Raw genomic sequence first — 142,483 nt, forward strand, 5'->3', positions numbered from 1 at the left:
ATTTAAATGTTCAAGTAGACCTGACACCTGTAATTGAGTGAGATCTTGCTAACCAAAGTGACAAACACCAAACAGCATGGCAGTGAAAATACTGTTTGAGGTACACTCTCAACAAGGCAATGCATGAGAATAAGACAGTGTTGCTCTCTCAGACAGACTTCATCACTCAGGTGACTGCAAAGAAAAGGCTTTCAGAATGTTTTGACACTCTGAAAGCAAAACAGAATCAGGCTAAAGAAAATGTTGCTGTCTTCAGATGGTTAACAAACTTCAGAACAAAGAAATGATCATGAGAACAGATTACATTCTCTGCAGCTTCTGACTTCCCAAGGAAATGAAAAGTACAGTAATATTCCTTTCCAGTATTCAGAATTTGCAGAGGCATTGACAAAGTCAACAGTAGACTTCTTCAGAACAAAACAGTGAAACAAATGGAATCTTGGTGCAAAAAATAATTGTATTTCAAACCAAGATAATGAGATACTGTACTTTGGCACAAAGAATTATGGGAATATGGGACATGGGACCCATGTTGTTGAAGCCCATACCCTTTTAATAAGATAAGATCACTTTATTAGCCATATAAAATTTCTAACATTAGGAATTTCTCTTTTCGCATACCCCAGCTTGCTTTCCATGAGACACACAAGCACAGAGAAAGAAGCTTTGGGTCAGAGCGCAGGGTCAGCTATTTTTATGGTGCCCCTGGAAAAGTTGCGGTTAAGGGCCTTGCTCAGGGGCCTCAAGGTTTCCTCTTCCAGCCACAGGTGCAGATCCTTAGCCACAGTGCCACCACTCCGCCATAAACAACGGCATGAAATCCTGGAATTTATTAGGTACTAACTACAAAAATGGCTACATGGGCTGAATTTCCTTGTCTAGTTTTTAACTGTTCTTATGTTTTTTGTTCTTTTTCTAATAAGTTCAAATATATTATGTCCTCTCTTCTGATGTCATTTTATATTTAAGTTTGGATATGGAATGCAGAGTTGTAGTAGAAGAGTGATACCCACTATTTCTCTTTCTCTATTTTATAAAGGGACATTAGAGTACGGGTGATTTATATCACTGTACAGTCTGGATGATGCAACGGCAGCCATAGTGCATACAGTACATTCACCACACATCAGCTATCATTGGGGAGGAGAGCAGTGTGATAAAGTCAGTTCATAGATGGGGATTATTAGGAGGCCATTATTGGTAAAGGCCAATGGGAAATTTGGCCTGTACACCAGGTTTACACCCCTACACTTTTCAAGAAGTGCCCCGGGGTTTTTAATAACAATCATCCGAAGGACGGCAACTTTTACAGTATAGTGTCCTGGAGCATGAGGACCCACACAATCCATGGAGTGAGTGCCCCCTACTGGCCCTACTAACACCACTTCCAGCAGCAACCTAGTTTTTCCCAGGAGGTCTCCCATTCAGGTACTGACCAAGCTCACACCTGCTTAGCTTCAGTGGGATGTCAGTTGTGAGTGTAAGAAAACCGGCTCAGGGACGCCAAATATGTAATCATATCCAAAATGTAATGTAGTGGCTCTCTGAAGGCACCAGTTCTGTAGGGTTTGGGCATTTACTGATACAATTATTAATTGTAGCAGTAAATCACAAAGTTGATTCTTTTGATGGCTTTAGAGTCCAACCATGCGACATAACTCAAACAACGCACACACACAGGTACTAATACACGAGGATACATTTATTAATACATAGAATATGCATGTAAACCTAACAGATCTTATCGAGAGGGTTATCAGAATACAAAAGGTATATATTCAATCAGTTACAAAGTGCTACACATATCAAGAGGACATACGTTCAGTATATCATTCATTTAGACCGTTTCGTAAATGAACTTGGTTACAACTTCTACATTAGATACTCAAAACAAGTACATAACTCTTAGGAATTAAATTGATATCAACTGGTTGGGATAACAATTGAATTCTCGAGCAGTAATGCATTGAAGTTGAATACTCATCCAATCTCTGGGGATTCAGATCTCCTGCGGGCACAAAGAAACAGTTGCAGGCTTGTTGCTGTCCAATCTGCGCTCTCTGGCTGTGTGCCAGGCTGTGCTGTGCGGCTTGCGACGGTGCGCTGCAGATGCTCACTGGCTGGCTAGTTAGTGTTGGCTTTAACTAGCAAAGTTTGTGCACAGGAGAAAAGATGACTGTGGGTCCCAGCAAGTCAGGAAGAGGACCGGTTCATTCCTGATGAAGAGCTAGTTCTGAATAGTGATTCAGCTGTCCACAGTTCCGACCTGTTCACGAGGCCTGCTGCTGGTTACTCTCTGGCAACCTCCGCTCTAGACTCTTAGAACAAAGGAAAGTTCTGGCACTCAGACACACTGGCCGTTCCGTGGTTGTCCGGGCTGAGTCTCAGGATGGTCAGGAGGCGCGCTGCGAGAATGTCCTGCCCTTGGGAGCCTTCTGCTCCTGGGCCGTCCTGCCCTGGAATTCTCCTTTGAATTCCCTTTAGAAACGTCCACAGAATTCTCCTGAAATCTTGAATCTTACTGAATCTCTCAGGCTCTCTGTGTTGCCTGTTTTTACCTGGAGGAACTTCAGCTCATTGATTGGCTGAAAGTTCCATGGGCATCAGAGTCCCACGTGGGTTACTCGGCCCTACCAGTCCCTGATTGGTTGATCAAGGTGAGATATGAGTCACTTACTCCTGACACTTAGGAATGCAGTCCAGATGTCCATCTGGCACTCCCTAGACAGATAGGCGCCAATGGATGACCATTGATCATGATAGCCAGGCTTAGCTAAGTGCATCCCCCTTTGGGAGCTGTCCCTTATCAAAGTAAACTTTAAATCAGCCTGCATGAATAGTTTCTCTGTGGCTGCACCACAGAGATGAACAGAGAAATGAGGCCTAATTTGGGAAAGCTCAGAAACACTTAATTCTGCCTTATTAATAAGCCTCACCGCTACATGAGACACAGAGTGATATGAGAAGGGTAATAGGTGAAGTAGAGTGTGTGGACATCCAGAGTATGTGGCTGAGTAGAATTACTACCATAGCTGATAGAAAAGTCAACAGAAGACATATAGAGTCATTGCAGTGAGCTGGTTGAAGGGCAGAGTGCAGGTAAGAGATACAGAGACAAGAGAGATAAAGACAGAAATGTCCAATTACAGTAAGAGCCAACAAGTAAATTGGTAGAAAAGAGAATTAAAGGGAAGTTACTTAGCCTGAAGCCAGTGTGTGTAAAGCTGTGTCTGAGAGACACTGAATGCTGTGTGAAACGGCACCCGTGAAAAGTATGAAGCAGCATCTGGGAGGTGCTATAGACTTGGGTGTGAAACTGTGTCTAGCTGAAACTATGAGACAGAGCATGAGAGATGATATTTTTGAGTGTCAAGTTGGGAGATTCTAGATGCTGGGTGAAGAGGCATCCATGAATAGAAGACTGAGAGTGAGTAACTACCTCTCTTATTAAAATATTTCCATTGTTTTATTGGTTGTGTTCATAAGCATCTTAGCTGTCTGGCTAGCAGTACTCAGTAGTTAGGGAAGTAAAGTCAGTAGTTTAGGGAACTAGGCTTTCGTTTAGTTTATTGTTTGCTTAATGGTGGTTGGTGTACACAGCACATTGTAAATAAAGAGCATGATTTTGAAACTTACAGCTTGTGTTGAAGAGTGTGTGTTGGTCAGAGACCTACCTAAAATGAATGCCCTGTTGTTACCCACACCTCACACCAGGGTGACAGGGCGAGATCCTTCAGACCCTGGGCTCAGGAAGCAGGAGGTGTCATGGATGAGGCCTATGCCCTCAGGAGACGGACGTAGGGTATCCTGGTGCTAGGCGGGGCCTTGCGACATCTTTACCCTAATGATGATGTCACGAAACAGTTCTTTCCAGGCCCTATGCAGACGACACAATCCGGAATAGTGAAGATACACTGGGGAAAAAGTCATGCAGGAGAGGGTCTGGAGACAGGGGGGAGTGTCCAAGGAGTGCTGGTGTCCAGGGGGAGTGAGTCCGGGGCGAACAATCCATGAAGAAATCCAAACGGGTAATCCAAGACAGAAGGTAGAGTCCAAGGCCAGGGGATCCATCCAGAGAATAAAACCATGAACCGGGTCGGGACCGGCGGAGCAGGGAATCTGGAACAGAAAGTTGAAACCATAACGGAGCCAGACGCAGCAGGACCCCGGGCTCTCATGAAGCGGAATTCAATGAGGAACCTTGGGTGACGTCTGCATCAGGCTTTTAAGAGAGAACGGAAATCAGAAACAGGTGCAGGTAATGGGGCAGAACAAGGAAGGGCTGGAGCGCCCTTAAGAGGAGGAGTAGCGATCGTGACAGATGAGCCCCGAGGACTGGAGGAACTAGTCTTTAAATAATACACCTAAGAAGGTACACCTGGGGAGCTTAGCAACAGTCACAGGAACAATAATGGGAGTAGTGGAGCACCCTCTAGGGGGGATCTCAGGCGTGAATGGCAGCTCAACTCTAAAATCAGCTTTGTGAAGTTTATGATGGACAGTTTTTTTGGGCCTGTGTTAAGTTTTGAGGCTGTTGTTTTGTGATTTTTTTAGCAACTATCCTGTTAAGTATCTGTCTATTCATCTTGGTGAACTTCAGCTTGAAACCACTGTTCCTCTTTCCTCATGCTGTTTTCCCTTGTTCATGTACAGTATGCTGACCTGACCTTTGAAACTGTTTCCCATGACACTGTTACTCTTGACACTTTGCCATTTCTGTGATTGACACACAATTCAGGCACCAACTATTTGATCTCTTTCAAAATCTGTTAGATCTCTCTTGCTTGTTGCTGTAGAAAATTACTTATCGAAGTGTTAATTTTAAGTTTAAATGTTAATTTATCTTGATTTTATAGCAGAAACATATTAGTAATAAATATTGAAATTAATATGAAACGTGTAGAAACCTTTTTAAATGAAATTCAATCACTTCACAATATCCTTTTTAGTAAGCTGTTTCCATTACTTTGTCCACCCCTTGCATAGTTAAAAGCATAGGATTGAAGTTAACTCCTTTATATGCTGGATCTTTGCTAAGCAAAACATTTTTGTTCTAATGTTTGGTGAAACTTTGATAATTGTTTACTAGAATTTATTTTTAAGTATAGAGTATGCGTCCTGCTGACTCTACTATTTATATTGCATTTTTTTCAAAACAGCACTTTTTTCTCTTTTTGTACTCAAGTTAAGTATGATACATTAGTAACCTTATGACGAATATTATGAACTATTTTGGTCACCATGATATAAGAAAGATATTGGTATTTGTTCAGAGATGAGTGACCATATACATTTTCAAGGCACATTTTACTGACATGCTAAAAAAAATCTTTCTTAGCCTCAGACACAGAAGATTTAACTAGACGTAAATCAGGTATTCACAATTCACAAAAGCAGGTTATTGGTCTTCTTTAAAATTAACAGTGAAACACCAACAAATAGAAGTTAAAGGTACTTTCTTCACAAAGTGTAACAAAAACCATGTTGTTAAAAGAACAGGATTCCATAACTTCTTTCAAATAATAGCTGGATGAGATTCTTGGATCAAATAGCTACTAAAAATCCAATCAGCCAGTAGGCCAGATTGCTTCCTCCCAATTGTAATTATTTTTAATTTCTTCTTATGTTTTTAATTTATCTTTGATATTTTGACTAATTTTTATCCTCAAATATATGCAGTCAAAACTGCTCCAATCATGTTAAGTGACTCATTTTATATGCTTAGAAAGTATATGTTGCTATGCCATATTTCTAAACATGCTAATATTATGTTGCTGCTTTCTTTTCTGCTAATAATACAATGCACAGTGCTTTAATTTAATTGCTCTGTAATTCTTCACTTTCTTCTCTCGTTTATAGGGTGATGGACAATTGGAGACTACATTTAAAAAAAAATTAGGATCGTTTTATTATTGGCACTGATAATTTAGGCAAGCTCATGACAGCTGGTTTGCGCAGTAGGGCTCCTCACATCTCACTACATCACTTCTCATCTCTTGTTGTAAACAGATTTCCTTCTGGCCTTGGTACAGCAGATGCTTACCCAGTGTTCATCTGCATTAATGCATTAATTGCTCCTAAAAATCTAATCTTCATCCCTGTCATCATAATAGATAAATGCAATCTGACTAAAAATTAACACACAAACACAAATTGTTCTTTTTTATATCTGCATTGAACACATTGATTAAACAATCACTGTCTATGCTGGAAAATGTATGTGGACCTTTAGATTTAGTAACTACCAGAGCATTGACCTTAACCAAATGTTCTTGCTGATCAGTCCTGCACATTGGTTTCGAGGAATTTTGGCCTATTCCTTTTTACAGAACTGTTTCAATTCCTTGATATTATTGAGATGTCTGGCATGAACGGCTTGCTTCAGGTCACACCACAGCATTTCAATTGGGTTAAGGACAGAACTCTGACATTCCAAAATGTGAAATTTCCTCGATTGTGGATTTATGCTTGTGTTTAGGATCATTGTCATGCTGCATGACCCAACTTCTTTTAAAGTTCAGATCACATTGTCCTGTAGAATTTATTCAATTTGGAATGTGTTGTTCAATGATGCAGCCTCAAACCATGATGCTCCCTCCACCATGCCTCATGGTTGGGATGAGGTTTTTGTGTTTGTATGCAGTGTTTTTTCCTCCAAACATAATGTTGTGTATTTATGTGAAAAGTTCCACTTTTGTCTCATCTGTCCACAGAACATTGTTTCAGTAGTGTCGTGGTGGCAATTTGTTTTGAGAGCAGTGATTTCATCCATGGTATCCTTCCATTCACACCCCTCTTGTTCAGTGTTTTTCTTATTGTGGACTCATGAACAAAGACAGGCAGTGCAACAGACAAGTTCAGATCCTTAGCTGTTTTCCTAGGGTTCTTTGTCACCCCCTTGAACATTGTATAGCTTGCTCTTGCAGTGATTTTTGTTGGATGACCACTCCTAGGGAGGTAGCAATGGTACTGAGTTTTTTCCATTTGTACTCTACATGACTGTGGATTCATGTGGATTAATAAATGCTATTGCATTGCTTTCCAGCCTTAGGAGCACCAACAACTCTTGAGCTGGGCATGTTTCACTTTAACAAATGTGTGTTGTGAAGAACAGACTTTGTTGGTAACCAACATTTGTGGGATTATTTTATAAAGCAGTGGACCTCAAACTCACACCTGAATGTTCTCTCACTGATTGAAACTCATTCAATAATAATAGAAGACATTTTCCTAGAGGTTCACATACGTTTTCAAGCATAGACAGTGAATGTTTATATGTTTAATGTATATAATGTTGTCTATCATATGTTCAAAATATATTCAAGAAAAGTACAATTGTCTGTGAGTTGTTTACTCAGTGTTTATCTATTATTTGGATTTAGATGAAGATCAAATCACATTTCTTCAATTAATGCAGGAATACAGGTGATTCCACAACTGGATGCAATAAAGGACTTTGTATAATAATTGGGAGCACTACTACAATGCAGTATTTTGTGTCTAATGTTAACAAATACCATTTGCACAAACTGAAAGAAAGGGAAACTAAATTAGCACCCCCTGGGTATTAACAAGCTCTTTATCCAGAACAGTTGAATTACTAAGGAAAACAGATACTGTGTTACTAGAGAAGAAATCAATCTTTTGTTGAGATGTCATATAGACAGAAATATTATTTTCATGACAACAGACTGAGCTGCCTTCTAACTTAAGTCTCCAGAACGACAAAAGTTTTGAGAATATTTACTCTTTTAAGTCCTTGAGAGGTTGCACAGTCTCTGAACCAGTTATAATCAATTCTATGTTTATTCAAAATCATATAGATCTAACATACAGTACCACATTATAGTGACAAGTGTAAAAAGATTCTCAAAGGTCTTCAGCTGCTGAGACTTTCAGAGAACAGTTTAGCTGCCCTGGCTGTCAAAATTTCTCAATTAATTTAAAAGAGACACTGTGGACTAAGAATAAAAACAAGTGTACTTGATTGACTGTTTTTCTATGCTGCTCTTTGTGTTGTTTGATTACCCCCAAAAAGATCACAATAACAGCAAATGTGAAAAGTGGGATAAGAGGAAGAGTTATTTGAGGTGTTATTAGCAAATATTAATTTTATATTTAGAAGTATTTTTAGTATTAGAATTTATAGTATTAGAAGCAACAGTTGCAGTGGTATTAGTAGTTTTTGTTGTAGTAGCAATACTTTTGTACTTTTCTACAATATTTGAGACAAAGTATTTTGGTTTTTAAATATTGAACTTACAGATAAAGTAAGACTCACTAATATATACGTTTTCCTCTGATTTTATTAACTTTCACTTTAAAAACATTTTTACCCATGTAGCGGTTTATCAAAGTAAAGCATATTATTCAAGCTTTTCAGTGGTGTTTAATTAACGTGTGCAGATTTTTGTTTTTCTTATGTACTACATATGGCTATTTATTTGCCTATGATTTTAGTTAATCATTTAAAGCTACATATAAAAAAGACCAGGCAGTACACAATATGCTGGGTCCTGGTTTTTGTACGGAGTCCTGGACTTCAGTAATTAACCAGGTTTGCTACAGAGCCATATGTTGTATCAGCATGATAAACCTACTTTATATCAATAGGAGAATGATTTTGATCTCCAGCTGAAGAGATCAAAATTCTATCATGTTGCCAGAAACATACAGTTATACTCCTGTACTACCTCTTCCTGAAAGGGAGAAGGCACTTGTAAATTTAGGGTTTGTATTTTGTCAGAAAATTCATTACTCATTTTTAATATTTTTACCATACCACCGACATAGTCATTTGCTTTTAATAATTCAAAGCACAAATAAAATTAGTCTGCTTATCTGTTATACATAGTGTGACTGAACATGTACAGATTTATATTACCAATTGAATATTAGACTCTGCCAAAGCCATCTTATTTTATGTAGCCATATTATAACTTGTCAGTATGTTTGTTATCTCAGTATTTCAAACTGTCTTCCATGTGCTATATAGTATATCCCTATGATATCTGAATATGAAAACAGAATTTAAATATTCTGGAGTTACCTAACATATGGGCAGTCTTTCCATTTTGTATAGGTTACGTAATGTGCCTCAAGGCATTTCATTTCATTCAGCCAGCAGCCATATCACTCTACAACTCACAACTGGCAGCCCACTGAAGCTAAGCAGGTGAGATCCTGGTCAGTACCTGGATGGGAGAAGTCCTGGGAAAAACTAAGGTTGCTGCTGGAAGAGGTGTTAGTGAGGCCAGAAGGGGGCGTTCACCCTGTGGTCCATGTGGGTCCTAATTCCAAAGTATAGTGACGGGGACACAGTACTGTAAAAAGAGGTGCTGTCCTTCGGAGGAGACGTAAAACCGAGGTCCTGACTCTCTGTGGTCATTAAAAATCCAAGGGCATTTCTCGAAAAGAGTAGGGGTATAACCCCAGCATCCTGACCAAATTTCCCATTGGTCCCATTGGTCCTAATAATCCCCATCTATGAATTGGCTTCATTACTCTGCTCTCCTCCCCACTGATACCTGATTTGTGGTGAGTGTTCTGGCGCACTATGGCTGCTGTCGCATCATCCAGGTGGATGCTGCACATTGGTGGTGGTGGAGGGAAGTCTCCATTACCTGTAAAGCTCTTTGAGTGGAGTGTCAAGAAAAGCGCTATATAAGTGTAAGCAATTATTATTAATTATCATTATTATTATGTGTTTGTATATGGACTAATAAACTGTACAAATGTAATATTATGCACTGCATTCAAAAAAATATTTAGGCCCATGGATAGTTTTCAAATTTTGTTGCTTTAAAGCATGCAGAAATGAAACTTTGAAGTAGCAATTGATAGATGTTCTATACACAACCTACTCCACATTTTCACAGTAAAAAACAAAAAGAAAGAAGTATACAGATAATAATGTGAAAAGAATGAAAAAGTTTTGATTTTAAAATAATTCAAACTATTTGTTGTACCAACCCTAAGTTAATTTGGATGCACAAACTTACCTTAATGAGCCACACAAATAATTAGTTTTTTGTTTACAATAATAGTGTTTCACAAAATTTCACAACTGCACCTGCCTCAGTAAGGTCCTTCATTCAAGTATTACATTTCAAGCAAAGATTGAAATACAAATACCAAGGAGCTTGACTTGAATCCAATTGAGAATCTGTAGAAAGACTTGGAAATTGCTGTCCATAAGTGATCCCAAAGCAACTTGAGAGAAAATCTGTCAAGACAAGTGCACAAAAATTGCCAGAATGCAAAATTGACTACCCAAAAGACTTGTGGCTGTAACTGCCACCAAAGTCACAGATATTGTAATCAACAAGATTATTTCACTGTATTAAACACTGAACAATATTATCCAAAGCTCATATACCATAAACAGCAGCAGTATTAAGTATATACAGTTATAAACAAGTCTGCAACTAAGTCTGGGAGATAAAAATATATAAAAGCATGATGACCAAGGACCTACTGAAAGATTTCATGAAATTTGAAAGGTAAGTTCATAAAAAAGAAAACACTTAAACATTTTTTTAAATGTAACAGGACATTAATAGAAATGGCATGAGTGGAAAACATTTTTCTGAAATATGTACAGTACGTGAAGAATCAATTAAAAACACAAAGCTTTTCTAATGACAGGAAGCCATTCAACTACACTGTTAGCTTAACCTTTAGCAGCTAAATGATCTGAGGATCTCTTCAGGCCTCTTTTTGAGAGACCCCAGGGAATCTGCTCCATTAGCATGACTTGGCAGCTTATTTCAGGCACCAAGTACCTCCACAGTCACAACCTCTGTATTTAAACCAACCATCCTCATCATTCTCATTTTTCCCATATTATTGGAATTACAGATATTCCAGCTTTTGCAACTCAAATTGATGAATCACTGTAGGAAGCAGAAAATCATATGAAGTGACAAACAAGTTACCAAGAAAAAAATCAACCTTTACCAAACCATCGATCTTGCCTGAATATAAATAATTTCTCCTATGAGATGTGCAACTCTAGGACAACTTATTTTAAAATATTAAAATCTGAATTGTTTAAATCTATGATTATTGTAATTTTTTTCTTTGTATTTTTCTAAACTTAGCATTTCTCAACAATTCTGGGTCCACCGTGTACAGCAATCAAGTTTTCTGCAGGGGTTAATAACAATCTTTTGGTTGTGTACTACTTAGGCAGTATGAATTTACTGTAGGGCTGCACAGTGGCACATTGGTTAGTATTGCTGCCTTGCAGTGCTGTGGCCCAGGGTTCAATTCTGACCTGGAGTGCCATCTGTGTTGAGTTTGCATTCCTCATGTTTACATAGATTTCATAGATTACATAGATTTCCTCGCACAGTCCAAAGACATACTGTACTGGTAGATTAATAGACCAATGGGAAAACTGTCTCTGGTGGTAGTGGGTATCTGTGTGCCCTGGGATGGACAGGCATTCCATCCAGGGTGTACCCTGCCTTGTGCCCATTACTTCCATTACTTGGATAAATGGATGGATTTGCAGCAACAATTGTTGAATATGAAAATGCATGTGTTGGTTTTCTTAGGGGTTGTAACATCCACTAACCTATTTAATTCTGGGACCAAGAACATACATATTTACTAGAGTATGTGCATTTTACTTCATATTTTGTTTAAAATTATGGGGTTTGTTTATTTCTGTCAGTTAACTGATGATGGACTTCACTATATAATCTGAAATTGTGGTGACAAAGTGTTATTCAAATTAACTAGTATTTCAAGCAAATCTTCCTGGGGTATTCAGAGTTCTCTTTTATTTTTCCAGCATAATATCCTTTATGGACATTGTAGTGTCCACATACCCCTCTAAAACCATCAATTAACACAGGACATTTATCACATTTATTAGCACATGATATACATTTATCAGTCCCTCTCACCTGTTCAAATTTAACATTGATCAACATTGATGCTATTTAAATTTGAAGCAAGGAAAGCTGAATCTTTTTGTATGTCTACTTAAAGTATTCAAACTCTTTCACACTTTTTGCTTTAAAAATAGTTATGTCTTTGTCATCATTTTGTTATATAAACAATCCCTAGTGGTGGAATGGTGGCACAGTAGTTAGCATTGCTACCTCATAGCACTGGAGTCCTGGGTTCAGTTCTGGACCTGTGGTGCTGTCTGTGTGGAGATTGTATGTTTCTCCCAGCATTTTCATGGTTTTCCTTTGGGTTTGCTGGTTTCCTCCCACAGTTCAAAGACATACAGGTAGGTAAATTGGATTCTGAGAAAATTGGCCCTAGCACGAGTGTGTTCCTGTCTGTGTCTGTGTGTGCCCTACAATGGACTGGCATCCCATCTACAGTAGGTTCTGTCTTGCCATGTGTTTGTTGCTTGCCAGAATAGGCTTTAGCTCCCCTATGACCCTGTATTGGATAAAATGGTTAGAAAATGGATGGAGATGTGTTACGGATTCAGTAAGAGAAACCGAAACCAGTGAATGAACCCACTTGCAGGAGCTGATAAAGCCTAGCCATGATCCAAAGAAAGCCGTAGTTGAAGAAAACGAGCCGAGAGTCCAGGGGAAGCCAGAGATCCAAATAGGGAACGAGTTACCGAAGCCAAAGCGTGATCCGAAACCGTAGACAATAGAGCAATCCGAGAGTCCAGGGGAAGCCAGAGATCCAAAACAGAGCGTGAGTACCGAAGCCAAGCCGTGATCCGAAAAAACGTCGTCAAAGGGGGAAAAACCGAAATCCGGAAACCAAGAATGACACAAAGCAGAAGAAGGAGTAGCGCAACTAGGAAGCTCGAAAGGAAAACCAATACTGAGCGAGGATGTAGGAAAAAACAAGTGTTTAAGTACAGGATGAGACGGGGTTGTGGTGGTAAATAAGAAAACTGATAGGTAGACTGATGGAGTAAGGCTACGCCTTTATCTGCCTCTTCCGTTGCCGGGAGGCAGGGATCATAACAAGATGTGGATGAATATACTGTAGTTGTATGAAAATAAGGATCATGTTTCTGCTTCCATATAGTCTTTTTCCTGTACAATGTACGAATGAATGATAAATAAATAGGAAACACAGTGCTACCATATGAAGCAAAGGAGAGCAAATGATAGAGCACATGAGAATTGGAGAATAATATTAGAAACTGCAGTATGCTCACTCTTTAGGAGACTGACAAATAATTATTTTCTTCATAGCATAATAATGTTACATACTGTAGTATGATAGGTAACTCTAAAAGAAAATGGGTAACATCTAACTAGTGTCAATATGTCCACTTCCTAAGTGACCTACGGTCAAATCTCTCTCTTTGCAGACCTGACCAAAATAACTGGAACCCTATCCCCCTATTCTAAAATGCACCCACTAAGCAGGAGAGGCTGTTTTTAAACAAGGGATTCTTCACTCAGGAAATCCAAGTTCCCTAAAATGAACAGAACAGCAAACTCTCTCAGCAAGGCTCAAATACTTAGTTCCAGTTGGGTCTTTTAGGATGATCTCAACCATGGAATTATTGCATGACACATGCTTTATGTTCTGTCTGTTTCTGTCTGTTTTTTTGTCTATTTCGTCTCTCTCATGGTCTGTTCTTTTTTCTCCCTCTTCAAGTTGTCTTCATCCCTTTTATCCTACACGTCTGACACTCTAAATCATTTACCCAGAACATAACTAAGGTAAACTAGAAGATTGTTTTTATGATTGTCTCTCACACCCAGCAAAACTAAGTAAACATTCCTTCGTTTAAAGCTCTAGGAAGTGGAAATACTGATATTAGTTAGGTGTTACCCATTGTCTTTTAGAGTCACCTGTCATAGCCTGTAACAACATGTACATGATCCCAAAAGAAGTGGTAAAGCAAACTGGTCACCCTGAAATGCATTTTATTTTATTTCACCAAAATGTTGTACCTTGGAAATTCACTTGTATTGTAAAAGTATTTAAGATCTACATTTATTTAGTCATATCTAAGAATATTAACTGCTTAAGACATAAAAACAACTGAAACCAACAGAGGGTAATTCCATAAGTTAAGGTGAGTATAAAAAGGGTACTAACATATAAAGCAAAGGAGAGCAAAAAAAAAAGAGCACCTGACAAAAAGCACGGTAGGAGAGAAAGATTTGAGTCTAGGAGATGAATTCATGGAAATTCAAAGCTGAAATCTGTAAATGAATGGTGAAGCTAAAAAGAAATAACCAGGTGAGACGTGCTCCTCACACTGTCACACGATACCCCCCCCAATGACCGCAGGACAGATTGTTCGTCTCTCAACTCCCTGCAGTTCTTCAATGGGGCCATGATTCTCGATTTGTGGGTCATCCGTTTACTAAACGGTCCATTGATCTAATCTCCAAGGATATGTGGTGGCCTTCCCTGAGGACCAATATGACGGAATACACCCGGGCCTGCACCACTTGCTCCAGAGCCAAGACCTCCTGGCAGAAGAAGGCGGGTCTTGACTCCAGTTCCCACATGTCCTTGGTCCCATCTTTCAGTCAACTTTCTTATGGATCTCCCTATGAGTAAGGATAAGACTACCATCATGGCAATAATTGACTGACTTTCTAAGGCTGCGCATTTTATCCCTCTTCGTTCTCTTCCATCCGCCCGGGAGATGGCTGACCTGTTTGTTCTTCATGAGTTCCGATTGCATAGCATCCCAAAGGACATTGTCTCTGACAGGGGACCTCAATTTATTTCCAGATTCTGGAAGGCGTTCTGCAAGGTCTTGGGGGCATCTTCCTCACTTACCTCTGGATATCACCTAGAAGCTAACGGCCAGTTGGAGAGAGAATGTATGTCTCCACACCCCAAGACGACTGGATCTCCCTTCTTCCATGGGCTGAGTACGCTCATAACTCCCTCTACACGTCTTCCACCAAGATGTCCCCCTTTCTTTGTTCATTTGGTTATCAACCTTCACTTTTCCCCGATACCATTCCTGAAACCGACGTCCCTGCAGTCAAGACCTCTCCTCACTCCATAAACTTTGGACTAGAACCGCACTGTTAGGAACCACCCGCAGACAACAGACCTCCGCCAATAAATCCCGACGACCCTTCCCCAGATTAAGACGAGGACAATTTGTTTGGCTATCCACCAAGAACATTCCCCTCCGACAACCGTTCCACGAGCTGGGTCCTCGTTTCATAGGACCCTTCCGGATTCTTGCCTGGATCACACCTGTCTCCTACCGTCTCGCACTTCCTCCCTCCCTTGAGATTCATCCTACTTTCTATGTTTCCCTTTTGGAGACTTACCACAGACCCTCGCTTTCTAGACCAGAACCTCGTCCACCTCCTCCTAGACTTGTTGGTGAATCAACTACTTTCACGGACAACAAGATCTTGATTGCCCAATGGCACAGAGGGTCTTGTCAATTCCTGATAGACTGGGAGGGTTACGGTCCGGAGGAATGATCCTAGGTTCCGGAGGGCAACATACTGGACCGAAGTCTTATCAATGACCTTGGGACTTAAGTAGTGTAGGTTATGTAGTGTCCATAAATAAGGTAAATATGAAGAGTCATTATCTTTTCAGAGTTTTTATTGTACAGTTATGGTCAGAAATGTATGTCTTAATCTGCTTTGTATTTTGTCCTGCATAGAATAATCTTAATTATGAGTAAAACATTTTCAATAAAATTAATCTAGTATAATGATGAAAAAACATTTGACCTAATTATACTGCTCTATCTTTCATAATATACACAAGGACACCCTAGCCTTAGGATAGATTGTGTGTTTTGGTTTACATTTATTTATCAATTTTGGTTCCATTTAAATAAAATTATTGTTGTATCAGAAAATATGTTTAATTGTTTTGTCTTTGTTGATGTAATGTAAATATTGTCTAATGAGCTTAGGGCATTAAAAATAGAACAAATGCTATTTTTTCAATTCAATATTTTGTAGAACAGAACATGGCAAAACAATATTTTAATTAAGGAATTATAAGAACTATAAATTTGAAACTTTCTAATATAAATCTTTGTAATAACTGGTACAATTGTAATACAAAGTTCGTATTGATCAGCTACTATAACAACACTATAAGCTAGTAAAAAATATTCACACACTTTTACCTGAATATTCCATCCTCCTCCAGTTTCTGTATAACTGATAGTGGTCATTTTGATTAAGATCTTTGATTTCTGTTCATTTTTGCAAACCATCTCTACCGACCAAAACTTTAATTTATTTCCTTCTGTGGAAGAGTGTTCTTTGTGGTTTCAACAAACCAAATAAAGTCATCTTAAAAGGTTGTTTTCATTAGGACTGTACAGTATATTATTCTGCAAAGTTTGAAAACTTGTATTTAGTAAGAAATTCAGTAGTGGTTTTGAGCATGGTTCATCGTTCAGTTTGACCACATATTATAACTGTTGCTATTCAAATCATTTCTCAATGTTTTGTCACATATAATCATTTCATTTTGTTCTTTATTCATCAGATGCCTGGATGTTGTATGGGTAATATTTTTGACAAGTCAAAAAAGTCTTCCAGTCTTAGAGATTGTCTTTTTGATCTTAAACTTCTACAGAGGATTTGATTTGTATTGTTAGTTTTACAGTGATGATACTAAGCATCCTTTGATAAGTTTTAACACTGTCGTGTATCTATTCTTCTGTAGGAATTTCACTACTGTTGTTCTGCTAATTCTAATTCCTTTGGTTTCACAATTTTCAGCACTGTCAAATGTTTTTGTTTTGTGTTAATTGATTATGTGCAGTGTACATGCTAATTAATTAATGAGAAGTCTGTTTTATAAATGACTACAATTACAGAATAATTGCATGATTTCATTTGATAATACATGGTACAATTAAAATAAAAAATTTTAAAGACTAGTTAATGGAATTTATTTTTCACCAAATGACTTACAACACTAACAAAACAAGATATATCTAACTTTATTAGTTTTTTATTCCATCAGTCTAAAAATGTCCTTCATGAAACATAAACTGCCTTTTGCTTTTGTCTGTGGATGATTAGAATCATCATGACAAGTAGCCCAGTCCTCCTCCTGTTTCCCCTGCATCCAAACAGGATGTCCTCTTTTCCTACACTGAGGCTTCCCCTTTGTTACCAAGTTATATGGTTGGTAAGGGCACATGACCTCGTTATCGCCTTTTTATTTATGTTTTCTTCCTTCTTATTCCACTTTTTAAAACTTTTGAATATGCTTTTACTGAGGGAAGGTTGTGTGAGAAAGGCTTTATTTTCTGGAGTTGTTTACGAGAGGTTTAGTTATCTCTTCATTCACAACAATACCAGGGACCTGATTTACCAGGCGTTGATGGTTCAGTGAATCCTTTTCATTAAAAAGTAGTACAAAGAGCAAAAGCAAAATTATCAAAATTCAATCTCTAACATTCCTTCTAGGGAACAATTTTAGAACAATTAGATTTGCAGTCATAAAATTATATAGATAACCAGATTCCAAACTCTGCTATATGTTAACATTAATCAACCTAAAAATAAAGCTTTAATTTCTTAAAGTTTTCATTGCTCTTTAATTGAAAATCTCTCCAAAAGTGTTATTTACCTTGTTCACTATATTGATACAATGGTTTAACAAATTATTACTATGTAACCTTCCGTATGTTATTTGAATGATTTGTGGTAACAAACTAGGACACGATATGTGTGAAATTACTGCAATTATAAAAGACTAAAAACATCCAAACAGAAAGAGTGACTCTCCTACCTAGTGTGAAGTACTCACTGTTTTGGCACCTTTATTGAAAGTTTTGGGCAATAAGCTGTTGTTCAATGAGTAAATAAAACAGACTGATTGAATTTTTACAAAATGTTTTAAGCTGGCAACTGAAAGTTTAAAGAGTTACTGTCTTAACTATTGTGTCTTTTTCATTGAAGGAACAGTACATAGTGATAGTAGAATAGTAGGAATATTACGGAATAGTACTTGACGCATCCAGGCAGTACCCACTCAGTTAGTACTCACATTAAGAATCAAGAGTGCTAAGGATAATAGAAAGTATTCTCCTGTTTAAAATGTTACATTTTCTAGAGTAGTGTTCAATGCTAAAAATAAAAACAAAGAATCTTTGTTTTTACAATAACAACATTTGAATTGTATGTACTATAATTAAATGTTCCCATTAAATTAAAGACCTAAGCAAATGGCTCTTGTTGGACAGCATTTTTAAGGTTTCTTAAATATAAAAGTAATAATTCATTATATTAAATATACTACAAACATATGCTGCAGTCCATGGAGAGATGAAACCATATTATGTGTTCAAGGGGTAACTAATGAAGCAGGATCAATCACTGTTACAAATAAAAGAATAAGAAAAACATCAGGGGAAGTAAAATCACACTCTTCATGAGCCTGGAATGGAGTGAAACATATTTCAGACTATAATTGATTTATGTCAATTTCCTTTTAAATAAAATGTAAGGATATGTCTTTCCATACAAAATAATGAGTGATACCTACAGTACAAAGTGTCTTAACGAGTTTAGCAATGGCCAGTTTCAGTCCTCAAAATCAACAAAAGACAAATAAAGAAACTGAGGACCTGAACAGGCTATGTGTAGTGCAAGTACTTAGCTACTATGAGAGGAGTATAGTGAAGTAAAATGTTTTAACTCCCTCTTAAACTGTACAGAGGGTATCCCGTTATAAATCAGCTCAGTGTTCATTATTTTGCATACTATATAATTAATCAATTAATTAAGGAACTAAATTCATATGTTGCAAACATGTCTTTCAAGGCACCACAAACCAGCAAGGTACAGTAGGTGGCGATGTGCAATCTATGTGGAGTTTGTATCCTCTCCCCATGATTGTGTAGGCTTCTGCCATAGGCTCTGGTTTCCTCCAACAGTCCAAAAACATACTTGTAGGTTAATTGGCTTCTGAGAAAATTGTCTCTGGGTGTCAGTGTGAGTGTGTCTGTCTGCACTATGACAGACATCTCATTCAGGGTGTACTCTTGCCTTTCACCCCTTGCTTCCTGGAATAGGCTCCAGGTCCCCTGCAACCCTGAATTTGAAGAAGTGGTTAGAAAATGGATGGAAGTAATTTTAACTCTACTTCCAATACTAAGTCTATAGAAAAACAATCTAGATTTATAACCTGACCCTCTGTACTGTATTTAGGTAGTTCCATACACACAGTAACTTGTGTTCCCTAACCCTCCTCTATTGATTCTATTGTGAAAAATCACCTTGGTTTAGGTTACACGTTTTAATGGTTCCTTAATCTCTAAGTCATATATCCTAAATCCACAGTTAAAAAGAAGGTGCAACCTTTGGCATCCCACTGTAACTGCTGTGACCAGAAGTGCATACTGAGTCAGATCTTAGCAACAATGATTTCTGCATTAATTACTCATAAAAATGTGGTCTGATCTTCAGCTCAGTCACAATAATAGACAAACACAATCTGCTTAAACTAATAACACAAACAATTGTACTTGTTGTCAGTACAGAACACATAATTTACAAATTCGCAGTGTAGGTTGGAAAAAGTATCTCAACCCTTCTATTTAGTAACTGGTAGAACCTCCTTAAGCAGCAATAACCTCCACCAAACATTTCGTGTTTCGGGTTTCGGGTCATTGTCTTGTTGTATCACCCAACTTCTATTAAACTTCAGGCGACAGACTGCTACCCTGCCCTGACATTCTCCTGTAAAATTTTGAATTTGGAATTAATTGTTCCCTCTGTGATAGCAAGCTGTCCAGGCATCAAAGCAGCCCCAAACCATGATGCTCTCTCCACCATGCTTCATGGTTAGGATGAGTTTTTGGTGTTGGTGTGCAGTGTTTTTTTTCCCCCTCCAAACATAGCGTTGCGCATTTCTGCAAAATAGTTCAACCTTTGTCTAATCTGTCCACAGAATGTTGTCCCAGAAGTGTTGTGGAACATCCAGGTGGTCTTTTGCAAACTTGAGACATGCAGCAATGTTTTTTCAATGTCAATGTCGAGCAGTGGTTTCCTCTGTGGTGTCCTTCCATTAACACCATTCTTGTTCAGTGTTTTTCTTTTAGTGGACACATTTACAGAGACTTTGGCAAGTTCAAGAGATTTCTGCAGGTCCTTTGCCGTTACCCTAGGGTTCTTTTTCACCTCCTTCAGCATTACACACTGCTCTCTTGCTGTGATCTTTGCAGGATGCAAACTCCTAGCAACAGTACTGAACTTCCTCCATTTGTACTGTAGACAACTTGTATTACTGTGGATTGATGAACACCCAGGCCTTTAGAAATGCTTTTGTAGCCTTTTCTAGCTTTATGCAACTCTACAATTCCTCTAAGGTTCTCTGCTATTTCTTTTTATCAGGGCATGGTTCACATGAACAGCTCTTTCTTGAGAAGAGCAGACTCTGTCAGTAATCAATCTTTGTATAGGGCAGAGCACCTCCAACCCACACCTCCAATCTCCTCATGATTGGAACACCTGACTCCAATTAACTTTTGGAGAAGTAATTAGCCTAGAGGTTCACATACTTTTTCCAATCTAGACTGTGAATGTTTAAATGATGTGATGAGTACTGACAGAAGAAGTAAAATTGTTTATGTATTAGTTTAAGCAGATTGTGTTTGACTATTATTGTGACTTAGTTGAAGATCTTTTCATATTTTTCTGAGTAATTAATGCAGAAATTCAGGTAATTCCAAAGGGTTCACACTTTTTCTTGCAACTGTATATATATAATCTACTATAATATATCCCTAAATCCATAAGGTTCTTATGGGGAAGGATTACTCTACATATGTTACTTTCATGTACTTCACTGACTGAATAGCTAATAAGCTATTTTCAAAATGATCTCATGCTGATCAGTTAGGCCAATGATGGCCAAATGCAGGCCTCAAGAACTTAGTGTATTTCAGGATTCTTGTTTTTATCAATTTCCAGCATGTCTCAACAAATTAATTTTTTTAATTGTCTGTTATGTACTTATAGAACACAATTAAATTAAAGTGTTGATTTATTTGTCCCGGTCTAATGGTATTAATTACCGGTTATAGATTATGTGATTGATATGTGGATCAATGTTTTGTTTAAATCCGGTTATGTACGATAGATGAGATTTCAGTCTAAAATGACTCAAAACATCTGTTTGTGAAAGTTGAACAGACTAGTATGTGGTGTTGTTTTACAGACATTGAAAACAACTGAAAACATACCCAATAGCTGGCAAAAATATTACGTACAGTAACTGAGGCAAGCTGAGTATGAATATGTTAAGTGTTTAGGAAGGCATGAAGATGAAAAGAGCACAAATTCTGTTACATGTTATGAAATTTTGCTAAAGAAATCATAGATAATAGAGGAATAGATTTAAGAACTTCTATGGATCACATTTCTTTTACAGCAGCCTACAGTAGGTCTATGTACAGTATATAGTGCTTTTTTCCATTTCTGTCATTATTTTTTGTTTTCCATTAACCCCAGTTATATTGATATGAACACTGATATGCAGCCAATCAAAGAAACTTTGTTTGTACACAGCACAAGGTAGGTGTATTTCAGTGCTACATTTGTTGTGCTGTATACACTTATCAGTCACATTTTTTGCCTTTAACATTTAGTGAAGTAACAAGAGAATATTCCCAAATTCATCATAAAATGTGAGAAAAATTCACTGAAGTAATAATTATAAAATAAATGACATTGAAAAAAATATATAAATATTTCCAAAGCATATTTATCAAGATTAACACATTCAGTTTAAAAGATCCTGTTTATTCAGTTTCAAAGATCATGCAGCTGAAAGACATACATTTATTTTCAATGTACTGTAGGCTTTAGAACATTAAGGAAACACACAAATGCAAACTGGCCTTATGTTATCCACGTAAATGTAACTTATGGTCTATAATCTAACGGGCTAGTAAAGTAAATTTCACAGGTGAATATTCAATTTGGTTGACAGGTATTTATCAGATTTAAAGTGGTGGTGATTGAAACAATGATATTCACAAATTACTTTAGAACAATAAAAGTTTCTTAAACTTTTTTTTATCAAAGACAGCACCTTTTTGAGGTCTGCACACTAGTAAGTAATGGGAAACATTTCAGGTAGATTAAATATTCATATTTTAAAATTGTATTAGAAAGAATATGCATTTCAAATATGGCCAAAACTTACACCTGCACTCGTTTTAATTTGGTTAATTCATCAGGGACCTTTCCGTAATATAACGTATTTATCTAAGTGAACAAGAGAACAGCAAACTGTCAATGTCTCAAATGTTGCCATCATTCATCTGCAACTGTGTACATATACTGTATAGTACATGTATAAAAATAAGTGTGCAGGTCAACTATTTGTGCATCACTGTTAATTTATGAATGTTAGCATAAACCTTTACAAACTGTCCAAAAGTCCCCCAAATACCTCTTCAACTCCATAACACTTTTTTTTTATATGACCTAGTTGCGTGAGATCAGCACTACTGAAACTCAAGATGTTTGCAAAAATCAACACTGTATTTTTAAGAAAATCCAAAACAGCGCTGTTTAGGCATTAGAGCAAATATCAGAACTCGAGGTGTACTGGAATGCTCACGGAAATCAGTCCACTGGGGTGATTTTTTTTTCTTTTTAATTAGCTTTGATTGCGATCTAAGAAGCTTTATGGATACACACCACGTTGTCCATTCTGCTTGTATCATCATTGCAAACTCTTGCGCACCCCCTGGTGCTTGCTAGTCTCCAAAACTTCTTTGTGTTGCCTGCTTTGCAGATTGTCTTCCTTGTCTCTCTGGTTGCTCATTATTCAGAGACAGACGGATCTCAGGTCATCTGCAGCTGCAGCAAAGGAGAAGCAGGAAAGATGGCGATCATCCACTAGACCGGGCACACGCATGAGACACAAAACAACTTTTAGAAAGGTCTCTTTTCTGGACGAACTCGTAAGTAAAACGCGAATCCAAAACGTTAAGATCACTGCTTTATTAATGATCCATAAACAAGATGTTGTGGTTGAACGAAAAACCTGGAGAGCGTCTGTTTAATGAGCTGGAAAAAGCTGAAGGTTTTTTTTCTTTTTAGTTTAGGACCAGTCGTGGTGACTTGGAGAGAGCGAGAGCAATAGAAAGAAAGAGAAAGAAAGAAATGAAGAAAGCTCGTGTTGGCACCCAAACATGTATAGCCAGCCAGAACGTGACCTCTTTATTTTTTTCTACCACCCATTTATTTGTACGTGTTTTTTGGAAATCGAGACTCTAAACAGGACCTCACTAGAGCTTGCGTTGTGTACGAGTACCCGGGAGAGTTTTATTTAGGTAGGTCTTGTGAGGGATTTTGCATTCTCCCTCTCTTTTGATCGTTAGCTTGGAAGGAGAAGCCATTGCACGGATAGCTCTCCTCTCCCAGCACTAGTGTTTAAAAGAGCTGAGCCTCCATTAACGACTGTCTGGCATTGCTGCTGGTCCAAGTCCAGATACTCACTCAAAAAAAGCTCTGTCCAGGTTTTTTGTTGATCCTATTGGCTTCCCTAACTCCGATTAAATTTAAACGGCTGGATTTTCTGTTTTTCCTAACGAGTGACTTGAAGCTTCCAGTTCTGAGGGGGTATTTCTTTAATTGCATTTGGGTTGTTTTTTTCTCCCTTTGCTGCTGCAAGCTGGGGTTTGGATGTCTGTGCTGACAGGGCTCTGAAGTCAGGTATGTCATTGTGGGCTTCACCATAAAATGGAGGAAAGCACAGCAGTCTCTAAGGAGAGACTGAAGTCAGAAATCCCCAACAAGAACAAAGGTTGACTTTGTTGTTTAGCTTATCAGTATGACTTTTGCTTGTGCAGGTTCCAGCCCAGGCACAAATAGAAGCTTGCAAGAATGCTTTGTCTTGTGAAGTCATGGTTAAGTTTTTGCTTTACTGTGGACTTCACAAGAAAATGGAGGGCGGTAGAGCTTCCAGAAGCAGGACTGAAAAGGGATTGGGATCGACGGTGTGATGGAGGGAGACGAGACATGGATGAGACAGGAATTTTAATGCTTAATTATGCAGTAGCAGAACCCAGAAGTCCTTGGTGTTGTAGACAGAGAGAAAGCTGGTGGCCTTCAGGAGCTTTTGAAATATTTTAGTTTTACAGAGTATGAGTTCCTAAGCTGATGAGATGTTCCTTTGATGATGGCATTCTCAAATTAAGTGTGACTGATTCTTCTAGATGATAAAAGAAGGAAACAAAGACTAGGTGGTTTTCAAGTCTATGTTTTCCAAATGTGCTTTTTACAGAATATGCTACTCGAGACAAACTTTTGATCTTTTAACATCTTTGGTTATGGATTTAATTAGCACATTGGCTGTGAATTTGTGGTAGTGCATTCATAAACTCATTAGAGTCCCATAACAGTAGTGGTGTTCATTCACAAGGCATGTGGGACACCACAACAAATTAAAATATGTACAGAGGAGAACCTCATGAATTCATCATATTTATATATAACTCAAATGTTTTACATTTTCTTTAAAATATTTATATTCTGTGTTACGACTAAGGAAAATAAAATATATTGCATTCCTATATAATTTACAAAAATCAACCAATAGCTTTGGTTTCCCAACATCTATAGTAGAAAGAAATCACTATTGGATATGTGTAATTTTGAATTTGAAATGTGTAATGCATGTGTGCCATTTTGACAATTATTTGACAATTCTTATGTTTGTCTAGTGTTAGAACTCATGGGAAACTTGGAAAATTTACATAGAACAAAGGGAAGTTATTTTCTTTTTATGCAGGTTTATTTTTCATGTATTTTGAGTATTCTTTCATAATGCCTAATTTGTACATATAACATACTTTATCAGGAAATGGATATAAATGCATTTAGAAAATCAGATTGCTGCAGAATTCCAAATCTTCTGGTTTTATATTTCAACTTGATACATCTTTGGTACATTCAACACATGGATACTGCAATTATCCATATTATTTGAGAGGTTTTTATGGGCTACTGTAGTTTGGTGATTCCTACAAGAATGCAAGGAGAGAGATCTAGACAGCTAATCTTTTTGTGCAAAGCTGCTATGCTGTGAGCTATCAAAATGGTGGTATTTTATTTAATGGCCAAACTACCTATTCTGTTTTATTATTTGATGTCTTCAATAGTTGATGGACTCAAATTATTTCTGTTGTGTTCTCCTTTTACAAAATCTTCCAGTTTGGTTCTTGATGACCACATTTTCTCAAGGATATAAAGAATTGAACACAAGATTTTCTTTAAAATATGGATATGAACATGATGATGTCATGCAACTGTTTAAACATTGGTGTTCAGTAAAATTTTCCTTCCTCTCAGCCCACCTCTTCCACTTTGAATTCAGCTGGGCTAATTAAAGAATTATTCTCCTTGGTTTTAAAACAACAATCACAATATTTGTTTCTCAAGAACGTTTTCAAATAGTATTCCACAATCATATTTCAAAGTAGTTTGTATGATCCTAATTATGATTCATTTAACAATGCCTTTTCATAGGTTTTATTGTGGTGTTATGTTAGCTAGACACAACCTTACCCATTACATTTTGACGTTTACATGTTTGAAAATGCATAAAGTTGGACCTTATTGACCCTCAAGATTGGGAGCATATTTACTTTTGTGCTTCTGAAATTGCAGCCATTTCTTCACCTGTTGTCTACAACTAAGAGTTTTTTTTTTCTTGCTAGATTTTTAGATATCTTTTTGGTTGGAGGTCTTCATAATGTAGAATATGTAAATGTTTTTTTTTTCTGTACAAATAGAATGCTTGCTTGTGAGATACTTTATTTATGTGCTTTTTATGGTTTTCTTCTAGGTTTCAATTTTATTTTTTATATACTGCTGCTCACTTATTGTACCTTTTGTTCTCAATCCTATTAATGGGGAACCCAGTTTCAACTGATCTCTCAATCACTGGTCTTTAATTGATCTACTTGCTTGAGTGTTTTCTGCACTCAGTCTTTGATTTTAAAAATAATTAAATAATTTAAAAAATAACTTATTTTTTAAAAGAATTTCAAGATAAAGAACTATATGCATTCTTTCCTCACTTTACTTAAATTTTTTGCATTTTTCTGTTTAGTTCTTAATAAGTGAACAGTTTGTGATGCAGGCAGGAATGACTGTATCAAATTCTCCCCCATTTTTTTCTATCCTTCATTCATTCAGTTGCATTTCAGGTAGCACAGCTGAATGAGGAGAGTTCTGAAACAGATTTGTGCTGGTTTGATACCAATTACAAATGTCATTCAAATATATAAGAGATTAAATGAAACTTGAAAGTATGCCTCAGATTAAAAAAATCCAAATCAATTAGCCTGCAATTGAGAACTCATCTAGAACAAAAAAGCAGAAGAGACAGATCTCTTGTGACTATAACTGAGAACCTCTGTCTTCTGCAGTACAAACCTCAATATATTAGGTTTTCTATTTTTTGTGATTTAAAGTATTTTGTCAAGAAAGAAAAAAGTGAGATTTAAGAATTTTGTTCCTCACGTAGTCCCAGGAAAAATGGAATGGAACCCGCAATTGCTTGATGATAAATTCAGCAAATGCATATACTGTAGGAGCAAAATATCAAAGATGTTAAATTACTTGCCACTATTAAAAGCAACATTAGGCTTTACATGCCAGAAAAATGATTATCATCAACAAGAAAGCTATTGAGTGGTGGCCTTCATTCTCACCTTGATTTCTTCAAAGCAGATTTGCTCCAAATTTGTCCCATTTACAGGGAAAATGCAGCATCATACTGTATGACAGTGTTAACTTTTTGCCAGCTACTTTATAGAGAAAGAAAGTAAAATAAAAATACATGCAAATGTGGGTTATTTCAGTCCATTTATTCTTCGTGATTAGATTATTTGGTCTTATTCTGCAATATGTACCACATTGTTCTAAAGTTCTGTGAGTCATTTTAATAAACCCAGACAAAGCACAGAGTGGAACATTCCAGTTGCCTTTTGTGTGCATGCTATCCATGGCCCCAGGTATTTCATGATCAGGCCACACCTACAACTACTTTAATCAGTTTGAGGTGCGTCACTCTTATAACACGTCTTTCTGGGAATATTATAGAATGATAGAAAAAAATCGCCTAATTTTTCATTTTCTATATATCCATACAGACATCCGGGTGCTGCCCTGTCTTCTTTTATTCGCGATCTGACATGAATCTAATCCACTCAGTGCTGCTGTTTGTGTTGTCAGTTCTTTTCACAAATGGTCCTGTTATTCTTTGTGAGCCCTGGACATACAGTATATCCCTGTAATTTATGTAAGCTGTTTTTAGATTAGTACTAGCTCTAGAAATATACACGAATACATGAAGGACTCGACCACACCTTTGACAAATTTCAGCATTGTACACATTAAAATAAAACGTACTTGACAAATGTTTGACAAAAGTACTGAATTGTGCATCAGTTAGCCAATTATCTAATCTTTTAACCCCTAAAATGGTCACTATGTATAAGCTGTATATTATTATGATTTAAGCAGCTTCTTATAATGGCATTAAATATTTAAATATATATGGTCAAAGTTATGTTCTTTGTACAAAATGTATATATATTCATAGTATCCCAGTCTTGAATTCTAACTTTCCACATGTCGAATCTTGCGAAATTAATGACCAGCTTTTCCTGAATAATGACATTTTTATTTAGAATGACAAGAGGACTGGTAACTTTATTTTAGAATCGGTCACAGTCTCTTATTGATTATTATTATTTATCTGACTGATTTCACTATTTGCAACATGTACTTAGCTATAGAGATGTAAAAACATTAATTATAATGTCAAGATTTTTTGTTGTCAAAAATAAGGAAATAAAAAAATATTACAAATGTATAGTCATATTGTTTTAGGAATATGTGCCATTGGTGCTCTGGGCATCAAGATGTTCATCTCGGTTTGTCACTACTACATTAATTACTGTAATACATTTATTTTTCAAATCTTTCAGTCCAGAGTAACATGATTGAAAACAATATTGCTTTCCAAAGCCCATTTCTTGCTTTGACAAAAGTTGTAAAATAATGAGGTGGATTATGACTTTTGATTGCATTAACCAGAAAAGCCTAAAATAAAACAAATTGAAAAACTAACAAAGTACAGATTGAAAGCAATATTTTTGGGTTATATTCCACTAAATAATGTTCATGATGAATAATCTAACCTACAGTATATAGCAGATTATTAACTCAGTACAATTTTGTAGTGAAAATCAGATAACAGTCACTGAACGTCCATGATTTAAAAGATGGAATACTATAGGTTAGTCAGTTGCATTTCATTAATAGATAAGTTCTTCCTTGCTACATACAGCCTATCATTACAACTATATTTTCACTATTGCTTTGAAGACTGATTGCACGCATTATTGAGAATTATATATTTGAATAAATAATAACATTTACTATGTGGCATGTATTGAGTTTCACCTGGAGAAGCGCTTGAGAAAAATTTGTATTTACGTTTTACCCATACCTTTAGTTATGACAGACATTACCCTTTATGGCCTTTTAGGATTTGAAAGTCTTACAAGTACAAAAAGGCTATTAACTCTGAATTTTGGTTTCCAAGAGGATGAAGGGAAGATTTTCAATAAACATTGACATTAGATTGGAGAACTGAGATGGACATTGACCAGAGTTTAGCTCCTAGAGAGCAGTGGGCTAAAGTGAGCACTTCGTACTTTTTTACACAGAAAAAGTCACGTCATAAAACACCCCATTTTTTTAGGCAAGACAAAAAGTGAATACAAGCAGGGTTGAACTCAAGCAGTGATGAGTGAACTTGGGGCCAAAATGAAAAGAATATATGGGAAATTGAATAAGTGTAAAAGGGCCTTTACACTTCAAGCTGTTTTTATGAAAAGTGATGAAACTTCATACCTCTGAACACTCATCACTTACTACCAAATAAAACAACTTGCATTTCGTTCCCTAGTCATTAGTTTTAATACAATTGCCATCAAGAAGCAAATGCTTAGTTGGAGAGCAGAAGAAATACCTGCTAGGTTTCAATATTAATCCAGGAAGCACCATGTTCCCTTTATACTATTACGTATGGTAATTTTGTACTACACACAATGTCTGACTCCTACATGAATAAAATAACCAGGTAGGTGTCCAAGCAATTAACTGTACTTTAAAGCGGGGATTCTTGATCTTGGACCCCAGGACTTCAGTGTTTGCTGGTCTCAAACCAGCTAAGCTTTTAGTAAATTAGGAGGTTTAATTAGGAGCTTTAATTGAACTAATTGTTAAGTTGGGAAAGAATAAAACAGACACTGGTGTCATAAAAAGGGAAATTTGTTCAGAGATTGTACAAGGTCCTATCAGACCATTGGGATGAACATAGGCGCTGTTGTAAATGGAGTGGTATTAACTGGCGAATACCAATATTCAACAGCAATGTTCTTTAATCAAAAGGGTGTTTCATCATTTACTGTGGTTTGCTACATTTATTTTTTTAATGAAGGGAGGGTAGTATGGACAAAGTGCTGGTGTGTGCTCTGTGTAAGACTAGTATTTTGAGACTTTCTTTAAAAGCACGTTCCAACTACTGGATGTCATTTAGAATGAATGTGGCAGTGGTTACAAACACGAACAGAGTTCTGTGGAGTACAATGATAAGCCACATTTGCATTGCTTTTGTGGCTTCTTTCATGCATGGTTCCACGTTTTTAAAGACTTGAGTTAGACTTGATTGGGAGAGCTTTTCCCTTTGTTGAAAGTAGCAATGAGAACATAGGGATACCAGTGCCTGTTGTGTCTGATGTCATTACATTTTTCTTTCACCCAAGCTCTCACTAACATAGTTGGTCTAATTAACTGAATAATTGTAAAATTTGCCATAATTTAATGGCTCTGAGATTTTTGTAGGTACCTACACCTTTTATTAAGTGAATGTTTTCGGTAACCTTGTAACTCAAATGTAAGAGATTTTAAGAATCATCCTATATATGTTTAAGAAAATTATTGGGTTGTTTAAATACCTTCCCTGGTTTTAACAAGAAATAGAAGAAACTAGGCTTTTCTAGGAATGGGTTTGACATTCCCGCTCTAGCAAAATAAGTGTGAAAGGGCCTTTAGATGGAAAGACCGCGCACACTTCCATTTATGAATTGATCTACTTCAATTTTCAGTAAATCGTTACAGAATGCCTTAAAACTGCTAAAGGATTTGACCTGGAATGTATTGTAAGAAAATAGATGGGGATAGCTAACTTAAAATTTTCAAACAGCTTCATTTTTTGGCAATGGGAATCTTAAAATCTTTACAAAAATAGAAAAAAAAGAAAAGTAGACTGATTAAGGAAGCGGTTGTATATTGGTTCTGTCATTTTAACATTTGAGCTAGCATTTCACCTGTTGTGCAGTTATTTAATGTACAAAAAAGTATCTTGCAAAAAAATGGCATTTGCAATCTTTTATAAAAATGTTTTTAGGATTTATTAAAAAAGTAAAGTCACATACTTTAGTGATGGTGAACACTTACCTTTATGCTAGTTTTTGTTTTCTGCCACTCCGAAGATAACTTAAAATAGAATCTCCTAAGTGCAAAGCAGCAGGTTTAGTCTCAGAAGGAAGAAAATTGTGTAAAAAATGATGGTTTTCTGGTTTTTAGATTGATGGAATCTGAATGCTTTGCTGTGGAAAGAAATATTCAAGAGGCTTCCCTGAAAAAAATGCATTTCGTGATAACATTTATGGACCTTTTGTGCAGCAGGAAAATAGTGTCCAGGCCACAGTGGAAAATATTCCATAAAAGTCAGATCTATCAAGGCTTTAACACAGGCAACAGTTCATTTTTTCTGGAAAGGATTTTGTAGTTTCCCTTGGATTAAAGTGGGATGCAATCAATAACAGCTGGAAAATACTAACTTAAATTGACATTGTTTTGAATGTAATTGTAATGGTTTGTCCTACACATGACTTACATAAATGAGGTAGCAGCAGTGATTGATGAAGTGTAAACAGGCTTGCATGAACATATGAATTTGTGAATACTTGTTAATGATGGGATAGAAGCTTATTCATTATAAATGCTTTATACCAGTGGTTCTCAAACGTTTTGGACCAAGTACCACCCCTAATCCAACCAAAGCATCCAAGTACCACCTACAAGTCATCATCTCATAGGAACCCCAGAAATTCTCAATGACCAACATGAGCGCATGTGCATACACACTCACACATACATATAATAAATATTATAATAATAAACTTTGTTTGATATAAAAAATGTGGCTTCTCAAAGTGTTTTACAGAAAAAAAACAACAACAACAAATAAAAATAAAAAAGCACCATTTCAGTGAGAGGGGTGAGCCTGTTTAGTCGAGCAAAGCAGATGTGAATTAATTTTTCGAGCCTTGATACAATTCACAACAGTCTAACATTTTCTTGACGACAAAGGTCTCGCGGTGGATGTTGCAATGAAACCATTAATTTCTGAAGCAACCTAATTCGTTCAACTACACCGCTGTGTCAGCTTGTCATTGCTCTAGCACCGTCTGTACAAACTCACAAAACACAGTTTATCCAGTCGATGCCATTCTCTTCGATAAATTCATTCAGAAGCTGAAATACGTGCTCTCCTGTAGTTCCTGTTGGTAGCGGCTTACAGAGCAGAAAGTCCTTACGGGACGTACCCTCAAACTCGTATCTAACGTAAACGAGCAAATTGGCCAAATAGACTACAGACTCATCTAATTGCAGTGAAAAACATCTGCTCATCTTAACGCGCTCTGTCAGCGTACTTTTGATATAATCCTTAATTTCAATAATTCTATGAATGACTGTGTCTTTCAGGGGGGGCAGCAGGTCGGGCTGTTCAGCAGCTTTTTCTCCACACATAATAGTGTGGGGCTTACCTGCTTTAGCAGTCCACAAGCTTGCATTTTTCCATGTTTCCGTTTTTTATTTCAGTTTTTATTTTATGTTTTTATTTCATGCGCATGGGAGAGAAACACAGAGACGCTCTGTGTATTTTTCTCAAATTAACTTAGAACAGTTCTTAAATATTTTTCTGTTATTTTTCATGCTTTCCTGTGCTCACAAGATTACCAATGTTCGTAGCACGCATTTCTATGCATTCCTGTGTTTACAATGTTGGCATTGTTCCAAAATCACGCACATTCTTCTACCTCCCTATTTGCTGGAGATACAATAGCTTTTTTTAAATACAATTGGTCACTTGCGTCCGTGGCACGCATTTCTATAGAGTGGTATAGAATTACAGAGTATCTCTTGTGTCCACTGAAGTATTGGCGCGCACTGTATCGTAGTACGTAGGCTGCGTATTCGACACATATAAAAATACAAAATATGAAAACCCGTCCCGATTTTTCAGCGCACACAACACAGTTCCAGGGTCATTTGGCGTACCACCTGGCGGCACGCCGCGTACCACTGCAGGTACGCGTACCACAGTTTGAGAACCACTGCTTTATACGGAAGCAACTCAAGACAATATGCTTTAGTACTTTAATTTTGACTGTGGCAGTGGAGAAGGAGAAATGCTTCTAGCAGTCATGTCAAACTTGCATTTGGTCTGCTTATCAAAATATAATACAGTACTGGTAATGTGAGATTGATTTTAACAGCGCAGGTCAGGTCCTGCAGAAGTACTGATTGGGAATCAGATCTTTTCACCATTGTTATTAGTACTTAGTCTGTAGTCTGAAGTGTGGACCTCATCTAGATTACACAAAAGGTTTTTCATATTCACACAGCTTTATGTATATTTCCCATTTGATATGTTAAGACGTAACTTAAGGCATGCTGAGAAGCAATTGATTAAGAGGTTAAAAGGCTTTTATATTTTTTATCTTATTTTATTACAACTAGCAGATTTCAATGAAGGATAAGATCAGAAATGAAGAAATCCGTAGACGATGTAGGGTGGTGGATGTGGTTGAGAAGATGCGAGAGGCGAGGTTACGGTGGTATGGACACCGTAACAAAGAGGGTAATGGAATTTGAGGTGGAAGGTAACAGAGGAAGAGGCAGGCCTAGAAAGAGATGGATAGATTGTGTGAGAAAAGATATGGAGGTATGTGAAGTGAGTGAGGAAGATGTGCTCGACAGAGACAAATGGAGAAGAGCAACCAAAGCAGCTGACCCCAGGACAGTCTGGGACTAAGGCTGTGAAAAAGAAGAAGAAGAAGAAGATTTTATTACAACTAGCTGTATAGATGTAAGTCATATATTCTGTAGCTATCTGAGGTGTTTTAATCTGAATATATTGTAATGCCTTAATGTAGCACTGCTGATCAATTTTTGTGGCAATGTGCTTTGGCCAAAAAAACAATGGTGAACATTTTGCTCTCTAGGCAGAGTGGCAATAAAGCTTTTCTGCTTGTGTAATCTACAAAGATAAAGCCACCAACATAAATTCAATGGGCGAGGATAACGAGCAAAGTGGATGCCATCTACCAGCACATTTCAGCCACAATAAAACAAACAAAATTTTGCTTTGAATTACTCAGTTGTGGAACTGTAGAAAAGTTCAGAACTCTTCGGAGAATTTCGAGACCGCTTAATCCTGACAGGTGCTCTTTGAAAATGAACAGGAATGATCTTGTTGCAGAGATCTACGGTTCCAGTCAGTGAGGTTCACTTCTATCCGAGGTTGATTAAATATTTAAGGACTTGGATGAAGGTTTTACTGGTAAGTTAATATTAATGGAGTTCTCATCTTTCCACTACAACTGGTGTTATTGCAGAAGGCTGTTTATTTCTAACTTGGCAAGTATTTTTTCTTTGCTGAGTTCTTTGACAAGTCTTTTGGTTTTAGCAACAGTATTCATATCTTCATATTTTATAATCTTGCATTCAGATTCCATCAAATAAAGCATTTTTCTACTTCTGTGGTTGACAGAAGTATTCAATATGAACTGATTGTCTATCAAACTAAAACATACGTCTGTTGGTTTCAGTGAAGTGTAAAGCTAAACAAATGCTATTTTATAAAGAATTAAAACATTTTTTCCTCACTAATTCAACAAATGCAAATGTCACACAGGGATTCTAGCTTAATCTCAAAAGAGATCCAGCTGCTTCAGAATTTGCTGTGCGCATGTGTGCCTTGTTATTCTTTCATTCAGGGTCAACTCAACCAAGCTTGTAACCACTTTCATCTCAAAATTAAATAAAATTAAAGGAAGCTTATTAAATAAGTTATGAAAATCTTATTTTTAAAGATTTATTTAAAGATTGAGGTGTGTTTTATTTAAATCTTTTATTTAAAAAGGATGCACTTTGGGACTTATCACATTTTTTTTAGCTTTCATGGCTACCCTAAAAATAAAAAAAATATGATAGCTTGACCCCAAAGTGAAGTGCTCTTCACTTTTGGGAAGTTTTGGAATTCTAAAATATCAAAAAAAAAAATTGAGGGTCATTGCCACTGGAATTTGGTCTGGCATGGAGATATGATTTCTAAAATGGATGAGACAATGTAAAAGATTCCACACCAAATATACATAGTTGGAATTTAGGTGAAACAAAATCTCTTTGCTCAGCAGACTCTAAGAGGTGATACAGTACAATTGTAAAGGAATGCAATGGTACTCATCCATGAAAAACTGTATACAAAAATGCAGACATTGCTGTATATTGAAGAGAAGGACTTTTTCACTAATATGGAAATCTTGTAGAAACCTGCCACTCTTTATTTTTTTTCCACTAAACGATTGATACCTTTATCATTCACCTTCAAGTTGTTTTGTTGATCTATACATGTGATTCAATACATAATCTCCCAAGCAGAAACTCATTAAGTGGGTTGCTTTTTCAAAAGAGAAACTGCATTGCCCCCTAAAACAACATATTTTGAGAGATGAGATAATGCATCGTTTCTTAAAGAAATAATCCCAGTGGGAACAGACTTCCTGTCCACTTTCCAAAAGAGTCTTTGCATTCTCCATTTTTTTCTGTTTTCTCCTGCTTTTGCATGTACTCTTAGAACACATCAGATGATCTTTAACCATTACTTGACAGACACCAATTCCAAGTAACCTGGAATTTTAATGGGAGACAACCAGCAGGAAGCCATCAAAATATTTGAAAGTTTTTGTGTCATCTGTGCATATGCTCATTTACACTGAAACCCTATTACACCATTTGTTTTGGTTTTTTTTGTTGTTGTATGAAGCTGGAGCAGCCTCCTGCACCATCAGATATAAATGATAATATTTAGATGGATTGCAGCTTTTTTCATCTCATTTGAAATGTCATTTTTTCTAATTCTTTTTTTATATGACAAATAGTAAACCTTAAATTAATCACATTTTAAATTCCTGCAGTGTTTTTTTTAAGGTTGTCTTACACTGTTTTGCTTTGGTGTTAGTAAAGGAAATATTCAACTGTAATATTCAACCAGTCTGCAATGGGTCCCTTTACAATAGTTTGTTACAGAGTTCTTTACAGAATTATAGAGCAGTTGACCCAGGATCCCAGGTCTGATAGTTACCCTCCTCCAGGCAATGAGTTTAACATACATTATTTTTCATCATGGGCAGTCTCTGCAATATCAAGGGTTGGTATCTTCCTTCATTCATCATTCATCACATCAGTGTCATCTGGGTGCAGTAGCTAAAGTCTCCAGGGTCTGCAGTTGTAGACCAGTCTTTGGTTTGGTCTAGCTTTCCAGATGTTACAGGCTGTCAGGACATGTATAAGTACCTCAGAAGATCTCAGAAGTGTCTGCTTGGTGTTTACTAGGAATAGCACTAGTCTAGACTGGAAATGGGCTTCAGTCATTCCCGTTAGGATTAACTTTTATGTATAGTATTTAGTTACTCATTTTTTAAATTTTGCTTATAGCTTTATAATTGCTAATAACTATATAATTGCAGAGAAATCTTTGGGCAGTTAAAATTAAGAAAAAATACAAAGTGATTACTGCAAAATCCTATTTTCTGAAAAATATAAATCAAAGTAGTGATCTAGTTTTGCGGTATAATATTTTCTGACGTGCCTAAAATTGAAAGTATCATACTTTGGCAGATATATTTAGGCAACCTTACTTGACTAGTAAGGACCTTATGTGTATATGCTTTGCTTCCTTTACAGCTTGCAGTCTTGTTTTTGTATTTTGAAACAAGTTCCTGGCACCTTTCCAGAGGTATATTTGCCCACTCTATAATGCATACTGCTTTGAGTTCTGCAATCAACATTGGTTTCCTTTTTGCAACAGCAGCATTTAAGGCAGTCTGCACCATCTTGATGCGATTCAGGTCTAAAATTGATATGTTTCTGCATTTTTGCTGTATCGACTTCATGAAATGTTTGGGCTCATTATCCTGCTTGAATACAAGCTTCACTTCAGTAAACTGTCTAGTGCTGGGAGAGCACTGAGAGTGCAGCACTGGTTGACATTTTGCAGCATTTGGTGGTCCTTCTCAAATACCAAAAAGTCATCAGCTGTTGACATAGAAAAACAAGCTTGCATATTTACAGAGCCTTCACCATGTTGAACACTGGGCATGAGGAACTTTCCTTTCAATTTCTCTCTTTTTTCCTTTAAATATATTTCCTTTCTTGCAGAGAAAAAATTGAGAAAATGTTTTTTTCATACAATTACCAGGTTCATACACTTTCTTGTGTGTATTTCTTTTATAGAAAGGTATTTTACATTAGCTTATATTCACATACACTACCAGTCAAAAGTTTGAGTACACTTGCTTAAACCCAGGTTTTCCATGATTATCTGTGCTTTAAACTGTATAAACATGTCTATAAACACTTAATATTTCTTTACATGATATGTGTACTTAAAATCTTAAGTGACTGCATTCAAAATGTTAATTTTTCACTTTCAATAAAATGAACACCCAAAGCAGGCAGATTTCAGTCTGAACTTTTATCGAACTTTTGTTAAAATTATATCGAGGATAATTATCGTTATCTAATTATCGCCCAGCACGAGTCTATAGCCCAGGTTAGTTAAAAGTCAGAAATGTGTATTACATGGTATTAGAACACTAACAGTAACTAAGTTTAAAATTGTTTTTTTTAGATGTTCTCACAGTTAACTAGCATTACCTCATTAAACTTTTGTCACCAATTATTGGTAAACAGGTGAGAGCCCATGATTACTATAAATATAGGGAGCATGAGAAAAAGTTTGTAATTCCTAAATGAGCATGGCACATTTTGCTCAGTTAAGCAATGAAAAAAGAGTCTATAGTTACTTTAAGAAATGAAAGTCAATCTTTAAGACAAATTGTGAGAGCTTTGCAAGTTTCAGTAACTGCTGTGGCCAAGACTATCAAACGATATGAAGAAACGGGCACTCATGAGGACTGAAAAAGCTCAGGCAGGTCAAAGGTGAACAAAATTGGAGAATACGTTCCTTAGAGTCACAAGTCTGTGAAACTGGTGACTAACGGACCCTTAATTATGAGCTAAACTCAATGCAACCAGAAGTACAGATGTTTCAACATCAACTGTTTGGAGGAGGTTACGTGTAGCTGGCCTACCAGGAAGAATTGCTGCAAAGAAACCATTGTTAAGAGTGCAGAATAAGAGGAAGAGACTTACCTGGGCCAAAAAACACAGAAACTGGACCTTTCAGGCCAGCTTCGGTACTCATGAGTGCCAGTTTCTTCATATCATTTGATAGTCTTGGCCACAGTAGTAACTGACACTTGTAAATTTCTTGCAATTTGTCTTAAAGATTGACCTTCATTTCTTAAAGTAATTATAGATTGTCTTTTTTCCTTGTTTAACTGAGGGAATTTTGCCATGTTCATTCAGGAATTACAAATGATTGCACATGCTCCCTATATTTATAGTAATTGTGGACCCTCACCTGTTTACCAATAATTGGTGACAAAAGGTAAATGAGGTAATACTAGTTAACTGTGATCTAACATCTAACAAAGACCATTTTAAACTTCTTTTAGTGTTTTAACACCATGTTATACACATTTCTGACTCTTAACTAACCTGGGCTACAAACTAGTGCTGGGCGATAATTCAAGAACGATAATTACCGCGATATAATTGTCCTCGATATAATTTTAACAAAAGTTTGATAAATGTTCGATATATATGTTTATGCTTTGCGCACGATATGCACATGCGCACAAAATACTGCGCGAGTGCGCGTGGGTGTTGCAGACTGGGCAGTTGACGTGCTGTTGTTTACCCACACGGTGGTGGCTGACAGGATTGTAGTTAGAGTGGAGAAATTTCTTATGTGAAATATTCTGCATTTTAGGATGAAAGCTTCTCGCATTCAAATTGGTGTTTCCTGGCTGCCATGGCCTCCTTCAGATTTAACTAAAACATTTCAATTGAATTTAAGCTAGATATTTACAGTAGCCAAACCCACACTTAGATGGCTTTCCTTTTAAAAAATTTACTTGGTGTTGTGCATGTAATTATTGTGGAAGTTGTGTAGAGTTTTCCTGGTAAGTAAGACTTTAGCGTGTAGATTCTTGAATTTGTCCAGTTCTGTGATTCTTAGTTGCATTTGATTTACTCTTGCAGAAGATTCAACATTTGATTCAACATTTGAAGAGATATGCAGTCCTCTATATATGCAGATATGATGAAACCAATATTGTATTTAGCAGTAAGTTCAGTGATCATTTCCTGTTAAGATGTATGATTTTGTACCTTATGAAATTTGGTCAGTGCTTTGACATCATTCTGGTTTGATGAATCAGAAATGGAATTCTCAAAGAATTTGGTAATACATACTGCATGCATTTGACTTTTCATTGTTTTTCTTGGAGCTTTTCCTAAGTCTATTGATAACATGTCTCAAATGTTTGTCTTGTACAACAATGTATTAATGGTGCCCAACACTGCATGTAGAAGGGTTTCATTGACTCTTTGAACACTTTTATTCTGCTTTAAAAACATTAACTTGGACTTAATTGGTCAAGACCAATAAATGTATTTTAAATTAATTTCTTGTTTTAATGTCTTCCTAGTATTTGGTTTGCTGAGCCTCAGTGAGCTTTTTCCAGTAGCCTCCAGATTAATGTCGATGGAATGATCCACCTTAGTTTCCAGTTGAGAAGATGTTATATGTTTCGTCAGAACTTATGTATCTTCTTCACAATTATGACTCTATAGAGCTTGTTCCTGTTAACTGGTCTGTCATTATTGCTCACTAGGTTTCTTAGGTGTCCGAGGTCATGTAGGATCTTAAATATGCATCTGATTGTTTGCCTGCTCTTTCGCAGTGTTATACAAAATTAATCAAGTGTCTGCATTACCATCTATGAAGTTTAACTGAACAGAACCACCAATTACTATTTATAGTACCAGTAAAAAGTTTGAGTACACCTCCTTGAACCCAGGTTTTTCATGATTATCTGTGCTTTAAACTGTATAAACTTATACTTATAACTTAAACTATAAACACGTATTATTTAATTACATGATATGTTTGCTTATAATCTTAAGTGACCTGCAATGAAAATGTTTATTTTTCATTTTCAATAAAATGGATACCCAAAGTAAGCAGATTTCAATTTTAAATAAGTTTAAAATGGTCTTGTTAGATGTTCTCACAGTTAACTAGTATTACCTCATTTACCATTTGTCACCAATTATTGGTAAACGGGTGAGGGTCCACAATTACTATAAATATAGGGAGCATGTGCAAAACTTCCTGAATGAACATGGCAAAATTTGCTCAATTAAGCAAGGAAAAAATACGTTCTTTAATACATTTCTTAAAGACATTACTTTAAGAAATGAAGGTCAATCTTTAAGACAAATTGCAAGAACTTTGCAAGTGTCAGTAACTGCTGTGGCCAAGGCTATCAAGTGATATGAGGTTAACTGTGAGAACATCTAACAAAGACAATTTTAAACTTATTTTAGTGCTTTAACACCATGTTATACACATTTCTGGCTTTTAACTATCCTGGGCCCCAGACTGAAATCTGCTTGCTTTGGGTTTTCATTTTATTGAAAATGAAAAATTAACATTTTGAATGCAGTTCACTTAAGATTATAAGTACACATAACATGTAATTAAATATTAAGTTTTATAGACAAGTCTATACAGTTTAAAGCACAGATATAATCAAGAAAAAACTGGTTTCAAACAGGTGTACTCAAATTTTTTTGTCTGGTACTGTAGTTAAATACTCTTGGTTTCTCCCTCTTCTGTCACCACAAATAAATCTAGCCTTCAGTCAGTGATGACAGTTTTTATTTTAACTTCTTCAGAATATTGTGTAAAATCTTTCAAGATGGAGGTTTTTTTATCTTTTTGTCAGAAGGTTTTTGTTGATCTGAATGTTGTATCTTTCCTCTTGGATCTTCAGATCCTTCACATAAATAATTGGACATAAAAGTGCAAATATAAACATTTGATCTGTATTTCTGAAAAATGCATTCATGCTTTTAATACTGGTCATATCTTCTGTCTTTTTACTGTATAGGGTTTTCCAATTTTGGTATTAGATTCCAAATAAAATTGGTATTACTGGAACACAATCTGGAGAAAGGAGTTTTAGGAGATGGGTTTTCCTTGAATTCTTTAGTAAAGTTAACCTTAGTCAGCATGGCTCATATCAGGTGATTTGCCAAGGCACAATGGAATTGTGATGCCTTACCTTTGCATTTTGCATTGGGAGAGCTACATCACTATCTACCGTAAAAAAGAACTGTTTTATTGTGTAAAATTAAATTATTTTTACCAATGTGGAGTCTTAGCTTGGGCAACACATCAGATAGACTTTTGAAATGGACTACACCATGTCTATAGTAATGGAAAATTACATTGTAACTAGATAGGACACAGTGCTTTTCTTTAGGGTTTTTATGGAGTATGGGCCTATGTTAACGTGATATGGTTCCATCCTAAATCAAACCAAGCCCTTGTAAACAATGTACAGGTAACTGCTAAAGTAAAAGAAACATGAGGTAGGAATATATAGTATTTTGAAAGCAGGTGCTTCCACACAGGTGTGATTCCTAAGTTAATTAAGCTATTAAGATCCCATCATGCTTAGGGACATGTATAAAAATACTGGGCAGGCCTAGTTGCCCATTATTTCAACAACCATTACTAGAAGAAGACATTGCAGTGACTTTGAGAGAGTGGTGGTCTTTGAGGCACGTTTGGCAGGAGCTTCAGTGGTAAAGACTACTCAAGTTGCTGCTGTTTCACTAGGAACAATGGCTAAGGCAATGTTGGCATGGAAGTCTAAGGGAAAGACTTCTTCAACTGGAAAAAAAGTGCATACTTCACCACCTTGATGTCCATGTATTGGTTCGAGATGCAAAGCAAAACTGACAAGCAACACTGAATCAGTTGTCTGCAAATGTCAATCTAAGGCATGAACATGCAGTCTTATCAAGAACATAAAGTGCATAAATTCCTTATTGCAATCTAAAAATGCAATTTTGCAAATAGAGTGGTTGGAAGAACACATGTACTGGTGTATTGAGCAGTGGAAAAAAGTCATATGGTCAGGTGAGTTATCCTTTACCCCGTTCTCAGTGGGAGGATGAATACTTGTGTGTCACAGGCCGAAAAAGCCTACAGGCTCAAGTTCTTGTTTCTCAAGGTGTGGGGTTCTGTTAGCACCATTATGGCATGGGGTGTGTTTTACTGGCATGGTTTAGGTCTAGTCTACAGAAGACAAGGAAAATGCCAATAAATAAAAAGCCATTATAAAAGATCACGTTCATCCTGCGGCAAAGCATTTCTATCTTGATAGGAGTGGAATCTTCCAAGATGACAGTGCCTCAATCTACAGGGCACAAGTGGTCACTGAATACTTTGATGAGCATGAAATGAGGCAAACCATGTGCCATGGCCATCCCAGTTGTCAGATCTCAACCCAGATGAACACTTACATGAGATTCTGGAGCAGCGCCTGAGACAGGGTTTTCCAACACCATCAACAAAACACTAAAAGCTGGAATGTCTTGTGGAAGAGTGGTGTTACTTCTCTCCAGTAGAGCTCCAGACATTTGTAGGATCTATGCCAAAGCACAATGAAACGGTGGCTTGTGGTGGCCCAGCACCCTATTAAGACACTGTATTTTGGTGTATCCTTTATTTTGACAGTTACAGTACCTGTATGTTAGTATAGGCAAGTGAACGTATTATTTCAGGACGTAACTTACTGTTCAACAGCAAACAAGTCATTTGAAAGTTGCTCTCAATTTACTGCTAGAAAAAGTTACAGTATATCAGCTAATGTATATTAGAGATTTGAGTTGATAAGATAGAAATGTAAGCAGGTGTTTTTGATAATGATAATTATAATAATGATAATGATAATATAGTTCAGGTGGGTAGATAATATAGCAAATGCAAGAAAATTTTAAAATGAGCACAGTTCTTCAGTTCAGATGGAAATTGAAAAGCTGAGTGTCATAATGTCCGAATGTACTTAGATGTAGATACCTGGAATTATATATTTATTCTTGGTTGAGCATGTTCTTGTTTTCATCTGTATTTTAGTGATTTAAATGTAGAGTGTTTATGCAGTACAGAAGTTAAATCATTTTTTAGCTTGTATTGCTAACAATTATTTTGATTACTTATCAAACATCATTGATAAGCTACCTGTTTATGATGGTTTTTCTTTGCTTTTATTGTACAACAGTAGGATATGTTTAGATTATTCTTAATCATGCCTTATTTTCTTTTGAAGTGTGATTAATAAATACAAGTATATTATATTAATAAATAAGTTCATGTGTGCTTTCTTTACACCTGCCAAAGGGTTATATAATTCTGTCTCAACGTCTGATGTATAAGAAGATGTAGACTAATGAGAGCAGATATGATAGATTCAGTTGATGGGCAGACGGTCGGTAGCCTAATTTAATTTTTATATTGTTGAGAGGTAGGTTTCTGATAAATTCCTCAAGGCTTAGGAAACTGGCTGAGATCATAAATATTTATTTGATGGTGTGGGTATTAGGCCTGTGGGATATGAAGGACATTTGGCACTCCTGGGTTTCTCTCTGTATAAGGTGGTATAACAGTGTAATTTGATGTTTATTATATTTTTTCCATGTTGTTTTCTAGGTAAACACATGAGGATGGAAAAGAGCATTTTGTTTCCATGTTGAGTTTTTTAAAACCTTAGTCTAAATGTGAAGTATTTTTAACTGATGTTTTCTGCATCTGCGTCAGAAAACAATTACTTTAATTCAGTTTGTGAGAACATAGGAGGTTGCGAATGAGAGGAGGATATTTGGGTCACTTTGGTCATTTGGTAGTTATATTGCTAAAAGAAACTACAAGAACATAAAATATTGGTTTAACTGTTCTGCAACCATGCTTTTCACACATTGTTGTTTACTGTACTCAGTTTGGTGGTGCTCTAAAGTCTCAGGATTTACACATTAATATTATATATTGGTTATACTGCAACTCTTTTAAAAAGGTGTTTATTTTGTTTAAACACTTTGCAGTACTGTAGATTGATGATGTTGTTTGATTTGGATTGAAAGTTAAGTGTCCTTTAAATATATTGCCCTTCTTCAGTCTAAAGTAGATGTTTCTTTAATATAGAAAGTAAAATAGATCCACCTTTAACTTTTAGAGCATATTAAAAATAATACTTTTGTATTTGTATTTTGTATTTGAATACTTTTAAAAACCCACAGTCTTAGGAAACTGTAACATTTCATCTAGGGTTATATTCATTCTCAATGATTTATACAAGGTGTTTAGCTCTGTAAACTAAATTTATCTTTATATGCTGGGGACATTTTCCAGGAAAGGACAATTCATTGACCATGTCTGGTCATAATCTCTATAAAAATGCATAAATCATGGTCCTACTTTCTTCAGTATATTAAACTTAAATAATGAACTTTAACTTGATACTCCTGTGTTAAAATTAATTTCCAGCCAGTAGGAACACTATAGCAAACTTCTATTGGCAAACAAAAAAATCTCTTTCTTCAAAAATTATTATTTTAGTTTTGGTGGTCTTTTCTGTCTCCATAGAGGATTCAAATCTGCATGTCTGATCTCCATAGATGATGGCAAGCTTTGTGGGACTCTTGCAAACTAGATCTCAGTTCTTCTTTTTGATTTTGATGTGATAAAAAATGAGAAAGGAAACTGGCTCAAGTTTTGCTTTCTACTAAACAGTTCCATCTGTGTAGCATGATAGAGAAGAAATGGGAAGGGGGGTTGCCCAGGCCTTCAAAATCGTGAAATGGTGGAGTACCATGCTGTTGTGGCTTTGGAAACTGCAGCAGGCTCTGTGAAATGGAGGCTTCCAGTCTGCAGAGCCTGCAGTCTTGCTGTTTCTGCTGTGACGCAGAAGATAATTCTGTCAAGCAGGAGGCAGCAGTTAAGGGGGGGAGGAGGTTCCACTGAGCAGGTTGTGCAATACCCTCACGAAGCAGAGAACTTGACTGGGCAGTGTTGAGCCTAACCCTTCTTTGGCTTCAAGTTCTAAACCATTTTATGTTTATCTTGCTCTTTTTTTAATGAAAAGGTTTTAATATGTTAGATAAGCCCTTTGTTCCTTAAATTCTTGCATAAGTATACAGAAAAGCTCTCTTAAAAATTAACACGAGTTGTCTTTATTTTCAGGAACTCCAGGTTTTTTTTTAAAGACTTAGGAACTCAATAAATGCTATCGAACAACCAATCATGTCATCTTCAGAAGGGGGTTCCAAAAGTGAAAATATTGAGATCTGAGATTTTGAATTGGTTTGACTACCAAACTCAATATTGTTTGCATTATTGTAAACAATAAGAAAAAAAAATACAGTAGCTTAGTGAGTTCCCTCTTTGGTTCTCTTTATATCTAGCTTTTAAACCATCAGATTTCTGGATATTGATACTCCCACACAAAGAAAGGCTGAAGGCTGTTATGAATCCCCAATCCCCAATCCTTTATCTTTTAGTTTTGAAATTGATCCCCCTTTTGAGAAGGTTATTTTGCAGCCACCTCTGAAAGCACAATGAGTTCTTTTTGTGTGAAACAACGACATTCCTCTAAGCAAGGCTGTCTTGGCTATTGAGTTCTTTGATTTATGATGTAGCTGATTGTACTTTAAGTAAAAAGGAAACAGCTTTTTCTTGAGTTCATACTTATCAAAATTCTTAATATATACAAAATACCAATAAAACAGAGCAATGCATAAGTTCATTGACTTTACCTAGGCTAGCTAAGTTTGGCCTGATGGGAGCTTTATGTGACCTTGCAGTGTGGGTTCCTTACATTTAATTGCAAATAATCTCACTGATGGATTAACAAAATTGCTGTTGCAGTGTCATTTTTAAAGCAAATTCAGCTAGACTCTTTCTATCTACACAATGTAAGTTACAAACCTAATGGCTTTCACTGTTATCTGTTTTGTAGACTTGAAGAAATATGAATCTGAAGGCATCAGTTACATGAGCAAACGGAAATGGAACTTTTGTGGTTTCTGGATTTTGGTTACTGACTTTAATGCTGCTTACAGCAAGTGTATTTTTTAGAGTTACAGTAGCTACCATATTCATGTTCATATTCATGGGTTAAGAAGGATATTAGCCTCCAAATATGTATGTCTGCCTCCCTCACATTTGTCTATGCCTGTAATGTATAAAAAGGAATAACTGAATTGAAATGGCTCATTTAAAATGGCATCTTAAATTTTAGTCGATGCCAACTTAATGATGTGGTACTTAATGACTTGGTCTATCAGTAATTCATACTGCTAGTTACAGTTGAAGAAGAAAATATCAACAAGAGCAAACTCAAGACAATGAAGAGCACCTGTTAGGGTGAAACTGTTAAAGTGCTTGTTTCAATTTCAACAGCTTGTTTATGAAGCTACTGGAAACATGATTTTGATTCCTTAAATATGTGCATGTACAGTATATCTACACCACCTTTCAGCAAAGGTAGAGTTAGACAAAGCTAAACTGTATTGTAGAAAATTCATATTTCGAAAAACTCTTTGCACTTAAAGTTGAGTAACTAGGATGACAGGTTTGTGAACTCTGGAATGCAGCTTTGAAGGATTTTGCAAAGAACCTTTCAAGAAAAGAATGGCAAAACCTGCTAAACAGATCCCAACAGCCTCACTTAGTAATCCGATTGCACAACACCTCATCAAAACCCCATAAAGATAAAGAATGACCCCCAATAACTCTTTTGGAATCAGTTTGGAAGATGGGTAGAGGTACTGTAGTAACCATATATTTGGACAAAAGTAAATTTAAAATTTATTTATTTATCTTTCATTGTGCAAGTAAATTACAGTAAAGTTTGTAAAATTACAGAGTAACAGACTTGCATTTCAAAACTTGCACTATTGAAAGACCATTTACAATCAGGATGAATTGTGATAAGTGCAGTAGTGATTCCTGGTAGACAAAAGGTCACACCAGTAACCGAAAGGTAGGTCAGAACCCTGCAGACAGATGTTTAAAGGCAAGGATTCAGTACAGGCAGTCCCCCTTTTAGCATTGGAGTTGAGGACCAGAACCTTTCAATGCTAATTGAAACAATACTAATCAAGCAATTTTATCCCATAAGAAATAATTAATTAAGGGAGAATAGGGACCATACATAAGAATGTAAAACATGGCAATGACAGGGGAATGCTTTTCCCATAAGGATAAGTGGAAGATAGCAAGGTTTCTTTTCTGAACTTAAATTAATGACTTGTTGACAGTAATGCTGTTTTTGTTTAAATAAGAGTGCACACAGTTAAGTTACATCAATGCATTGTTAACCATCACCTAAATTATTTTATGATGGAAACATCATAAATACCAGTGTCACTCACCCTATGGACAACTCACAGACAACAAGTCATATCTCAATTTATCAACAACTTCAATTCAAAACAGTTTCAATTAAAAAAATTCCTTCTAAGATATGAACAACAATAGATATTTTGCACTGCAGCATGTTATGTCACTGATATTACTTCATGGGAAGGGAAAGTACTGGAGATTGATCTTGGGCTTTTGTGACTTACCATTCCTATATTTCTTATTATGAAATGAGCTGAACATGTGGCTGCAGTGTTTCAGTGACTGTTGGAAGTGTAAGACTTAAACAGTGCAGCAGTCAAGAAACTTGGCCTCTGCAACTTTTGTAAAGGATGATGGATGCATTTCACTGCCAGAAAACTTTCTCAGAAAATGAACTGACTGTTGGCAATAAATAGACATCGGGTGAAGCTCATCGAGAAACTCTTTGATGATTACTTTCCAGTTGAAGCTGAAACCTACATCTGGATTCACTACCTGGTAAGCTTTAAAATCTGTGAGCTACCTGCTCGTTTTTCCATTAAGGCTTAAGAGTGCTTGTTGGAACCTGCACACTGAAGTCCATTCATTGAGAAGTAGAATGAGTGTTGATCCATACCTGAGGTTAAAGTTGAACATTGCACCCTTCTTTTTAGCACTTTGCTCACAACAATAAGTGCACTCATTGCATTCAGTCCTAGAAAGGTAAATCTATAGTTATTAAAATGAGATTTGTCAAATAATACTGTTTTTGTGGTATACTGAGTTCTCACTGATTTTAAAGTAGTTCACAAAAAAGTGTGAGATGCACTGCTTTACACTATAAACTTTCACTTTTCACTATACACGCTCTTTCACTTTATAATCTAAGTTTGTACATGGATGTAGCAATGTAGGATTTATGTGTTCTAATATGTGCTGTTTCTCTGTCAGGAATCTCTTTCCAATTCAAAAGCCTGCTAAAAACATGATTGCCTACAGTCTTTTTTGAAGCAGCTTGGGTGTATGTTACTTAAAGCTTTTGATGAAAAAGGATTAAAAAGAAACCTCATTTTTTCCTTACAGAAATCTCTTCTGTTTCTCTTGGTTTTAAACACTATAAACATGACTGTTGCCATCTCCATGAACTGCCTTGTTTAGTTGTCCTGCTGAGGCAAAGTTCTTGTGTTTTCTAAGAGTGTGACATTAACGAAGGTCACATAGCAAAGAATCTGCTCATTAAAAGGGTTTCTGTTGGGTGTTCTCAGAAAAGCTTCCTGTTATTTGGTTAATGGTTGACCTAGTTCTGTTGCCATATGCTTCCTGGAACAGAATTTTTAAAGACTGAGTGCAAAATCAAAGACATGGGTTTTTGTATAGAGGTTATGGTACCTATTAAATGTAGAAATACTAGAGATATTCCTAAATAGAAGAATGCAAAATACCATCACCTGTATGAGAAGAAGAAGGTGGTGAACTGAAACTCATTTCATAAAGAAAATGTGCGTGCTCAAAGGGCTTTTCAACCTGTTTAAAGTTCAGTCCTTTTCACCAAATTTTGAGTTCTCGTCGGTTAAACATGACGAGAAAAAACACTTGGATGACTTCATTTAAGATGCCGTTTAAGATATTCTTTAGTGCTGAATCTCTAGTCTTTGTATTGCTATTCTGTATGACTGTTTTAAAGAGCAAACAAATTTGTTTTTCATCATATTCTGAGATAGAAGATTATGCTCCATAAGGTAATAATTGATCATTTTAGCAAACAAAACATTTTGATTTATGTTGAATACATGACTTCAGAAACAATATAAGTGTGATTACATTAACTCATGGAATATCTGATAAGTCATTCATGTTTTAAATGTTTTAATTCCCAGAGATAAACACCATTCTGTTCAACACGCCTTTTTGACCTTCTCTCTCAAAAAGAGATTTAATGAGATGAAACTTACTGTTGGTCCACATACTTTTTTCTGTCATGGGTGTTCTATGTTTTGTATCAGCATGATTTTAATCGTTACAAAATGGAAAGCAAGTGCACAACCTCCCTCAAATACTCACAAAAACGTTTCTGCTTTTTTTGTTTTACATCATCAAGTAATGCATTTTCAGAAATAGTTTTTAGGTAGGAGTGTATAGTGCTTTCAGGAATTGACATTTTATTGTGTATCAGGCTGACACCAAGATAGCACCTGACACTGAGAGGCTTTTGTAAAGTAAAAAATACAGTACATTTGTTTATCAATACCAACCTATAAGCTTATTCTTCTAGTCTAACAACTGCAGTGAAGATAATCAGTGTCCATTAGCCAGTCTTGCCTGTTTTCATATCTGTGGTAGTACTGTAGATATACTATTAGGCCACTCTCAGTTTTAAACATTGCTATTCAGTATCTTAATCATTGCTATTCGTGACAATACTGTTAATAGTATGTGTTGTACTGGTTTTAATTGTCAAAGCATAATTGAAACTCCATACTGAAGGTTTGCTTTTGCTTTTTGACACATATATCATTCAGTTTTGAAACAGCTGAATAGCAGTGAGGTGAATGTTCCCTGGCATGAGATGCTTACTAATACCAATTAAGCACAGTTTTGTGCATAGTTGTGACATAGTAGTATATTACACAATGGCTTTTGGCTGAGTTAAGAACACGAACATTACAAATGAGAAAAGGACTTGGCCTAGGATATGGCCTATCTTGATAGTTTGACAGCTTATAGCCAATTTTTGAAGAATCTCGTCAAACCTGTTTCATCAACAAATGAGTAACAGAAAAGGCTACTTGTGAAAAAACTTCAAGCAGTTTTTTATTTTGACACTATTTACATGATGTGGACAGTGAGGAACAGCAATAAAAAAAGACAACATTTTAGTTATATAGTTAAAAGTGCAGAATTTTGATAAAATGATATGTTAAAATTGTATAATGTATTTGTAAATGTATAATATTGTGTATAATTTTGGTCACTCCATTCTAGAAAAGACTTTGCTGCTCAATTCAGGAAAGAGAAACCGGATACTTTCCAGGGCTTAAGGGAATGTCCTACACTGACAGGCTGAAAAGAAGAGAAGATAACAAGGAGACCAGGGGTGCCATGGTCAACCCAGCATGCTTTCTGAGAATGATCAGTGGAATGTGAACCACAGAACAGAAAAGTTAAATATTTTTAAAACCAAGAAGGTTACTTGTGTGATATTCTTTTATCTGGGAATGTCCCCCATTTTGCAGCATACCAGGCTTGAAAAGATGTAATATTTCACATCCACGTTTACTATTACCCATACCAGGCTTGAAAGATCCTTTAATCTGTCATTGGCCTTTGGACAGTATAAATGTCGGTTTAGAAAAGGCTTGTTGAAGAGTTTTTATGTGGAAATACTATGTAACTTGTATTATGGGGGTCAGCTCAGTTCTCCAGTGCAGTATAGGGTGGGATAGAAGGACGTAGATAGAATTAGACTTTTACAGGTTAGCAATTCAACAATTGAACAGTATATGATTGTTAATTTCTTCTTAAATATACCGTGGGAGAAATATGTTTGTCTAAATGAAACATCAGAGGGAAAATCAGGCTTTGCAGTACATTATTTTATTATTTTATGAAAATGCTTAAAACAATGGTGTGAGATACATATGCTTAGAGTTTATATACCAAATCTTTTTTCAGGAAAAAAATAGCATTTACTTTGACTTTAGAAGGAGCTCAGGGTAGTTGTCTGTGCTAAGGTTTACAAACGTCTGCTCTTATTGTATTTCAGTATCACCTAATATAGAAAGCAGAGGGGATTTCAAGGGCATGGGATTTTGAAAGTCAGCTACAGCATTCATATTTATTTTTTAAGAGTTTTTATTTAACTTCAAGTAAAACTTTACACACATGTATTTGCTTTTACTGTACATTGCATTAGAATGCTAAGCTTGATCTGGAGAATATGTTAAGCTTTTGATAATAAAGATTTATCATTTCTAAACTTTTGGGTTTGCATTTTCCTCACATCATGTACTGTAATAGCTTCTATAACACACTATGGTTGTATTAGAAATTGAAAACCCAGATTTATAATTCTAAATACAGCATTTGTAATTGTATAGTTTTTATATATAATTAACCTAGTGCATTGCAATTAGTTCAACAATTTAACAGGGTATTTAATATTTTAGGAGTTTGTTCGGAGTATGTGTTTCTTTTTAACATTTGTCTCATTTCTGACTACATGAGTAATACTGCTCTACAGTGTGCTTCCTCTGTCATTGTTTCAGTTCAATTCTAGTCTTTGCTTGTTGTCTTTACTTAACTCCTACCTATTCTCATTTAATTGAGTTTAAGTTAGTATTCTGCAGTTTTTCAGCTGGAGAAGATATTACAATGCTTCAGCAATGAGCAAGCTGTTTTAAATAACCACCACCCTACCCTGAACGTTTTGTATTGACAAACTCTTGGCTGCATTGATCCATAAAATCTACTCCAAATTATAAACTGATCAAAACATAATCTAGATTAAGGACTGATTAGAAAATACAGTATTTGAGTTTTTGTCCTGCTTGTAATTTGTCAATAACTTCTGAGGCAATGCACTGCTGTCACAGCTACATATGGACACCTTTGCTAAGACTGCCCCCACAAATGGAAGTGTAAGTGGGTTTGGTCGTTTGATTGCTTTACTGTGTTCTTTATTGATTAATCTTATGGTTATATTTTAATGCAAGGCACTAGAATTTTCTTTTTGTTACAGGCATCTCTTGATATGGAAATAATTTACTGTAGCTTGACCTTCAAGACCTTCATTGACCTTCATTATGTTCAAAACTGCAGTATATTGTAGGCCTATAACAAGCCATGCTGTACAATACATAATGACTTTACAATACTTTTCACAATTTTCATCTGATTTTTTCCCCTGATTTTCCTGCTGCACTACTTTAAAAAAGTAAAAAACATAATGGCTATGACACCACATTGGCTATTTTGCATGTTTATAAAAGTCTTCATTTTCAAAAATAGTAACATTTATTTTCATATGCTCATATCATGCCAAGGAAGTAAAGTGTTCAACTAATTATGGAAGTTTAATGAGCTTCTTTCATTTGTCCCTGTTGTATGTAATGTCATATTACTCATTGAACAAAGCTAGCATATGGCTTAAGATGCAGAAAATATGAGCCATCACTGCATGCTTTCATGAAACGTAATTATGTATGTGTGCAGTGGTGAAGTTACAGCTTTTTGTATAGGAAAGTATGAAAAGTAGCTCTGCTTGGTCAAAGTTAGCATGGAACTACTGAGAAATAATATACGCCAATAGTAATATTATAAAATAATACAAAATATTTTGAAATTCTGTGGTTGAAACCATTTGATTTTATTCTGAGCGTGTAATAAGGATATATTTTTAGTGCAAAGCTGTAACAGGCTTATAAACATAGGTAACATTCAACTTTCTTTAACATTTGGCATTTCCAAAGGCTTGCAGCTTATGACCATACAGGATATGTACTATGTACAATACATTTTCATATATTTGTATGTTAGATTTTTCTGAAGTTCAGCCTTGGCCTTGAAGCCAAATTCAGCCAACCACAAAGCTCTACTTCATCTGTGAACACTGGTTACATTTTGGTGTCAGAGCAAAGAAACCCTTCTCTTCCTATCTCTTTCTTCCTCCTGCCTTTACATTTCTTTGGGTTATTGTCATGTTAAAGTTGAAAAGGAATTACACAGCCAATGAGGTGTTAATTTTAAAGCCTAGAGTACAGTACAGTGGCTGTCGTTAATGCAAGTAATTTGAGATGTGGAAGTTGTTATTAAGGCTATTTGTATATAGTTACAGCTAATAGCTAACATTTCAAGAGGTAGTATACTGATGCAATTGGATGATTGCCTAGAGACCCCGTGAAGTCAAAATATGAGATGAGAAATCCAGAGATTCTGGTGCTCAGGGTTCTGGAACCCTACATGTTAGGTACCCAGCCTTTAGTTAGCTTACCTATGGTTTCTGGCCTTTCAACCCCATCTGTAACACATCGTTTCAGGAAACATTTCATGTGGTATTTAGAAATGACAGGTCTAAGCAAATGTATATACAGCAAGGAAAGAAATTTACTTAAATGAAAAGCCAACTCTTAGATTTCACTTGGGTAGTTTTTTTTTTGTCTGTATCTTCTAGCCAACAACATTGTTTCAAAAACTGTCAGAAAGAATGAAAAGGCAAAAAATACTCCTTCGAAGGCAGAATTGAGAAAGTAATATAATGTGCATAAAAAGAACACTAACATTATTATTTGTTAGATGCATGTTCCTCTGCATTCTAATCAAGAAATATTTTTTTGTGATGAAGCCCTTTAAATGGTTGTGCAGGGTTTCTCTGAATTGCTGATTGTGAGCTCTTGTGTTTTAAGAGCTTTTCATCCTGACTGCAATCTTCTGGAAGGCATCAGAGTTAACCTTTTACATGCCTGTGCATATAAAAATAAAGAATCGTCCATTTCCCACTCCAAAATTCTACAAACGTTTAATGTCTTTTTTGTTGAAAATATCTCCGTTCTTTTCATTTAACAAAAATAGCTGTTTTTATCATTTATGAGTTTGTTTTCCTGTAGGTTTATTGTCCTTTTTGCTGGGTCACAGTTACTTCCACAGACATGTTCTGTGTAAAATAAATGTTTTTTCCTGCAGTTGTTTCGGATATCTTTTAGTATATTGGTTCCTTGAAGAAAAGCCTATCTACCAAAATCTGAAAAAGTAACAGACTGATAATATACTCAGTAGCTCCTTTCTACTGCATGAAATGGTGGACCAGTGGTTAAGGACAGAACCTCTGTACTCTTAATCAGCTTAACACTGGTTTATTCAAAAGACCTCTTTCAGGCAGAGCAGCTGCCTCTGCAGAGTTTGAGTAGAGGGTGTGACTGTTGGCAGCCTTATGCTGATGCAGACAGACCGGTTGGTGATTAACAAATGTCAGTAGACTTTGGAATCTGGGGAGCATAGTCAGATGGCTTTGTCCTCTGTGTGCAGTGGAAGGTCTCCCAGGTGGCTGGGTCATGCTGGCATATTTTGTTTCCCTGCTCATGGCCGAAGCAAGCTGCAGATGTTTTCTAAGCTCTAAAAAGGGAAGTTCAGATATGCTTTGAATTTTTAGACCCCCTTGCTGAGCTTAGTTGGCAGTTCCCATTTTTTTAAAGAATTGAAGAAGCGTCTTTCTGTATACGTTTTGAGATTTTTTCATTTATAGACTGTTCGAAAGTGTGAAAGCAATAGTCTTTGAGCTGGCAGAGAAGATGTTTGTTAAGCTGTCCAGTAAAAGACTTAGGTACATCTGGCAAATACATTTCTGTCAGCAACTCTCTCGTGACTCAGCTGCCTGAGATGTAGCTCAGATATGTGGGGCCATGTTGTGTGCTAAATGAACACCTTAGCCAGAATCTAAAAGTCCTAAAATGGCTGCTCCTTGAGCTCCAAAGAGCTGTGCAGCTTTGAGCTTCTCACAGCTTTTGTTAGATGATCATTAGACAAATGCATTGTACTTTGTGGACTGAGTTTGGCAGAGTTGAAAGAACAAAAGCTGGGGATAGCATAAGTGTGCTGTTTTGTTGCCTTTTCTCTCTTTATGTCCATATCCTTAACAAATAGCAGTAGCTTGGCAGCAGACCGGGAATTTGTTTAGAGATCCCATGAACTGTTAAAGACAGGGGTGGGGCATTTATGGTGCTGTAATATGACCTGATACTTGATAAAGAGCAGGCTTTTTCTGGACACTGATGGTGTTTGTTTTAAGGTCAAGCAGATGACACCAACTGATTCTGAAGTTCCATGTGTTTGAGACAGCCTAACCTAACAGGTTTCTAATATTCATCTGATCACTGAGTTTCTGTCTCATCATAAGAGATCATGTATGAAGTGGCATATCTGTGTCATTAAAAAGAACCACAAAAACAGGTTTTGAATTGCATTTGCTAGTCCTGTGCAGGACATGCTACTGGTAATAAGTGCATTTCAGAATTTTATCATTAATTATTTCCTATCTCTTATACCGATAGCTTTACAGTAAACAGATTTTCATGCTCACTTTTTTTAAGCAATTTGTACTGGAGCACATTTTTCTTTTCTATGTCTTTGTACGAGTGAAATATTTATAAACATTTTGTTTTCTCTTTTAACTTGTGCAGAAATACTAATTGCCCACTTTTGTACAGAATAGCTCTTTTAACATCTCATAAGAAGAATGACTATTACTTATTGGTCCGTCAATACCACAGATCTCGTATAAAGTGTGGTAAAAAATTATATATACTTGTGATCTGTTGTAAATAAGTTGATGTTTCCTGCATAGCTGCCATGTTCCAATTATTGTTTGATACTGTTGAAAGCAAATAGTGTGATATATCAGGGACCTTCTGTTGCCATTTTCTACAGCTCTTAAGTATGGCTGACAGATGTCAAACTTAAACAGAGATATATTGTTATTGATTGTGTTTGCAGCTGTGATTGCAGGTCTTTTTCTATCATGTAACAGTTGAATTAAGGAACTTTACAATGCCCCTTATAACATAACTTCATGCTGCATGTTGTGTGAGTGTTGCCAGTGACTACTGGCACCCCAAACAAAGAAAACCAGGTTACCATCCTGGTGGTATCTAGTGACACATGGCAAAGCAGCTGCAGCATATATTTGAGCGTATTTTTGAATCCCTCTTGTCTCCCTTTTTTGCTGTGTAAATGGAAGTTTTAAAAGATGTACTGAGTTTATGTGCTGATTTCAATACAATTGCCATGCATTGTCATGTTCGATCTATGAGAATGTTCTATCTGTGTGATATCCAACTTTTTAAATAGTTAAAAAAACTTTTTTACTTAGGACACTCAAGATAATGCAGTGTAATAACAATGTGGTTTAGTAGGTCTTACAACTAGGAGATACTGGATCATTGCACCCATTCCATAATCCAATATTTTACAATGAGGAATTTATAGGATAGGGTGTTCCCTTTTAGCTAGAATCAGATACTGACTTTTGCCAAGCTGCATATACTTCAGGGGTGCAATAAAGTGTAAACACTTGAAATCGATTCCAGTGACTTATCCTAAGGTCATAAAAGTAAGACAAATCACTCATATTCCTTTTTGTCGTTTACATTTTTTTAAGCAGTTTCCTAGTCCTATCCTTCTTAGAATATTTGAAGATGTGTCATAGAACCTACCCTAATAGTTACTTTAAAACCATGATTTTTTTTGTTTTTTCTTTACAGGTTTCCCTGATTTTGCAGGGAGTCCTCAATAATGGAGGTGCTGCAGTGCGATGGCTGTGATTTCCGGGCTGATAGCTATGATGACCTCAAGGCTCACATCCAGGATGTTCACACAGCTTTCTTGCAGCCCACAGCAGTCGTGGAGGGGAACTCTGGTCCACCCAGATCTGATTCTTTAACTTCCCTCAGTCAGGCTGAAGAGGTTGAAGACGAGCTGAATGCTTTGAAAAACGAATATGGATCCCCACATGAAAGAGCAGGTGGTATTACAAGATTTGCGTTCAAAATGTGAATAGTTACTTTAAATGGAGTACAGGTAGAGCCTGTAGACCTAATTTGAAAAAGAAAAACAGCCAAATGATGAGTGTGTGAAATGAACTTATGGTCTGACTTAGAGAAAAGTGAAATGACAGTGAGTATTGATGACTGGCAAACTATAAGGAACACAACAAATTTTATATGTATAAAAATGATCTAAAAAAATTTTTAGGACATTTTTAAATATAATTTAGGTATTAGAAAAACAATGCTTCGGAACTAATTTGCATATAAGTTTCCAGTCAGTGTTTTCCTGTCAGACTCTGTCTTAGAGGTGGGGTATCAGACTTGACAGTGAGATATATTGTCACTTTTGTGCCATTGAGTATACAGAGGCAGTATTTCTGCTCAGTTGTTTCTTTTCCAAAGATGTGCTTTTTTGCATATTCATAATGGATTTACAAAAAACTCTTCAGAAACTAAAACGGTTGTTTATAATATAATTTTTATTAAAACAAAATACTTACTCCAGAGTTAAGATTTCATGTGGTCCCTAGAACCGAGCACTTTTTTTCAAATATTGCCTTAACAGACCAGCAACCTAAGTATCTTGAAGCATGTGTGTTTTTAGTTTGGGTATTTATTGGAAGTACTGGAACAGACTAAGCAGGAACCATGTGCATTCATAATTAGTTTCTTATTGCTTATTGTCATTTGAATCGTCACCTAAGCTTGTGGATGGATAATATTCTTGTGGTTGCACATGAATCCGGATTCCATGTTAGGCCTTTTAAATTGCAGTGAGCTTTTTTTCCCTATCCCTATTCAGTCTCAATCTTAGAAGTGGAGAGTATCACAAAACTAAAGCCTTAAATTCTACCTCATGATTAATATTTTAATTAAAAGTGCACAGAATATGGCCATGTAATTTCTTCATCTTTTTGTAAGATATTTTGAGTGTAATATACTCATCAATCAATATCATTAGTTTTGTGTGTATGAATTAAAATTTACAAATTTACATTTCATATAGAATATTGTCCTCTTTTCAAACTCTTTTACAGCAGCTTAATAACCAATGAAAGTAATATGTGTAAAAACAGTCACAAAACAGTTTTTACCCTAGAAAAGTGTTACAGCTGTAATGAAACAACTTTAATCAGGTGAATATGTGCTATCCCCAAATCATGCTATTTGTGGATAATTCTGAATATTTGTCTCAAAATAGCTTTAAATAAAGGATAGCAAATCTTTTTGTTCTGAATTAATATATGAGATGTAAAAGCAGGATGCTTTTCACAGGATCTTTAGCAAGAATTTATGTAAACATCTTTGCAGTGTGTTTTTGTTTGAGAGATGCAAAAAATCTGCAATAAAATTGCATTTCCTTCCTTGCAACGAATTAAATCTAACATCTTTCTGTCTTTTATTTATTTATTTTTTAGGGATTCATTCTTATGATTCTGATTCTGGACACTTTTCCAGTCCTAACCAAGTGATTTACAATCAGCCAGTAAGCCAGTCTTCTAAGCCAGCAAACCAGTTTTTCCAGTGCAAGTTCTGCGTCCGTTACTTTAGATCAAAAACCCTTCTCAATGAGCACTCAAGGAAGGTCCATGGTTTTGTTGCAGGTGCTTTGCTAAGTGGAGGGAATCCACAGTCTTCACAGGCTTCTAAACAGTCAAACTACAGCATTCTCATGCATGATGGCTTTGGGAAAGTTTTCTCCTGTCAGTATTGTACCTATAAATCTCCACGTCGGGCCAGGATTCTAAAACACCAAAAGATGTACCATAAGAGCAACCTGATAGACTCTTCAGGGTCTGCTGCTGAGGCCATCTCAGAATCCTCCTCCATAGCATTATCTTCACAGGAGCCTTCCAGTGATCTGCCAGAGGAGGTAGTTGAGCGTAGTATTTTGGAGTCAATGGTCAAGCCTTTAACCAAATCCAGAGGAAATTTTTCGTGTGAGTGGTGTGGTTACCAGACTTTACGACGAGAGAGATGGTGTGATCACATGATGAAGAAGCACCGCAATATGGTTAAGATCATTTCATCTCTCCGGCATCATCAAGATGGAGGTAATGTTAGCTCTTCCAAATCTGACTCACCTGCCTCATCAAGGACCACTCCCAACTCCAGCTTTATGCCTAAGAGTTTAAGTGGCAATGAAGGTTCCTCGCCCAACATCACAAATATCAGAGGAGCGTCAGGAAATTCAATGTTACGGTCATCTCCTGGGCATTCAAGCAAGTTTGCATCTTTTCAGTATTCACAGATGAAATCTAAGACGACTAATAGTGCAGGCTCCTCAATTATGACTGAAAGATCAGCATTTGGAATCTCTGATTTGCCCAACACAAGTATAGACATAGAGACAAACAGCATACTCAATGATTCCAGAAGTAGCTCCGATGAGGATCTTGCGGAAATGGATGGCTCAAATCATGTGAACTCTTCATCAGTAGAAAGCTCTGCCAAGCAGCTGTTGTCTGAAGAGGATAATAAAATGCTGGAGACAAAAGGAATACCATTTCGAAGGTACATGAACAGGTTTCAGTGCCCATTTTGTTCTTTTCTTACCATGCATCGCCGGAGTATCTCTCGACATATTGAGAACATCCACCTTTCTGGCAAGACCACTGTATATAAGTGTGATGAATGTCCTTTCATTTGCACCAGTCCACTGAAGTTAGGAACTCACAAGCAGAGTCACATAGGAACTGCCTCTGAATGGGAAACAGTGAACATATCCAGTGAAACCCTAGGTGTTCTGAATGAGGGGACAGAGCCAACAAATGGAGGAAATGCCAGCTCTAAAGTTAATGGTAAAAAATTCAACATGCTCAGTGAGCTTAACCAACCAAATCCTCACAGATGCACCCTCTGCAGTTTTTCAACTACTACTCTGAAAGGTTTGCGTGTCCACCAGCAACATAAACATTCTTACTGTGACAACTTGCAAGCACCCAGTTTTGAAGGGTCCTCAAATGAGCTGCAGGACTCTGAAACAGAGACATACAGCTCCCCAAACTATGTGCAGAAAACACAGACCTCAATTCTTGGCTTTTCATCCAAAAAACATTTAGGTTCCAAGAGTGCAAGGAAATCTATTAATGACTTACCTTTGGATTTGTCTCCAGTCAAAAAAAGAACTCGAATAGATGAAATTGCTAACAATCTTCAGAGCAAGATTAGTCAAAGCAAACAGCAAGAGGACACGGTCATCAACTTGGAGGATATGGATGATGAAGAGGAAGAAGAAGAAAATGATGTTGAAATTGAAATGGATGAGGAGAAAGAAGAAACACAAGCTGAACAACTGATAAAAAATCGGAGCTACACCAAGTCTAGGCACCAAATGTACCTGAGAGAAGCTGAAAATTCTCAACAGGATAACCTTTCCACAAAAGAGAAGATTAGCCTGCAGCAGAAATTTGGTTCAACTGATATGACAATTGAACTGACCATTTCGGATGAGGAGGATATTGAAGATGACTATGGTGCTTCTAGTCAGTCCAAAGATCTGCATAGTCATGGTGATCAAGAGACCAGAGATGCTTTTCAAGATAGCATTGATTACAGCGAGGAATCTGGAACCCTTTTTTACTGCAAACATTGTGATTACCATAACAAATCTGCCCGCAGTGTAAGCACACATTATCAGCGAATGCACCCATATATAAAATTTAGCTTTAGGTACATCCTAGATCCAGATGATCACAGCGCTGTCTATCGTTGCTTAGAGTGTTATGTTGAATATACAAATTTTGATGATCTTAACCAGCACTATGGAGAACATCATCCTGAAGCTAGCAATGTCTTGAACTTCAATCAACCTGATCTAGTTTATAGGTGCCGCTTCTGCTTATATACCAGTCCAAATGTTCGAAGCCTGATGCCTCATTACCAAAGAATGCATCCCACAGTGAAAATCAACAATGCCATGATATTTTCCAGTTATGTGGTTGATCAGCCTCAAAAGATGACCAGTGAGTCCCAAACTCTGAGAGAAATCTTAAATTCTGGTCCCAAAAACTTTGCAGCTTCTTCTCCTGCAGCCCGCAGTTCTTCTCAGTCTAGTCCTGTTCATAAAAGTATTTCCAAAACCCAAGAGTCAAGTTCAGAAACTGATTCACAAAAAGAAACCACAGTGAACAATGTCGTGGTCTATGATTGTGACATGTGTTCCTTTGCCAGCCCCAACATGCACTCTGTCTTGGTTCACTACCAGAAAAAGCATCCAGAGCAAAAGGCTTCATATTTCCGTATTCAGAAAACTATGAGGGTGGTTTCTGTAGATAGGTCTCAGACTACAACAAATTCTATCTGTGATATGACCAACCCAGCCCCTCCAAAGGTATCTAATCCTCTTCCAGCAGAGGTGGAAGAAGAGATTTACTATTGCAAACACTGTGTTTACAGCAACCGTTCAGTAGTAGGAGTGCTTGTTCATTACCAAAAGAGACACCCAGAAATTAAGGTCACAGCAAAATATATTAAACATGCTCCTCCTACACCAGGCCTTATGAAGCTAATGGAGGAACTACAGATTGCACCACCGAAGCAGTTTTTAAACCAGTTTAATAATGGGGTTGATGTGTCTAGTTCTTCCCAGTCTAGGTCTGGTGGTGAAAAAGGAGAAGTAGAAATGATGTTCTTCTGCCAGCATTGTGACTATGGGAACCGCACTGTGAAAGGAGTGTTGATACACTACCAGAAGAAGCACAGAGATGTAAAAGCAAATGCTGATCTTGTACGACGACACACTGCTGTGGTTCGTAGCCAACGAGAGCGGGCTCAAATGAGCCAGTCGGGGACAATGTCAACTTCACCTTCAGGTTCTGATCCTGAGAAGACTAGGCCCCTGCGGGCTTTGAAATGCAGACATTGCTCCTACTCATCTCCGTATGTTTATGCTTTGAAGAAGCATCTAAAGAAGGACCATCCTACTATAAAGGCTACAGCTATAAATATTTTGCATTGGGCTTATCAAGATGGCATTCTGGAGGCTGGGTATCATTGTGAGTGGTGCATCTATTCCCATGCCGAACCAAATGGATTGCTCATGCATTACCAAAGACGTCATCCTGAGCACAACGTAGATTACACCTACATGGCCACAAAGTTGTGGGCAGGCCCAGACACTTCATCCACTCAGCAAGTGGGAAGTTCAGAAACCAAGCACTACCAATGTAGAGATTGTGCCTTTGAGGCTTGTTCCATTTGGGATATCACCAACCACTATCAAGCTGTTCATCCATGGGCCATCAAAGGAGATGAATCTGTGTTGCTGGATATTATAAAAGGGAACAATGCATCAGAGAAGGTGCAAACTTCAATGACTGAAGCACATGTTTCTGTGGCCAGTCCATTCCATCGTCAACCCTCTGAGCAAGATGAAGAATCGGTGGAAGTTTCAGGAGCTTCCCCTGAAATAATCACTCACCTTTCCTTTGCTAGCACCTCAATTTCAAGTAACCCATATCAGTGCACTGTTTGTCTGTCTGAATACAACAGCCTACATGGTCTTTTGACCCACTATGGCAAGAAACATCCAGGCATGAAAGTTAAGGCTGCTGATTTTGCACAAGAAGCAGACATAAATCCCAGTTCTGTTTACAAGTGTCGGCACTGTCCTTATGTGAACTCTCGCATCCATGGAGTGCTCACACACTACCAGAAGAGGCACCCTTTAGTTAAGGTCACTGCGGAAGATTTTGCTGATGACATAGAGCAGGTGATAGAAGTAAATGATGGAGATGAAAAATGTAAATCACAGAGACAGGGCTATGGTGCTTACAGGTGCAAAATGTGCCCTTATACTCATGGAACCTTGGAGAAGCTGAAAATTCACTATGAAAAATACCACAACCAACCTGCATCAGACATGTTCAAACCTTCTCCCTCCCATTTTTCGGTTTCTAAAGATGATACAGTTGCTGAATGCAGTGCTGCAAATCTTGTAGAAGTGCAAGAAGTTGGTGAGTTTATTCCAGCTCTGTCTCAGTTCCCTGTTGCCAAAAGTGAAAAACATACTGTATTCAGGTGCCAATTGTGCAAGTATTTTTGCTCCACACGAAAGGGCATAGCTAGGCATTACCGAATCAAGCACAACAATGTCAGAGCTCAGCCAGAAGGCAAGAACAATGTCTTTAAATGTGCTTTGTGTTCCTACACAAACCCAATTCGCAAGGGCTTGGCAGCCCATTACCAAAAGCGTCATGACATTGATGCATACTATACCCACTGCCTGGCAGCTTCAAAAACTACCACTGAGAAGCCTAACAAGGTAGTAGTACCTGTGACTTCTCAGTCAGAAGGTCCTGCATTAAGTGAAGAGCTGAGACTAGCAGTGGAGAGAAGGAAATGTTCCTTGTGTCCTTTCCAGGCATTCAGCAAGAAGAGTATTGTTTCTCATTACATCAAACGTCACCCAGGAGTATTTCCCAAGAGGCAACATTCCAGCAAGCTTGGGCGCTACTTCACAGTGGTGTACGCAAAGGAACCTGAAAAAAATGTTACATCTGAGGAAAGGAAACAGACAGAAGAACAGCCAGAGACTGAGCAAGAGAAAGATATTGAATGGCTGCCATTCAAGTGCATTAAATGCTTCAAATTGTCCTTCAATACAGCTGAGCTACTCTGCATGCACTATACTGACTACCACAGCAAAGACCTCAAACAGGACTTCACCATCATGCCCAGCACAACACGGTCCACTGATGATCACTACCAATGTGCCCATTGTGACATCAAGCTTATAGGAATGATAGAACTTAGCACACACTTAATCAACCACAATGAGGAGTTTCAGAAGAGAGCAAAACGGCAGGAGAGAAGGAAACAGCTTATGAGCAGACAGAAGGGAAATGAACAGACTGAAAGCAAAGCAGAGAAGGTAAGTTAAATGATTTCATAATTTTGACATGCCGGACATTTTGATATTTAAGAGTGTTTTAAGAACTGTTATCCAAGTCTATTAGTACAGTTTCAAATACTAAAATGGGATTCTGTTTTTATCACTATAATTAATCAAAATAAGTATTGCTTGCTCCTGTCAAATAAATGATGTAGCCAAAGTTTTAATGTTCTAGTCAATGAACATTCAAAATTCCAATTCTAATTAACCAAACTATTTTTTTTAATCAATTGCTTCAAAGTGAAAGTAAAAAAGAAATTGGAATGTTTTACTTTATTAGAAAAGATGCCAAGCAGTGCTTTAGCCTGTAGTGGAAAACGTATCATCCCATTACAGTCAAGATGAGAGAAATTTAAAAAAATTGGCAGTTCTGGGACATTAATTCAATGTTCATTTTACAGTGTAGCATTTGATAGATTGAGGGCTTAAAATCCCACATGATTTCTGTTCAGTACCTTTCACATGCTATGATAAATTCATGAGAAAAAAATAGAAATTGTGCCAAAGGATCTGTTGTGGTCTCGGCGCATTTGGCCTTTTAATATATTTTACCCAAAAAGATTTCATCTGTGAATGAGCTCTGCCCTTTGCACCTTCCAAGGACAGTGGCTAGAACCCGCCTAATTAGCCTTAACTTTGAGTACTTCAACAGATCAGTGAATCTCTTTGGTCTCTTTTTGGGATTTGTCTCTTGCCCTGGACAGGCTTGAGTTCAGATGGTTGTCTGAATGTTTTCACTTCATTAGCTACTTAAGGGAAGGTTCATGCTTCTTCTGTAAAGGCAGAAATGTACTTACTTTAATTCATCACAAGTATCTTACATTGAAGCTGCATGCAAATTTAATAAAAGTACATTTACAGAAATTAATAGTTTTTAATGTATAATAGAATACATTTTGTATTTTTGATCCCCTAGCAAAAAATCATACCGTATTCTATTAAATATTACTCATTTTATGTATCTTGTTTATTCATTATGATATATATCATGTTAAAAATAGCTATACAGTATTTAACAGTCAAGGACTGTGGGTATGAGATTTTATTTATGAATATTGTCCCCTGTTGACTTGAAATACAGAACAGCATAAAACTATTGTGTAAGTCTACATGCAAGTTTATTCCACGGATGCAATGTTGGCCTTCTTGTGCTAGATGAATGTGTCTTAGGTGGCCATGCTGAGAGGACATATTTCACATATTGGCTGTTTATTGGTTAGAGGTTTCAGATATGGAGATGTTTTGGAGCATATAATTACTGTGCAGTGACACTATCATTGCAGAACGGCAGTTTTTTTTATTTTTTGTTCCTCATTTGATTTCCTCTTTAACTGCCTCTATTTAGCATTATTTAAATCCAGGGGATCACCATCAAGATTTTTTTATATCAAAACAGACCTCACCTCAAATAATACACTAAAGCATTCTAGTGATAGTAATGTAAACCTTTTTACGTGTAAAAATATTTGGCTGTACACATGAATTGTGGACTTCGTTTTCGCTTACTTTGATTTGGACACAAATCAACAGATATCGCAGATATCCTGTGTATGCAAAAGTATGGTAACCCTAGTCAAATTGCATGTTTCAAAGAATCTCTTAAGTGAAAAGAAGTTAACACAACCTCTGCAGGGTACAAACTTAGACATGACATATTTCTCCACATTTTAATGCACATTTGCTATTTGCTGAAGTGAATAGTTTTAAAAAAAACGTAAATGTGGCATGTTCAAAAGTTTGGGCACTCCATATACAACTGTATATAGTACATGGAGACGTTTCTGCCCCAAAAGTTTGGGGCTCACATTGAAACTTACATAAGCTTGATATGTGTATTCCTATCTAAATTTCCCATTTTTTCCTGCAAAGAAATTATCTAATGTAATTTTATTCTTCACTAAAGTTCTTTCAGTTACTCTGAAAGTATCCTGAATTACAATGTGTATTTATTATTAATGCCTTTAGTTTTTCTTAAAGGACAAGGGGTTTCAACTTTTCAGCTGTCTTTTTTGTCCTTCAGTCGGACAGCAGTGCAGACAGAGCTCCCATTGGTTACAGATGTAACTTCTGTGTGGAGATCCATCCCACTCTGCGAGCCATCTGCAACCACCTGCGGAAACATGTCCAGTATGGAGAAGTCAAGGAAGGACATGTGAAGGTCAGTTGATTACTCTTGGTTTGAATTCCTTTCATTTGAGGTTTCAATGAAGCATTGTATCAAGGAGTGAGAAGCGTAACCTGTGACACAAATAACCGGTTGCTAAATTTCAGCATATTGCCAACATTAAGTATTCAGTTCAATTCAATTTATTTTTTATATAGCCCCTTTCACAACAAGGTTATCCCAAGGTGCTTAAGAATGCAAGTAACCATACATTTTGTGAATACAGAACAGAAGACCAGAAGACAACGGAGGAGAGGAACCAAAAACTCCTTAGTAAAGAGAAAAAAAACCCTCTAGGGGTCCAAGGTCAACTGGCTGCCCAACCCCTTTGGGCATGCTAACATTATATAATTTTAATCCATCCATCCATCATGTCTTCTGTATGTCAGTAATAGCTCTTCAGTCTGGATTTGAATACTGAGATTGACTCGGCATCCTGAATATCGGGTTGGAGACTGTTCCATAAGCTAGGGGCCCTGTAACTAAAGGCTTTTATCGCCAACTGTTTTTTTATTAATACGTGGAATATGAAGAAGACCTGCATTCTGTGATCTAAGCAGGCGACTTGGATGGTATACATTAATAAGTTCCATTAGATAGACAGGTGCCTGACCTCTGAAAGCCTTGTAAGTAAGTAGAAGGATTTTGAAGTCAGCCCTGTACCTAACAGGAAGCCAGTGAAGAGAGGTTATATGGTCATACTTTCTGCTCCTAGTAACAATTCTAGCTGCTGCATTCTGAATTCGCTGTAAGGTGTTGAAAGAGTGGTGGGTGCTCCCTGATAGTAGGGCATTGCAGTAGTCTAACCTGCTGTATACAAGCGAATCTATTAATTTCTCTGTGTCTTGAGTGGAGAGAAACTGCCTTAGTTTTGCAATATTTCTTAATTGGAGGAAGCATGTTTTCGATACTGTTTTAACATGAGAGTTAAATGAGAGCATTGTGTCTAATATAACGCCTTGGTTATGTGCTGAGCCTTTGAGGCAAATTTATAAATTCTCTGAGTTAAGTGGTAAGTTACAGTAGTCCTATCGGTATTGTTGCCTCCTAACAGCAGAACCTCAGTTTTATCAAAGTTGAGCAACAAAAAGTTTTCACACATCCAAGTCTTTACTTAATCAATTAACTAAAGTAATAATAGAAGAGTTGTCGTTAGGTGTAAGCAAAATGTATATTTGAGTGTCATCAGCATATGAATGAAAGTTAGTGTTTTTGTATTATCCTACCGAGCAGCAGCATGTAGAGAGAGAACAATATTGGTCCCAGCACTGATACCTGTGGTATCCCAAATTGAACTGGTGACATTGATGAAGCAGTACAATTATTAGATATTTGAATATAATGAAAACGATTGGTTAAATATGAAGTAAACCACTTAAGGACGGTTCCACATAAGCTAACCTCAATCTCAAGCCTGTGTTACAAAACAGAGTGGTCAGCCGTGTCAAAGGCAGCACTAAGATCTAGAAGTACAAGCACTGTTGCATTCCCGTGTCAGTAGCTAACAGAATATCATTTATAACTCTTGTTAATGCAATTTCAGTGCTGTGGCCTGGGCGGAAACCAGACTGGAATTTTTCAAGTATATTATTTGAGTCCAGATACGATTGAAGTTGGGCCACAACTATTCTCTCAAGAATTTTAGATAGAAATGGGACGTTTGAGACCGGCCTGTAGTTGTTAAGAACTTGTGGATCCAAATTTGGCTTATTAAGGAGCGGCCTAACAACCGCTACCTTAAATTGGTCAGGTACAACGCCTGATGCAAGGGAGATGTTCATCATACTAATTATAGGTACTACCAGTACTTCGAGGGAATCTTTGACTAGCTGAGTGAGGATGGGATCTAGCGGACAGGCGGTTGACTTTGTTTAAATAATTAATTTCTTGAGTTCTTTTTCATTAACTAATTGAAAAACACTAAAGAGGTGCACATATTGTTTCTGTACCAGACTTCTTTGCGGCTTATTTGATTGTGTTTGAAGTCTGATGGTGTTAATTTTATTGTTAATGAAGTTCATGAAATTGTCACTACTAAAGTTACATGGTGCTATAGAATCGGTCTTATTTGTTAGATTAGTTATTGCCTTAAATAGGTAGCGAGGGTTATTTTTATCTCTTTCTCTAAGTTCAGTGTAGTAAGCTGAACGAGTTCTATATAGGGCTTTCTTATATTGTTGCAGGCTATCAGTCCATGCCGACTTGAATACTTGGAAACCAGTAGACCTCCATTTGCGCTCTAGTTTGCAGCACTCCTGTTTAAGGGATCGTGTGTGATCATTATACCATGGAGAGTGTCTAGTGGTTTTGACGACCTTAGTCTTTAACGGGGCAATTTCATCAAGGGCCTGTCTGACCACTGTATTATAGTTATGTGTAATTTCTTGAACATTATTACTGGAGATGAACCTAGCATTGTCCATCACGTTCATGAAATTTAATGAAGTACCCCTGTTGATGTGTCATGTTGTAATAGTCTTCTCCTTTGCAGCTATCAAGGGCAGTCGAATCTCAAAAGTATTTAAAGAGTGGTCATAAAAAGAGTTATTGATGGGATGGACTATCAGCTCTGTGAGTGATAATTAAGTCTAGTGTATGATTGTATATGTGTATTGGTCCTGTTATATGCCGTCTACAACCTACAGAGTCAAGGAAAGATTAAATATTTACTGAAGGTGTCTGTCTGTATGTCCATATGTATGTTAAAGTCACCTAATATTACAACTTTGTCTAAATTAATAACTAAATCAGAGAGCAGTTCTCCAAATTCAGCAATAAACAATGCATATGGTCCTGGGGGTCTGTACACGAAAAGAATGTATGTAGATGATTCAGGTGCTATTTTAAGAAGCATTGCTTCAAATGTGTGAAAGTCATTAATAGTTTTTAATTCAATTCTCAGAGACTCACTGAAGATGGCTGCTAGGCGCTGCCACCTAAAGCAGAGAACCTGTTGCTGAGTCGGATTGGTGACTGATGTGCAGGGGGTCTAGACCCCTATCTGACCGTGACCCAGGGCTTACTCTCTGCAGTCGGCGTAGTTAATCGGCAATGGCGTAGTTAATCGAAAACACAAAGTAAAACTTTATATAAAGATTGTTAGTTGTAATATTATAGATATATTATGGAATGTTTGTAATTCAGTAGTAGCAGTAGTAGCGTGCACGGTCCTTCTCACTCTGACGTCACTTTAACATAACAACCAAAAGACAGCATCTCCTTCAACCATGACCCTGGTCACCACAGTAGACCATTCCAATATTGTTTTGTCCTTTTATTATATTGAGCTGATTAACTTCTGACAAACTTTTAAACACAAGCAATTTTTAGAATGCCAATATAAATGGGGAGAAAAAAAGACATACTGTATTTGTTTACAGCAAATTAGTGGGATGGCTGTAAACTAGATTTCTTTCTGTGTTTTTTCAATTACCTTCTGAAAAAGGTCATGTAGCGCTGTATACCAGAGCTGATGTTAATTGGCTTCTGTCCTGTATTATTTTTCTTGCAATTTCTGTATTATTTGCATTGATATCCTAGTGGATGCAACGTAAGCAGAATTTCTTATTTTTTCAAGTTGCACTTGGAACAGATTTGGAACATTAAAGTGCTGAAATTCAATTAACTGCTTTTCTCTGGGTATTGTGTAACTGACTAGATTATTGGGAGATTGCTTCTTTAAAATACCATGAATTCCAAGACTCTCTCAATCCAACAGCTAAAAAAATCTATGTTTAAAACCTGTCTCCTGTGTTTAAAGGTAGCTGCATTAGAAATCATAATGTTGTTATCAATTAGTTTAACATTGCCAGTTCAGCTACAATACATCAGCATTACTGGTACTTTAAAACTATCTCTTAAAAAGAGATCCATAAACTTATACCAGTTGGCAGTAAAACAAAAGATACCATTTTTAATACAACCTTTTAAACAAAGATGACTGCTTCCTGATAATGCTTATTTATAAGTTTCTTTTTTGACACTTTTCGGTAAATTTATCACCCAAGTTCCAATATTATTTTTAGTTTTAAATTGTAGCACCTGATGAAGACAGTTGAAGTCAAGATTGCTGGTGCACAATTGATCAGTGACAGGTAACAGGTGACAGTGAAAACATACGCTTTAATCTCCCTGGTCTGTTTTAGCTGTGCATCCCTGAACTTGCCAAGCATCTACAAGGATGCAGTGATGTCACTCTTCCAGCTGGTACTCTTACTGGACACAGCAGAGCTTGCTACATGTCAGGTGACAACAAACTCTCATACATGGCTGTCTAGGACAAGAGTGTTCAAAGGTTCTACCTCCACTGTGTAGTGGAGGGATTTGTAATCATAAAGCAGAATTATTAACAATTGTTTTTTCACCTCCATTTTGTAAAGCCCTGCCACATCACCAGCATTCTTTATAGAAGGTTGATGGTCACATACCTATCTGCCCAGCCCATTTCACAGAATGACTGTTAATGATATTTCCTTGGATTTGTTATGGAAGGGATTCTAATAACTCTTAATGTACAGGAGAGGACCCGTTTCACCTGTCACTGATGTCCAATATTCACATTGGTAATGTTTATTAGTCTTTTTGCACGAGCATATCCATTGCACAGGAGATTAAGTAAAGAAGAGAGATACAGCTGAATTAAGAAGGACATTGTAAATGAGGCCAGATTGAGCAAGGCCAGAGTGGAATCTACACAGGACATTTATGTCTCTATTTAGAATTGACCAAAACCCCCTTTGCCTAGGTTTAGAGATCTGACAAGATCAAGCTACAAGGTGGTATTACTGCTTTTGGGTTGAGATCCACTCATATAGTAAATTAGTGAATGAAGTCTCTGACTGAATGCAAAAGTCATGGTCTTAGCAGTTTGGGGACAATAACTTGTGAATTGAAAGGAATGGATGTTGGAATGGAATGTGTTGACATTGGTGTTACTTTTGATACATTACTGTTCTTAAAGCGTAGTTAGTATAGTGGTGTGAGGTGTACTTACTGTCAACAAGAACAACAAACTAAACTTTGCAATAATGGCCCCTTACACAATTATGCAACCACACCATAAAATGTGTGTGTCCTTTCATGGTTTCTCCTTTACACACAAGCCCTAGCATTTACAAAGTAGCCATGAAACATAATAAACAACACTACTTTTTCTTATATAGTGCTACTTTAAAGTTTGTGAACCCCTACTATAGTTCTTTATATTTTCCTATATAGATCCTTGTTTAATCAAAACTAACACTTTTCTAAAAGAAAGTTTTTGTATCCACATAATCTACGTATTGTTTTGACGAATAGGTGCATGCAGTAGAAAAAGAAATAGGTAAATAAGAATTGCTGCATGTGCAAAAGTAAAGTCAGTCAACAAAGTTAGTATATCCAAGTGCTAAAATAATTGGGTACCAAGTTAACCAATCAAAGAGCCAATCACCAGGACAAAGTTTAGGACACCCTCTACTATTTATAGGTAAGAGATGTAATCAAATTGGTCTTCCCCATACAGGTTTTTAAATTCCCCATATAGGAATAGTCTACAAATGGAAAAAAGTTTAAGACCCTACCTAGATGTTGACATCCTTCAAAATGATCCCACATAGCAACAAGAAAACATACAGGATATCCAAAGAACCCCAGGCCTCTCTTGCTGCAGCTGGTTTCTGATGTCCATGTTTATACATCAACAATACGACACAAGCTGAATAGCAACGGTATTCATGGGAAGGATAGCCAGGAAAAAATGTGTGTTTGTTATTTGGGTTATCTTCATTAAGTATTGAAGTTCGGATAAAAGATTATTTAAGATAATTTGTCTAAAACATATGATAGATGAAGGGTTCACATACTTTCAAGCAGCACTTTAAAAGGATTTGTCCTGCTGTACATGTTGAAGCACCAACTTGGTAATAAGTTAGGAAATCACTGCATTACATACAAGTAGCTCTAAGCTGTCATGATTTTAAATAGATTTATGAGTCTTCTGTGGTTCCTTGCCGTGTTCAAGCTGTTCCTCATGTGGTGACCCTAGGTCATGACCTGATGCAGTTAAATCACTAATAGTGATAAATAGGAATTCCTTCACTGTTTCATGTTGTGATGTTTTTGTCAGCAGTGGTTGCAGAGTGTGTGCCCTTTGTTTTTTTACTGAGACATTACAATGTTAAAGTGTAATTAAAAATCGGCCTTATTTGTACAAAAGTTGCATTTATACTTGCATACCTAGAACAACAACTTGAAGCAAAAATGCCTGTTGTCACAATTTTTAGATTTTATAGTCTGGTGGTAGGTTAAACAAGACTGAAAAAAACTGACAACAATTAGAAAAGTTTCCATTGTGTTTCAGTCTGTAAATGTTCTTGGTTCACAAACAACACTGATGTGGTGTTTATTGAAGGAAGAGTGAACTCATAAGGCCATATTTTGATTCCAGAGATTAATGTCTTAGATTTGTTACCATTGGAATATTAACTGCAAGAAAATGGTTATATCTGTCATGTGTCTGAAACATCAGATTCTCTGGTTTATTCTTCAAAATGTAATATTTCATTGTGATAACTATTTGTATCTATAAATATTCAGCCCTGTATTTTTGCAGAATAAATCTCTTTATTGTCACTCAGAGAAAAAGGAACGTATGCTATTTAAGGATCATATTTTGTTTTTAGTCCCCTTGCAATTGCATGATGCCCCAGTAATAGGTACAGTAAACGTTGTAGTTCTGTTTTGGTACTAGCAACCATGTGGGCCAAGATTGACCAGAAGCCTAATGTAACCTAATGTTTTTTTACTTTTTCCAGATTTGCATTAGCATCTTAAGGTTCTTAGGATATGTTTATGTATTGTTCTTTTCCCTACAGGAATGTTTTTTGCAGAGTCCTTTGTTATGGTAGGAAATATCACAACCTTAGCGAACTATTAGAAGAAACATGCTTTAAACTTTATGCAGTTTTCTTCTTATTTCTATTGGATTACTTATTCTTAGAAAATAATTTGGTGAGTAAGCAAATTTGTATACCTTTAATATTATGAAGTGTTACAAGTACTTAAAATGAAGTGCTTTATTGATTGTTGTATATTTCAAATATTTTAGTAACTTTATTAACTTGAAAAAAATGGTTCCCTTAAATCTGGTAAAGTAGGAGATTTCATAAGAATTATTTCAGCTGTTTGTGAGTTAAGTTATACATATTTGGTATTAAGAAAGATGGATAACATATAGGGCTTTTAGGAAACAGTAGAAGTCTGTTTATTGCAGCAGAGGCCTTGGATGATAAGCAGAGAGTTTCATTACAAAATCTCATAAGCAATGGGTACTTCGTCACATTTCAACATTAGTATTCCAAAGAGATTGCCAAGAACTTGGCTAAAAGACAGCCCCAAAGATTCAGTGTTTCATCTCAAAAAGGTGGCCAGACCAAGGCTTGTTCCTGCAAGCCCAGGAGCCAGCAGTGTTGATTGATTGCAGAAAACAGTGCATAACATCTGTGATGAGTTGTTCCAAGGAGGAAATAAAAATGAGGTTTGGAATACCTGGAAAGAAATCTATGTTCACTCAAGTATGCAAGTATGAAAGCTGTGATCTGTTGATCTGAGATAAAAATATTTAGATGACAATCCTGTAATACATTAACACTTTCAACCTTTGAATAGAATTAATAGTACCATGCCCCCAAGAAAAGGCCCAACGATGCATGCCTGCAAATGTGCAAACCATACTAGTGCATTTAGAAAATGCTGTGTAAGATGGTTTTCCAAAACAAAAAGTTAAAAGTATACAGTTTGCTATTTCTTTGCATAGGGAACCACTTAATACTTAAGGCAGTTAATGTATTTCCTCTTTGAAGATCAGGAGGAAGAGTAATGTGTACATCGCTGTGGGTACAGAGGAAGTTAGGATTGCATAGGTCTTTGTAAGATTAAGGTCTGGATAGTCAGACCTTTCCAGTAAAAGTTAAATGTCTTAGTATTTACCAAACTACTGTATTCATCTTATGCAACCTTCGTATAACACAACCCAATGGAAATTGAAAGCTACCAAACCATTTTATTCTAGACACTTATATTTCAAAATTGTTTTTCTAAGTAGATGCTCAGATCTAAAAGTATACACATCCATAGAATGTATTGGGAAAATAAGTCAAAACTATTTCTCATTTACAGTCAACCAGTTTATCTTTGTGATCATTACACTTACATGAATGATAAGCACAATAAACTGCATTTTATTTTTGTGTAATTCCTTGCATACATTTGATCAAATTATAACAGAAACTTTTTTTTTGTTCAACACAGTTAATTCAAGATGCCTGTTCTTGCCTTTTCCTTCGGTGTTCTGAGTTGAATTGTTTCTTGGATTTAATCCAGATATTGATTTAGCCAGTCTAAGTTTTTCCACATTTTTCCTCATGTTGAACTTCTTGGTTGAATTGGCTATATGATTTGTGTTATTGTCAAGCTGCATGGTGAAGGAGTAACCAATAATTAAATAATCCAATAAAATTCAGAATTCATTGTTGACATAATTAAAAAAGACAAGTGAGCCAGTTCTAGAGGTGACCATGAATGCCCAGGCCATGATGTTACCTCCATCATGTTTTACAGTTGAAGTGTTTTTTTAACATCTGTTTTTTTCATTCTTTAAATTTGAACCTTTCCATGATTTTGATAAAATGTATCTAGGTCTCATAGTTTCTATCCATAAAACTTTGTTTCAAATCTCATCTGTCTCATATCTGTAGTTTCTAACAAGTTTGAAGCATTGGAGGAAGTAATTTCAAGGACATGGCCATCTCTGGAACTGGCTCAGTTACTGTTAATGATCACATGACTGTAAACAGTTTTGTCTTTGTCCCAATACTCCTGGAGGGCACTATATGCGTTTAAGGGAAAATAATAAGGCCACCGAGCCTATTGTCATATCAAACATTAAATTCCCCAGCATTGTTACAGTTTTTATGCACATAGCATGCTGCAACTGTCACTTTCTTTAGGAAAGTGTTTTCTTGGATAACCAATTGGAGTGTTATCCACATTCGCTTGCTTTTTGTAGTGCTGCGGATTCACATCCTTTGGTGCAAGAATAGAAACTATTTTAATATAGTTTAGAAAGGTCAAATTGTTGAGGGTTTTAAGTAAGAGATTCTGAAATCAAATACACTTATTAAAATAAAAGACAAAACAAATGTAGCACCAAATAATTATTTGTCTTGTCTTTCAGCAGGAAGTAGGAGAAATGCTGGTCACTCCTTCGGAGGAAGGTGTGGCCAATGGTGGCCTAGTGGAAGCAGAAATGGCAGAAGAAGAGCCTGTGGACGGAGGCTCAGCTGACACCAGCACTGTTGCAGAGACAAGAGAGCTGGAAAAGGGAGCTGAAGAAACCACAGAGATAAAGGAACGGCCTGCAGGAGGTCATGCGTGCACGCAGTGTGACCGTGTTTTCATGTCCATGCAGGGCCTCCGCTCCCATGAGAGGAGCCACTCGGCCTTGGCCATGTTCACTAGAGAAGACAAGTACAGCTGCCAATACTGCCAGTTTGTGTCAGCCTTCAGGCACAAGTAAGAACAGCCAAGACTGAGCAGGGTTTGCATCTAATTACACCCTAATTCAAAGGGAAGTTGTATTACATTTAAGCAGGTTCATGTAATACATTTCTTGCAATTCCATGCTTTTTACCTACTTTTTTGTAATTTTAAGGATTATCATTATAAAAGTGTTTGAAGCAGTCACACTGGCTTGGCTTGACATAGTGTGTGATTGCAAGAAACCTTTCATTTAATTATCTGTCGCAGCTTCCTTCGGTTTTCTATGGTGGCCGTACTGTATGTTTCACTTTTATTCAAGAGGGTTTGGGTGTACTGGAAGACTGAACTCTTTGAGGTTATGATAACACATTCATAAGGTACCCTTTTATTTTCCTCAGCCCCACAGCATAATACAGATAGAGCTGCACATCTCTTTGAGTCGTTTTAAACATTACTTTAATTTTGAATTGCTAAATTTTGGAAATAATAAGTTTACTATTTATATAGCTTACAATAGCTATATAAATACATTGCTACTCAAATAAACAAGGATTGTCTCTGTTCTTGGTTGCTTATAAACATCCTTTTTGTTGCTCCATTATTTCAATATCTGTGCCTAGGTATGTCTTCACTGCAGAAAGCTGATATCAAATTAGATTTTTCTGATGTCTTGAATTTCCTGTGTGTTTTTCCTTCTTATTGACATCTGATACTTGCCATGTCCCCTCAGCCTGGATCGACACGTGCAGTCTCACCATGGACACCACAAGCCCTTTCGTTGCAAGTTCTGTTCATTCAAATCTGCCTACATGAGTCGCCTGAAAAATCACTTACATAAATCTCATGCAGGTAAGCACATCTGCAGCTAACATGTTCTTCCTGCACTCTGTAGCTAATTGTCTTCTTGTAATAGACTGGGCAAACGTTTTTTTTTTAACTAATTATATAATGATGTGTTCCTGCTTAACTTAGACATTGCATGACTTTAAAAGCTATAAAAACAGGTTTCAATAGTTAATAACCGCTTTTTATGCACGAAAAACAGGTGATTTTTCTTCCTCGTGATCAGCTTAGAATCTTTGTGTATGCTATAAGTTTTTTACTTCTTTAAACGTTAAACATTTAAAATACATGAATTTTATAAAGACAACACATGTTTCGAACAGAAAAGGTCACAGTCTGTTCTCTTCCTGTTATGTATGACAGATCAGCAGGTCTTTTTTTCCCAATCAGAGGCTCTGAAAATAGTGTTCTGCCCACTGCGCTCCGTCAGAGAGGAAGGTGGCACCAAGAGAGGGAGGAGGCACTGAGCTCAGTCTTACACAATGGCCGTTCTACAGAGCGGGGTGCGAATGACACCAATTGCGTCTGCATTCATAACTTAGTGTTTAAAATGAAACGACGTAAATCATTTTCTTTGACTTCTAAGTTCCTTGATTATCATTAAGCACAGTTTTCTCGCCAATTGGACTACTTTTTGATACCATCTTAAGACAAAGCAGGAACTTATTGTACTTTCTAATGACATTACATTACAGATTGCAGATTTTAATCATCTTTAATTTTGTTATACGTTTTAGAAAAGTTTCATCTATACAAACATCACAAAACCATTCGCAATTTTATTTCTGAATGTTATGTTAAACTTAGTTCATTGTTTTAAATACATCTAATTAAGAAAGTTAGGTGTTAGCATAAACTATTAGTAATCAATAATATTAAATTTAGCGCTGTAATAAATTTTCATTGTTCAAATATACATTAAATCTGACTATAAGAAAATAAGTTAAATACAAAATTAAAGAAAAATAGGGTAAAATATAATTCAAAACATTTTGCTAACAATGTTAAAATAAAATGTATTAACTAAGGAATAGGGTGGCACAGTTGTTTGTATGCTTTTTGTATGTTTTTTTTTTTCACAAATACAACAATAGTACCAGATGTCTCAGTGGCTTTCAAAATTAAATTATGCATGCAAACCTCTGAACTAGAAAGATAACTAATAATAATAATAATAATAATAATAATTGCTTACACTTATATAGCGCTTTTTCTGGACACTCCACTCAAAGCGCTTTACAGGTAATGGGGACTCCCCTCCACCACCAGCAATGTGCAGCATCCACCTGGATGATTTACAGTATAGTGTCCCCATCACTACACTGGGGCATTAGGACCCACATGAGCCGCAGGGTGAGCGCCCCCTGCTGGCCCCACTAACGCCTCTTCCAGCAGCAACCTTAGTTTTTCCCAGGAGGTCTCCCATCCAGGTACTGACCAGGCTCACACCTGCTTAGCTTCAGTGGGTTGCTAGTTGTGAGTTGCAGGGTGATATGGCTGCTGGCTAAGATATCCATCCATTCCTAATGGTGGCAAAGTAGTGAGTATTGCTATCTTGCAGCACTGGGGCCCTCTGTTCTATTCCTGCCGTCCTGTGTGTATGGAGTTTGCATGTCCTCTCTGGGTTCCGTGTTTTTTTTCCATATGTGTGATATGATTCCCTCTCACACTCCAAAACATACTGGTAGGTTAATTGGCTTACGGGAAAACTGGCCCTGGTGTGTGTGTTTGTGTCTGTTTGTCTGCCCTGTGATGGACAGGTGTATTCTGCCTTGCGTCCATTGCTTGCTGGGATAGGATCCAAATCCTCTGTACCGGAAAAAAAAAATAGAAAATGGATGGAACTAAAGGCACTGTGTAACTATACACAGTGATAGAAACCCACTATGAAATGGCAGCATCTCACTGAGAATAAATTATTTTATAGTGCTGGCTTAAGGAAACAGCCTTTCCACCTATCTTGCACATCAGTATCCATAACTAGTTAGTTATTTAAACAAATTGCCTCTAAATATAAACATTTTTGCTTGATCAGCATCAGCTATGTTTACCCATTCCTTCAATTTATGTGCATCCAACACACAGTTCAATGCTAGCAACTACAAAAACAAATCTAAATTACAATCCTCGTTTCAGTATCTGTGTAAACATTCAGTCTGTTAACTTCATCATCTTCCTCTGCAGTCTATAACATCTCCTGTCAATTTGTCAAAAGTATGCCTAACCCTATTAGGAAGTGTTCTTGTTATAAGTGTATTCCTCAGCTTTCTCAAAATTATATTTTTCCTACCTACATCTCTAGTCTTACATCCTGCAATAACTCAGCCTACACTTAAATCCTAAAAAACTGCTTGTATTAATTTGTTTAAATCACAAATATTATATGTAAATACCAGCCATGTATCACTCAGCATTGTGGAACATCGCACTAAAGGGAACTAGAAAAACCAAGAAAGGCTTTTTTTCTAGAATTATTAAATGCACATCCTGTTCACTGGGGTAATTAAATCCACACTGAGCAATCTCCAATATATTCAGAATTTGGTAGCCAGAATCCTGATCGGGATGCATAACGCCTCTTTACAAGTCCTTACACTGGCTTCCTATCAGGTTTTGAGTCAACTTCCCAGAGCTCTGGATTTGTATCCCCAGTGATATCAGAGTCACCTACCCTAAATGCATTTAAATCTAACCTCAAAACCTTTCTTTTCAGAAGACTTATTGTCTGTATCTGCTTGCTTCATTTTCTATTTTTGGTAGCACTTCTAACTGCTTGTCTTTCTTATATGTATTTACTTTGTAATCTGTGGTCCTTATAACTGTTTTTACACCTACTGTATTGCTTTGAGATGCCACAAGTTTCTATATAAAATAAAGATTTTATTATTGTTATAGAGAAACATGATCAGATTTTCCTTGGTTCAGATCTAAAGTATACTAGTTTGTCACTCTTCTCACACCCTCTTTGCTAAATGGCTTTGCATCCTAATCTGATCAGTCTCTGTACTTTCTTTATCCTGCTAGATTTATAATTATTCTGAAAATCTTGCAGCAACTCTTCAACAAAATATACACTTATCTCAACCTGACAACCTGACAGTGCTACCAACATTGAATAAAAAAATCTTCAGATTAACATTGAATAAAAAAATCTTCCGATTTCTATATTTATGTCTTTATTTAGTGGTTTCATTAGTGACAAAGGCTAAACGTTCTTGGAAAAATGTATTTTATGTTTTGCGAATAACTGACTTGCTTTAACAAAATATATTTACAAATCCTTTCGCCTAGCAATCTACCTGAATGCCCAACTGTCTGAGAAGCCCTCCATGAAACCATGTTTGCTATTAATTCATATAAGGCTCTCTGAAAGAATTGCTGTTTTTTATGCATGCTAATTTTCTTCTCACTCTTTGCCAAATCTGTTTCATGTTTGCATGTTCTTTTGTATATCTTTTGTTAATGAAAGCTGTAGGACAAGAAACAAAACATATTGAAAACTTAAGCTTTTTAAGGCTAAAGCTAAAATTCAGTCTACAAATTAAGGCAAATGAAAATATAGGACGTTAAAGTGCTAGAGATGTAAAAAATACAAAAAGGCAAAAAGTTTTAGAAATGGAGCAGGTGTTACTTTGAAATAAGCAAACAGAAAAAAGCCATGACTAGACATACTGCAGAAGAGGGATGCAGGAACACTCACAAAGTCACAAAATATTTTTTGTATATTTGTATATAGAAACATACACCTGACTGTGATTTTGTCACATTTTGTGACTTTATGAGTGTTCCTGCATCCCTCTTCTGTTTTATGTCTAAAACATGTGTTTTTTGCATGTTCAATACCATTCTTTAGATTGATCCTGGCTGACTTTAGTTCTGATTTATTGCCCGATTTGAATGCTGCATCCCTTGCTTTGATTAGGATGCAAACCTCACTGTTCATCCATGGTTTCTGGTTAGGAAAAGTTCTGTTTTCTTTTGTGAGTGTAACATCATCAGCACATTTCGTGATGTACCTAGTGACTGATAATACATATTCCTGTATGTCTGGTGTCTGAGGCAGTTTCGTGAAACAGCCAATCAGTAACTAATTGACTTCCATGTTATATGGGATCAGATGGTTTGGTTTGATAAAATACAGATTTGAGTTTTTGGATTGAGTCACCAGCAAACTGGTTAGCATAGAAAGACAAGGCTCATGAAATAGAATTTCATCTCTTCTGTGAAGAACAGAAATACATCTGTTTTACTTTAGGGGTCATTGTGCATCATCTGGTCCTGATGTAGTGGTTTGAAATGAAAGAAAAGTGTATTCCAAAGTTTACTAGAGTCTGTTATCTAAAAAATCAGATTAAAGGCAGGCCATGCAACCTGGAGGAACTGAAGACATTCTGCATGGTGGAATAGTCAAATATCCCTGCTTAGTAGTTTAAATAACCTATTAAAAGCCTACCATTGCTTGATGAAGGTTATCAAATCTGGAGTTTGCAAATTACTGATTGTCAGGGTGTGAGTAATTTTATTATACATTTAGAAATATATGGAACTTTTTGACAGATGTTCTCTTCATACAGTATTGAAAGTTATGCTAGTATTATTTTTTTTAATTAAATTATATTGGAAAGCAACTAAATATCCACCTGGATTTTCATGGGAAATCAACTTTTATTTAAGGGTATTTAATAGATTTGGAGAGTGCTGTATATCCTTTTATCATTTATACAGGAACTGCAACTGTACATATTACTGTGAGTTGTACATTTTTTTGTCTTTCAGTTTGTAATTAAGTTATAGACCTTTCTCCTCACGTGTGCTCATTTATACCAGCTATTGTCACATGTACATATGTGTGCACTCATATATGCATTTTAAAATAATTAAGTATTAACAGAACTTAGATCTGTAGAAATTCTCTACAGATCTTACTCATCTCATCTGGATGCAATACCTATTAAATGTTGCCCTTTTACCTACCGAGGGATTTTAGGAAATTGTTTAAGCTGATGTAGGGAACTTATATTTGAGCAAAATGTTTGAAGGTGAAAAAAGCCTGCTGTATTTTGTCTAACTTTGTCTTAGCACTTCATTTTAAAAACTCTGGAGTAACTTGTCTAAGAAGAGCTAAGTTGTACAGTCTGACATAATTTTTTCATTGAATAATTTGTCTGAAAGAGGAACTTGGAAATGACAAAAGTGAGGGCTCTTGTGTGTCTTCAGTTCATGTTTCTTGCAATTAGATAGGTCACATCTGAATTTCTTGGTTCATTGACAAGAAATAAAAAGAAATTGAAAATAAAACTTAAAAAACAGTTGGGATAAGGGAAAGGAGAATGTTTACTGCATGATTTGATTCAATGAATCTGATGGCAAGTTTTGGCCAAATGGCCTCCTCTGATTTGTAAACTTTATTTTCTTCTGTTGTTTACGCAGGTGAGAACACTTATAAGTGCTTGTCCTGTTCCTTTTCCACCATGACGATCAGCCAGTTGAAGGAGCACTCTCTGAAGGCTCATGGAGAAGCACTCACTCTGCCCAAGCTTCGTGCTGCCACTCAGGGAGCCTTCAGACCTCAGAAACATCCCCAGGCTACAGAGCAGACTTTAATAATCCCTGAATCTGATGGCAAGTATTGTCCTCCATTTCTCCATGCTATTTGCCCATGTATTACATCAAGCAGAGCAGATTTAGTATGTTTTTCATGTTCTAGACGTTTTGTGTTGCTGTTTTGTTTTCCTGTAAAATGCTGTTTGTCTGAAAACTTTGAAATAAAATGCAGCTACAGTACGTCGACATAGAAATGGTCTATTCCATCTGCTTCTGCTAAAGCTTCCCTGCATTGTTTTGCTAGTTATGTTTTTATTAGTATATCCCTATTTTCATAAAGAGTGCAGTCTCTGCCTTCAATGTTAAATCATCAAGGATGATGTCACTTGCTCTGTAGTCCAACATAAGAGACAAACAGATTCTAAATTTACAGTTTTGCTTGATAGGTACATAAAACGCGGTTGTGAGAATTATCTTGTGACTGCATTTCAGGGAAAATTACTACGTGGGTAATACCTTTGAGTCCAAGTGAGCTTATGTCTAAAGCGGGGGTTCTTAACCTTTTTGAGAGTGTGACCCTTTTTTGGGGTTCAAAATATTTTCCGCCCCCTGCACACAGATAGATTTAAAAATCTGTATGAATTAAAGGTCTACTCAATTAATAATAATAATTTTAATTTATATAGCACCTTTCATAAGGTCGCTATACTGGGGCATTAGGACCCACATAGACCGCAGGGTGAGCGCCCCCTGCTGGCCCCACTAACACCTCTTCCAGCAGCAACCTTAGTTGCCAGGAGGTCTTCCCAGGAGTCTCCCATCCAGGTACTGACCAGGCTCACCCCTGCTTAGCTTCAGTGGGTTGCCATATCCCAGCTTGCTCTCCATGAGACACACAGATGGGGAGAAAGAAGCAGGGGTCAGGTTGGGGTTAGAGTGCAGTCTCAGCCCTTTATATGGCGCCCTTTGGAGCAGTTGGGGTTAAGGGCCTTGCTCAGGGGCCCAAAGGAGTAGGATTCCTCTGCCAGCTGCGGGATTTGAACCGGCAACCTTCCAGCCACAGGCACAGATCCTTAGCCACAGTGCCACCACTCCATACTTACTGTGTAAGTATGCAGAGTTTCTTTACTGTGAGCTGAGACATGAAAAACACAATTGTCTTTTCCAAATTGGGTATAATATAAAATAGTTCTAGTTAAGTATTAAAAATAATACTTTAATTCTTAGGTCTCTAGGAGACACTCCCGTTTAATTTAAATCATCGCCTTAAATTATAGGGTAGTGTGACTTAACTGGCACAATTTAGTAATTATTACCATAAATTCCATGAGCTTTTCCTTGTCTGTTAGGAGGCAGTAAACAGAATAGTAAACAGTCTGCACATGGATTCAAAATACACAATATACATTTTTTGATACAAACATTCATATAAAAAATAACAATACAAGAAACAATCTGCTTGGATACAAAATCGCTTATCCTTTAATGAAGAGTTATCAAGATAGAAAAATATCAGGATTAAGACAATGCAGAATTGAAGGATTAAACATTAATTATAATATTAGTCATAATTTCTTACTTCTTAGGTCTTGTATACCAATTAAACATTCAGATACCCAAAGTAAATACATTTACTAATGTGGATTAAATGATATCAGAATATGTTGAGAATATGTTAGTTCTTGTGATTGATAATGATGAATACTCCAGCAACAATGGGTTTTTAAATCTTGCGTAGAGCAACAGCTAAAGGTATTCATCAAGGTGATGGTCAATCAGTTTTTGCTTGTCTCATGCCAATTCAAGTATTTCTGAAGTGTCAGAGAAGAAGTGGGAGAGAGAGAAAGTCCTGCTGTACCTTTGTGCTACCAGTCAGTTCTCTGGGGAGCAGCTCTCGTTAGAGCTGACGTAAAGGAGCTCTTTGTGCATGACTTAGATTTTAAAGTTCATGCTCAAAGTTGACCCTGGTCCAGGCAAGTCACAATGATGAGGAGAAACTCAGTTTCTTCCTCATGTAACTGCTACTTCTGAAAATTAATCAATTCAAGTGTGTGGATAATGTTTTTATGCATTGGGGTCTCTATTAATTTTGTGTTTCAGACAAAAGTTTTTAAGTCCTGAGGCTCAGACATCAGTAGTGGCACCCACGAGGTTTTGTTGACAGCTGGCCAAAATTCGATTGATGGTAGAGGGCGAGACAGCAGTTGTGCAGTAACTTTTAACCTGAAAAAATGATTGCATGTGATTGGTCAGCAGGTTGAGTGGTTTTCCACACTCTGCAGGTTCCTGGTTGGTTGGTCACCTTTTGGATGATTGACTGTAGCCTACAACTTAAGATCATCACCCAAATGTGGTTGTATCTTTCTCTTTAGACATCTTTATGCCGTTTCCATAAACAATGGAAAGTACCAGGAAATTGAATTATATGTTTTGTTGCTGGCATTATGTACTAAACGGACTTACTGTAAGTAGTTAATAATAATCTGCAAGACAGAATTTGAAACAATACCATTTCACACATACAGTAATATTTGAAAATATTTTTTGTTTACTAACAAAATTTGAAGAGAATATCTTATATATTGTATTTGAATTGGAATTTTTCTACAATTATACATCCACCAATCCATCCATTGTCTAAGCACTTTTATCCAGTATAGGGTTGTGCTAGAATTCAGCAATCAAATTAATGAAATGATCAAAGGGTGATGTCACACCTCGGAGTAGAAGAAGATATTTCTCCGGGTGAGGAGGAAGGGATTACAAGTTTATGGAGCTGTGTGACAAACGAAATGTGAAAATAGATTCAGTGAGACAGGTCATACTGTAGTATGAGTTACCTGACCCTCAAGTTCTTAAATAGGAAAATATAGTACATTTTCAAATTTAATAAACAGTATAAATTTAAGGAGCAGGGCTAGCTAAAAAAGGGTTCAACAAATAAAACAGTAAAAAAGTGTTATACGGGGTACAGGAAAGGTTTTATTTTTCTGGACTGTGAGCTTACATATCATAGTAAACTTTGGCAGTTTGTCCTAATACAAAAGCTTTAGAGTGCCTCTTTTCACTGTAGAAACATAAACATACTTGAATTTAATTATTAAGATTGTTAGCCCTGTATCACATCGTCCTGGTGCCTCAAAGGAAAAAAATAAACTTATCCTTAGGATATTCCTACATAGGACTTTTAATATTTAACATAATTACCGTTTAATATTCAATTGTAAAAACTATGGCCCAACTTTATGAAGGTCATATTTGCCCAGCACATTGTAGCATAAACCTTTTGCTTAAGTCGCAAGAGGTTACTTTCCAAAAAATGCAATTCCTACTATTCCTAGCAATTGTAATATTGATTCAATTAAATATGCCATGCTGTATGTCACTTAGGATGGTGTAAGCCACATGTATTTCATCATATTAGTAATCTCCAAACAAAAAAATAGGTGGTGCATCTCTGTTTGTTGTGTGTAGTTTGTCGCTTAATGAAAGGGGCATCAGTCATGCCAAGTTCTTGGCTGGTGGCTGCAAACTTCTGTGCTCAGGTTGCTTTGTTAAATGGCAACACTCCCAGCTTTCTTTTTTTTTTTTTTGCCCGCAACAACCTTGGGATCACTGTTTTATGCTGGTGTCCCTGCTATCCCAATTTTAAAATCCTGGCCATCCCATTGCTGACAGCTGCTTCGATGGCCATTAGAATAATTAATGAAAAATATTGATATATTTACAAAAACGAATAACAGAACTAAATAAAAATTTGAAAAATTCTGATAGTGCTTCTGTACAGTATGGTTTAGCAAAGAAAAGCACTAATGGGATAATAATTGTATTTTTATTATTAAAATAATATTTGTGTGACAGCAATATGCAGCTTGATTAACTTTGCCACCTAGCAATTTTACAAAGTAGTGCAGTGCTGTTTTACATAGTAGTGCAATACTTTTTAAAAAATAAAATAAAAAGGTGTTATGAAGGACCTTTCTGCACGTTGCGGCAGATGTTCCAGTATGACACGACACTTTGAGCATTCTAGATAAATTCTTCTGTATATAGATGATGTGTCTCTCCATTCATTCTTAAAAATTATTTGTTCCATAGGGTGTTGGTCATAGTGATCTCAATTCAGTGACACTGCTTACAAGGATATATGTGTACACATGTCTTTAGCAACAGTGTACTGAAAATTTCCCTATGTTTATGCGTCCCATTGGGAAGCAATTGAGTTAATTGCACAGATAGATAAAATACAAAACATGTAAGATCTAATATTCTACAAAAAATGAAACCTTTAAGAACTAGTCCTTTTACATTGCAACACCCCCTACAAAATTAAAGATAAATTAGATTATATAGAAAATATTGCTGTTTTCCTTTGTAGCAGTCAGCCTTTTAAAGTTCCTACTTTAAAAGCTATTATTGTTCAGTAGTCTCCTCTGGTATCATTTTGCTTTGGAGATCGAACCCTACAAGTGGGTATAATCAGGAATCAAGAGTCTTTGAGATAAATTGAATGTTATTTGCATCTAAATTTTTTCTCCACAAAAAGATACCACATGTTTCCATTTTAAGTTATGTCCCACTTTATCTTTATGCATAATGATACTCCCCCACTTCATTGTGTTTGCTTTTCTCTGACAGCTTGGCCTCAGCAATAACTGGCAAAAATGTACTACTACATTACTAAAAGATTTTACACAAACTTCTTCATATTGATGTATGCATGGAAATTTAAATAGTGCATTTGGAGTTTAATAGAGTTTTTAATTTAATAGATTGGTTCAATAGAATAGAATTTAGCTATGGGACTCTTTCACTCATCAGAAGTTCATTAAAAAAGCTTGCCTCTTGGAATGTAACAACCAAATTTCTGATTTTAGATAGTTGGCAGTTCTATTACTTTATTCATTTACTTGCTTGATTACTTATGGATTTTTTATGCTGCAAAAGAAGGTTATGCATTCATGATTACCAGTCAAGAATAAATTGCACTGGTTTATTGGAGTCTAGTTTACAGGCCACTGTCTTACTGGGAAGTTAAGAATGTGTCATTGACTGCATATCCTACAAAATTAGAGAAGACAGCCAAGTGAGTGACCTAGTCATGGTGCAAGATTAGGGAGCATACAAGGATGACTTGGAATGGACAAGGGTTCGATACACTCATACTCTGTCTCTTATACTTTGTCTTAGGTTTCCACTTCATGGTGGGTAATACTACAATATAACGCACAGTGGTGTAGGACTGACCAGAGGAATAGGGAGTTTTTGGTTGCTATCTGTTGATCTTTGTCTACTCTGTTGAGTTTTGTAATTTTTCTCAGTTTTAGGTTAATAGCTTAATAGCAGTAGTTTTAATGGGAAGCAAGTAGCCAGTCAGAAATCCATTAAAACTTTTTGTGAAAACAAATTCAAATCAAGGTTTATTTAATAAAGTGGTAAAATAAATGGCAATATGAGGCCGTTGCATTATATAGTATTATTGGCTTTGTGGACAGAGAGCTGTCCAGGGAGAGTTCATCTGTGAGCACTGTCAGCTGATTAAGCATCTTGGGAAATTGTGTACATGACATGCACAGGGTAGCAGGAGCCTTCTGCCAACAGAAGGACTGTAGCATGAAAGGATGTGCACAAATCACAGAGGCTGCATCCCTCGAGCTCAGACCTCAGATTCTCTGTCTAATCACTTCCAGGCCTGACTGGAGACAGATCTAGGCACTGACTGCCTCGATGAAACCAACAGGTCCACTCTAAGTAACTGGGGGATATGGAGGTAGTGGAGGACTCAAATATGAGAGGGGTACATGTGGTGTGCACGATGAGTCTCATATGATGTGTTGCCTTCCTGGTGCCCAGGTTATAGATCTCCATGAGCAAGTGGACAGGCTGTTGGTTCATGAAGGAACAAATGACATAGGAAAAGGCAGGCTGATGATTCTAAGTGACAAATTTAAGGGATTACCTTGTAGGCTTAGGGGCAAAATATCTGCAGTGGTCAACTGGGAAAAAGTACTGTATGTGAAGAGTAGTTGAGGAGTATTTAAACTAGGGGCAGGGAACTTCAAACAGGTCAATTTTAGGGGCGGGATCAGAAAAGCCCTAGGCCACACCAAGAACTATCTAAAACAAATAAACTTTTCCATTCTTAAATGATTATACCTCAATACAAGTTTAAGGGTTAAAATGCAAGGACATGAAGCAACTGCACTAACTGGGAGCTGTGATATAGGATTAACTGAAATGTGGTTAGATGAGAATGATGCAAACAAACATGTTTTCTGACTGACAGGGTGGGAAAAAAGGTGGTGGTGTGGTAATATAAAAAAATAAAGTCCAAGCTGAAGAATTGGATCTAAAGATTCACTTTACAATATATATGATTTGAACTGGATAATAAAATATTTTTTCAACAGGTGTATGCTTATGGACAAACTAATACAGATACAGGCACAAGTAGATTACTGCATAACAAGATAATGAAGGTATGTAGCAAAGGTGTCTTTAAATTGCTAGGATTTTAACTTTCTACACATACATATTGATATTGTAATGGTTAATAATTGCTTATTAACATATTTTGTAAAAGTGCCGACTAGTCAAGATCCTTTCATTGACTTCATGTATTCACACAGCCATATACAGTGCTGTGAAAAAGTAAGTTAGGAAAAGGTGTTTTTCAGCATATTTGTATGTATGGATATTTGATCTTAATTTAAACAATATTGATAGATAAAGGTGATTTAATTTAACAAATAACAATAAAAATTATTCTTTGCAATCATTTATTTAACAAAAAGAGTCAGAAATTGTCTGCTGTGGAAAAAATAAGTAAACCCCCTAGCTTCAATAGCTGGTGTTTCCCCCTTTGGCAGAAATCACTTCTTGTAGGTATTTCTTGTAATTGTCTATCATTCTCCTACATCGACATGGAGAAATGTATGCCCACTCCTCCTTACAGAACTCCTTCAACTGTGTGATGTTTGAGGCTTTCTTGCATGTACTGCCCGCTTCAGGTCCCTCCACAGCATTTCTATGAGGTTAAGATCTAGGGTTTGACTTGGCCATTCCATAACTCTCCGTTTCTTCTTTTTGAGCTATTCTTTTGCGGAGTGTTTTGGGTCATTGTCTTGTTGCAAGGTCCGCTTACGGTTCAGCTTCAGCTTTTTGATAGATGGCATCACATTCTCCTCAAGTACTCTCTGGTACAATGTGGAATTTATGGTTAGCTGGCCTGGCCCTGAGGCAGAAAAGCAGCCACAAACCATAATGCTTCCACCACCATGCTTTACAATTGGTATGAGGTCCTTTTGGTCAAAGGCAGTTTTTGGTTTTCGCCAAACATGACTTCTGGCATTGTGTCCAAATAGCTCTACCTTTGTCTCATCTGTCCAGAGCACATTGTTCCAATAGTTCTGATCTTCACCTAGGTGTTGTCTGGCAAACTTCAGTCATGCATCCATACTGATGGAAAAAAGAAACACAACACCTCCTCCTTCACAGGAGGACCTGATGCTACTGCATCACAGCCTCTGTCTTGCCCAAGCAGGTCAGGTGTGATGTCTAGGAGGTGTGAGCTGAGGGCTTCTGACAGGTCGCCTTGTTCTAAGGCCAGGAGCATAGAGCCTCACTATTCTGTCACTGATGCAGGCATTGTGTATGCTGGAAGTTTCAGCAGCAGTACAGGTGGCAGATCTGAAACGATTTCTCAGATGGACCAGTCTGATGTGTCGGTCCTGCTCTGGTGTGGTCACTCGAGGGCGACCGGATCTTGGACGTTCATCTGTCCTGCCGGTCTGCTGAAACCTTCTCTGCAGTCAGGACACAGTGGAGTGGCTTACCTCATAGTGTCTGGCAACGCTGGCACATGGCATGCCTGCCTGCAGAATGCCAATGGCCCTCTCCCTTGCTTCTGGTGACATTTGAGGCATTACGGAATTCACAGAAAACTAAGTATGGCCTTTGTCTTGTAGTGACCTGAGCTTTGAATTAAGGCCTTTTTAAAGGTGACATGATCAGGCATTGTTCCACCTGGAACCCGTTGGATAAAAGTGCACCTAATTAGCTTTCATGTGATTGGCAAGTTGCAATGCCTCACTGCACAAGCTGTATTGCTGGTCAGTGGGCTTTAAACAAATTGACAACTTTTTGTGAAAGTACCTTAGCTATAACTATAGTATTCTCATTCCACAAAATGTTGCGTTTAATTTTCCATCAATATATATTCTTTTTTGAGAGCAGAGGCTTCTTCCTTCCTGATCTTGCATGTAGGGCAAAGTTGTGCAGTCTGTTTCTGTTTTGTGAATTTGGTGAGACAACCTGGCCTGGATAGATTGCCCGTGGTTTTAAATTTTCTCCATTTGTAGATGATCTTTCGGACAGTGGAGTGATTGACAAATTGCTTGGAAATGGCTTTAACCGCCAGACCAAAGGTATGAGTTATTCTTTAATGATGTTCTAATCATTTGCACTTGTTTTGGTACACCTGATTCTAATTTGAGGCATTTGATGGAATGATAAAGGTAGGCGTGTACTAACTTTTCCCACACAAGGAATTTTTTTTAAAATTAGTTTGCCTTTATCTAACACTATTGTTCAAATGACGATCAAATATCATTTTGTCCAAAAATGTAAAAAAGACAAACCTTTTCATGGGATGTACTTACTTTTTCATACCACTGTACATCATAGAACAACTAGGAAATTGTGACCATATTACACTTAGAAAGTTTTGAAAGTTGAACAACAGGAAGGAATGATGCAAGGTGTGAACTGCGAACAGATGGGCTGAGTCAGTAGGAGAAATGTTATTATACTTTTACAAACATAATACAAAAGGCACAAAACAAATTCATTTCTAAGACAGTGAAGTTTATATCCAGGAAAATGTGACCTAAAGGATTTAATGGAATTTTTAAAGAAAAAAATCAGAATAGAGCATTATACAGATTGCATAAAGGATTGTGATTGAGAAAAAGTATCTACACCTGCAGATGCAACTGAAAAAAGATGTCTCAGTTGAAAAGAGAGAGGCAGAAAAGAATATTACAATAGAGGCAAATATTATTGCAATCCCGTACTTCAGTCATAAAAAGAAGAGTATGAGGGCACTGTTCTTGTAATGACTGGTAGCAGGGTTATTTGTGTCTCTTGGTGGTAAGAAACCGTAAGTTCTGTGTGAGTTTGTTACCAGTCAAGTTCATTGTGAGATTAATGGAGAAAATGGAGCTACTTTTTTATTACTTTTAGTGACTCTCTTAAACTAAACACGGTCTAGCTGAACCGATACTCTAGGGACTTCCTGCTACAGTAGAATCAACCAGGTCCGCAGATTGATTCTGTCGGCATACTCCTGGAGAACACTTTTGCACAAAACATCTCCACAAAAACTGAGAAAAAAAACTGTAAACAATGTAAAAAAAAACAGGCACAAGCTTGGGAAAAGGGTTGGAGCCTATGTGAGGAATAATAAACAACATCTTCGCCAGACTCCTCTGTTGTCGATAATCCCATTCTAATTAATGTTCTACATGAATGCATAGATGCTGGCCTACTGGTCTTTACAGAAACTTGGGACTAGGACCTGACTGTGGATGGGTTTGGTGCCCTCCTCAGGCTGGACTGAAAAAGAACAGTAGTAAGAAAAACACTGGGATGAGCAGTTTTTATGTCATCAAAAGATGGTGCAGCAAAATCATGGTGCAAGAGAGGCTCTGTCCGCCTGATAGTGAGTTGCTCTCAATATCAGTAAGACCTTTTTTATCTACCCAGAGAATTCTCACAGATATTCATCAGTGTTTTGTACATTTATCCAAAAGCAAATAAAAACGAATGCGGTTAGAGTATTTCTAATATAATTCACTCTCTGCAGTGTCTTCCCCCTGATGCACGTAGTTTGATTCTAGGTAATTTCAACTACTGCTAAGAACATCTTTGAACAATTTCTACCAACATATCAACTACCCAACTCAAAATAAAACTGGATCACTGAAGAGGGAGAAAGTGTGGCAAGTCAAGGTCTGGTCAGATGACAGCACACAGTGTCTGCAGGGCTGTTTTGATTAGTCTGTTGTTTTAGAATCTTGTGACAATTTAGATGAGCTCACAGATATGGTTTTTAGATACATATCTTTCTGTGAAGAAACAGTGATTCCTATGAAACCCATTAAAGGTTATTCATATAATAAACTATGGGTAAACAAATTGCTGAAGAGCCTGTTGTGCTATAAGTACACTGCTTCATAACAGGATAATGAGGCTGTTAAGGAGTTCTGAAGATCTGAAGTATCAATGATTTTAACACAAGTAAAGAGCTGGCTTATGAAGTAGTTTTTACTTTGAGTCTGACAAGCATGAGTAATAGATAAATCAGGAACTTAAAGAGAAGCTCATCGCTACCACCAAGGTTAAACTTGATACACTGTGTTTTCAAACAGTGCTCAGGGCAGGTACTGAGGTCATATGGTGAAAAGCTAAGGTCTATATTTAATTATATTCTGAAAATATCTCTGAATATTTGTCATTCAACAGTTAGAGCCCCTACTGAATTTAATGCAGATTGCCTACAGGGCTACAAGAGAATTTGAAGATGCTACGCTCACATTACTGAATTTCTTATATTCACAGCTAGAAGGTCCAATGACACTTCAGGCTTTTATTCATAGATTTTTCATCAGCCTTTTACAGCATTCAACCACACTTGTTAGTCTTGCTCTCAAATTACCCTCAGATGTTTATGTAGACTTGAATATTGTAGATTGGATCTTGGACTTTTTGACCAATAGATCACAAACAGTGAGGGAAAATGCTCTTGTGACAGTCTTTTCCAAGACAGACACTGAACATGGGCCTGTAGTGGATTAATAATAATTCCTTATACTTACAGATGCAGCTATTCAAAATCAGCAGAGTACGCTGCCGTAAAATGTTGTGGGCGTGTCGCATCACAAGGCGCCATATCGCATCATACCGAATAATACCGCAGTTATGATAATAGTATCCAGAATCACTGCCAGGTGGAGCTAATGTACAGCTTTTGAGCTGTCGCCAGAAAACGCATGGTTTCAAATCTCGGTCACTGCTGAAGGACAATCTTTTTTCAATTAAGAATTTAAGTTTTATACTCTTTAATAAATTTAAAATGTGTATTACAGCATGTTAATCATTAAACAAGTTGGTATATTTTATAAAAGCAAGATTGCTCAGTTGGACAAAAGTACACAACCTACCACCTTTATCATAAATATTTTAATTATGCAGAATTTTTGTATGCATCAAAAGTCTTTACAGAAGATATTACTAATAGTATTAATAATGAATGACCTGTAATGAATGAGCTTACAGACTGTAAGCTCAAAGTATTACTGTGGTCCATTTTCTTTGTAACCGTCTTTGTAATTGAAAATACTTTATTTTTTCATTGACAAAAAGTAACACCACAATATTTTGTTGATCCAATCACGTATTCGTTTCCAATCATACAAAGTAAGTTTTGATTATCTCCGATTCACCATGCCTTTCACATGCTCATAAGCGATATTAATTTAGGAACATAAACATATTATGTAAACTGTATACTGTTGTATACTCTATAAGCTGGCTGGTATTGTTAGTTTAAAGAAAAAATACACACCAGTATTCCACTTTCTTCCTAGACTTTTTAAGCATCAAAGTCTTACATGTGGTTATTTTGGAAAAGTTTTTACATACTCCTTCTGACCATATTAAGTTTATATACTTTGTACAAAAGTAAAGTTTTAACCTTTTCTGCAAATACGCTCGTTATCAGCGTAAACAAAATCATACTTTTAGAATTTGGTTAATAGGGAATATAATATAGAATCACATATCTAAAGAAATTAATAACGTTATAATTATATTCATGTACTGTAGCTCAAATAGTAGTATAATACACTTTCTATGGGTATGTGTGCTTCAGTTTCAGTCCTTCCACGTGATTACGTCTGTGGCGTTATGGCTTAAGCTTGTGCCTTAGATGCCTGAGGTCCGGTGTTCGAACCCAGCTGTCGCCATTAGTTTTCTTTTAACAAATAAACATTTCTTTGAAAAATAAAAATAGCAAATACTATGGACACTATATTGACATTTTTTATATTTCTAAATATCACAACATGTTCGATGCTAAGTCATTTATTAATAACAACGAATAATTTGAAGCTGCTTCTACTGTCGTTACTGATTTACTGATACTGATAATAAATATTATCCACCCTGTATTGAATTTGTTGCTAAAATATCACAAAACATTCAAAGTTAAGTGAGTTAAGTGATTACCATTTACCATGAATACTTTCACTCATTATCACAATAAAAGAAACTCATACTTTTCAGAATTTAATTAGGGAATATACTATGGAATCACCTATCTAAAGAAATTATAACTATTAATTTAAGGATCTAAATAGTGTATATGTATTTATATAGCTGGTATTATTACTGTATTCCACTTTCTTTGTAAATACGTTTTATTAACACCCGAATCGCAGCAGGTGAGAAAGAGACAGAAAAAAGTGAATCCTGTTTTTTTTATGGTCTGTAGCTGAAATCCTACTTAACCAAAAATTAAATACAAGAAGAATATTATTGGACAATGTTGTGAGGCAGGACAGGTAACAGTTTCACCCATCCCCCTTCCCTGCTTTACGCTCCTAAACAATATGCTCCTGCTTTGTTTAACGATGGTATGAAAAATACATCTAAATGGTGAAAAAGCTATGCTTTAATTAAGAGTTAAATGACTTAGAAGACAAAGATAAAGATCTATGTTTGTCACAATGATGTTTGTCACATTACATTGTCAGATTGTTAGGCTCGACGCGATGCGGAGGGCCCGCAAACCTTTTAACTGTGACTATATCCACGTTTATTGCTTTTATAAAATGGTCCCCATATATGCAATTGCTGTATAGAATTAATTTAAATTTTACAAATTTATTTAACACGAAAATTAAGCTGTTTACATTCCTCCGCCTGAGAATATAGTCCTTCGTTGCTACGCAATGCAGAAACACAGCCACAAGTAACATTAACTAGCAAAGAGAGAACATTAGCTAGCCAATATGATTAATACAGGGGAAAAAAGCAATTAGGGAAAAAAATACCTGTTGATCTGTTCTACATTCCAGGAAGAAAACAGAATATGATTTTTTCTGTACGAGATGCGTGTTGTCTTTATGAAATTCATGTATTTTAAATGTTTAATTATGAAGTAAATTAACTATCGAAACCTGTTTTTATAGTTTTTAAAGTCATGCAATGTCTAAGTAAAGCAGGAACACATTATATCTCATTTTTTATTTTATTTTTTTAAATTAAAAAAATCGTTTGCCCAGCCTAAGGGTGGGGGGTGCTCTCATTGACAGCTGACACTCCTCCATAAACTTACAGTAAGTGAAAATTAATAACAACATGTAAACGTCATATTTACAATTTGTTGATAATAAAAATGTTAAGTTCTCTAAAGCTTTCTCGGTCAAGTACGAGAATTCACCTAGAGAGCTGTGTAAGCATGTGTAGGCAGCAAAGGATCAGCAAAACGGAAGAAAACGCTTTCAGAGAAAACAATGTTTCAGGTGTGAAGAATACAGATCCCCAATTCAATTTCAGCCTTAACCAGTCCCCACACACCCTGCCCCCGCTGCGATTAGAATATACACAAAGCACCGGCAGCTTTACAGTAGATGATCAGGTGTTTCGCAGACGTAGGCATAGTACGTAATTCAGGCTTTATGAGCTCACACCTGGGATTCGATTAATTAAAAATAAGTTTTTTGTAAAAATTGCACCAGATATTAGATCTTGTTTATATTAAAGTTGTATCACTGGGCAATGGCTAGCCTCAGGACAGCACTGCTAGAGCACCAAAACTTCTTAACACTCGTGTTTCCATACTGTAGTTTGAGTCGTTGTGTAAGCTTTTTTACTTCTCAATTAAACATTTGAAACACTTTAATTTTGTAAACTTAACACGCATTCTGTACAGAAATAAAATCACGTTTTCTACAGTTGTTAGGCAGATTAGCAGGTTACTGACAAAATAGCACACCGTCCACCACTGTGGATGTGTGGAACTCAATGTGAGTTCTGTCTTGCATTGTCAGATTGTAAATAAAAAGCATTTTATTAAACACGTTTGCCATTTTAATCAAGATGGGGGTGATGGGAACTCTCTATTATTCTATATTATATTATAAACGCCCAAAGAGGCATTCTTTTCCTCTGGTTTAACAGAAACAAAACAATCCGGTTAAACGAGAGTGTGGCATTACTTTTTGTCAATGAAAAAATAAAGTATTTTTGTGTCGAATTAGTTTTCCTTCTTTCAGTTGGGTAAACATGAAAAGCATGAAGCAACATGGGGTCATTATTATGATTTCTCTATTATCAAAACTCTCAAATCGTTAAATTTTGGTTATTTTGGAAACATTTTGACGTGTTCCTTGTAACTGTCGATATTGTAGCAATAGACAAAATGAAACGCTTTGTTTGTAATGTAGGGATTAAATATTTATGTCTTTATTTAGTGGTCACATTAGTGACAAAGGCTAAACTTTCAGCTTCAGTACTGCGTACACCCTATGGCCGACATTACATACACTTTTGGCCGACATTGCATGTTTAAATAAACAAAAAAACAAGTCATTTATTCCTTTATCATATTGGCTAGCTAATGTCCTCTCTTTGCTAGTTAATGTCACTTTACTTTGTCGGGCGTAATTTTTTAGGCAAAAAACAGGCTGTTAAAAGATTAAGATTGTTGAGCGGAATGAGCAGAAGTATTCATGGAAAATGGTAATCACTTAACTCGCTTAACTTTGAACGTTCTGTTATATTTATAAATACCAACAAATTCAATATAGTGTCGATAATTTTTATTATCAGTCATAACAGTTATAGCAGCTTCAAATTATTCGTTATTAATAAATGACTTAGCTTCAAACATGTAATAAAATTTAGAAATATAAAAAATGTCAATATAGCGTCCATAATATTTGCTATTTTAGTTTTTCAAAGAAATGTTTATTTGTTAAAAGAAAACTAATGGTGACAGCTGGGTTCGAACGACCGCAGGCATCTAAGGTACAAGCTTAAGCCATCACGCTACAGACGTAATCACATAGAAGGAGTGAAACTGAGGCACACATATCCATAGAAAGTGTATTATACTACTACAGATGCAGCCATTCAAAGTGCGCGGTACAGACACGTACCGGAGGTAATTGGCTACGGCGTCTCGCATCGTGACGCGCGATGACGCAAAATACCGCGGTACGTGATTGGTTGACCGACAGAGGCACTCGTGGTCCGTTGGTCGGTCGTAGAAAGATTTACAGTAAATGTCTTTACTGTGCCTGTTTTAGCATTGAATATTTATATGGAATTTTACCACTGAAGGGAAATCTTAGTAGCTGAGCATAAAAAGAATAGGAGCATACTGTAACGCGTGTGAAGGCCATAAACGATATTAATTTTGGAACATAAACATACAGTATATGGCTGGTCTTGGTACTTTAAATAAAAAATACACACCAGTATTTCATTTCTCCCTAAACATTTTAAGCTTCGAAGTCTTTAACTAACGTGATACCGGAATCAACAAGCATACTTTTAGAATTTGATTAAAAGGGAATATAATATGGAATCGCGTATCTAAAGAATTTAATAACGGTATGATTATATTCTTGTGCTGCGACAGGGCTGTGTAGGGCTGTTTCGCCTGCCTGTTCATGCGAGCTGTCTTGTAGCCTACTGGTCTAGGTGCGTGACTAACAACGCTGGTGCTGGACTTTTCTTTTAACAAACATTTCTTCGAAAAAATAGAATAGCGATATTATGGACAATCAATTGACTTTTATATTTCAAAATATCGCAACATGATCGATTCTAAGTCATTTTTGATAACAATGAATAGTCACCTTCTTCCCTTCTGGCAGCGGTTCCTACCTCTATTGTGTGTGTGTGTGCAACAGAGTAAATTTTTATAAAGAAATGGAGGCTGGACAGTATGCGTTACAATATAAACATTTATATTGATTTAAATCGTGTTCTGATTTAAATCGCAAACGCGTGTTTAATTATGTGTTTTTTAATCATAATCAGGCTAATGCATTTCTACATTTTCTGTATGAACCAGCTTAGAGGTTCATACAGAAAGACAGCTTGTGTTTAAATTAAGTGTAAGGTAATTTATGCTTCTAAAGTCATGGTCAGCATTTATTATTGTACTGTGCTGTAAACTTTTTCTGTGCATAGTCACATTATTTTATAGCGTTTTTATTGCGTTATTAAATCCGGTGGCGCTGTGTGTTAGTTTCCTGACTGCCATTATTTAAACTGCGACACTGATCATTCATCTCTAAATAAACTTTATTTTATATAGCGTTTTAAGCGAATAGGTAATTAGATTGCTCATAAACCTAATCGCTTTTTCTACATAAACACAGCGTGATTGCTCTCTGAAAATGCTTTTCCTTTATTTTTAAAGTAGGCTCAGATTTCAACTATAGATCGTATTATTATAAACTTTCTTGGAAAAATGTATTTTATGTAAACCATGTTTGCTATTAATTCATTTATGGCTAAAATACGTTCATTGTCTTCCAATCGAGTCGAGTTGACATTGGAAGCCTGCCACACCCGGACTGTTAAACCAACGCATTAGCACGTCAAAGCCCATTGAGCCAGTATTGGCTTTAGTATTCCCCCCCTCTCCCCTCAATTCAATTAAATTCATGGTGTTTTATTTGCATGACAGATGGGTACAAGCAGTGTTGGGTATGTATATTGTAACGCTTACGGCAGACAGGCACTGTGTAAGAGCCGGCACACCAGAGCAGCGCACCGAGGGAGCTTCTGCATTTATAACTTAGTTTTTAAAATTAGTCAAGCAATATGAAGCATCTCCTTTTACTTAGTGCCTGAGCATAAAAAGAATAGGAGCATACTGCAACGCGTGTGAAGTCCATAAACGATATTAATTTTGGAACTTAAACATACAGTATATGGCTGGTCTCTGTACTTTAAAGAAAACATACACACCAGTATTCCATTTCTCCCTAAACATTTTAAGCATCGAAGTCTTTAACTAACGCGATACCGGAGTCAACAAGCATACTTTTAGAATTTGATTAAAAGGGAATATAATATGGAATCGCGTATCTCAAGAAATTAATAACGATATAATTATATTCATGTTGCAAAAGAACTGCAAAAGAACATAAAAACTCCCTTGCTTTTAACAGAGCGTTCCATAATTTCTAACTACGAAAATGCCAGGTGAAAGGATTTGTAAACATATTTTGTTAAAGCAAGTCAGTTTTTTCCGCAACACATAAAAGACATTTTTCCAAGAAAGTTTAGCCTTTGTCACTAATGAAACCACTAAATAAAGACATAAATATAGAAATCTTAAGATTTGTTTTATTTAATGTTGGTAGCAGGATGAACTGTCAGAGTGTATATTTTGTCGCAGAGTTGCTGCAAGATGTTAACAGTGAAAAAGGTATTTAGAAATGAGTTATTTCAAGATGAAAATTTTCAGAATAATTGCAAATCTAGTAGGATAGAGAAAGCACAGAAAACTGGCAGTTAGATTGATCAGATTAGTATGAAAAGTCATTTAGCAAAGGGAATGAGAAGAGTGACAAACTAGTATACTTTAGATCTTTTTTTCTGAACCAGGGAAAATCTGATCATGTTTCCCTATAACAATAATAAAAAACTTTATTTGATATATCACCATTAAAGGTGGCATCTCAAAGCAATACAGTAGATGTAAAAACAGATAAAAGGACCACAGATTACAAAGTAAATGCATATAAGAAAGACAAGCAGTTAGAGGTGCTACCAAAATTAGAAAATGAAGCAGATACAGACACTAAGTCTTCTGAAAAGAAAGGTTCTGAGGTTAGATTTAAACTGGCCTTGGTGTGTGTGTGTTTGTGTCTGTCTGTCCTGTGATGGACTGGCGCTATGTCCAGGGTGTATTCTGCCTTGTGTCCATCGCTTACTGGGATAGGCTCCAAATCCTCTGTACTGGATAAAGAGATTAGAAATGGATGGAAGTAAAGGCACTGTGTGGATGGAACTTTACACAGTGTTAGAAACCCACTATGAAATGGCAGCATCTCACTGAGAATAAAACATTTTATAGTGCTGGCTTAAGGAAACAGCCTTTCCACCTCTCTTGCACATCAGTATCCATACCTAGTTATTTAAACAAATTGCCTCTAATTATAAACATCTTAATATGCTGGCTCTGTGGATCCGCATCAGCTATGTTTGCCCATTCCTTCAATTCATGTGCATCCAACACGCTAGCAACTACACAAAATCTAAAATATGAGCTCTACTTGCCACTTACAATACCAACAGTACCAGCTAACTTTAGTAGTGACATTTTCATGGATCTTTTTAACAATAAAATTTACAACATCAGACTTCAGACACAATTAAACAGGCCTCAAAAAAGTCTGGTACAAACATTTTCAGCATGGAATAAACCGTTACTTTAATGGTATAAACCTTAAATGGATTCATATTCTCAATAAGATTTGGTGCTCAGTAACATGACTTAGAAAATGACAGAAGACATACGTATCATGCTTATCCTTCTATTTTTCATAATCGTAAACTCCTTAAGGCAGTTACATTTTCTCTGTTCTGACCTGGAGTTACAGAGAAATTTAAATTCTAATAAGAGATTTGTAATGAGGAAAGTCATACCAATCACTCATACAGTACCAGGATTTGCAATTACAATACAAATACTTTCTTTCTGTATGTGTTTATTTTGCAGTTTGAGTCTATGGCATTCCTTTGGGGGTCTATACTCCAAGGCATGACTTTTTTATGGGAACATGACATTTTTTTAAACATATATTTTTGTGGTAGGAGGGCGCAAAACATCAGTATTTACTGCTATTAATTACTGTACGATTTATTGTTGAAATCTGAGCCTAGATATAAAGTTAGATATAAAGTTAAAATCTCGACAAAGCAATGTAGGAAATACAGAGAAAATAAATCCTTTCGATCAAGGTCTCTAAAACGAGAGATATTCTTTTTATGCTCAGCTACTAAGATTTCCCTTCAGTGGTAAAATTAGATATGAATATTCAATACTTAAACGGGCACAGTTAAGACATTAAATATACATATACATACTGTATACAGTACAGTTTGCATACGGTAATATGTTTATGTTACGCGATTACAAAATAAATAAAAATGAAAAGTCCAGCACCAGCTGGATTCGAACACACAACCTGCCAGTTGGTAGTCACGCACCTAGACCAGTAGGCTACAAGACAGCTTGCATGAACAGGCAGGCAAAACAGCCCTACACAGCCCTGTCGCAGCACACGAATTCTTTAGATACGCGATTCCATATTATATTAGCAGAAAAGCTTAAAACTACCACTTTTTCACACGCTATTTCACATGCTAGTTAAATACTTCGATGCTTAAAATCGTTAGGGAGAAATGGAATACCGGTGTGTATTTTTCCTTTAAAGTGCCGATTCCTGGAATCTGACTGGCTGACACCCCTCTGAAGTGGTTCCATAAAATCTGGTATACGGAAAAGAAAGCGTTGATAAATACAAGTGTCTTTTAATACACTCTTTGCTGTGCTCTTGAGGATCCTTGTGATATTTTAAGCTCTAGTTGAATGATAGGTGTCGCATTTTAAATCATTTTCGTAGTTAGAAATTATGAAACGCCCTGTTAAAAGCAAGGAAGTTTTTATGCCCGTTGAAGTAAAACAAAATGCCTGACAAAGTATGGCTTGGACAGATTCCAAGTGCTTGTACAAATGTGCTAAAGAAATTATACTTTGAGTATACAGCTTGTCCAAAGTCATCCATTATTAATACTATTAGTAATATCTTCAGTAAAGGCTTTGATGCATAAATATTTCTGATAAAGGTAGGTTGTGTACTTTTGTCCAACTGAGCAATCTTGCTTTCATAAAATATACCAACATTTTAATGACTGATGATTAACATGCTGTAATACACAGTTCAAAATTAAAGGCTCAAATGCTGTACATGAGAGGTTAAGCTCCCCCTGGCGGTTTTACAAGGCGACGCCGGATAGTTAGCCACGTGACACACGTGAACTGCGTGATACCGCGACACGCCCACCGCGAAATAACTCACCCATTTTGAATGGCTGCATCTGTATTTGAGCTACAGTATATTATAAATACTACTATAATTGTATTGTTATTAATTTCTTTAGATACATGATTCCATATTATATTCCCTATTAATCAAATTCTAAAAGTATGCTTTTGTTTACTCCGATAACGACCGTATTCTTAGAAAAGGTTAAAACATTATAACTTTTTATAAAGTATATCAACTTAATATGGTCAGAAGGAGTATGTAAAAACTCCTTCTTTTCCAAAATAACCACATGTAAGACTTTGATGCTTAAAATGTTTAGGAAGACAGTGGAATACTGGTGTGTATTTTTCTTTAAACTTCCAATACCAGCCATATACAGTTTACATAATTTGTTTATGTTCCTAAATTAATATTGTTTATGACCATCAGACGCGTTATGCTCCTCTTCTTTTTATGCTCAGCTTCTAAAATGTCCCTTTAGTTGTAATGTTATATATAAATATTCAAAACTAAGTGGATTAAAACATGCACAGTAAAGAAATTAAATGATTAAATCTTTTCACTAACGACCAATGTACCACGAGTGCGCCTGTCGGTCATTTTGGCCAGCCAATCACGTACCATGGTGCAACGCAATGACTTGTGGGTTATTGCATGCTGTATGGGTTTATACCGCGCATTTTGAATGGCTGCATCTGTATGTAGTCCTTTTCTGGGCACTCCACTTAAAGCACTTTACAAGTAATGGTGACTCCACCAACAACGTGCAGTACCCACCTGGATGATACAGTGGCAGCCATAGTACGCCAGTATGCTCTCCAAACATCAGCTATCACTGGGGAGGAGAACAGAGTAATGAAGGCAGTTCATAAATAGGGAGTATAAGGAGGCCAGATTGGTAAAGGCCAATGGAAAACGTTTTGTAATACCCCCTTCTCTTTTTGTGAAACACCCTGGGATTGTTAATGAGCACAGTAAGGCAGTAACTTGGTTTTGCATCTCATCCAAAGAACGGTGCCTTTTTGCTAATGTAATGACTGCACGATGAGCGCACACTTCCAGCCTCACTAACACTTTATCAAGCAGCAACCTCTTCGAACAGCAACCTTGGTGTTTCCCAGGAGGTCTCCCATCCAGGTACAGGCCAGGCTCACACCTGCTTAACTTAAGTGGGTTGCCAGTTGTGAGTTGCAGGGTTATATAGCTGCTGGCTTTTATTATTTTGTTGAATGATGTAACAACTCCTTCCTTAGGTTATTGTGTCAAAACCCAAAAACATGATAATTTATTATAGAAAGTTTCCTCCAGTTGCAAAACCATCAGTCACTAAGGAACATGAAATTGTCAGCAGTTATAAATATCTTGGTACTGTTATTAATTACAAACATTTGAGGAAAACACAGACACCATATGTACACTATATGAGCCAATAGTGATTGTTCTTCCTAAGAAAACTCCAGTCTTTTAATGTGTGTACTACAAAAAGGATTTATTTCTGGTCTTGGGTCTGTCACTTACAGACAAGTTGAGGGAGTTCAATCTCTTAACCGTTGAACAGATAAGATTTGATTTCAGGATAAACAATTCTAAGGATCATTGATAGGGACTGTTCCACAGGGTCATTATTAGAATCTAAAGGGAATTCACTTAGGATGGAGAATGGGAAACACTTCCCAAGGAGACACCATCCTCTGTCACAATAAAGCTTGCTCCATTATTCAGGATCTCAACCTGACCAAGCTGTTCTGCACCATTAAAGCATGGACCACTTTGCTTAAGAACAGCTTCTATCCAATGACATTGCACATCATAAACAGCTAACTGTATAATGCCTCATAATTCAATAAACCTTTGCACTCTGCACTTTTTACTTGTCTACCACTTATTTAATGTCCTGTGTGTTTGTTGTACTACCTGTTGTATCTTGTGCCTTGTTGTACAGTCATTATTGTTTACTGCTTTTACAACCATTATTTATTATTATTTACTGCTTTGTAATGTAATATTCATATAGTGTGAAAGTGTTGTTTATTGTACTGTACACATCCCAAGAGAACAGTGTGAATACGAATTCCGATGTACACGCACGTATGGCAAATAAACTTCTCTCTCTCCCTCTTCTTTACTCAAAGAGAAAATAGGCAGAATTGTTCCCTCTTGTTTGCAGAGCTTTTTTCTTAATTATACAAATGTAAAATATATGCATCTCAAGGAACATTGATGCAACTATCAGTGTGTATTCCTACATGTAAGCTTGGGCTTCTCACATGCTTGGCTTTTCCCTATCCATCCTGACCTTTATTCCTGTAGATTCTTCCTATTCAGAACCTCCTGATGTACAGCAGCAGCTCAGCCACTATCAGTTGGCTGCCCGCAGCAACAGTAGTGCTAGCCCCACCCCTCTGCCCAGTACCACCTCAGAAGTGAAAGCTGAGGGCCTTCTGACCTGCGAGTTCTGCGAGTTCACTTCTGGATACATGCAGAGCCTCCGGCGGCACTACCGTGACCGACATGGCGGGAAAAAGCTCTTCAAGTGCAAAGACTGTTCATTCTTTACCTGCTACAAGTAAGACATTTTCTTGACTTCACAGTACAAATTATTGACCTGTTACACCCTTTTTTAATAAAATTGACCTTCAGTTAACTTAAGTAATATCTGCTTAAAGCGCTACATCTTCAAAGCTTTAGGTCCCGACACTGAAAAGTGTCATTCTGGATTTGTTCTTCTTTGAAAATGTTTACATATATACATTGCTAAAACTCTATAGCATTTCAAATGCTCTTTAATTCTGTGATCTTATTTATATTTATATTTATATGTGTATTTATAATATCTCCACATTAGTGTTTTTGGACCCTTTCTTCTAATTCTTAAACTTGCTTTCACAGTTCCACACCTCAAATGTAATTTACTATAATTTTCTTAAACACCCATCCTGATTATTTAGTCTAAATTCTTTGTCAGGTTTTTAAAGAAGGGCTATGGATCTTTCTTTCAGGTCTGCTTTCACAATGCATGTGGAAGCTGGACATGCCACAGCCCCAGAAGAGGGGCCCAAAGACCTGCGCTGTCCTCTCTGCCTCTACCACACCAAATACAAGAGCAATATGATTGATCATATTGTCCTTCACAGGGGTAGGTGTCCTACGGTACTTTTGTTGTTAATGTCTAAGACATCTGTGGGCAAAATACGGCTCTTGAGGTAAAAAATTAATGAGTCAATATTCGCCATATTCCACTTTGTTTGGTGCTGTTTTTTCTTACATTTCGTTATTCGTGCCGTTAGATGGCACACGAACACTTTACCACAGTGATTCCAAACTGTGCATCGCGCCACCTTGGGGAGGCACCTTTGTCGGTCAGGTGCATCTCAGGTATCGCCAGTCAAAGAAAAATTGTATTACAAGCAAAACGCGCTGTTTGTGCACACAGGATGTATGAGTCGTGTGCTACCTAGTGGATTTGAAGGTACTAGATTGTGTCACATGACACTGGCCATGAGAGTTGGCAGTCTGTAAGCAGCGTACTAGTTGACCGCGGCTTCGCTGTTTCATTTTTTTATGAGTGGTCATTTTGTGAGTTTTTTTTACACAATCGCAATTGAGAGGTTTTTAAATACGAGTAAAATACGTCAAGGACACAGAGTGTAGTTCTAAAGAGAAACGGAAACGCAAATACAGAACTAATGATGACAGTTTCTTGAATTTCGGTTTCACATGCACAATTGTGGGCACTGAAGAATGTCCTCAGTGTGTTGTCTACCTTGAAGTGGGCTGCTGAGAGCATTCTCCCCAATAAATTGAAACGTCATTTGGAAACTGTTCACAGTAGTTTGATAAGTAGGCCTCGTGAGTATTTTTCGCGCAAGTTAAATGAATGAACAGAAAGCTGCTTTTTCTAACCTAACTACAGTCCCCATTAAATTTCTTTCATCATACAAAGTTGCGTACCGAACAGCACAATGCAAAAAACCTCAAACTATTGGAGTACCAAGGAATAAGCAACAGAGCTCTGTGAATTCTGCTTCCCTTTGCAATTTCCTGCCTTTATGAGGCTGGGTTTTCAGCACTTGTGGTAATCAAATCCAAGTTCAGATCAAGAGTCGTTGTTGAGAAGGAGATGCACCTTGCCATTTCAAAAATACTTTTTTTGGTGAATTATGTTAATATAATTTATTACATTATTATTTGTCTCCCCCCTTTTTTAAAAAACATTGATGTTACATTTTTACTTTTTCTAAGTCATTTTATCTGCAATTTACAAAGATGTTTACTATAAAATGTATAATCTTTTGTAAAGTATTGCACTGCCATAGAATGTATTTTTGATGCAGGGAAGGCATGTGGAAAATTTGACAGGTCAAGGGAGGTATGGACCCAAAAAAGTTTGGGAATCCCTGCTTTACCAATTTGATTCACCAGTCAGAGTGGGTCCATCGTACTGTGAGGGAACCTGCACCAAAATGAGTGGATTGAAGAAGCAGAAAGTTGACAGTGAATGTAGAGTGTTCAACAAAGAATTGACTGCAAAATACTTTTTCACAGAGGTTGGAACAAAGGCTGTATGTTTAATTTTTAAGGAAAGTGGCACAGTGTTCAACAAATACAATCTCAGTTGGCATTTTTCTGCCAAACATGATAGCTATGCTAGCAATCTGTCATGCGAGGAGCGGGCTAAAAGAGCTTCCAAACTAGCCGCTAGTTTACTGGCGCTGCAAAATTTATTTTTCCGCACAACATGCATCTCTTTCTCAACATTAACTCTTTGTCAATGTTAAATTTGATAACCGCAAGTGCTGAAAACCCAGCCTAACAAAAGCAGGCTGCCTGCCTACCTATAAAATTGCTAAAAAAACAAGCCGCTCTCTGAAGGGGAGCTTTTGAAGGAGTGTATGATAGAAACCGCAGATATTCTTTGTCCAGAGAGTAAGAGCAAATTTGAGAAAATAAGTTTATCACGCAGGTCGAGGTAATCGGTGAAGACTTGGCTTGTGAATTGAACGTCAAGTTTTTTATTTATTCAATTTTTTTTTCTCTCAGGTTATCATTAACCTTGAACTAATAAGCTTATGTTGGATTTTAAACTTATATAGAGCATAAGCTATCTGTAACAGTAGCCTGAAGTGGCCCCCTATACAGTTTCAAAATTTTATGTGGCCCTTGGGCCAAAAAAATTTGCCCACATCTGGTCTAAGACCATGTCTTGATAGTCATTGATAGTGTTTGTTTTTTCTTTAATGATTATCTTGATTTATCTTAACCTTCATGAGTAAGATCAGCAAGACAGATGTTTTTATTAGCAACATTATACATTTTCCAGTTTAATGCACTACTGGGAAATCAACCTGCAAAGCTAATCAAAAAAGTAAATGGAATAAGCACGGCAAGAAAAACTTTGGCACTCTGCCTAAGATGGTGCAACAACCTGATGTTCTTAGGTTATTCAAAATGTAGCAAGACTTGGCAGACTGTGACATGATCTTGTGAATTACCTGCCTTTGTTCCTCCGTACAGAGGAGCGAGTAGTGCCAATTGAGGTCTGCCGATCTAAGCTGTCCAGGCACTTGCAGGGCATCGTGTTTCGTTGTGACAAGTGCACCTTCACTTGCTCCAGTGACGAAAGCTTACAGCAGCATATTGAGAAGCATAATGAACTGAAGCCCTACAAGTGCCAGCTCTGCTACTATGACAGCAAGCAGCGGGAGGAGCTGGAGAACCACCTGCGTGATGAACACAAGGTAGGTATCTGCCAGATTGACTGCAGCACTGAAAATGGTTGGAGTAGTTAGACTAAAACATGTTTCATTACTAGTGGCATAAATTGTTTGGTCTTGTAGAAGTCTTTTTAATCTGTACAGTTTTCTGTCTTTCTTGACATCAATGTGCTATGTGACTCTTCTGCTTAAGTTAACTCTTTTTCTAGAAAATTAATTATTCTTAAAATTAATCGGTGTGTGCGGGGAGACAACATTGCACACTGCTTTCAGCCCCACAGGCACACTTTGAGTAATACACATTTCCCTTCTGCCTCCTTTACCCTTTTAGAATTATTTTGAAAAGCAAAAGTAAAAGTTAGTTAAAATAAGTATGAGCTTATTTTAAAAGCAAAAACATTTAATACACCCTGCACCTGATCTCTTTCTTTTTATTTAATTTTATTAAATAAGCTTGCAGTTTTACAGGCCAAATAACTGTTTAACTATGGCGCCTTTGATAGCCTTTCTCTGTGAACACAATCTACTTGGTTGCACTGTATTCTGTACCATTGTATTATGTTTTATTTTTCCCAAATATATTTCCTCCCTTTTTAAAACATCTTAGTTATTACAGATCAGTGTGATATTGTTGTAGTTTCCTATTTGAATAGTAAAATTAAAAGGTTTAGCTTTGCAAAATACATATATGAATTTCATGTTCTACATAGCACATGTTAACTGAAACATACTTATGCACAACAATAGTGTGATGCTCAAATAGTTAATAGATTTTTAATTAAAAATGTTAAGCATCAAAACCAACCAATCACAGAAACATGAACAGATAAGAATCATGATAAATGTCCAGAATTTAATGTGACAAACTCAAAATGAAAACATTACAACATGTTAGCTATGACCTCCATAAGCATTTAAACAGTCCTGGCACCTTGATGCATAGGTGGGGGAGATTCCACCTATTTTCCTATGCAGCTGAGGCACCAAGATCTTCATATTTTTTCCTTGACTTGAGCACTGTGTCTTTTATTGCCCTGCTGGAAAACTCTTTCTGAATTGGCTTGCAGTCTTGTTTAAATAATGTAACAAGAAGTACTGTGCTCAAACATTGTCTACGATCAGGGTTGTCAAAGGCGGTGAAGGCATTTATCACCTTTGCCACCACCTCAGATGTTTTCTGGTCGATGGTTAAGTCCCAGAGGTTTTCTTGACTTTTTTTCTGACCAGTAATTCAGTCCTTCAGCCCCAAGAGGTCAATGTAGCTTCTTCTAAAGCCACTTATTAAACATCTCATTGCAGTACCTTAGACTCAATTAGACATTTTACTACTACAACTTACATAATTGTGTAGAATAACAATAGCAGAGCATATGGTTTATGACAATCTCATATTCTTTCAGCAATAAATACAAATGATTATCAGGACATGTATAGAATATATCAACAGAATAGGATTTCATACTGGAAACATACTGAAATAAGACATACATAAAACAAACTGAAATATGAAAATGAGTGCAACACCATAATTAAGCCGCCATTCACTGTTCACAGGGAGCACATAAATATCACATATTTTACAAAAATAAAGCATCTAGTGTGTTGTATATTGCCATTAAATTTGATCATTCCAATCTTTCATGAATTGACATTGTTCTTTCACAGGAATAAGTAATAGGTTTATTCCATGCTGAAAAGAGAAGAGAAAAATGCAAAGTTTCGGCTGTGAAGCCTTCTTCAGGTGTGAGAAAGGCAGGGCAGACAGCAAAGAATAAATAGAACAGAAGAACAAAAGCTGGGAGAGGGGAGGACGTAGGAGGGGCAGCGAGGCCACTTAGGAAGTGCAAAGCTGAGAAAGGTGAAGAAAGGTGTAAAGTCAAACCCTGCATGAGAATAGAGAAGATTACACAAAAATAAGTTGGTCATTGAGAGAAGGGGGATGAGTTTCGTTTCATGTATGTTTGTATGATACCCTAAACGTGTGAAGATTTTTTTTTCTCTCACAATCCACAATATTGGTAACAACTAGCAAATATTGTTTAGCATTTTATGTTTAACTTAATTTTTTCTTTACATTTGTTTGAGCTCTTTAGATTAACATTCAACTTAAAACCTGCAATAGAATCTAACAGGTTGATATCCACCACCAAATTGCACATTTGTTTTGGTTAGAATATCCTGACTGCCTTTGAAATGTGTGAGCTTTATCAGTGAAGGTGTTTTTAATTATGCCTAGTGAAGTATACATGACTCAGGAAGCAACTTATGAGTACAGTGCAGCCTTCAATTGCATCTCAGATGTTTTTTCCGAAAACAGTTTCCTGCTTGGACAATGTTTAAAATCATATTTTTCACACTTACAGCAAGTTTGTCTGCGTTTGTGAAACCATTTACCAATATGTTATTCCCAAAGGCTACTATATGAGTATTATATATAACAACCAAATGTCACAGTATGCTTTGGCCATGTAACTGGCATTGTCTGGCATGAATTTAGATGGATTAAAAAAAAAAGAGTAATTATTGGAGTTAGGGTTAACAGTATTGTTATTGTACAGTTGTTTAAAAGATAGTGGTCTTTTCCACCTGTTGTTTTGATGTACACCATGTACACAGATACACAGCCAGAGTTTTATATCAGTTCTTTCATTTTTTGCGGTAGATTCTCCAAATTACATTTGACTTACTATAAGAATTGTTGTACTGTTTATTTTTTTTTTTGCCAGCAGTCTATTCTTTTTCCCACTTGTGTTTTATAGAGGACTCCTTCTCCCAAGTGCCAATCTCAGCTTTTAGTTTGTGTGTATAGGTGAATGCACTGTACAAAGATTCATATAACTAAATGCTTTTTAATGTAAGTCATATATTTTAATGTAAATGCTTTTTAATGTAATTCATTTTTCATATTTGTTATTTTATTTTCCTCAATTCATTCACATTTAAAATCATCATAATTAGTTCCTAATTGTATGATTCAACACAGTTCTTACTTCAAGTGGAACATTTTGTTTTATCAAGATTCAGTACTGGTACAACAAAGGAATGAAGTTATGGCATATGATTTTTATTATCAATAAAAAAGTTTGCAAGTTATTTTATAGTACCCCCTGCCCAATATCATGAAATTCACCCAATGCTAACAATTTTTATCACAAAGGATCCTAAAGCACTTCACTTATAGGAGGCGACACACTTTATCTACCACTGAAACATAATACTCACCTTGGTGAAATGTGGTGGCCATTTTGCACTAGCAGCCCCACTACACAACAGATCAGGTCGAGAAGTGAGGAATCTTCTCCAGTTGAATTAAGGGCAAATTTTAGAAATGCTAAATTGTTTACATCCATTTGAAACTAGACAACTTGTCAAGTTGTTTTTTGAGGAATCCAAGATCATCATCACTGTCTGATTAAGTGAATTCCTCTTCATCCTTTTTATTTTTAATGTTTCACACACTTGTTATATCCTAAAGGTAAGCCGAAACTTTGAACTGGTGGGACGAGTGAACTTGGACCAGCTGGAGACCATGAAAGATAAGACAGAGAGCATGAGCAGCACGGAGGAGGAAGAGGATGACGAAGAAGGAGATGAGGAAAATGAGGATGAAGAAGAAAATGAAAAAACTGAGACAAAAGGTTTGTCATAAACAGCCATTACAAAATGTGTTCAAACTGAGATTAGTTGAGTTTACAAGGCCTTTACAAGGGCTGGTCTCCAGTAATACAGTAGCTGAAATGTTTTTTAAACCCCATTTTTAGCATTTCCAAATAGAAAATTAGTTATATTTGCATATCACAGAACCAAACTTCATACTTCACAAAGTAGTTTTGAAATCATTAGTATAACTTCATATAAACTTTGTGACAGAAATGCATTAGCTGTGAAAAATATTTATGCACACCTATAGAAGTGAACATGTAGCAGAGCGTGCTCAGGTCATTGCCAATGTTTTGTATTCTAGTACTTTGGTAACAATTTTAGAATGCGTGTTATCATGAACAGGTGTTTTGATATTTTCTTTCCGTGCTTTAATTGTATTGATATCCAGTGCTCTAGGGAGGAGGAGTTTAACCAGATTTTTTTTAAATGCTGGATAAAATAGAAATGCAGGCAGTCTACTGATCTGCCCACCTTCAAGCACCATATTTAATGCTTCACAGACGTTAAGAGAGGTTTTGTGCCTCTGAAGGATATAAAAGTTTAAAGTTCCTGGGAGGTTATTATGTCGCTAGTAGCAGAGATTGTCCTGGTTGACTCATTCCAACCCCTTTTCTTGCTATGAGAACTATCAGCTCTAGGAAGGTGACAATTCAGTGGACTCGTAAGGTGTACAGATGCAGCCATTCAAAATGCACAGTACAACCTTGTACTGCGCAAAATTACCCACAGTTCACTGCGGTGTCCCGCGGTACTTGATTTTGCTGGCCAAAATGACCGACAGGGGCACTTGTGGTGCATTGGTTAAATGGTGCAACACTTAAATCCTCAAAAACTGCTTGTGTTAATTTGTTTAAATCACAAAATATCATATGTAAATACCGGCCATGTAGTACTCCGCATTGTGGAATAATAGTTTATTTTAAAGGGAATTGGAGAAACTAGGAACTAGAGAAATCAATAAAAAAAAATTTCTAGAATTAATAAATGCACATCCTGTTCACTGGGGTAATTAAATCCACACTGAGCAATCTCCAATATGTTCAGAATTTGACAGCCAGAATCCTGATCGGGTTGCATTATGCCTGTCTTCAAGTCCTTGCACTGGCTTCCTATCAGGTTTCGAGTCAACTTCAAAATCCTCATCCTCATTCAGTACCTATCTGGCTTATTATCTGTCTACTTCCCACCTTGCAAGCTTTGTTCATCTGACTCTGGTCTTCTAGCTGTTTTTACACCCTATTTTATTGCTTTGAGATGCTACTTTTAAAGGTGCCATATAAAATAAAGTTTTTTATTATTGTTATAGAGAAACATGATCAGATTTTCCCTGGTTCAGAAAAAAAAGATCTAAATTATACTAGTTTTTCACTCTTCTCACACCTTCTTTGCTAAATGGCTTTGCATCCTAATGTGATCAGTCTAACTACCTATTTTCTGAACTTTCTCTATCCGGCTAGATTTATAATTATTCTGAAAATTTTCTTCTTAAAATGAGTAATTTCTAAATACCTATTTCCGCTGTTAACATCTTGCAGCAACTCTTCAACAAAATATACACTTAGCTCAACCTGACAGTTCATCCTGCTACCAACATTGAATATAAATATCTCTAGATTTCTATATATATATATGTCTTTATTTAGTGGTTTCATTTTTGACAAAGGCTAAACGTTTTTGAAAAATTTCTTTTATGCATTGCAAAAAACTGACTTGCTTTAACAAATTATATTTACAAATCCTTTTGCCTGGCAATCTATCTGAAAGCCCAACTATCTGAGAAACCCTCCATGAAACCATGTTTGCTATTAATTCATATAAGGCTCTCTGACAGAATTAGTTTTTTATGTGTGCTAATTTTCTGACTCTATCCCATCAAACATTCTTACTCTGAAATCCACCTGATTATTCAAGCCCCTCACTCTCTGCCAAATCTATTTCATGTTTGCATGTTCTTTTGTAACACACACCTTTCTGTGATTTTTTTTGTACATCTTAGCTTTTGCAAGTGTTCCTGCATCCCTCTTCTTTACTATGTCTAGTCACGGCTTTTTTCTGTTTGCTTATTTCAGTAACACTCCATTTCTAAAACTTTTTGCTCATGTGTATTTTTACATTTATTTACAGCTCTAGCACTTTAATGTCCTAAATTTTCATTTGCATTAATTTGTAGACTGAATTTTAGTTTTAGCCTTAAAAAGCTTAAGTTTTCTCTATCTTTTGTTTCTTTTGTCCTACAACTGTTGTTATTGATCACATTGATCAAATTATTGCACTTGACATGACTTCTTTCATTCACCCTTTCCTGAACGTCTATGACAAGCAGAGATAGTGCTGTCTCTGGTGTGATCTTTTGCAGCTGAAATGTCACTGTTTAAATGAATAAGAAATTAGATTGCTCATAAATCGAATCACTTATTCTACATAAACACAATGTAATTGCTCCCCGAAAATGCTCTTTTTCCTGTTTGTTTAAAGTTATACCGGGCAGTGGTGGACGGAGCGCTATTTTGTCAGCAACCTGCTAATCTGCTTAACACCTGTAGAAAAAAATATTTTATTTCTGAATGGAATGCGTGTTGCATTTACAAAATTAAAGTGTTTCAAATGTTTAATTAAGAAGTACTTACAGCTTACACAACGACTCAGGACATTTCATTGCTGGTTACCTTATATTTATTTTAAAAAATGAAATAAAAAATAAGATACAATGACATGTTCCTGCCTAACTCAAACATTGTGTGACTTTAAAAGCTGTAAAAAATGATTTAGATTGCAGAAAGACACCTTGCTCTTACGTTTTCTCAATCCATACATGAAGTTAATTCATGAAGGATTCATGAATACATGAAGTGCAGGGTTCCTGCATTAACACAGTCTGCTTATAACCTCTGCCTCTCTAAAGAACATATATTTTCACTTTCTATTTAATTTGCAATTGATTTATATCTTCACTGCAACTCTTAGTATAAAAACCTGTCATGTTGCTTTGAATGTGCAGTTATAAGTGCTGTTAGGATATAACTTGCTTGCCTGCATCACCTGAATAGTTTTGTCTGTCAGAGGGTTACACCATACACAAGAGGTTTTGTGGCTAAGGATCTGCGCCTGTGGCTGGAAGGTTGCCGGCAGAGGAATCCTACTTCGTTGGGCCCCTGAGCAAGGCCCTTAACCCCAACTGCTCCAGGGACGCTGTACAATAGCTGACCTTGCGCTCTGACCCCAGGCTTCTCTCCCTGTCTGTGTGTCTATGTGTCTCATGGAGAGCAAGTTGGGGTATGCGAAAAAAAGAATTCCTCATGCAAGAAATTGTATAGGGCTAATAAAGTTAAGTTATGTTATGTTGAATAACCAGTCACCAGTATAAACCAATACTTAACAAATTCCATTTAAAAGCATATTACCAGTTCTTTTGTTCACAGGAAAGCTCTTTAACACTCTACCGTAGATCATGTCAAGATTGAATCCAAAACACAAATTGCACAGATTGTGTCTCCTGTCCAACCTCCAAAGCACTACATACATGATAACCATAAAAGTGCCTTTTTTTCTTCAATTGAAGCCTAGACCTAAATTCTATTGAGCACAACTCGGAACGCAGTGATTGAAAACGGGTAAATACGAGAGTAAACATAATGAAGACAAGACTTGTGCACAATTTGCAAAACTTGGTTGCAGGTGTAATCTATAAAATGTTATTTATTCCATGTCTTCCTATAAAGGAAGAATTACCAAATTTTATATATTAATATATTTGATAGAATTAAGCATAATATTTGTATTAATGTAATAATTATGTACAGTACTTCTATGGACTCATATGGTCTTCAGTTTATTCTAAAAAAATTATAAAAGGGATTCATCTTTACTTCAGTCAGCACTGACCCACCAGTACAGGGCTGTGTTGCTTGTGGTGTGTTAAAAGATAAGTGGGTTAAAGGCATGAGATAGGTAATGAAAGGCATGAAATATTATGTAGCAAAGTTCCTAGTCTTTTTTTGTTTTTTTGTTTAATTCTGGGTTTATTTTTCAGAGGCACCGGGTTCCCCAGGAAGTAGTTTTTCGGTGTGCAGCGAGAAGCGCTTTCCTTGTGAATTCTGTGGCCGCACATTCACACACAGTGTAGAGTGGGAGCGCCACGTGCTAAGACATGGCATGTAAGTCCTCTGTAACAGTGCTCCTTGAACACCTGGGACTTAAACTCTTAGCACCACAAGGTGCTTCAGCTCTTCTTTCAGAGTGGAAAGTTAGAAAAAGCCCACTCTTGAAGAGGTATTTCCAGTTTTGTTGTTAAATAATCAAAGCAGAAACAGTTATGTTTGGTTATTTTTTAAGATGTATCCATTGTATATGTAACACAAGTTTTCTAAATTCCTAGTTTGGTTATGTTATTGGTATTTGTAGGTAATTTCTTATCGATTTTTAATTTTTGTGTTCTTGCTTTTCAGGACTATGGGCAGTAGCGGGAGAGACCCTAGCATTATCCAAGCAATAGAAGCAACATGTAAAGACACAGGACCACCACTGGCCAAACTGGAAGATAAAGAAGACAACCACTCCAGTGATCCTGTAGAGATGGAAAGATGTTACCGACCTGAGCTGGCAAAAGTTTATACAGAAAAGGAGCAGGAAAGAGAGAAGCCAGAGACCAAAAATAATACTTAAGAGGAAACATTGTGTTGTAGCGTTGATATTTACTTGAAAAACATTGGGGAAACTAGAAAAAAGGCTGCTTTTCAAACTTTTTTTAAAATCTTTGGAACAATATTGGGTAACCATTTTGGGTGTTATTCATTGGACGTTCTTAACTGTGTTACATCTTACTTGTACTTTTAGCATTTTTTTAATCACACAACCTTAAAATGAGTGACATGGTCCATAGGACAGATGCTAATATATTGGTAACCAATAGTGAATGGTACTGTAATTTTATCATTAAGGTCAAATCTTTTGTAGTAACAAAGTAAAAGTTCATTTTCACTTTAATACCCTTGGAATATTCATGAATCATGAATAAGTATGGGGTACAGTGAAGCCTTATTTCCCCTAGTATTTATACTTCCAAGTGTTCATACACAGCTAATTTTGGCTAAATCTGTGTTTCTCTATTTTGTTTGTTAAAGGATTGTATTGCTTCTGCTTGTTGACAATGACAGTGATTCAACACTGTGCATGCTTTTTTATTTTGCTGTAGGAATGGTTCCTGTGTTGATTTGACCTGAATGATGCGCAATTACAGGGTTTACATTTAGCCTTCAGTGTTAATTTCCTGTAGCAAATTAGCTATAGGAGTGGTTGTTTTCTTTTGTATGAATATATATAGTTTTATAATTTTAAATCTTGTCCCCATATTTTGTAACAGATTGCTATACTAATCCAGGTTTGTCTGTCTTTACAGATGTAGCTAGGAATTCCCTGCTCTTTGTAATTTATTAAAGATAACTCATATTGCTGAACCATCAGTAATGCCCTGGTTAGCATGTTAAAATAGTAACTAATACTGAGCTGTTGTCTCTTATCTTTCCTTTCTTGCAGTTCTCTTTATCAATAAAATTGTTTTCTCTGTTAGAAATTGATTTCTTTGAAACACAGGTCTTGAATTTTACCCTGAGCAGAATTCCAAAAATAGCTGGTTCTGATTGGAATTCATGCTATATAAACTTTGTTTCATCATTATTTAAAATAAGTGTTAAAATAGCTGCTCACTTTAGAATATGATATTCATTATACTCATAGTACCTCATAAACTAAAGAACTCTATTTGCATCAGTTCAGTGTTTTTCCTGTATTACTGAATCGTGCAGTGACGCACTTTGGTGAAATCTAAAGTGCACTTTATATCTCCTTATCCTCGTGAGCAGCCGAAGCATTTAATAAGAATGCTATGATAAAGTCCAAACTAAAGCAAGAATCCTAACTTTACTCCCATGGATCTGCTGTTGTGCGAGACAGTGTGAAAAGAGTGGTTTCTCTAGTAAGAAATAAAAAAAAACATAACTGGTGTGTTGTAGAAAATGTAATAACTTGTGTGATGCATTTTAATATTTTTAACAGAAATCTTTGCTAAAGGAAATTCTTGTCTTGTTGATGTTTGTTAAACTTTAATGAGACTGATCTAATAGAAGTGAGCCGGATCTGTATTCACTAGACCCTGCTGCTCAATGCCCTAAAGCCTTATTAGAAAATAATAGATGTTGCTGATAAATATGTTGGCGTATGATTAAAATATTTTTTTCCCTTACCGACCAGGACAAATAAGAGTTGGAGCCATAAAGAAAACATTTAGACAGTAAATTCTGTTCTCATTACCAGAACTCTCAGGTCCAAGATTAAATGGCCTGTAGTTGACTTCCTTTGCTCTCTTTCTTGAGCAACAAATCAGTGCTGCTATCATGTATGCCCAGGTGCCGTGAGACAATGTTTTGGGAATTCCGCATGCTATATCAAGTCGTGTTTAGAAAACAAGCTACTGTACTTGTCATGTGTACTAAACTGTGGTGTTTCGGAATGGATACGCTGCCCTTTTTTGTTATTACCAGCCGTTGTTATAAAAAATATAAAAATACATTACTGGAGATTTGCATTTCTCTTATCTCTTCACAGTTCCTGTACTACTTAGTAAAAAGTTTATTATTTTCGGTATTAAGGTGTGAAAATACTTTTGTTTCCCAGCCTACTTTACTGTAAACATACAGTTCCTTGCTTAAAGATGGCATCTGCCTTTTTTAGTGAAAGACTAATAAAAAAATAAGCTTTTAAATGGCAGCTTTTTTGCGGATAGTACCCTTAACAACACACTGGAAACTTGTATATATTTGTTTTTTTAATTTTTTTCTTACATTTATTGGAGTTTACCATAGTTTAATGTAGCTCCTTCATCCTGCCTTTCCTGTGAAAATCAGATTCCTGAAGGTGGATTGTGACATTACCTAGAATGGTTGTTTACACTTTTTTCCATTTATTTCTGGATACTATGTAAATATTGTAATTCATTTGTCTTTTTTTAACTTGTTAATAAAGTTATCTGATAACATTATTCTAAAACAAGACTAGTGTTTGTTCATTGTTGACGTAGTTATTTTAAGGCTTTTGTAAAGCAATATTTTGCTAGTGGTTTCCGTTTTGGCAAAAGCACCTTCTGAGAAGATGTTAATTCTGAGAAATAACCAGAATACAGGTCACACAATCCAGATGTGATGCCTTTTTTTTTTTGGTTGTGTCTTCCATGAGGTGTGCAATGTCTTTTTCTGATGGATGAAGCTGCCAATGAGGGAGCAGAATTTGTAAACATTGAAGTTCAAATCATAAACAATACTCCTTCAAGGCAGGTAACTGTAAATTGATAAATGTGGTATAAAAAGTTAGAAATGTTTGGGTTTTGTAAGACCTACAAAGGGGTATGCAATACTCACAAATGGCCTTATTTACTCTGTATTGTACTGGCATTCATTTTTTCATTCTTAGTTGAGTGCATTTTTCTTACATTTTATATCTTATTACTATTGTAAAATGCATCACTACTGTAATAACAAATTGTATTCACCCCCTTCCCACTCAACTAACTCTTGCAGTTTTTCTGTTTCTTTCTTACAATTAATTTTCTTATCCGTTTTCCACAAGACACATGAAAAATTAGACCAATAACATGGTACTACTGAACTTGTTTTTGTTATTACAATGTTTTTTGTATTTTGGAATACAGCATATACAGTCACAGTCACAAACAGGAATTACTCTGATAACAGGTCTACACACAATGCACATCTAGCACTTTCCTGAAAGAAACTAAAGAATAACCCATAATGTACTTCTACACACACACATTAATTATTTGTTAACCAAACAATACCATTAATACAGAGATTAGTGCAGGTTGAGGGAAGTAGATCCACAAGATGAAAATGCTGTGGAAATGGGTGCCCACATTTTCTCTCCTACTTCACAGTCTGCGAATAGGCAAGTTTGTTTGGCAAATGTGGAAAAGGGTGCTACTAAAAATTTAGTGACAATAGGTGAAATCAGGACTATAGAACCTACGAGTATCAACATTTCCTGTACCCTATTTACCATCACTTAATGGCTACACACCTTAAAAATCAGTTATCTGGCTAACTGGAAACATAAATATGAAGTAACTAATGAACTTTTTGTTTTCCAAGTCATAAGTTAATACATAATAAGGATCCCAAAGTGTTCCATATACAGTGCAGTCTAGATTAAATCTCAACTCAGATAAAAATAATCAAAAATAATATTATTACAAAATATTACGGTTTGGGTAATCCATCCATGCATCCATTTTTCTTACTACCTCTTCCACTTCAGGATCACGGTGGAGCCAGAGCCTATCCCAGTAAGCAATGGGCACACCCTAGATGGTACACCAGTCCATCTCACACACTAATGCCAGGGCCAGTTTTCCCAGAAGCTAACTACTAGTATGTCTTTAGACTGTGGGAGGAAACCAGTGCACTCAGTCTACAATATTGGCAAGCTTTCAAGGAAGAGGCTGTGAGACAGCTTGATCAGAAGGCAACAGTAATCTAAAGGCAGCCACTGGATATCTCCAACATTAATATCTTCAAAGGCATCTTCAGAAATATTGAAAACTACCATTCAACGTCACCTGCATGAATATGGCATTCACAGGCAGTTTGGAAGGAAGAAGCCTATTTTGACAACAAACCATAAAAGGGCAAGATATCATATCTACATATACATCTGAATGGCAAGTGGGACCAAGTCAAATCTAATGTCATCATTCATAAAATTAAAAACTGAGTTTTGGACTTGCTCGTCAGTATTATGTTTCACATAAAAAGGCCAAACTCTTGCTAAAAAAATATTAACTCCTACTGTGAATTATAGTGGGACGTCTATCATGTTTATTTGGGTAGTTTTGCATCTACAGTATGTTTCCTCGAGCTCTTTGTTCAGAAAGGGGAAATCATGAACTCCAACATGTACTGTACAGTACCAGGACATTTTGGTCAAACACCTGATTCCCTCTGCCAAGCAACTCAAACTCGGATGAAATTTGAAATTCCAGCATGGTGATCCAAAGCATACATCCAAATCAACAAAAAAATGTACACAAAATGTTCTTGACCATCTAAATCTCCATACCTCAACTCAACCAATAATTTGGGGTTCAACTCAAGAAGGCAGTTCATAAACAGGAACCAAAGGGGCTGGAAAACCTAAAGCAATACTGCCTGTAGGTGTAGTAAAAAAAAAACCAGTACCAGAAACTCAAAACACACTAGAGAAGGCGTGTGATGCACACTGAAGGAGAATTTACATAATACAAAGTACAGGGGTATGAAAATGTTACCTTCATATTTTCTGTACATAAACTATTTATGAGTGTTACATCCCATTGAGTGGTCCATGTGTGTTTTTGTTGCTATGTTCCACACTTCCTAACTTTGATTGTTCTCCCTCCCCCATTGGTCCATCATTACACCATTGTTTCCATATGATGTCATCATCAATCAGCTTTTTGGCCAGTCAAAGTGCAGCTTATTCAATATATAACTTGGAGGTTATCAGAATGAAGGGGCCTTTTGTTTGACTTCGGTCCTGCTCAGCTCAGCTCAGCTCAGCTCAGCTCAGCTCTCATTTCTTCTGCTTCTGCTTCTGCTTCACTTCTTCGTTTTTGTTTGTTTTGCTTCGTGTGTGTATTCATATAGCTTCGGCTTTGTTGGTTTGTTGGTTTATGTTCGTCTCCTCATACTTTCGTTTGTTTGTGTGTTTATTCTTATTTAGCCATTACCTTGCCCAGACGTATTGTATCAACCTCTGTGTTCTTTTGTACCCTGTTATTGTCTACTCTGGTTTTCCCTTATTGGTATTCATAGTTCACTTGTGTATTTGTGTGAACTTTTGTGTATAGGGTTAGTTTAGGTTGTTGGGTACATTCTGCACACGTAATTGATCTCTGTATGAGTAACACTAGTTTAGGCCGGGTGAGTGCCGTTTTGTCTTGTATGGTTTTGGGTAGTCAGTGAAGGTTAGCTAGAGTGTTTGAAGACGATGAAGACCAAATGTTTTGGGTTTTCTTTTGTAGTTAGGTTAGCTTTCCCTCACTTTCTTAGCCAGCTCCATTTTGTTTGTTGTTTTCTTTTCTTTGGCACCACTCTACTGTAGTTCCCTTTTCCTGTGTGCTATTGTGTCCTATTAGGTACCAGTCACTTATTCACCTTAAAATAATCACTTTTGCACCAACACTTATCATGCTTCCTAAGTCCCTCGCCAGAACCCACCTGCATCCAAAAACTATCCTAAATGTTACACCCCTTTACCCCTTAGTTTTGGAACATAAGGCCTATTGTCCAATCTGTAACTCTTATTGTTATGTGTTTACTACTCCTGTTTTATTGGCAGTATGAATTGATCTGGAGGGCACTGTATGCTTTCCTTTGACCTCTGAAAGTAGACCTATTTTTCTCCAAATGCAATACTTCAGTTTGGCCTTTGGTTATTGTTACCTGCATGTATATTTTTAGGATATTTTTTAACATTTACCACAAGTGATTATGCATATTTTGTGCAAACTTGTTCAAAATGTAAATAGAATAAACTATTATCAATAATTGGGCAGCACAGTGTAGCAGTAGTTCAGGTGCGTAGCTGCGTCAGCATGCGTAGGCTGCAAAGGAACAAGTAATAGGTTTATTCCATGCTGAAAAAAAGAAGAAAGAGAACACAACGTTTCGGCCGTGGAGCCTTCTTCAGGTGTGCAACCTGAAGTGAGCACACCTGAAGAAGGCTCCACGGCCGAAACAGTGTGTTCTCTTTCTTCTTTTTTTCAGCATGGAATAAACCTAATACTTTTTCCTTTACAGTGTAGCAGTGGTTAGCATTGTTGCCTTGCAGTGCTGGGCTTTGGGTTCAGTTCCAGATCTGGGGTGCTATTTGACTGGAGTTTGTATGTTCTCCCCATGTTTGTGTGGGTTTCTGCCAGGTTCTCCTGTTTCATCCCACAGTCCAAGTAGATTAAATGGCTTCTGTGAAATTTGGCCCTGGTGTGAGTGTGTGCATATTTGTATTTGTGTTTGTGTCTGTCTGCCCTTCGATGGACTGACATTCCATCCAGGGTGTACCCTTTCTTGTGCCTGTGATAGGAAAGGCTGCAGTTCCACTATTAACTTGTATTGGATAAAGAGGTTAGAAAACGTATGGATGGATAAAAAATAGCTTTCACATCGTACAGTGAAGAAGATAATATATATTTTATATAGTAGTAAATGCTACAAATTGTTGTATATATACCCAGTGTATAGACTAAAAAAATCAATAGTGTTTCCACCTTTTTCCTTTTCAATTTTCTCTGATAAACATTTCCATGAACTAATTTTGAATTTCCATTTGCCTTTTGCAAAGAACTCTTAACTGAACATTCCCATCACAGTGGAATTGTTAATTTTATACTTACTTTTGTGAAGAAAGTTTGACTAATGCCTAACCATTTCTTACGTCAGCATTGGAGTAGTATTTTCAGTGATGGTCCCACTGCTACCAACATATGTGTCCTTGGCTTAGATATGTTTCACAGGGAACTATTTGCGTGAAAACATCCTACACAAATTTCTTTTTGAGACTCTTGTTTACTTCCTTTATTGTCCCAAATGGGAAATTTGCTTTTCTGGCAGGTAAAATATATAACCCAATACACAATATATTTATGAATCCATAAATAATGAATCCATTAAGAAATAAGAAACATACATGTGTAGGAAACCGGCTCAGGGACGCCAAATATGTAATGTTGCCATAGCCAAAATGTAAATGTAGTGGCTCTCTGAAGGCACCAGTTGTGTAGGGTTTGGGCATTTACTGTGACAATTATTAATTGTAGCAGTAAATCACAAAGTTGATTCTTTTGATGGCTTTAGAATCCAACCATGCGACATAACTCAAACAACGCACACACACAGGTACTAATACACGAGGATACATTTATTAATACATAGAATATGCATGTAAACCTAACAGATCTTATCGAGAGGGTTATCAGAATACAAAAGGTATATTCGGTCAGTTACAAAGTGTTACACATATCAAGAGGATTTACGTTCAATATATCATTCATTAAGACCGTTTCATAAATGAACTTGGTTATAACTTCTACATTAGATACTCAAAACAAGTACATAACTCTTAGGAATTAAATTGATATCAACTGGTTGGGATAACAATTGAATTCTCGAGCAGTAATGCATTGAAGTTGAATACTCATCCAATCTCTGGGGATTCAGATCTCCTGCGGGCACAAAGAAACAGTTGCAGGCTGTTGCTGTCCAATCCGCGCTCTCTGGCTCCGTGCCAGGCTGTGCTGTGCGGCTTGCGACGGTGCGCTGCTGATGCTCACTGACCGGCTAGTTAGTGTTGGCTTTAACTAGCAAAGTTTGCACACAGGAGAAATGATGACTGTGGGTCCCAGCAAGTCAGGAAGAGGACCGGTTCGTTCCTGATGGAGAGCTAGTTCTGAATAGTGATTCAGCTGTCCACAGTTCCGACCTGTTCACGAGGCCTGCTGCTGGTGCTAACCTCGGGTGGATCCTCTGGTTATTCTCTGGCAACCTCCGCTCTAGACTCTTAGAACAAAGGAAAGTTCTGGCACTCGGACACACTGGCCGTTCCGTGGTTGTCCGGGCTGAGTCTCAGGATGGTCAGGAGGCGCGCTGCGAGAATGTCCTGCCCTTGGGAGCCTTCTGCTCCTGGGCCGTCCTGCCCTGGAATTCTCCTTTGAATTCCCTTTTAGAAAAGTCCACAGAATTCTCCTGAATCCCTTCTGAATCTTACTGAATCTCACTGAATCTCACTGAATCTCACAGGCTCTCTGTGTTGCCTGTTTTTACCTGGAGGAACTTCAGCTCATTGATTGGCTGAAAGTTCCATGGGCATCAGAGTCCCACGTGGGTTACTTGGCCCTACCAGTCCCTGATTGGTTGATCAAGGTGAGATATGAGTCACTTACTCCTGACACTTAGGAATGCAGTCCAGATGTCCATCTGGCACTCCCTAGACAGATAGGCGCCAATGGATGACCATTGATCATGATAGCCAGGCTTAGCTAAGTGCATCCCCCTTTGGGAGCTTGTTTCTTATCAAAAGAAAACATCTTAAATCAGCCTGCATGAATAGTTTCTCTGTGGCTGCACCACAGAGATGAACAGAGAAATGGGGCCTCATTTGGGAAGGCTCAGAACACTTAATTCTTTCTTATTAATAAGCCTCGCCGCTACACATGCATAAGAAGAAACAAACAAGTTAGTATTTTAATTAATCCACACGATTTAGAAAGACATATGGCATCCATATTTTTCTCAAAGGTTAGCATGTAATCAATAGCAAAGCCAAGATATTTTTAACTGCTGACAATTTCAGTTTCTTACTCCTCAATGACCATATCTTTGTTTTTTGCACATTTAGTTTATGGAAGGACCTGTTATACCATTCATCAAAATAATCCACTTCAAGCACATGATCAGTGTCTACATCTTGGAGGAGACTGAAAATGATATTCCTGAAGTCAGCAAACACATCACAAAGGTAATGATGTGTCTGTCCTCAAAAGGGCTTCTACCTCGGTCTGATTGAAAAATGTACAGGATGGAGGACAGTAGACAGCCCTGAAGAGACAGTATGGAAAAACAAAGCTTATGTGATATAAAACCATTTACCCTCACTCTTTGTGATTTGTTGGTCAAAAAGACAAAAATCCACCCATTTTCTAGCCATTCCATCCAATTCAGGAACCTATCCCAGCAAGCAATGGGTGCAAGGCAGGGTACACCTTGGACAGGACACAGACGCACATACTCAAACTAGTTAACTAGGGTTAGTTAACCTCCTAGTAGTGGGGCCTTTAGTGGGGCCAGCAGGGGGCGCTCACCCTGCGGTCCATGTGGCCCCAGTATAGTGACGGGGACACTATATTGTAAACAGGCGCCGTCCTTTGGATGAGACGTAAAACCGAGGTCCTGACTCTCTGTGGTCATTAAAAATCCCAGGGCGTTTCTCGAAAAGAGTAGGGGTGTTACCCCAGTGTCCTGGCCAAATTTCCCATTGGCCCTTACCAATCATGGCCTCCTTATAATCCCCATCTATGAATTGGCTTCATTACTCTGCTCTCCTCCCCACTGATAGCTGATGTGTGGTGAGCGTTCTGGCGCACTATGGCTGCCGTCGCATCATCCAGGTTGATGCTGCACATTGGTGGTGATGGAGGGTAGTCCCCGTTATCTGTAAAGCGCTCTGAGTGGAGTGTCCAGAAAAGCGTTATATAAGTGTAAGCAATTATTATTATTATTATTAGTAGTAGTAGTATATTTTTGGACTGTGGGAGGAAACCCAAACAAAGAGAGAACATACAAATACCTTGCAGATACCACTTCAGGTCTAAAATTGAACCCAGGGCCCCAACACTGCAAAGGAGCAATGTTGTGCACTACACCACTTCTAAAATCCCACTACAATATTAAAATCTAATTTAAAACTTGCTAGTTATCTTCCTACTAACAAATGCAGTTGGATGGTGTTAAAAATCTTCCCCTCACCCTCTTGTGGTCAAGGGCAGGCAATACAATCCTGTATCAGTAAGAGATTTGCCAGTTGGTTTCACTGATACCAAAACTGGAGCAAGCTAGAACCCTGTAACAGTGCCTTAGAATCACTCTGTTTCCCTTTGATTCATTGCACTAATAAACTGTGTCTCATGTCATTTTTGTTACTGACAATTCTGGGGTATTGGACAAAGTGTCCCTTTCTTTCTTCACCTAACAGATCATAAAACATGTTTTTCCCTAATTTGGGATGACAACAGATCTCAAGTGAAAGATGACAGTCTTTTAGTATCAATGTGAGACATTGGCTACCTTTGTTTTCTGTTATAAAACTGAATTTCCACATTGTCTCCTTTGTGTTTCCTGTTTTCCAAATTACTCAAAATATGGAACAATACTCTAAGCTAGACATCTGTTATGCAGTGCATATTTTTTTAACAAAGTATATTGTTATGCCTTATAGAAATAGTCTTTTTTACAAATTCTAGAGGAAAAACAAATAAGATTTTTTGGAATAACACATTCTACAGTTGCTGCTGCAGATGAGGATCCATACAGTATGTCCTACAAAGAGTAAAGTTAAATAAACAAAGAATGCATTATTCACACTATCTCGGTTTTGTGCTTTTGCACAGCATATAAAAAATTAACTTTACATTACTTATATATCTTATCCTTCTAGTGAGTGTCTAAATGCAAGAAGCATTCTACTGGATTTCAAAGGTATTGGTAAAGCCCTCTTTATTTCCTTATATAAGAGAGGCCACATTCAATAATGCAAATGAGACATTGCAAAACCGTAACATTAAATTAATTTAAGTATGTTTTAAAAACTAACCCAGAAAATAGCACTAGCCATTACATGATGAATGTCAACTAATTCAGTGTCTTTATTCTTCAATTATTCAGATCTTTATTCTTCAATTATAACATTTTAAAAGCCTTATTTATATTGATTTAGGTTTACTAAAAAAACATCAAATTGTTTCATTAAGCATTTGGAACATTTAATATTAAACACAATGTCCTTTCAAATACTTGGTGTTAAATTATGGATGTGGAGGGCGGATCTGCGGTTCGAACTGAAAGCCTGCCACAGGCTTTCATGACAACAATCTAAAAAATCAGGCTAAAAATGTAAAGTCATGGGGTGTTTTTGAGAACTAAAAAATAAAATCTTCAACAGATTCTTCTGCCATCAATAATCCTGTGAAATACAGAGTTGTTTGTATATCAATAAAAGGTGGGGAAGCAACAATACAATGCTGCAGAGACCCTTTTTGTCTGATATTGACCTGCTGTCAATACGAGAAACCTTTTTATTTACCCAGAGGATTCTCACAGATATAAGTAGCCATTGTGTACATTCATTCCAAAGCAAGTGAAACAAATGTGGTTAACAGAATTTGTCATGTCATTCACTGTCTTCTATATCAAGCCCCCAATGCTCCTAATTTGATCCTAGGTGGAATTTTTGTCAAGTAAATTGCTTTACAACAGGATAATAGTCTGCTAAAAGGGAAATCAGGAATCAGAAGTTAGAACAAAAATTGGAAAGGCATAATTAAAGTACAAGGAAAACATTTAAGGTGATTATAGTGGGGATGCAGGACAAAGGAAATTTCTCCAAAAACATGATGAATATTGATGTCGTTAACACTAAAAAGAGCTACATAGCTAGAAATATTTTAAAGGAATTATCTAAAACACTGAATATGAAACATTGTACTTTGGCTACAGCTATGTATATTAGCTCAAAACCTACTTGAAGTAAAACTTGACATTTAGATATGCTCCTCTGTCCTTTCAAAGAAATTAATTTGCTTTCAGGTTCCACACAGTAGGTTGAGGTAAAAACGTATCCACAAAGAGTTATTTAAATATTGTAGTGTTCCTCCCTAGTGTTGGATTGTGCCACTGTAACCTCAACCTTAAACCTTTCTGCTTCTGCTTCCATCGCATCATCCTATAATGGGGGGAACCCCGTTTTTCTCTCTCTTCCACCACATGTCCTGCTATGGGAAACTGAGTTTGCCCTCCACCCTCGCCTTCCTCTAGGGACTAGGATGCCCATTGTAATAATAAAGAAAATAAACCCCCCTTTTGTTGGAACCAAATCAATATGTCTCTTGTCTCCTTTGTGCCAACTTCTAGGTGTTGAACTTGTGTGCATGGGCATTTGCTACATTATTTTTTCCAAGGAAAATAAGATGTTTGTTAATGGCACAGGCAAATTTGCTAATTTGCTGGACATCTGGTTCAATACAAAACACCAACAGTTAACCAAGAACGGTTCAGTAAAGGTAGAATAGGGAACAACAAACACATCTGATCTTATTTGAGATGGTATAATTATGCATTGTTGTACTGCATCATGTCCTTAGGGTCCCCCTCTCAATCACAAACCTGCTTACCAACCCCAAAGTCCCCTAAATAGTGTAGCAATTGCCTGGCAAGAGGGTATGTCACGATCGCTAACCCCTCCTCTTAAGGGAGCTCAAGCCCTTCCTCGTTCCCTCCCATTGTTTGCACCTGATCCCTATTCCCGTTCTCCCTTAAAAGCCAGAAGCGGACCTCACTCCTGGTTCCTCATTGATTTCCACATCATGAGAGCCCGGGGTCTTGCTGCGTCTGGCTCCGTTATGCTTTTAACTTTCTGTTCCTAGTTCCTGGTTCCCCTCGCCGGTTCCGACCCGGTTCGTGTTTTAACTCCCTGGATGGATCCCCTGGCCTTGGACTCTACCCTTTGTCTCGGATTACTCTTTTGGATTTCCTACATGGATTGTTCGCCTGGACTCACTTCCCCTGGACACCTGCACTGTATGGACACGCCCCCCTGTCTCCAGACCCTTTTCCTGCATGACTATTTTTCCCCTTGTGTCTTCACTATTCTGGATCGTGTCGTCCGCATAGGGCCCAGAAAGAACTGTTCGTTACAGGGTGATTGATCAGGGTAGGAAATACAGAGGATAAGGCATCCTTTTAACATCCATACAGCCTATGACACCGGGTGCCCCCCCACACCCTTTCTTTTCACTCTATGACATATATAAACAGTTTCATCTGGGCCAGTAAAAAATTTAACTTAAGTATCCAGTTCTCCACAAATTTAAAAGTTATAGTTATATTATATATGTTTTATATTTGTTTTGGGCCACAAGCCTTGTGATCTCTACTAAGGCAAGATGCATTTTGATGCCAGACTGACATTATCTCTGGTACTTTTTGTCTGCGTCCAGAAAGGCAGTAAACAAAAATAAAAAAAGAAACATGTAAAATAGATTTCTTATGTTCATAATATTCTAAAAGATTAAAGCTATGACAGGTTGTGTGCTCTTTATGACAATCTTTTTTTAATGGTATCAGGCACTGTACTAGATAAATATAACATATTTTACAACCAACCCAATCCATCCAATGTTTAACCGCATTATCCACTACAGGGTCGCAGGGGAGCTAGAGGCTTATCCCTCCAAGAAAGTGGAGCAAGACAGGATACACTCATGGGTTGCCAATTTATTGCAGGATATTCAATATACAGCAACTAAATAAAATTAGGACAAGAAAGTAAGCTGAGATCTCTCATGTTGTCACATAGCTAGCCTCTTTCGGTCCAGTTTTTATTCTAATCATAACAAATTGCACCATATACTCGTCTTAAAATTTCTAAAGAAGGTTAGATTTTTACTCTAGGTTAAGTCCTTAAAGTGTTGTGAACATCAACATTTTGAAATTCCCATAAATCATTCAACCTAAAACTGAAAGTTGATCATCATAAAACAATAGTCTTTATCCTGTTAGATTACCTCATTGAGGTTGATGTAAGTTGTTGTTTACAGTTTGTATGTGTCTTCAGCTAATGGCAACTATAATGCTGGCTCAGGTTAGCATCCCATCTATAGTGAAAGGCTAAAAAGGTGCTAAACATGAATCCTTTCTGCTTTTGTAAAAGGATGGGAATGCTACAGTTTGCACACCAGCCTTGTGATGTGCAATGGTTCACTCTGTGAGGTCAGACCTCTTGTCTCCTTGGGAACCCTAGCTTTTTATTTAAAATAATAATAATTGCTTACATTTATATAGTGCTTTTCTGGACACTCCAGTCAAAGCACTTTACAGGTAATGGGAACTCCCCTCCACCACCACCAATGTGCAGCATCCACATGCATCACCACACATCAGCTATTAGTGGGGAGGAGAACAGAATAAGGCCAATTCATAGATTTCATATATTCATATTTTCTTCAGGTCTCCAGTAAAAGTTCCACCTGACAGCTGAAGATCTTTAACATGAATTGAAAATACAATTCTCCTCTTCCCAGAGGTTTTTAAATATAAAATTAAAAGGCTTCTGAGCCTTGTTGTAGGTCTTGCTCCTCACAGGCCATTGTTCCTGCATCTTTAATAGATATCTTTAAAGAAGTAGTTCACAATATTTGTGTTCAGCTATCTTTAACACAAAATGTGTGGAAAGCACTAGCATTGTGGTCAGTCACTTTGTAGTACAAGTCCTGTTTATTCAGATGTGTCCGAGTCCTCAAGGTTTCCTAATACCATGAACCAGAGCATGCATTCTTTAAAATGATTTTAACAGTACAATGAAAACAAATTGAAAAAATTGAACAAAATTTAAAACTAAACACAGTATGGTCATGAAACGTACTGACAACCAGACAGTCCTTTAAAAATTATTTACAGCATGTTTCTACTTATTTCAAATTACGTTTTCACTCAAAAGTTACATCTACACTGAGAGCCATCAATGCAGTAATGCAACAAATGCTATTGACTGCAGTACTCATTTTTTATGTTTTAATGTCTCTCAGCACATTAATGGACTTTGTCCTCAAACCACATACAGCCTATGGAAAAGGAACAGTGAGTTACACTGACCTGTACAATTACAAAAGTAATTCAGTTCCTTGTAGTTTGAAGTTCAGTTCCTGAACTGCAGAAACATGGTCATGAACCCACACGTATGCATATTATAAGGTTTTTGAAATTCTATATTGTAAGGGGGCAGTAGGTTCAGACAAGATGGAGTCCCTTGTGTGACCCACAGCCTCGCGGCTGCTGTCAGGGTGTATAACACTGCACTAGGCTAAGCCTGTTAGCCCTTTATCTGCTCATCTATGGACAGTATGTTGCACTCGTACTTTTTGGACACTGCATTAATATACTATTTATACTGTGGTGTTTGTAATCTGTATATACCTATGTGCATTTTGCACATCTTTTATTGTTTTACAGTAACTATTAGCATATTTTCTATTTATTTTATTTTTGTATTCTATATCATTTTTAATTAATCTAATGCTGTAGTTATTTTAATTTTAGTCTGTTCTGATGTCTGTCTTGCTTTTTTTGGCTGGGCTGCTGTAACGCCTCAATTTCCCTTCTGGATCAATAAAGTCTTATCTTATCTTATGACATCCTCAGTCACCTGACCAATTAAAAGAAGATAATTGTTTGGGTGATGCTTAAAAAAGAGAAACCCGAGGGGGTGTCACGTGACCCAAAATAAGATGGCCACTTGAGTTTGAGATCCGCTCCACCTTTTCTTAATTTTATTAAAACTTATCCGTTTAATTTTTTCTATTATTAATTTCACCACCAATATATTTTTCTAACATGTCAGGAGGTGCAAAATTTCCCAGTGTTTTCAAGCTCACGAACGCACAGGAGTACCTCAAAGAAAAAAGAACAGAAGGACAAAACTTGCCACTGCCCACTGCCACCTGCCACCAAAACGGACCCAGTGCTTGCTGAGATTAGGGCCGTCGGTTCATGTTTAGACACTATCGACGGTCAACTCGACTCACTGCACATGTCCCTAACTAATAATAACAGAGTGAGTTAGCTCTACTGAGGTGGGGATGGCGCAAGTGGAAAATCGGATCTCCACTATGGAAGATGCCGGTAAAACCCCCGAAAACCAGATGAATAATTTGAAACAGCAGATTGAGAAGATGCAAAATAAAATGGATGATCTGGAAAATAGGGGTCGGCGCAAAAACATTAAAATTGTGGGCCTGCTGGAGAGCTAGGAAGATCCTACACCGCTTGTAAAATTCCTCCAGTCAATGCTACCAAAATGGTTAGATTTTACTCAGACAAAGCTTTAGACACTGAACGGGCCCATAGATCACCTGGTCCTGTTCCCGGCCCTGATGACCGGCCTACAACTGTGTTAGTGCGATTCCTCCGCTTCCTCAACAAAGAGGAGATTCTCTGGGCTTGACTGAAGAAGCGCAATATCACCTACAACTGGAGCCGGCTCTTCTTCTACCAGGACCTCTCGGCGGAGGTCATGAAGAAACGACAGGAGTTTGATGCGGTAAATGGAAAAGAGAAGTTGGACTTTAGGCCCGTTTATATTCACTGTCAGCGAAAATTGTAATAGTATAGACCCGAAAAGCCCTTAAGTACTACACCATAATTAGCTGTATTAATCTTAAAATTTGTAGTTGTCCTAATTTTATAGTAGTATTATTATTATCATTATTATTTATTATGGTGTTATTTGATATTACTCAAGTATTTTAATATTAAGTGTGTTATCTCGGGCCACATTTTGTTTTACACTTTTATTTTTTCATCAGGTGGGAGCGGGTTCTGCTTTTGCTGCAGATATTCCGATGTGTTCAGTGTTCATACCTCTATTGATTTGCTTACTGATTAGGCTTAGTGACCTGTTCAGATTGTTTGTGCTCGGTCATTTGGGGACGGGGCTCAGGGTGGGGGGTAATTTTTTCTTGTTTTTTTTTTAAATTTATTTTTCTCTCAGGTTTGCAGCATCATTGTTTTTTTTAATGTATAGCGTAAGGTATCAGAGTGTTTTAGACTCTTCTATAATTGTCAATGACAAGTTCACTTAAGTTTATTACATGGAATGTCAATGGCATAGGGCATGTTATTAAATGGAAGAAAATACTGACTTTTTTTTAAAAAGAAAGCACAGATATTGCTATGATTTAAGAAGCACACCTAATGGATAGTGACTACCTAAAACTTAAAAGAGACTGGGTAGGGCAGGTTTACTTTTCTTCTTTTAATTCTCATAAGAGAGGCACAGCGATTCTCATAAATAAACACATTCCATTTATTTTAGAGCAACAAGTTAATGATTCAGAAGGCAGATTTGTTTTAATATCAGGTTCTATATAAGGACAGCATATTACTATCCTCGATATTTATGCTCCTAACAAAGACTCTCCCAAATTTATGGTTGACATGGTGCTCTTGTTTAACCAGCATTGTAAAAGTTTTGGTCTCCTAGCAGGTGACTTTAACTGAATTCAAGATCAAAATTTAGACAAATCCTCAACCGCCTCTGTTTTAAACTGTAGATCAGTATCCACTCTTAAAATCTGTGTGTAGACACTGGCCTTGTGGATATATGGAGAGAGCTGAATCCTGCAGTTAAAGACTATGTGTTTTATTCCAACTGCCATACCTTCTATTCAAGACTAGATTATATTTTTATACCTAATACTTATTTGCATAACGTTTTATCATGTCACATCTATTCAGTTGTTTTATCTGATCATTCACATGTTCACATGTTCAACTATCAGTTAATTTTGGTATTCCAATAAAACTCTTGAGATTTAACTCCTCTCTCCTAGCAACTTGGTTCTGCAGTGGATTCTTCATTATTATGAAGACAATAAAATAATAATAATAATAATAATAAACTTTATTTTATATAGCGCCTTTAAAGGTGGCTTCTCAAAGCGCTTTACAGGATGACAATAACAATAAATAAGAAGACTACAACAATAAATAAGACAATTTCACAAGACAGGACACAATTATAATTACAAAAATACAACAATAACAATAGAGGAGGCCGTGGAAGATGGTATTAAGAAGAGCAGAGGGGTGAAGAATGGAACCAGTTAAGTAAAGGCTTTTCTGAAAAGGAGGGTTTTGAGTCTGGATTTGAAGGAGTTTAGAGAAGGTGACTCTCTAATATCCTTGGGCAAGGAGTTCCAGAGCTTGGGGGCATAGCAGGAGAAGGCCCTGTCGCCCATACAATGTAGACGGGCTTGGGGGACAGTAAGGAGGGCAGAATTTGAAGAGCGGAGGTTGCGAGGTGGGGAGTAGGGCGATAAAAGTTCAGACAGGTATTGAGGTGCCAAGCCATGTAAAGCCTTGTAGGTGAGCATGAGGATTTTAAAGTCTACGCGGAATTTGACCGGAAGCCAGTGCAAGGACTCCAGGATAGGAGTAATGTGAACACTTGCACTAGATCTGGTCAGGATTCTGGCTGCTGAATTTTGGACATACTGCAGCTTGTTCAGAGTAGATTTAGATACCCCAGGGAGCAGAGCATTGCAGTAGTCAATTCGAGAGAATACAAATATGTTGATCAGCTTTTCAGCCACAGTTAATGATAGCATAGGGCGTAGTCTTGCGATATTTCTAAGGTGAAAAAAAGATGTTTTGACAGTATGCTGTACATGTGGGTCGAATGTTAAGCCAGAATCAAATATAACCCCAAGGTTTTTCAATTTTGATTGGAGCTCAAGTACAGAGCCATCTACAGACAGGGTTACAGGACTGGCTTTACGAAGTTGATGGGGGGTACCAATAAGCATGACTTCAGTCTTGTCACAGTTAAGATGAAGGAAGTTTTGAGTCATCCAAATTTTTATGTCAGAGATGCAATTAGATAGAATAGAGACAGCCACATCAGTGTCGGGTTTGGTATGGATGTATATTTGAGTATCGTCAGCGTAAAAATGAAAGCTGAGGCCATGTGATCTTAAAAGCTGACCAAGTGGGAACATGTAAATGCTGAAGCGCAAGGGGCCCAGTATTGAGCCCTGAGGGACACCAGACTTGACAAGACCAATTTCAGACCTGTACCCATTGAGAGAGACAAAGTGACAGCGATCAGTGAGGTAAGACTTAAACCATTTGAGGGCAGTGTCAGAGACTCCAAACACAGTCTCGAGACGAGAAAGCAAGATGTTATGGTCAACAGTGTCAAAGGCAGCACTGAGATCAAGAAGGATGAGTATGGAAAGAGAACCAGAATCAGAAGCTATTAGGAGATCGTTGGTGACTTTGACTAGGGCGGTTTCTGTGCTGTGAAGTTGACGGAAGCCAGATTGGAGGGGTTCGAAAAGGTTGTTTGTCATGAGGTGGTTATGTAACTGAAGTGTGACAGCACGTTCTAGAATTTTAGAGAGAAAGGGTAAGTTGGAGATGGGGCGAAAGTTGTTAAGATTGTCGAGAGCCATGTTAGGCTTCTTTGGCACTGGGGTAATAGCAGCAGTTTTGAGGACCGTTGGTACAATGCCGGTGCTCAAGGATTCATGTATTATATTGAGGACAATGGGACAGAGAGAAGAGAAACAGGACTGGAATAAAGTGGTGGGAATGGGATCTAAAATAGATGTGGTGGGTTTCATGCGCGTAACTAGTTTGTTTAGGGATGCTGAGTCAAGAAGAGAGAAGCTGGAGAGACGGGAACCAGAGAAGTTGGATGAGTAGGGAGGAGGTGTGGAAATTATATCCGTAGTGGAGAGAATGTGATGCCGGATGTTGTCAATCTTAAGGTGACACCTTAAAAACTTCAAGGTGTCACCTGGAGTGATGTGGGATGCTGCTAAGGCAACTTTTCGGAGGTATATCATTTCTTGTACCTAGTTACAAAAAAAAGAAGTGGAGGTATAACGCTTGGAGCAGATACATAATAAAGCACCTAGTTATTCTAATTGGGGCGCAATATGTAAAGCAAGGGCAGAATTGAATTAAGAACATTCAGAGCATATAAAAAGTGTTATTTCTTTCAAAACAGAAGTATTATGAATTTGGAAATAAAACAAGCAGATTATTAGCTCATCAGATTAAAAGGGAGCAAAATGAGTGCTCCATTAAGTCTGTAAAAATGTCATATGGTTCACATACATATGATCCCAGGTTAATTAACAACAGGTTTCAAGACTTTTATAAAGCATTCTATGAACCACAAAATAATGTATCACAGGATGATATTCCATCATACCTGGATAAGTTGTTGCTTCCCATCAGTTCTGAGTGCCCTTTATGCCCCTTTTACTCCCAAAGAGGTTCTGGATGCTATCTTATCTATGCCCTCGGGTAAGGCTCCTGGTCTAGATGGTAACCCTCCAGAATTTTGTAAGATGTTTTGGCCTGAGCTTCAGCCAGTTTTGCTGCCAGTGCTCCAGAATTTACTAGATCAAGCCTCGCTCCCCGAGACTTGGAATAGAGCAGCTATTTGTTTGCTGCTGAAAAAGGATACGGATCCACATATAGATCCATAAGTCTGTTAAATTCAGATTGTAAGATATTGGCAAAGGTTCTTGCCCATAGATTAGAAAACATGCTACCAAATATTATTAAACCCGATCAGACGGGGTTTGTAATATCCAGATATAGTTCAAACAATTTATTTAATATTAGACGTTTATTTAATATTATAGATCTTTGCAAAAGGAATAAGGAACCCACACTCTTAGTCTCTCTGGATGCTGAAAAAGCATTTGATAGAGTGGAATGGAACTTTCTCTTTGCCACTCTTGCGAAGTTTAACTTGGGCTCAAACTATATTAATCTAATTAAACTACTATATTCCAGTCCTCAAGCTGTGGTGAATACAAATGGTCTCACGTCCAGCAGATTTCAGATTGGCAGGGGCACAAAACAAGGCTGTCCCTGGTCACCACCCCTTTTTGCTTTGGTCATAGAGCCATTTGCAGAGGCCATAAGGATGAACCTTGCTTTCTGTGGGATTTTGGTGGTGTCACACTCGTAAACCCCTCCTCTTAAGGAGCTCCAGCTCTTCCTTGTTTTACAGTCATCTCCCGCACCTGCCTCAAGTTCCAGCCCCTCATGCTATAAAAGCCAGACGTTCCTGCAAGTCTGGGCTCAGCTCTGGAAGTTGGATGCCAGGAAGCCCACCTATCTGCGAGTCTAGAAGCGACTCAACGGCACAGGCTTCATCATGGCATCCTGACCTTCTGAGTCCGGGATTAGGGCGCGTCTAGTCCCATTACCCCCATTTATTCCCCTGGCCCTCCGCCAGATCCCACTCCGGTGTTTAACTCTGTTTGTCTGTCAGGATGGATTACCCGGTCTTGGACTTTTGCTACACCCATGGATTTGCCTTGGACTCCCTTGGACTGTTTGCCTCGGCCACACATTCCCCGAACACCAGCGCACGATGGACACACCCCCTGTTTTCCTTCCAGCCCCTTTGTATGCTTTTTTCCCCATGTTTTCCTCACTCCTCCCCGGATTGTGCTGTCTGCATAGGGTCCTTAAGAATGCTTCGTGACAGGTGGGGTAAGAGGAGCACAAAATCTCCCTTTATGCCAATGACATTCTCTTACAGTATATTTAACAAAGCCAGAATTCCTGCTGTGTTGCAATGTATTACAGTAATGTTTCTGATTATAAAATTAACCTATCAAAATCATAGGCACTACTCAGTAATGTTCCCCCAAATGTGAATATTAGATCTTTATCCCCCTTCCATTTAGTGGAGGAGGGATTTAAGTATCTTGGCATCTTTATTACTCCAAATCTATATAATCTTGTTAGAAAAAATTACACCCCTCTAATCAAAAAAATTAAGCAGGATTTAATCACTTGGTGCCCTCTCCCAATCACCTGTTATGGGAGGATAAGAATGAATATTCTTCCACATTTAATCTCTTTCAGTCTTTTCCTTGCCAACTACGCTCTTCCTTCTTTAAAGAATTAAATACATACATTTATAAATTTATTTGGAATAATAAAAAACTAGAATTAAATGTATACAGTTATTAAAGCCAAGAGAGAAGGGAAGCCCTGGTGTTCCAAACTATCAACTATACTATTGGTCTGCTCAGATAAAACAGATGGTTACTTGGCGTACTAGTAGGTGTGATTCTCTTTGGTTTAATATGGAATCAGTAGCATGTCAGCCATTACCTATACAATCCCTTCCCTTTATCAATAACTTTAGTCAATTAAGGCATCTTTTGGATACATTTGTAATATGCATTACTCTCCTAGTCTGGAGGGATGTTAGATCATACCTTAACATATCCACCTGCCCATCTCTGTTATCTCCTATTGCTCTTAATCCAGACTTCCCTCCACAAATGAAAAATATAGGATTTTTGGATTGGATAAAAAAGGGGATTTTGGACATTTCTTGTTTATTTACACAAAAGGTCTTTAAATCCTTTGATCAGATTAAATTTGAATTTAATATTTCCACAACTGAGTTTTACAAATTTCTTGTAATTTGGCATTATATTCTTTCCCTTATGAAAGAAAACAGATTGAGATTTGAGGTTTCTGAGGTTGAAAATATACTAACAATTCCTGGTAGCCCTAGAAGAATGTTATCAAAGTTATGTAGTGTACTGGTTAATAATTGTAGATAGATCATCATACTGTACATACCACTGAAAACTATCTGGGAGCAAGACTTGGGACATTCATTTACTGAGGAGGACTGGCTGACAATCTGTGAGAAGCAGTATCCAAAATACACCTCTATTACCATACAAGAGTTCAATTTCAAATTTCTCAATAAATGTTATTTAACCCCAGTCCGTCTGCACAAGATATACCCAGGTAGATGGAATCAGTGTTTTAAGTGCCACTCTCATATACTGTAGGTACCTTTATTCATCTCTTCTGGCAGTGTGGCAAAATTAAACACTTCTGGAGTAATGTGCACTCTGTCATTGAAAATATTTTGGGTATTCATTTTATGTCTTTAGACCTCTATCTTCTACAAAGTGATTATACTGTTAAATTTGATAAATTCACAGAGTGTTTATTTTCTACGTTGGTTCATTTTGCGAAGAAATGTATATTGCTATTATGGCCTGTCTCCAAGGTGCCAACAGTTGAAATGTGTCTTTCTCAGGTAACTACATTTTCACCTCTAGAAAAACTAACATATGATCTCCATTTGAGACCTGAACATTTTTGGAAGATTTGGTCTTACATTGAAAATCACAAATTCTAGTGTAATTTTTTTTCCAGGTCGTATTTTTGAATTGGAATGCTATACAGTGCTGTTCCCATATGCCACATTACATAATTTTGTAGTCTGTTTTTTCTTTGTAACACTGGACATGATGCTGCCTTGCTTGCTATCTGATTGTTAATGATGGGTATGCTGTAAACCGAATTGTTGTTACTGATATTATTAAAAACAAATAAAAAGAATATAAAAAAAACAGTAACTCACTTCCATAGGTTAAGGAGTTTGTTAGAGTTGGGGTATGTTAAAGGGGTAACTCTTATTCTAGGAAATGACCTGGCAGGGGGTAGGGTATAGCCTATTGTTTTTTTTTCCCCATGCTTTAACAAATATTAGATGTTTGTTTTTATGGGTGGGGGTGTTACCTCCCAGTGTGTGGTCCATGTGTGTTTTATTGCTATGTTCCACACTTCCTGACCCCATTGGTCCATCATTACATCATTGTTTCCGTGTGACGTCATCGTCAATCAGCTTCTCAGCCAATCAGAGTGCAGCTTATTTAGTATATAAGTTGGAGGTTTTCTGAAGGAAGGGGCCTTCGTTTGACTTCGGTCCAGCTCAGCTTTGGTTTCGTTTTGCTTTTGGGTTTTGCTTCGGCTTCGCTTTGTTCGTGTGTGTTTTCATATAGCTCCGGCTCTTGTTGGTTTGTGTTCATTTCCTCGTAGTTTCGTTTGTTTGTGTGTTTATCCTCGTTTCGCCATTACCTTGCCCAAACTTATTATATGTTATATGTTCAACCTCTGTGTTCTTTTGTATCCTGTTACTTGTGTCTTCTCTCATTTTCCCTTATTTGTATTCATAGTTCACTTGTGTATTTGTGTGAACCTTTGTGTTAAGGGTTAGTTTAGGTTGTTGGGTACATTCTACACACGTAGTTGGTTTTTGTTTTAGTAACACTAGTTAGTACTTGTGAGTGGCATATTTCTTGTATGGTTTTAGGTAGTCAGTGAAGGTTTGCTAGGGTGTTTGAAGAAGCCGAAGACTGTGTTTTGGGTTTTCTTTTGTAGTTAGGTCAGCTTCCCTCACTTTCTTAGCCAGTTCCATTTTGTTTGTTGTTTTCTTTTCTTTGGCACCACTCTAGTTCCCTACCCCTGTGTATTATTGTGTCTTATTACGTACCACACACTTATTCACCTTAAAATTATCACTTTTTGCACCACCCCTTGTTATCACGCTTCCCAAGTCCCTCACCAGAACCCACCTGCATCCAAAAACTATCCTAAATGTTTCACCCTTTTACCCCTAGACACTTGGGGTCGTAACAGACATCATTTAGAAATACGTCCTGTCTACCTGGACGATATTTTAATTTTTTCCCACAACCTACAAGACCATATTCTTCATGTCCATGAAGTCCTCGCCCGACTCATTAATAAAAAACTGTATACCAAATTGAAGAAATGCACATTTCATGCTGCCAGGATCAACTTTTTGGGTTATATAATCTCCTCACTCGGGGTTGAGATGGACCCTACTGAAAGACTGGCCCACCCCCAAGAACTTAAAACAAGTGCAGCAGTTCCTGGTGTTTGCTGACGTTTACCGCCATTTCATCTGAAACTTTAGCTCTGTTGTGGCACCCATCACCTCTCTGACTCATAAAGGCCCTAAATAGGGTAAGTGGACCCCTGAAGCCGATAAGGTTTTTATTCGTCTCAAGCAGCACTTCTCTTCTGCACCTGCTCTCCGTCATCCTGACCCCACCCTTCCCTTTGTGCTTGAAGTCGATGCCTCTGCCCTTGGAGTCTGTGCCATTTTGTCTCAACGCCATGGACAGAAGGGTATACTTCATCCCTGTGCTGTCTTTTCAAGACGACTATCCCCTGCAGAGATGAATTATGACCAGGAACAGGAAACTCTTGGCCATCAAGCTTGCCCTGGAGGAGTGGAGGCACTGGCTGGAGGGAGCCCAACATCCTTTTACTATTCTCACTGACCACAAAAACTTGGCCTACTTGCAGTCCTCTGGATAGACTATTTGTCTCAATTCTGTACGTTCAGCTGTTCTTCAATGGGGTCATGACTCCAGCTTTGCTGCCCATTTGGGCGCACGAAGATCCATTGAATTAATCTCCAGGAATATCTCCAGGAATATCTGGTTAGCCCTCTCTGAAGTCCGACGTAATGGAATATGTGCTGGTATGCCCCACCTGTGATAGAATCAAGACCTCCCCGCAGTAGAAGGCAGGCCTCTTGCAACCCCTCCCCATCCCCACACGCCCTTGGTCTCATCTCTCTGTTGACTTCCTTACAGAAAAAAACCTGTAAAAGCCAGAAGCAAAGGTAAAACTGTAATTGTGGTGGCTATCAATTGCTTTTCTAAGTCTGCACATTTTATTCTTCTTCTGTCCCTCCCTTCAGCCCAGGAAATCACTGATGTTTTTGTCCTGTATGTTTTCCACCTCCATGGCATCCTGAAGGATATTGACTCAAACAAAGGGTCTGCAATTTATATCTTTTTGGAAAGCTTTCTGTACAATTTTGGGTGTATCCTCCTAGCTCACTTCTGGAAATCACCCTGAAGCTAATGGCAAGGCAGAGAGAATAAACCAGGACCTTCTCACCTTCCTAAGAGCATATATCTCCGCTGCCCATGAAAACTGGGTCTTCCTTCTCCCCTGGGCCAAATACGCCCACAATTCCCTTTACACCTCCTCCATGGACATGTCTCCATTTCTTTGCTTACTTGACTATCAGCCCTCTTCCCTGACAACATTCCTGACACCGACAACACCACGGTTTGGAATCACTAAACGCCAGGAAAGCGTTACGAAGATCATCCCGAAGACAGAAGATCTCTGCCGATAGACACAGACGACCCTTCCCCCGACTAAGATGCAGTTTGTCTGGCTTTCTTCCAAGAACATTCCTCTCCGGCAACCCTTCAGTAAATTTGGCCCTCTCTTCAAAGACACCTTCCCTTTCCCGAGTCACACCTGTCTCTTACCGCCATGCCCTCCCTCAGGATTCACCCCACTTTCCATGTGTCCCTCCTCAAACCCGCTCTCTGGACGTTAACCACATCCACTTTCCCCTTGACTCATAGATGGCTCACCCACCTATACAGTGCATAAGATCTTGGGCACCCAATGGTGTTGAGGCTCCAGCCAATTTCTGATAGACTGGGAGGGTTACAGTCCAGAAGAACATTCTTGGGTTTCAGAGGCTGAGATCCTGGACCGAAACCTCATTGTAGAGTTTTAACCCTAATCCTAACCCATCCAAGTTTGGCTAGTAGAGCATCAGGATCCACCCCTGAGGGGGTGGGTCCTGTTATTCATTCTGCACGCTTCTCTGACCCATCTCACATTCCCACGCGCACTGTGCTTAACAAATGCTCATGCCGCAAGTAAAGTACCTATTTCTGTACATTTTTTCAGTTCCCCTTCTTCCTCACTTCCCCGCTCCTAAGTGTGTGTCATTTTATTCTTGCTATCTAATCAGTATCAGACCTTTTTGCCTGCCCCCTCTTTTACGATTTAGTCTTGTGATTCGGATTGTTGCTCTCCTGCTGCCTCAACCATTATTAGACCTTCTTTTTTGTTTCCTGGATTATATATTTGCCTTGTGATTTGGATTGGAATTGTCTCTCTCTCCTGAGTCCTGCACATGATCCATACTCCCTTTCCTGTCTCCTGTTACAGATTCTTCGTCCAATAATGTATGGACAATAATAGTAATGTCCAGTAATGTATGGGCATTTTTTACCCTCACTCAGAGAACGGCAAGCTCCCAGAAAATGGGGTTATATGCCCAAAATATATAAATAATATTATAAAATAACCTGACCTGTGTAGGTGGAGAGCCTATATTCCTTTTACCTGTTTTTTTCTGTACTTTCTGTATTTCCTTTTTTTTTTTGAATAGGAAGCAGAATGTTCTTTGCCAATAGGAAAGGTAATAGAGCAGAACAGTGCTATAGGCACATAACCATGCAAAAAAAAGACAACCTTCCTTACTAATATAGGGGGACCCTGTAGTGGATTTCCAAATAGCTCTGCCATTGCAGAGACTGCACTTCGTAGAATTATTTTTTTCTCTTGCTTCTTCTTCCCAACATGGATTACTGTGAGCAAATAGTTTCTCTCCTTTTCTGTGTACATTTCTTCTTCACTTTCCTGTTTTTACCCTCTAGGTTTAATTTTCTATTTATTTGACCAACCATATAGCAAAGTTCAGTTACTGTATTAAGTAATAAGGATTTTAAT

General features: G+C 37.1%; 1 protein-coding gene and 1 long non-coding RNA gene across 3 annotated transcripts; both read left to right on the plus strand.

The window, feature by feature from the left end:
- The first annotated feature begins 22,667 nt into the window (after positions 1–22,667).
- Positions 22,668–117,731, plus strand: znf462 (zinc finger protein 462). 2 transcript variants are annotated; one of them, XM_088629457.1, is made up of 13 exons: positions 22,668–22,888; positions 55,917–56,176; positions 57,620–63,075; positions 65,117–65,254; positions 74,478–74,812; positions 75,510–75,628; positions 81,053–81,244; positions 103,621–103,876; positions 104,310–104,446; positions 106,825–107,048; positions 110,500–110,662; positions 114,718–114,841; positions 115,133–117,731. In XM_088629457.1, the coding sequence occupies exons 2-13, from the start codon at positions 55,948–55,950 to the stop codon at positions 115,347–115,349; spliced, it is 7,590 nt and encodes a 2,529-aa protein (XP_088485583.1). In that variant the 5' UTR covers positions 22,668–22,888; positions 55,917–55,947; the 3' UTR covers positions 115,350–117,731. The 2 variants fall into 2 exon arrangements, with proteins under 2 accessions (XP_088485583.1, XP_088485582.1); XM_088629456.1 differs by having other exon boundaries at positions 22,671–22,888; positions 74,475–74,812.
- On the plus strand, positions 84,119–85,088 carry LOC148673148 (uncharacterized). The gene is made up of 2 exons (XR_015935950.1): positions 84,119–84,794; positions 84,845–85,088. It is a non-coding gene; the product is annotated as an uncharacterized LOC148673148 (long non-coding RNA).
- Positions 117,732–142,483: the final 24,752 nt, after the last annotated feature.

Source organism: Lepisosteus platostomus, chromosome 4 (assembly GCF_059453375.1).
Source record: "Lepisosteus platostomus isolate fLepPlt1 chromosome 4, fLepPlt1.hap1, whole genome shotgun sequence".
Lineage (NCBI taxonomy): Eukaryota > Metazoa > Chordata > Actinopteri > Semionotiformes > Lepisosteidae > Lepisosteus > Lepisosteus platostomus.

Coding starts and splice junctions, on each gene's coding strand:
- znf462 (XM_088629456.1), top strand. CDS start 55,948: ATGGAGGTGCTGCAGTGCGATGGCTGTGATTTCCGGGCTGATAGCTAT. Junction 56,177..57,619: donor ATCCCCACATGAAAGAGCAG/GTGGTATTACAA, acceptor TTTATTTTTTAG/GGATTCATTCTTATGATTCT. Junction 74,813..75,509: donor GTGTCAGCCTTCAGGCACAA/GTAAGAACAGCC, acceptor ATGTCCCCTCAG/CCTGGATCGACACGTGCAGT.